This window comes from Equus przewalskii, chromosome 2, assembly GCF_037783145.1.
Source record: "Equus przewalskii isolate Varuska chromosome 2, EquPr2, whole genome shotgun sequence".
NCBI lineage: Eukaryota > Metazoa > Chordata > Mammalia > Perissodactyla > Equidae > Equus > Equus przewalskii.
Window position 1 is genome coordinate 113,861,540 of NC_091832.1, and position 144,179 is coordinate 114,005,718.

Here is a 144,179-nt window from a genome sequence, read left to right on the forward strand (position 1 = left end):
AAGCGGTGCTATGTCCGCAGTTGGGATCCAAACCAATGAACCCCAGGGATCCGAACTGGGGAACCCCAGGCGCAGAAGCAGAATGTGTGCACTTAACCGCTGGGCCACCGGACGGCCCTCCCCTTGCTCTGTATTTAAAGAACGAAGTTGGCAGCAGAGGCCATCTCGCAGCAAGTTTCATTCCAGTTTTGCTGTGGTTCTATGTGCCGAACCTACTAGGAAAATCATGGTCTGTTCTCCAGGCCTCCTCAGAAGGTTAGATCGCATTGAAGGACACAGTTCTACCGGGAACAAAGCGCTGCGGAGCACTGGAAGGGCAGCAAACACTAGGAGAGCAGAAGAGGCAGGTGGGTGGAGCTGCAATCTTGCTCTTCGACTAGATGGCAACAGAGATATGCAATATGAAGTTTGGACAGACTTTAAGGACTCCCTCGTACCGTTTTCCTGGTATAAACATGCCTGAAGTTGTTGATGAAGAGAGTGACTCCTCTGGGAAAGAGGGCGTTTCGGCAGCAGCCGGTCCTACGTGCTGTGGCAGAGACGGCACAGCAGCACCCAGCCCCAGTACGGAAACGGTTATCAGTGAAGCGCCTGGAATTTAAAACGAGTCTTAACGTTCAGGTCTTTTTGTGTCTAAATCTTTCTGTGCTACGAAAATAATGTCTTCTTTGTTAGCCCAGGGCTTTTGCAAGCCAGGTGAGTGGAAAAAAGCCTGTGTCTTCGACTTGGGTGTCGGTGATATGGTGAGGGAGGGAGGGGCAGGGATATTTCCATTTCAGACGGGAGCGAGGGTGACGATCACTAGCCAGGCGTGGAGCTCTAAGAAATGTTCCTTACAGCTTGAAAAGGCGAGAAATGCCTGAGGAGAGCTGTATTTGGCCAACATCAGCTCTATCTGAGCATCTTACAAAAATATCTGAAAGCATAAACTGACAGTTAAGGAAAATGTGGGAGAACCAGTTTTGAAACGCGCTAGGAGATGGCACTAAAGATATGCCACAGCTTATTATAAAACATTCGTATCTGTAAACATCTGATTTGAGAAACTTTCACTTCTCGGATGGGAGAATTACTTGAAAGAAAAGGAAATATGAAAGAGGAACCCAGGATGGAACAATGTAATTGAAGATTTGCTAAAATAAAGGTTAATTAAGATCATAATATACTTTTAGCATGTTTTCACAGACTAAAAAGATAAGACTTCATGAACATATTAATAATACTCTTTTAAAGACTACATAGTAATAACCTCTGCTAGCGTACACTGACTCCCTGTATCCAGACTGTATCCATGTGTATTGGCATGCGCTGGATGTTTTATGTGAGAGTACTAGTGTACAATTATATTTATCTTGGTGAATCGTTTTTAGTGCATATTGAAAACATAACAGAACTTGGACCAACAGATTAGTCTGAAATTTCACTGTGGATCAAAGCAAGACACTGTTTATGATTCTATGAATATAACATAATACTCTTGGCCTATGCAATGGAGTAAAACTTAGAAAAGGATTTTCAGAATTGATTTCATTTTGTCACTTGTTCAAATCCATAGCAGAATTGCGTATTTATTGGTATGATTCTGCACCTAAGTTTACTGAGGCAAGGGAGCAACAGAAAATGCACGGCATTGTGGTAAGTAGGTGTTTAAAGAAAACAGCTTTTCATCAGAGAAGGTGTGGCTGTCCAGAGCACATTTCATTTCTGTTCATCAACTCCTTAGGTTCTTCATTCCTTATCTTTATGGATAAGAATCATTTTGATTCATGAAGCACTAACAGTTGTAGTTAATAAGAGAACTCACAAAGATTTCAGTCATGAGGAATTGGGAGCACAGTACTGTAATAGAATTCCCTTGTATTTATCTATCTTTTGGCAACAATAAAATAATCAGACCTTTTATGTCTCTCAACATATGAACTTTCCGTGGATAGTGAAGAATGTCCTCTCTTATGTGTGAATGTTTATATTTAATAATGATGACTAGCATTTATCAAAAGCTTGCTATGTGTGAGACACTACAATAAGACATGCAATAATTTATTCAGTCATAACAATTACCCCGTGTTACAGATGAGGGTCTCAGAGTTTAAAGGGATGTGGGTATGACTTATAGAAATTGTAGTTACGCAATGGCAAACCAAGTCATACATTCAGGTCTGACATAAAGACATCCTTCTATTTGAAGTTTGTACATTGTTCTAATATTTTCCTATAACCAAAGGGGGAAGTCATGCCTAAACACTGCTTATAGTTTTAATGTGTAATTGGCTTGGGGCCACTGTCTTGCTTGATCCTGCCCACTCCTAAGATTCCAGGGATAAAAATAGCAGCTAAAATTACTCTTAGAGGTCCCCAAAATATTCTGAGCCAGACTGGAGAAAGCTCTTTTCAAGTGTCTACTGAATTACCAAATCTGGCTGCTGAGATCTTTTGTACTAAAAATAAACGGGAAAGTCATGATTAGGGCCAGTTCCATTGCAATAGGGTGTTGAGGGCAGGGGGAGATGGTTTCCTTACAAGTGAGTTCTGCTCTGCCATTAAAAATCTTATTTTAAATATGCTCCAAAAGTTTGGGGATTAAAACTGCTTGGAACTTGGGAAAGGGGCCAGAGAGCACAAAGCAGACTCACCGACATCTGGGCTTGAACCTGCCCAGCTCCCAAGACGTGCCCGGATGATGGTTTGTCCTGATGCCTTGTGAGGCCCTGAGGGACTTACTGCCTTAAATGTTGACCTGAGTAGGTTACGTATACCCAATCTCATGGATTCCTACTCCTAGTTGTAAGTCATGGGCTTTTCTGTCAATCGTTTGTTCACCTGTTCCTAATACCCTCAAGCCTTTTTTGAACCCTGGGCAAACTGTTCAGTCAACTAAAGCTTTATCACAATTGAAGACCTGAATCTCATAATAGAAACAGGCAACACAACAGACTAAAGGCTATACCCCTAATTTTTTTTATCCATCTTGACCAATGAATTTATTATTTAGTCCTTTTCACAATGTACTCCAAAGAGTGAGGTTTTTGGAAGTGACTCAGGTATCAAGGAGGGTGGGGTGAGAAAAGAATAGGGTCTATAGTGGATGCTGCATCGTGCTGCTCAGATCCTCCCTTCAGAACCCAAGGGTTTACTCTGACCACTGCTGGGGGTGCTGCTAGATGACGGCCCCCAGCTGTCAGCCTTCTCTGGGAATTGCTTTTGGCTGAAGAGAGCTCCCTTGTCCCAGCATAGGTCCATCCTTAAGGCCCACCCTGTTTGAGAGCACCCCGTAGAGTCGCGGAGGCCTTGCTGTGACTGTATTGCATAATTCTCTGCCGAATGCTGCTCTTTTTCCGTCCTTCACAGGTGCTGCTCCCAGAGCGCTCCCTAAGAAACTTCCTGCATGCTAATTTCTTCTGAGTCTGCTCCCAGGGAACTCGACAGACAGCAAAATCAATTACAGCAGCTCCACTTTTATCGTCTCAATATATCAGATATTCATGTAAGATTTCACTTAGAGCAAACTAAACAAAAACCTTTGAAAGCCACTGGTCTAACAAACAAATGCTTTACCTTATAGGAAAAATTATCATTATGGTTTTGTGCAAGACCAATTTATTTAAATTAATCTTTCCAAACCACCATCTAAGGAGTGTGTTTTCCTCTTGTAATTGCTTCTTCTCAGCCTTTATTTGTATGTTGCATTTACACACATACTCTTGTGCCTTTTAAAGCTTAAAATATATTAATAATAAAATCATGAATATTTTTGATATTACATATGTAAAACCAGGAAAATACATAGCAGAAGCAATCATGACAGACCAGAGGGGGCATTCAGTAGATGGCACATATTCTCAAATATTGATAGAGTTTTTACATATCCCATTTACCCCCACCCTGAAAAATAATTCTTAGATTTTGTCTTAAACCAGCTATAGTATTAATAAGTATAGTGTACATAGAATTCTCATTTTTATGTTTAAAAAAAATCTCACATTAAAAAATATATTATCAACTAGCCTTTTGTAGTACAGGAATAAACCAATAACAAAAAAGGTCCATGGTCTTATAATAAAAGTCACTGTATTCTGCGGTGCTTTGGCAAACTAGCGAGAAAATTCCCAACTAATTAAGTTGCAGAAACATGAAATGATAAAAGTTTAACTGTTGAAAAGATAACTCAAATTTAATAAGCATATAAGTGACTAAGTTCTGGATCTTAGCAGGCTCCTGCAGAGTGCATTCAATAATTCTAACTTCACAATAGTCAAGGCAACAGAAAGAAAAAAGACAGCTTGGATGCAGAGGTGGATCTTGATCTGGAGTTTCCTACAACTCTATTGCCTAGGAAGCCACACATACATCAGGCCTTGGCTTTCTGCTCTGGCAATTGTTTTAGTGCATTCCACCTGATTCAGACTCCTGGTGACCCTGTGTACAGTAGAGTGGAACCCTGCCCGGTCTTTTTACGCCATTCTCTCACCTTCCTGCACTATATCAGACAATGCTCCACTGCTAGTCTTAGGGTTTTCATGGCCAATCTTTTTGGAAGTGGGTGGCCAGGTCTTTCTTCCTACTCTGGCTAGTCTGGAAGCTCCACTGAAACCTGTCCACCATGTGTGACCCTGCTGGCATTTGAAATCCTGGTGCCATAGCTTTCAGCATCACAGCAAGATGCAGCCGTCACAGTATGACAACCGACAGACAGGTAGTGTGGTTCCCTCACTGGGAAACAGCCCATGCCAGGGCGGTGACAGCATCAGATCTTATCCACCAGACCATCAGGGCAGGTTGCTCCAGCAACAGCAACGTGGAAAATATACAAGCTCTGCTCACTCTCAGATGTGTTGTTTCTTTGGCAATTTCCGAACTTGATATAGCAGCGATTAACTGATAAGTAGAACATGATACAGGGAGTCAGAGGAGAGACTCAGAATGCAGGGTTGTGAAAGAATATTATTTATTAGAAAGAATAACATAGAACTTTATACACATGTTATTGACATACATGATCTGGGCTATGAGGACATTCTAGGAGGGAATTTATTCTGGAGCCTAAAATACCAAGCTGAGATACTTGAGAATTCCTGCTGACAACTTTTGAGTTTTTTAAAACATTAAAATTTAGTAGATAAAGGTCTACTGAAAAACACTGGAAAAATATGAAATTTAGGTAGCTTCCGTGATCATATGCATTCCAAAATATCCTTTCTGGAGAAATAGTGATTCCACCAAGCACAACACTGAAAATACATTTTCTCTTAAAAAATGTGAGGGTGTAGTAGCAATCCTGCATATGTATGCAAATAACAGCAATATTCTTCCATCAAAAGTGAAGAAACTTACAAATGACAACATGCATATCAATCCACTGTCTTCATGCACAGTGAGTATATTTTTGGGGTGAAAGAACTCTAAAGTACAACCAACTCTAGATCTTCTTGGTTAATCACTATAGGAAGAGCATGAATAAATGAAGTTGATTCATTCACTTGACAAATATTTTGAGCACATATTATGTGCTGTGAGCAAGCACTGTGGTAGGCGATGCAATTATGAACAAGATAGACATGTTTTCTGCCTTTGTGAAGCCTATTGTCTAATGGAAGAAGCTGACACATAAGCTATTACAATCGAGCATGACAAGTGCTGACAGGGGAAGTCCAGGGCTCTCTGAAAGCACATGAAGTACGAAAACTGGATTTAAAAGAGTCAGAGAAATTTTCCTGGGGCACACAATGTCTAAGTGGAGGCTTGAAAGCTGTAAATGTGTTGGTCAGTTTGGCGGGGAGGAGTTAAAGAAAGAAGGTAAAGCAGGTACAGAGCTCTGGAAGAGAGAAAGCATGTGTCTCTCAAGGAACTGAGAACAAATTCAGTATAGCTGAGTCTTGGAAAGGGAGGGTGGTAGTATAGGGAGATGAGGTAGGCAAGAACCTGTTCATGAAGGGCCTTGTAAAACATACTAAGGAGTAAGGACTTGATCATAATGGTAACAGGGAGCCACTGAAAAGATTTAGGCCAAGGCGATCAGTCATGTTTCAGAAAGATTATTCTGAGTATAAAGTAGAAAAATGAAGGCAGGGAGACCAATTAGAATTCTGAGCTAGCAATCCAAGCGAGAGGATGGTGGTATGGACTAGATTAGTGATACTGAGAATGGCAAGAAGTGGTAAGGTTAAAGACATTTTCAGGAAGTAGAAGTTTAAAATAGATAAGACTTGGTGATTGTTATATGTGGGCAGTGTAGGAGAGAATTTTGTCATTTGCTGAGACTGGAAACACAGGAAGAAGAAAAGGTTTGGGAGAAGGATGCCAAGTTCCTTTTCTGGACACACTGAATTGGAGGTACTAAGGGACAAGCAAGTACAAACGTTGGGCAAGCAATTGACTGAAGGGATCTGATATGCTGTACAGCGCTATGAACTGGAGAGTTGTTAGTCTGAAATGGTAACTGAAGCCATGGGAGTGGTGACATTGTCTAAGGCGATGTGTAGAGTGATGAAAAGAACAGGCTGTTGGAAGGAAGCCCAAGGGACACCAAAAATTAAGGGTTGGGCAGAGAAAAAGAAGTTACAAAATACCCTCAGTCCACCAATAAATAATCCTGAAGCCATAATTTGTACACTAGTTTATATTCTCCTTGGTCCAGTCTGTTACTAGAAGTACTAACAGGTATGAAAGTCTTGTTTGATTTCTCTTCTTGCTCCTTGGGAAGCCATGAATCGGCAATGAAAACATTTTAAATAAACTGAAATCAATAAGCATTTATAAAATAACTGTTAAAATGTAATCTACAAACCAAACGAACAGCCCTTGATTGCTTAATACCTAGCTTTGACTATTCTGGGCTTTCTACTTTACCACAGACCTTTACTTAGGCTGTAATTTTCCCTCCCTCAGTTCTGTAACTGTTTCTTATTTCCTGATTGTCTGGATAGTCTTTAATGGATTTGCAGCTCAGTGACAGCACAGAAAGATTTTCTCTGATCAAAACGTCATTAAATAGAGATACATCAGTCAGAAGACAACCATGGTCCATAATTCCCACATGGGAAAATATCCAAATACAGTCTTGGATGGGTCAATGGGGATTTTTATATCTACAGGAGTAGAAATGGGAATGTGGCCTCTAGAGTGGCTAATAGTGGTGTGCTGATACATGTTTAACTACTGGCTCACCAGGAAAAAGAGCCCTGATCTGTCATGTTTGCCAGTTTTTATGGTGTAAATACCCCCCGCCCCCCCCCAGACAGTTTCAAACTACCAACTTGATGCCACTGAAGGCAGAGTAGGGAAAAAATGTACACAATTGGCTCTTGCAAGCCAGTGCAAGCTGGCTTCAGCACACTACTGAACCAAGAATGATCTGTCTGGTGGCCGAGAATGGGCAAATACCTTGTATGTGACAGCTTAAGATGTGACAGGACTGAATTCTACAAAATACTGAATTTTCTCTTCAAGGAAAATTGATTTATTTGTCTATTGTCAGTTTCTTCATAGATCTTGACCTTCCTTTGAATTGAGGACTGATGGTATGAGTGATGCATAAATTAATTATTAATAACTTATTTTTGTAAGTTCTATTTTGTAACTCTATTCATAGCAATAACAGTTTCTAAAACTGGCTTGTATCTGAGATTGAAATGGTTGAGAATCATTTTCAATCTAATTCCTTTTATTATGAATCAAAGAAATGATCAGTTTCTTTTTACTTCAAGATATCAGTATAATCTGGATTCTAATATATTTCATAAAAGAAAATATCTTATTTCCATCAAATAAGCAAAGTTTATTTTTTCCCTATCAAGCAAACAATCTGATGTATAACCGCTCTAACCAACAATATATGCAGAAAAAAGTAGCAGCAAAATATCTTATTTCTTTATATAATTTAATTTATACCCTATAAACAGCAGTGTGCAGATGCATAGTAGTGACAGTATTCTAAATAATTACTATTAAAACTTGCTTTTAAAGTATTTTCAACATTATGCACTGGTGGAACCAGAATTGTTATTATGTGCACTGTATCTTTTTTACATTCCAAAGGGAAATTAAAATTCCTGATAGCATTAGAAAAGAATGAACTTTTTCATATTTAATGCAGATATACAAAATCTCATGGCTTCTATTAAAAACCTCAAAATTATGCTGTGCACAAATGAAGACACCTTTTCAAATAACTTGCACTTGTGCTGAGTTCATAAAGGTTACTATAAAAATATTGCCAACCCAATAAAAACACGATATAGTACAAAGTCTTTTTTTTTAAAGTCAAACTTTCAAGGGTTCATATTTATACAAATGCACAATACTTTTCAGTGCCCTGTGAATGGTATTTTTGTTTCAGATTATTTGACTTTAGAAATCTAAGTTGAACATTTTTCATCAATTTTCTGCTTCAGAATGGAAGACACTGAGAACTTACAAAATAAATTTTAAAACAGGATTGGGTAAAAACTTTACAAGGTGAAATAGTATACACTTTACACGCTTTAGTTATTGCCCTGCCAAAGATAAAAATGAGCCATTATCCCATTTTCCTCTTATTTAACTTGCATTTCTGGATAATTATTTTAACTACCTCTTCTTTATCTATATAGAAAGTCTTTGAGACAAAAGTGTAAAGATATTAGGCTCTCTAACAAAATCCAATATATCACTAAGCCATTTTCCATTTTCACATTATAACATGAATAACATGGCTGGCCAATTACTGAGTTGGCTTTTGCCTCAGAGGACTATTATTACAATTGGCTGTTAAGTTCCAAACTTAAGCATTTGGTTTTATACTGTAATACTGTACTTTCCAATGCAGATACTAAAGAAAATGAGCTGATTTTTTTCCTTAAAAGAATAGTAAAGTAATCAGCCGTAATAGAAATCAATTTGGGGGGGCAGAAATCCATGCCAAGATAGGAAATAGATTTTTAAAATCTTATAATAATGCTATACAAGAACTATAAAATGTAAATTTCTGGAAAAAAATACACTGAAAATGTCTCTCTAGGAAAAAATATGCAATTTGTTAGATACAAGAAAATACAGCATTACCATGGGGTGCAGCCAACTATGGACCTGGCTTATGAGACCTAAAAAATTCACAAGGAGTAATTAGCACCAAAATTGTCTAAAACTTCAAATGATATACTGAAATGATTCCAGGCCCAAGTGTTACATTATAAAAAAGATACATTTAACTCGGGAAGTTTCCTCAGCAATAATAAATATATTCTTTTCAATCTTTAGAAAATGTGCTAGCATTACTGGTTTTCATCAAAATATTAAGGTAGTGTATAGTAATTATCATTTACATTGGTTTGAGCTGAGCAGGGACAATAGAAATCCAAATTATTTCCTAAATAATATGGGGTTATTTGGTGGGTGTGGGTGGGGAGCAATTCTCCAATTAAAACTTATTTTTAGTTCCTTGTTTCATCTTCTTTCTCCTAAAATGTTTTATTGGAGCTCTTCACAAGACCTTTATTGCCCAATTTGAATTCCATATCCTGTCATTTTCCCTGCTCACTTTTTGGTGGTGTTATTTAAATTTTGGCATGGGAACAGGGTGTTTATAAGTGGGCAGAGATTGCAGTAATAAAACATGAGTTTTGAATAAGCTACAAAATATATATTCAACCCTGTTATAATCAAGAGTTGAGTTTAATTCTAAACAACATCCACTCATAAATTTAATTACGAAACAGCACACAATTTGACACAAAGCAAACTTCTCGACTTTCATGTAGTGAAATATATAATTTCACCAATTACACATATGGCTACCAAATGTCAGACAGCAGCTCATTTGACCGTACTTTACTGTTGCACGTAAATAATGACAAGGCAAAGAACAGCAACTAGTCCAAGGGCTTGTAGTCCAAGGAACCACAGCATGAGCCAAAAGAAGATGACGATCACCGGTTCCACAATTCGTTCTCCAAAATACATCCTTGTGAAGCCCATGTTGAGGAGGCTTTTGTTCAGTTCACCGAAAAGTGTTCCCATCTTTTTGTAGTCGTCTCCAACAGGCTCGCCAGTGTGGTTTTGTGATTCTTCAATATCCTTTAAAAAAGACAAAACAAACATAAAATGAGAAAGAGGTGAAGGTCTTTAAAAATAATGACAACTTCATAGTTCTTCTTCATCTGCCAAAGCACTCGGCATATTTCTGACATTTTTCCAATACCTGAGAATGTTCCTTTTGCTTGACAATAAAACAACTATGCCTTTGCCCACCTTTCAGGAATATGGAAAGCACTGATTTATTGATTTCTGTGGAATCAACACTGACTGGACCCTCAACTACCAGAACAGTGATTTACAAGATGAAGGAAGGAACTGATTCATTTCCATTCATTTTCTAGTTTCCTGGAATTGCACAAAGACAGCTCCTTAAAAAATCAAGTATTTCAGAAGAACCATTTTCTACCAACCTCCTACTTTGAGGCAGTACCCAGATTACTCTGTTCTGGTAAATAAGCTTCTTTGTAGTCCATTCGTTTGACACTGAGACTTTAGGGAACCTAGCCTCGACTGACTGGAGCATGTCTTGCTGCTACTATTAAGCAATCCTCAGCCATTACTGCTGTGACCTTTCAATCTTAGCCCCAGCTAAGGACACTTCAGTGTTGGCCTCTGCATAGTTTCCTGTCCAAATTCCACAAATGTCCTAAATGCTTCTTATTAATCTCATCAGGAGAAACACATAGTTTCCAAATAGGAATAATTTTGTACAATAAGCTCAAAAGTCCACCTAGAAGTCAGCTCCCCAGAAGATGTCATGTGTACTCAATTATACTTACCAAAAAGTATCTACTATTATATTGCCTCTCAGTCTTATTACAATTAAGGCCTTCATGCCAGTTATTCAGCTACTATCCCTCAGCTTCAAACTGACCCTTTGGAATTCTGCAAACATTTCTGGCTCCCTGTTAGGCTCATCGCACAGATGGAGAAGGAAGAAGGGACTTGCTCTTTCTTGTTTGCTTCTGATGGTTTCTTGATCCTGTCAGTCTCACTCTTGCAACAGTTCTTCACTCTGGCAGTAACAGTTCCTTCCAGCAGCAGCCACCGATTTCAATTTGGGGGCTTCCCAATACTTGCAGAACCCATCTCAATGTGCCTTCTTGAGACACCAGATCCAACTCATGGGGGCCTCCTCCTCACATACCTGGCTCCCAGGTCTATGGCATCCCTTCTTTGAGCTCAGAGACACCACCCCCAGGAGAGCAGTGATGGGTTCTTGGAAGTCTTTCAGCTCCATGGGACCTTTCCCTAATCTCAGTTTTAGTAATTCCACCTCTTTTCTAGGCTGCGCCAGGCCTACGAGTGGTGGCTGCTTCTGGCTGTTGCTAACAGCAATACTTTTGCTACTTTAGTGCTGTGGTTTTTAAACTTTAGCATAAGTTAGAATCCCCTGGAGGGCTTGTTAAGGCACAGATTGCTGGGCCCACCACAAGAGTTTCCCACTGAGTAAACTGGGGGTGGGGGGTGGGGACCTTGGAGTCTGACAATTTGCATTTCTGACAAGTTTCCTGGTGATGCTATGGATGCTGGTCTGGTGACGATCTTTTGAAAAATCACAGCCTTAGCATTGTCTTTCTGCCTTTCCTATTCTTCAATGCCTACTTAACAATTCATTATATTAAATTATCTTTGTTAAAATAATTGGTATAGTTTCTCTCTTCTCACTAGGCTCTAATACAATCACACACACACACACACAAACATGTCATGTAGGTGACATAGGTGTAATTATAATTTACTAAACCTAATTTCTTTTAGGAGTCATGATTCAAATCAGTACTTATGAACATCTACTTGCTCGTAGGAGGTGCAAGATGGAAAATTACTCATATGTGAAAACAAAGCCTTTAGGTATAGGGTTTCATTAAAAAGTAAGTATCAAATACCATGAAATATGCTGTCTAGGCCACAGGAAAGTTAATTAGCTTAAAAAGACAAAAATCACCTGCCAAAAAGAGCCAATGAATTTGAGGGAGTTCTGAGGCACTCTTCAAACGCATGAGGCAAACTTAGATTCCTTTAGTGGAAACCAAAGCTTGATCATTTCAGTCATCAATCATTGAATAACTAAAAATATCTTTTCACTTAAAAAATGCCTTATTTTCTATTCTACATATACAGTTCAAAACATATTTAAGGGAAGACAGTGAAAAGAATCTAATTTTTATTTGCAATAGTTAGACAAAATGATTTTCAACATGACTTTTAAGGTGGTCTTTTCTCACATAATAGTAACTTATGTAGAGCAGAGTGTCAGTGATGAAGTAGTGGAAAAATGAGACTCAAGGGCGTGTCATTATTAGTCTATATTTTAAGTTAAAGCCAGAATTATTTGAGCTATATTTATAATTTTTTATTACTTTTTGATTTTATTTCTATTAAAAAAAAAACCGTGGGAAAAATAAAATGCTGCAGAGATATCTAGGGAGTTCAGATCCAGGCTCCAACACTTTAACTTAGTGACTTGACTAAATTACCTCACTCTCCTGAGCTTCAGTTTTCTAATCCACAAAACGGATTCATATGATTCCTCTTTGATACGGATAGTATCCTCTTGAATTATAATTTACTTGTTAACCTTTCCTTTTTTTTGGATTTTAATTTCTAAATTATTTTTCCTTCACTGAAGTGCTCTGCTACATTTATGTGTTCCATGATAATATACTACATTAAAAAAGAAAAACACAATCTCGCTCTTCCTCGAGACTAAGCTTTTCTTTTCCTGAGGACGGAACTTGAGAGACCCTGATTTAGTTTCTAATTCTTCTAGTCCCTCAACCCTCTCTACTGCTTCAGCGTCTAGCATTGCTACTGTCATTTCTGGCCCCTTTTTTCAATATTTTATTAAAGATTTTTTCCTTTTTTACTCTTTCCAATTTCTTTTAATCTACACACTCATTGTACCTTGAGGTTTTCTGTTGTTACTGAAGCTTTTTAAGACTTTTTTTTCATTATTTTTGTGGTTTTGGTACAAAGAAAGTACCCTAATCTGATACGGTTCTCTCTGAAGATTTACTTTCAATTCTTGTACAAACTGCTCGTGAGTTTTTCAGGGGAAGTAGGTGTTGCAACATTTAAGTCAAAATTGGGAATCAGTTAACTCCTAGAGGCCAGATGGGGAGGCAGCAACAATCACGTCTCAGCTCCGGGAACAGCGGGTGGGATGGAGGCTGGAAGTGGAGGTCCCGGCGAGGACTGCTCCGGGCACGCTGTGGCTGCTGCAGCCTGCTGCTTTTTTTTTTCAATATGAGAAATTTCCAAGCACACACAAAATTAGAGAAAACAGTACAATGAACTCCTATATACCTATTAACCAGATTCAACAATTACTAAAATTTTGCCACTTTTCTGCAGCACTTCTTAATCTGGGCAATCTAAAGGAGAGAAAAAAGTCTAATCACTAGAAGAACGCCTGAAAGTGGCAAATCTTCACAAATGAAGTTCTGTGGAAACATCAAAGATGTCCAGCAATGAAGCAGATGAGGGTTCAAACAATCCTAAAGGAAAGACACTTAATAACATGGAAAAGAAAAGAGGCAGCATTCTTAGATCAGTGAGATTACAGTCAATCTCATTACAGTACTTTCTGCATCCAGGATACCCCCCCAAACACCACAGTTCTTAAAGGTACAAACAGGGGTGTGCTGGTTAATGTTTCATAATAGGCTTTGTAGGGGTGGGCCGGGAGGGATGGTGGATCTCTGATTTGTACCATTTACCAATTCTGTGGTGTTTTCCAATTTCTGTAGCGCTAGTACTCCCATTGTGGCCAATTTCAAGCTACTTATAACCAGCTGGCAAGGTTCCTGAAAGTTTAGCAATTGGCTCTTAAGGTCTGATAGGAGCCAGCACCAGCACTCCACTGTAGGTACACTAGTTGAGATAAAGACCTGCTTGGTCTTTATCTTTGATCTCTCTCTTCTTTCCATCAACCAGTACATTTTTATGAGTTTGTTTACAAAAGCGACAAGTTGGGATAGCTAAATAGAATCACTGCATTATAATATATTGAAATTAAGAAAACTGTATTAAGAAAGAAATACATTATGACTTGAGTAGTGGATATGGTTAGATAGAATGCAATACATGGAATGCTACAAAACCACCACAAGTTAATAGCATTTTGCTTTTTCTAGTCTGTTTCATGCAGATATCAAAAATGCACCCAGTTCAATAATTTTTAGTTCTGATTTACAATAAAATTTAAACTGCCTGATTTGTGAGCAAGTGGTGCTCTTTCAATGCTCTCCAGCTCTGTGAACGGTATGGCACTGCCATCCATATGCCAGATCCAAAGGCTAGAAACCTGAGGCATTCTTGACTCTACCCTCTTCCCCACCTCCCACATCCAGCTCATCACCATATCCTCTTTATTTCACCTACTAAATATTTCCTTAATGTGTATACACTAGTCCATCTACTGCTGTCATCCTAAAACAATCTACTAACATCTCTTGTCTATTCCTATGGTTTCCTAAATGCCCTTGCACACATCCCTTAGCTCCCCTAAAACTATTTACCACACTGCAGCCACAGCGACCCTTTCAAATTGCAAATCCAATCACCCCACCTCCATCCTGCTTTTAGGATCAAGGCCAAAATCTTTAACATGATCTATGAGGCCCTGTGCAGTCTGGCTTCTATCTGGGTCTTTGGCCTCGTCCTGTCATCAGCCTCCTTCCGTCTCTCTCTGTTTCAGCCACATGGGGCTTCTTTAACTTCTTGAACAGGCCATGCTTTTGCCTGCCGCAGATTTGCACAAGCTGTTTTCTCTGCCCAGTGCACTCTTTCCTCCTTCCTTTTCTTAGTTAATGCCTGCTCTTCATTTAGTCTCAGTTTAAGCCTGAACTCAGTCTCATAGCACTATATAATGCGCTGTCAATGCAAATATGTATGTGATTGTTTGATGAATGTCTTTCTCTCTCACTGCAATGTAAGCTACCTCACAGCTGGGGCACTATCCATTTTTGCTGATTACTGATATCCTCTGATATCAATATATGGCAAGTACTATCTTGGGAATAGCAGCACATACAAGGAGCTCAATAAATATTTGTTGAATAAATGGAGAGAATGTATCATGTATCTGCAAGCATTAGAGCAATATCTTGATTTTGAATATTTTGAATTGCTACCTTGCTTTTTTTTTTTTTTAAAGCTTGGCACCTGAGCTAACATCTGTTGCCAATCTTTTTTGTTTTTTGTTTTTGTTTCTTTTTCTCCCCAAAGGCCCCCAGTACATAGTTGTATATATTCTAGTTGTAGGTCCTTCTAGTTGTGGCATGTGGGACACCACCTCAGCATGGCTTGAGTGATGCCAGGTCCGCACCCAAGATCCAAACCGGCAAAATCCTGGGCCGCCGAAGGGGAGCACACGAACTTAACCACTCAGCCACGGGGCTGGCCCCTCTTGCTCACTTCTTGCCAAACAAAAGATGATCTTTATTTTCTGAAGTATTATTTATTATAGTAATCTCAAAACAATGTGTAAACGTTTATGGGATTAGCAGTATTTCTGTTGTGGTTACTATTAAGCATCCATCCCTCTTTCCTCTTAGAACCTTAATCCAGCCCACATTCCTCAGGTGAGGCAGACCCCTACAGCCCCATAGATGAGAGGTCTAAGTAATCTCTGTCCCTTTACTGGAAGCCAGCTTTGGAAAGGGCCTGTGATCCACTTTGGAACAATGACTTTTGTGCATCTTCTGGGGAAATTCTTTCTAGCCCTTCTGACACAAGTTTGGAAAATGATCCTTCTTCTATTTCTCCACGTATAGTCCTTAGGTAAAGAGAATTTATTGTTTTTGTACTAGTTTTCTATTGCTGCCATAAGAAATTACTACAAACAGTGGCTTAAAACATCACAAATATATCCTCTTATCATTCTGTAGGTTAGAAGTCATCCAACAGGATTGCGTTTCTTTCTGGAGGTTCTAGGACAGAATCTATTTCCCTACCTTTTCTAGATGTTAGAGGCCAACCATATTTCTGGGCTCTTGGCCCCTTTCCTCCATCTGCAAAGCCAGCAATGTTACAGCTCTGACTACTTTTCTGTAGTTAACTACTTCTTCTGACCACAGCAGGGAAAGGTTCTCTCTTTAAGGACCCATGTGATAAGGTCTAGCCCAGCTGGATAATCCAGGATAATCTCCCCATCTCAAGGTCCTTTGATTTAATCACATCCGCAAAATCTCTTTTGCCAAGTAAGGTATCATATTCATGGGTTCTAAGGATTAAGGTGTGGGCATCTTGTGTGTGTGTGTGGGGTGGGGTGGGCGGGGGACCATTATTCTGCCTATCACAGTGTTTTATTAAAAGTTATTTCTTTATATATCTATTTCTCATCACTAGCTTTGATAAAAAGGGCAAGGTCATTAAGGGCAAGAACCATGTCTTATAAATTTTAACATCAGTACTTAGTATATTGCACTGTGCCTGACCCATTGTAGGCTCACAACAAGTACCTGTTGAACTACTGAACAATAGAAACATTCTACAACATTAGGCAAAAAAACACACACAAGGGGCCAGCTCCGTGGGCGAGTGGTTAAGTTCGCGAGCTCCGCTGCGGCGGCCCAGAGTTTGGATCCTAGGCGCGGACATGGCACCACTCGTCAGGTCATGGTGAGGCGTCATCCCATATCCCACAACTAGAAGGACTTGCAACTAAGATATACAAATATGTACGGGGGCGTTTGGGGAGATAAAGTGGAAGGGAAAAAAAAGATTGGCAACAGTTGTTAGCTCAGGTGCCAATCTTTTTTAAAAAAAAAGAAAACAAAAACAATAAAAACATACAAAACTTCTGTGTAACATCAATTATTTTATTCTCCCATGAGTACAGTTGTGAATTAGTTCAAATATTTATAAAGAAATTCTAGACCAGATTACAAGATTTAGCTGCTAGCTAAAATTTACATGCTCAACTCAATTTCTAAACCATTATATTTTAAGAGCAGAGGCTAATATGAACAGATGAGCTCTTGAGTCCTTGACTTTCTCTCAAATGTTTGTAATCCTCAGAGTGACAGTAGGAGTGGCGGTATTATTAACGGTAGAGTAGAAGAGCTAAGACTGGGAGCCTACCATGTGCCAGGCACTGTGCTTTACAAGCATTACTTTGTTTGATCTTTCCAAAAAGCCAGAAGGGAGGCACTATAATTTTCCCCCATTTGCAGATACAGAAACTAAGCAATCGGAGGAGTTAAATGTCTGACCATTGACTTATACTCAGTAATTGAATTTGCTTTGGTATGAACCCAGGCCTTCCTCACTCCAGAGACCACACCATTAATCCCCATACTATACTCTCTCCAGTTATTATATTATTAATAGCTAACATCTGTCTAACGTTGCTGAGTTCTCAGAGAAATTTTATATATTTGATCTCTGAAAAAAAGAAAAGCTATGTATACATTTTAATTTTTCACAAAATGAGTATATTTAACACAGCAAAATCTTTTATTGCTTTACATCTTTTCTCAGTTTACAGCATACTTAAAAGTGAGTTTATCAAGCATAAAAACTGCTCAAATTTTTTTCATCTAATATAAACAAGGTAAAGTTATTTGTAGCAGTTTAGTACATTTTTCATAGCCCTTTTGGTATTGACTAGAATTTAGATTCAAGTGTGAAAAAAAAGACTCCCAGCAAAAATGGAGAGATATGCTTGGCAGAATTGCAATAAGGCAAAAAAACCCCACTTCACACATAACACAGTAGCGCAGAAATGCAGATGGTGCTTCTCCCCCTGTTCTAACATTAATCACGTTGTGTCTTTGCCAAATTTTTTTCTTTGTATGTGAGGTCCCAATGGAAGAACATTTGTCAAATGCACAGTTTCCTTCATGATTGTACAATAGTACTGACGATGACATGCACATTAAAAAGTATTCTCACCAAAACAGTGATATTATTTTTTGTCCATGATTAAAGACATACATAAAAATAATTAATATAATTAATTCAAAATTTTGAATATAATTAATTCAAAATCCTTCTTAAAAGATACACAAAATTAATGATGAGAAACTAAAGGTGAACCCTTAAAGAATCAAAGGATTTTTAAGAGAGAAGGATGCTTAAAAATAAGTCAAAGTCTCCTACTTTAGAAACAAGGACTAAAAGGTTAAGTCACACAGCCTATTAATATAAAACAAGGCTCTAGAAGCAAATAGGACAGATTCAAATCTTGCTCTGTCATGTACACAGGGTGAACTACTTAACCACTGACCCTCAGTGTATAAAAGGAGCATAGTAATACCTACCTCAGAGTTGTGATAATGAGGAAATAGATAAAAAGCTTTTACAACACACGCAATAATCACTCAATATATGGTAACTAGTATGATTACTATGTTTTTGGTAGAATTTATGTCTTGTGATTTTTACTTCTCTTTCTATTGTACCATGCTGCCTGAGATAATTAATACCTTGGTGATCATCTTTCTCATGATAATTAAATTTAACTGTATTTTTCTTCAAGTGTTATGACAATTTAATTATACAGAAGTTGAAGTTGTTTTCTATGGAACAATCTGTGCACATTAGTATAGTGGAGGCCCTGTTTATCCACTTTTAAGAAGAGCACAAGCTCCGTTCTATAAACAGGCTTTTGCTGAATGGATGACAATTTAGCCTCACTTGCACCTGTTTTCCTGTTTGCGGTGTTGTGTGTTGTGTCACTGCACAGGCCTACGTGTGCAGTGTGAGACAGCTGCTGTTTCTGACCGACTGGGATTTAGTGCGCCGTCTTCTGCTGGTAGCACCGTGCTTTAACTTTGGGGAAGGCACCCCCCACCCACTCTTAGTTCACGTGTTTTGGTTGAAGATGTACCCATTCTCCCAGTTCCAGGCCTGGCCAATCAGAACATGTCATTTCCTTGGACATATGATTAGTTAAGGAATGAGCATGTAACCCAAGACAGGCCAACGAAAGCTCTACCTAAGACTTTTGCTGCAACTATTGAGAAAGAGACACTTTTTTTTTCACTGCACTGGTTAGCTGCTAAGACATAGGGCATCTTATTCCCATGAGGGGAAAGCTTGCTATAAATGAAGTCAATATAAAGTAAAGCCAAGAAATGATATAGTTGATAGAGTTTGAAAACTTGAATCCAGCTAGTGTATCTGCCTCTGGTCTTTTTAATAATATGAGCCAATAAATTCCTATTTTGCAAAATCCAGTAGAAGTTAAATTTTTGTCATTTGGAACCAAGAGTTCTGACTATAGATGATGAGGATGATAAAAAATAATAATAGTTACTGTTAAGCGAATGTTTCCTATATGCTAGATATTGTGTTAAGTACTTTACATTCATTATGGTAATCTTCACTTTTTACAATAAATATTGTTAGTTAATTCCAAAGCCTGTGTTCTTCTAGTGCTCAACTATTTCCTCATTAATTTGGTTTTTTACTAGTAATAATTAACATGACAAATATATTAATAACGTTAAAAAACAATTAATGGGAGTTATCCAAGAGGAAATTTTAGACATAACTTTCTAAAATTTTTTTTAAAAAACTACATAAAAATACATCAATAAATGGTTATTGTAAATATTCACACAACACAAAAGAATAGAGAGTAAAAACTGAGATGCCGATTCCTCCTTGTCACTTTTGGTTGGCCTTCCCTAGCCATCCAGCAGAGCCTCAATAATACAAGCCCAAGGAAATCATAATTAGGAAGGTAAATTTATCTTAATAAACATCTCAAGATGCATACCAAGCAAAAGGGAAACAACTTTTGGATAGCACATACTGGTCTGTGAATTGAGGTTTATTGAATGAATGAATGAATGAATGAATGAACAACCCTTAATCTGTGCTGCAAACTCTTCTCTCCACCTGTTCATTCAACTTCCCATAGACTGTTTTCCAGCTTCCCTGGGATTGTAGTCCATGGATCTCTAACTTCTCTCAATTCACTAGCCCTCTTCTTTCTTTACTTTCCTCATTTAGCTTGGCTTCTATGACCCAGAATTTCAATAAAATTTTAAACTCCTTTGTCTCATCAGGCAAAAGTCTAATTTTGGAGGAACTTAACTCTTTTCGATGCCTACACCTGAGCATCTGTGGCGCCAGAGAAAGTCACAGCAAAGGGTATATTGGTACCAACAGTTTATGACCATTAACCCCAAACAGATCTTCAAATACCTCACATTGCTACTTCACTTCTCTGCTCAACTCTTTTTTTCTGCTCTCTACAGACTATTTCAAATCTCTTCTTTTCTAAACCTGTAATTGCCTCCTGCTCCTCTCTTTCTCTATCCCCTTCCTCCAACAAATTACCTGACCTCCTGCTTCTCGGAAAAAAGGGGAACAGTCAGAAAAGAGCTTCCTTAACTTTGTGATATTAAATGTATCCACTACTTAAGTTTATGGCCCTCTTCCCTGCATTATCTTTTGTTACAAATAAAGAAATGGGGAAGCGTTCCTCCTCTGTCCAATTCCTCTTACCTATGATTAGGATCACATTCTTTCCTACCTTATGTTATCCCTTTTCCATTATCCTCTGTCTCAGATACATTCAATCTTTCCCTCTCAATTGGCGCCTCGTCAATATTTATACATGCTGAGATCTTCCCCCCCTACTAAAACACTTCCACCATGCAACATCCTCTACTAGTTCTGTCTTTTCCTTTCTTCTCCTCCATGGCCAGACTGTTTGAAACAATTCACTCCACTTGTTTCCATTTCTTCATCTTTGTCAAAAACTGTGAAGGACTGAGATTTTATCTTACTTGCAAGTTAACAAGTTAGCTTGTCAGAGTTTCATGGGTGCTGGCGGAAGACACAAGACTCCTGGGTCAGAGACAAAAGACTTTATTACTCAGGCCACAGGAATCAGCATGAGTTTCATGTTGACTCTTGCTTCCCCTTTCCTCCTATGCCCCAAAGGGTGACAGAGTGGCACAGGGAAGCTGCATGCAGTGGGTTTGTGTCACTGCTGAGGAACTCAGAGCTTAGGGAACTCTAATCTTTTATTATGGGCTGCAGGCAAACCTGCCTGACCTTTGTCCCAGAGGGAGACATTATCTTTATTATACTGGACAGCAAACAAATCTGCCCTCTGTTCCAGAGGGAGATACTATCCCTATCTTCCAAGTCTGTTCACTTAACAAACATCCTTGAAAAAACAGTCCTGAATGAAAGCTCTTAGTTCAAGAGATCCATGGAGAATTGCTCCCAACAACCTTCCATTCACATCTCAACTTACTCCAGTCCGGCTTTGGTCCCCAGGATACTACCAAAACAGCTCTTGAAAAAATTACCAATAAACTGCCATATCAATAAGTTAAATAGACATTTTTCAGTTCTCATTTTATTCAAGTGCTACGCAGCATTTATGATGACCATTTATTCTCTTCTTTTGAATTTTACAGCATTACATTTTCCTGGTCCTATTTTTACTCCTTTGGCTAGGCCACCTCAGTCTCCTTTGTGGGTTCATCCTCCTCCACCAGCTATTAAATATTGGTCCTCAACCCCTGGTCCTAAGTTCTCGTGTCTTTTCACTCCATATTCTCTTCCCAAATAAGGTCATCCAAAACTTACAGTTTCAGTTACTACCAATCAATCAATTACGTAAATATTATATCCAGGGCAGACCTTTCTTTTGCACTCTAGAACCATATATTCAACTGCCTTCTTGACATTTACACTTGGATATCTTGAGTATACATCAATTTTCAAGATATTCTAAGCCAAATCCATGACTTTCCTCCTCAAAAACTCGTCTTCATTCAATGAACAGATTCTCAGGAATGAAATCCATCCTTAATTTCTACAAGCCAGAAACCGAGGAATGATCTGCAAAACCTTCTTTTTCCTCATTTCCTATATCCACTTTATCAGTGGTCCTGTTGGTCTTAACACCTAAATCTTAAATATCTCCCTAATCTATCTAATTCTCCCTATATCATTCTACCTACCTATCTCATTTGGCTTCATCTTACACCTCGTTCCCTCCTTTACTTTCTCTACTTTAGCCCCCCTTTCCTGATCTGTGTCTCTCATACTCACCTGCTTTCCTTGACTTAGAGTTTTTTTAAAGTTATTTCTTCTGCCTGGTATGTTCTACCCTCTTATTTTCATCTACTAACTCCTATTCATTCTTCAGATCTCAAGAAAGTCTGTCCTGACCTCTCTGCTAGAAAAATCTCCTTATTAAATGCTCTTACGACACCATATCCTTATCAGATGAATTTTGTATTTTGTTTGATTATCTGATTTGTGTTTATCTTCCTCACTGGCCTGCAAGTAGCAAAAAGCAAAAATCATGTTTTTCCCCTTAAGTTTTATATTCTTAGTACCTGCCATATTTTAGGCACTTTCATCTAGATTACAAGGTCTTACAAGGTATTCCATGTAAGCATCCTACTAATTCAGCCTACTTTCTAACTGTCCCTTAAAATAAGCTCTATTCTAGTCACATCCTCCTGTTCTCCTCATCCTCTCCACTCACATGTAAGGCTTACGGTAACAAACATTGCATTAAACATCTACTATACCTGTTTCCTATGTTATCCTATCTAAAATTCAAAAGAACCCTACAAGGTACGTATATTATGATGCATCTGAGACTACTTGCTCAAATAGAGGTATATAATGTATAGATAGCATATGGAAGAACCAAGATTGAATTTTGGACTGATTCCACAACTATGGCACTATATTAGTTAGGAAATATTATTCCCATTTTTAAACTCAGTATGTAAAAGGTTCTTTATAGTTTAGTCATAAAGTACAAGTTGAGTATTTACAAAGCCCAAACCTAAATTTTTAGATAAGATAGAAAATTTTGGGACCAAGGCAAGGAGAGCCTCTTAAACGGAGGAGACTTCTTCTCCATGGGCATTAATGAATGAGGGCTAAAAATAGGCAAGATGTAACCAAGCAAACAGTAGTGAAGACCCCCATTACTACATGCCAGAGAAATAAATATGTGAAGAACACTAACAAATAGTGTCTTATCAATTAACTAAAATATTAAATCCCAGAATAATGTTTTCTTTATTGGATTCCTTATTGCATTAACTATATGCAATCTTGCAAAACTTGGCAAGATTATGTGCTATAATGGTTCAAGAGGTTTATTTTAGCTTATGTGCTCCCTCCCCACTACAAACACACACACACACACACACACACACACACACTCCTGGTCTTTCATTTTAAATTCTGCCCTTTTCCTTTTAAGTGAACTTTTGTGAGCAGGGAAATGGTACAAGTTCCTAGTCAAAAGCAATTGTAAGAAGTGTCTCAAAAGAAGATAATAGAACAAGCACTTATATTTCTTCTAATCTCTCTTGTTCTTTGGCTGGTATATAATCTGTCTTCTCACTACCTCCCTGTCTAGTTCTCTTCCTTCCTGTGCATCTGCATTTCTTTTTGGTGTCGTTTCCTTACTCCAATACAACTTTGTTTCTACCTGCCTCTTTGGTGTTGATATTGTCAAATATATTACATTTCAATGCTATAGGCTCAACAATACAATTACATACATATTGTTTTATGCAATTGCTTTTTACTTTTTTATTTTATTCATTTTTTATTATAAATGCTTTTACAGCTGACTATCAGAACATGTTTTTAATCATGTAACTGTAATGAATAGCTTTTTTTTTTTTAATTCAGTACATAGTTGTATATTCTTCGTTGTGGGTCCTTCTAGTTGTGGCATGTGGGATGCTGCCTCAGCGTGGTTTGATGAGCAGTGCCATGTCTGCACCCAGGATTCGAACCAACGAAACACTGGGCCGCCTGCAGCAGAGCACGCGAACTTAACTGCTCGGCCACGGGGCCAGCCCCTGAAATTGCTTTTTAAATCAGTCAAGAAGATATATATGCAATTATCCTATCTTTTGTAATTATCTGCATAATTACCATTACCAGTGCTCTTCGTTTTTTTGGTATGGATTCAAAGTATTGTCTGGTGTCACATGCTTTTATGCTCATAACTTCTTTTGATATTTCTTGTAAGACAGGTCTGCTGGCAAAAATTCTCAGCTTTTGTTTCTCTAGGAATGTGTTTCATCTTCATTTTTTTTTTTTTTAAAGATTTTATTTCTTTTCCTTTTTCTCCCCAAAGCCCCCCGGTACGTAGTTGTATACTCTTCGTCATAGGTCCTTCTAGTTGTGGTATGTGGGACACTGCCTCAGCATGGTTTGATGAGCAGTGCCATGTCCGCGCCCAGGATTCGAACCAACGAAACACTGGGCCATCTGCAGCAGAGCGCGTGAACTTAACCACTCAGCCACGGGGCCAGCCCCCTCATCTTCATTTTTGAAAGATAGTTTTGCTAGATATTAGATTGTTCATTGACAGGTTTTTACTTTCAGCACTTTGAATATGTTGCCCTATTGCCTTCTGTCCTCCAATATTTCTGATGAGAACTATTAATCTTAACAGGGTTCCCTTGCATGTGATGAGTTGTTTTTCCCATGCTTCTTTCAAGATTTTCTCTTTGTCTTTGTCTTTCAACATTTTGATTATGATGTGTCTGGACGTGGACCGTGTTGTGTTTATCCTACTTAGATTTCATTAAATTTCTTGGATGTGTAGCTTAATGCTTTTGATTAAATTTGAAAAATTTTCAGCCATTATATTTTAGAATATTTTTTCTGGTCCTTTCTCTCTCCTTCACTGATATTCCCATTATTTGTATGTTGGTATGCTTAATCATATCCCACAATTCTCTGAGGCTCTGTTCATTTTTTTCCATTCTTTTTCTCTCTCTTCTTCAGATTGCATAATCTCTATTGATCTATCTACAAATTCACTGATTTTTATTTTCTGCCAGCTCAAACAATTTTTATTTGGGTCATTGTACTTTTCAACTCAAGAATGTCCATTTAATTAAAAAAATACACAATTTTTCTTGATTAATATTCTCTATTTGATGAGACACTGTCATCATACTTTCCTTTCATTCTTTAAGCATGATTTCCTTCAGTTCTTTGAATTTATTTATAATAGCTGCTTTGAAGTCTTTGTCTGCTAAGTACATCATCTGGGCCTTTTCTATTGCCTGCTTTTCCCCCTACTATTTATGGGTTATACTTCGTGTTTCTTTCCATGTCTCATAATTTCTTGTTGATAACTGGACATTTTAGATAATGTATTTCAGCAACAGTAGATTACTGATCCTCCACCCCCACCGTAGAGGTGGTTGCTGTTATTGTTTGCTTGATTATGCATTTGTTTAGTGACTTGGCTAAACTAATTGTACAAAGTCTAGTCCTCTGCAGTGTGCAGACTCTGATGTTCCTACTCGTGTTTTTCCCCTTGTTTTCATCTTTTAGCCCCATTACCTAGGGATTGTCCTTAGGTTAGCATAAGTTGTTTACTGGTTAAAGGTTGTGCTTAAGCCCCCTGCCCCCAGACAATTTTTACTCCCTACCATTGACTGTATCTGTAGCTTAGAGACTACTTTCAAAGTTCATGGATTTTACTTGTTTGCCCCACATTCAGCCAGGGACTAGTAGCTTGGAGGTTTCCACTGTGACTGCTCCTGAGAGGCGTTGGGCACGTACACAGTTTTCCAGACTGCCAGGGACGATTGTGATATTAGTTTTAAACCTTGTTTCTTAGGAGTTACCCTGGGTCAGGGTAGTTTATTGTTCCATCAGTGTTTGATCACAGGTTGTGTGAAGCCCCTTGTTCCTGGGAGCCTTCTGCCCCGTGTTGATGGGTCTGTGTGCAGCTTGGGAAATGCTTTCAGGTCTGCCCCACATCCTGCTCTGATTGCTCCTGAGTGGGTGCAGCCTAGCACATGCACACTGCCTTCCTGATCCCCACAGATGACTAGGATCCCAGGAGGGCTCTTCTTGGCTGACTCTTTCCCTAGTTCTTTCTTTAAAACAACTGGCTGCTATGTTGTTTGATGTATTATGGAACTACCAGCCTCTTCTTAATTGTTCTTTTCCCAGATCTGTATTGTTTTCAACACCCTTAGTCACGGAGTTCTCCACTCCTTCTTCCAAATAAAGTCAGTCCTCTCAGGCAGATCTATGGAGCTCTTTACCCCTTATTGTCTGCCTTCTCCCCTAGGCAGAATACCTGCACCAGTGCACTGGAGTTGGGGGCTGGGACCCTCATTTCCCAGGGTGACAACCCTGCTCTACAAGTAGGCACTGGAGGTAGGGAGAAGCTCTCTGTCTAGGCTTGCTTCTCTTGGTGTGGAACCTCTACCCATGGTGAGTGGGGGAAGGGTAATCGGGCTGCAGTATTCTCAGTTTGCCATGCCTAGAGTGGGGGCTGGTTGGGGGAAGGGAGACTTGGTCCTCTTGGCCACACCTACCTGGAAGAGTTCCTGTAAAGGTAAGGCTGGAAGAGGAGGGAGGGGGGAAAGGGATGAAAAACAACAAGAGGTCTACCCTTCCAGGGTGAAACTGTAGCTCTAGCCTGGGGGTTAGGGGGAGAGGGAACCCCGTCTTCTTGGCTACATGTGCTGGGGTTGGAGCTTCTGTAACACAGCACTGTGAGGGGGAGGTAATAGATTGGGTTGTGGCTCAAATGCCACAAATATTCACTGTTCTTACTGAGATTTAGTAGATTTTCTTTAACAAAAGTTTCTCAATTTGCCGTTAGGATGATTCCCAAAGACTTTAAATGATTGTTTTGTTTTCAAATAATCTGTACTAAATTGTTGTTTTGCTGGGGGAAAATCCTCTGAGTTCCTTACTTTATTGTTCTAGAAGCCCAGCCTTGGTTATTGCTGGACATTAATTATTTTTGATCACGAACTGAGGGACAATTCCTGCAAGGGTGAACCATCCAGGGTGGTAGACAGCTAGTTTTCTGTAATAAGTCTTGGGACCTTTTCCTTTTGAAGAGTATTTATTATTTTTCATATGTCTTGTGACGGTTAAATTCTGGGTATAAAAGTTCAAGTTTTGAAGGGCTGGCCCCGTGGCCGAGTGGTTAAGTTCGCGTGCTCCGCTGCAGGCGTCCCAGTGTTTCGTTAGTTCGAATCCTGGGCGCGGACATGGCACTGCTCATCAGACCACGCTGAGGCAGCGTCCCACATGCCACAACTAGAAGAACCCACAACGAAGAATACACAACTATGTACCGGGGGGGCTTTGGGGAGAAAAAGGAAAAAATAAAATCTTAAAAAACAAACAAACAAACAAAAAACTATGTGTTCCTATGTACATTAAAAAAAAAAAAAAAAGTTCAAGTTTTGAGGATCCATTTAATCAGATGATTCTTCCACTAAAACTGTTTTTTTAAAAGTTTTTAAAAATTTACTTGTATTTAAAGTTTACATGAATAAAAAACAATGGGTTTCTTTTATTCCTTTCTCATTTCCTCTCACACCCATCATTAAAGAGGCAGTTTTCGCTTTTTGCTTAGCAGAGTCTACCAAGTTCTTTAGTTGGTAATTCACTCATTTTTTTAATTAAGCCTAAGGAAAGTTAACCAGAAATTCAAATTTCACAATAGTCCTTTTTTTTGCTTTTGTTGCTTTCAATACATTAAATGTCACACCTCGATCTGTTTTTTAAAATGATTTTTAGCATAATTAAAATACTTTTTAAAATCTGTATTTATAACCCTCTGGCAAAGTTCATAAAAGATGCAGAAATGTCAGAGGTAAATCATGAATGTTCTATGAGCATTGAAATCATCTCCTCCTTCTTACTCTCCACCTAAATCCCTGGCAGCCCAAAAAGAAAAAAAATAAAGAAATAAACATATTAATACATATAAGAACAAATAAAACTACCTTAATCTATTATGTCTATTCAATATAACACATAATTATTTTGCTGTCAAAACAATTCTACTTTATAGAATGAATTCAATTCAACAAACATTTTCCTGGTGCCTATAATGCATTAGATAAGTAAGACTATATCCTTAACTTAAAAAACTAACGATTTAGTAAGGAGGTTAACACTTATGAAAAAATAAGTATTTTTTAAGGCAAGATATGCTATGTTTAAGAGTTGCAAAATGCTTGGAATTTAGTTCAAAAAAGGTCAATTTGCTCAAAAAATTAAATCAGGAAAGTTGGCAAAAAAAAAAAAAAAACCATTAATGCAATGCTTTCAAATACTTAGCTGATGTTTTGAAAAAATGAGATGGTGTGCTTAACTGCTTTTGTTTCATTATATAATAGAATAAGTGTTAATACCACTGATGAACTACAAACTGATTCTGTGGTTATCAAAAACACATTTACTTCAGCTTTTAGTCACCTGCAAAGACTCATTTTTTTGCTTATTATTCCTCTTCATCTCAAGCCCAAGTAGAGATGCTTTGATATATGAGTCTTAAAAATAACAACTAAGGGGCCAGCCCGGTGGCTGAGGTTAAGTTCCTGCGCTCCACTGTGGTGGCCCAGGGTTTTGCGGGCGCAGACATGGCACCACTAGTCAAGCCATGCTGAGGCAGCATCCCACATGCCACAACTAGAAGGACCCACAACTAAAAATATACTACTATGTACTGGGGGGCTTTGGGGAGAAGAAGGAAAAATAAAATCTTTAAAAAAAAAAACCCAACCAAATAATGTTTAAGTGAAGTTTTTAATGGATTTCTCAACACATTTATTAATTTAAAAAACCCTAACATTTACTGAATATCTATTATGTGCTGGGCAGTGTTTTAAGTACTTTGATCTTCAAACATAAAGGAAACTGAGGAAGAGAGACTACATAATTTAGTTGAGATCACCTAGTAACTGGTGGAGTGATGACACACATTCAGGCATTCTGCTCTAAAGCCCTATACTATATGCTTTCTTATAAATATAAAATCAATCTTGTAATCATTCACATTCTATTTGTTTTAATATTATCAGTTTTTCTTTTTTTGAGGAAGATTGGCCCTGAGCTAACATCTGTACCCATCCTCTATTTTATATGTGGGATGCCTGCCATAGCGTGGCTTGATAAGTGGTGCGCAGGTCCACACCCAGGATCAGAACTGGTGAACCCCAGGCCAACAAAGCGGAGTGTGCGAACTTAACCACTACGCCACCAGGCCAGCCCCCTATTATCAGTTTTTTGTTTGTTTTTTCTTTTTACAGACTGGCCCTGAGCTAAGAACTGTTTCCAATCGTTTTTTTCTTCTTCTCCCCAAAGGCCCCCCTCCCCCCCCACCCCCGGTACATAGTTGTATATTCCAGTTGTAGGTCCTTCTGGCTCTGCTATGTGGGATGCCACCTCAGCATGGCCTGATGAGCACTGCTAGGTCCATGCCCAGGATCCCAATAGGCGAAACGCTGGGTCTCCAAAGCAGAGTGTATGAACTTAATCACTCAGCCACAGGGCCAACCCCCATATTCTCAGTTTTTAACAGCAATGTGATGGGGTTCAGGGCAGGCCACCCCAAGATGCGTCACTCTGGTACGTGGATTATTTTGAGTTGAAGACAATAAAGGCTCAGACTCAGAAAAAACATTGGAGCTTTTCCCCCTAACTGCCTAAAAGAAATTTAAAATAAAGGCCTGTTCTCTGGACAGGCCATCACCATAGATAACTGTGGGTTTCAGTAGACTGGGAGGATCCTTGCTAAGCCCACTCTTATCAAAGTTCTATTTACCAAACATTTGCTTTTTCATTTCCATGTGAGTTGCCTTCCTCCCCTTTGAAGCCCCAAATCACTACCCCAAACGTCCTCCTTGTCTGTAGCTGAAGATACTTAAACAGGCAGCCTCAGCCAGTTGGCTGAGTCACTCAGTCTCTCCTGAGTGTCTCCCATGTATACATGCTGCTAAACTTTGTTTGATTTTCTCCTGCTAACCTGTCTTTTTAATTATTTGACCAGCCATAAGAACCTTAAGGAAAAGGGTGGGGGGAATTCTCCCACTTCCCTGACAAGTTCAAACAGTTACACTTGTCTTGACTCATTTATATTCAGCAAAAATAACAAATCATTTAAAAATGGTTTTGTGGTGTCTACCTTTGGCTTACTATAGAGTACAGCACCTGGTCTCAAGTGTGATACTTAACGCTTTGTCTAGGATTTAAAATTTCTCTTTTTTTACAGATAAAAAGCAAGCCAATCTCTAATTCTTAATCCTACCACTGCCCCCCAGAAGGAAAGCAACATAAATTGGCATAAAGACTAAGCACATAGAACACTTCAGACACAGATATTTTTGTTTCATTTTTCTGATAAATGGCAAGCAATAGGATATATTGGAGTACACGAGGAAGCCATTTGGTATAAAACTAATTTGGCCTGACCTTGTTTTTCCAAAAGGGGCTGACGTGGCCATTGAGCATGCATTGTACATCTGCTTAAAGCATTTGCTATGTCCCAAAGACAAGAACAAATGCTCTTAAGATAAAGATGCAACTTCCCCCACAATGGCATTTCCCTAAGGATAAGCATCTCTCCCCAGGCTAGGAACTTATTGCTGCACCCACCCATGACCACCCAGCTCAAGACAGCAGACCTGCCACCTGCTGAGTGAATAGCTGTGCTGTGCTGGCTAGGCAATCTCCCGACTGTTATAAAAGGGACATTCCTATCATATGTGATGTATGTTCTTTGTTCCAAGGTGGTATATAACCACTCGGTATACCCCACTTCTTTGGTGCCTGTCTGTCCTTGGGGAAGGAACTCCCTGGGCTAGTCCTCAGATCTGGCTCATAATAAATTCACCCCAGGGCCGGTGCTGTGGCTGAGTCGTTAAGTTCACGCGCTCCACTGTGGTGGCCCAGGGTTTTTGCTGGTTCGGATCCTGGGCGCAGACATGGCATCATTCATCAAGCCATGCTGAGGCGGCATCCCACATGCCACAACTAGAAGGACCCACAACTAAAAATACACAGCTATGTACCAGGGGGCTTTGGGGAGAAAAAGGAAAAATAAAAAGTAAAATCTTTAAAAAAACATAAAAATAAATTCACCCCAATTTTGATTTATAGATTGGTTATTGATTATTTGCATCAATATTTCTAACTATATCCAGTTAAGAGAGAAAAATCTATCTTATTTGGACAGAAAATAACCAGCTTCCTCCCCACCCCCTTGAAATTTTCTTGCCTTAGTAGTATGAACAATGAACTTCCAACACAGTAGAAAGTGCTCCAATGATCACAGAAAGGCTGCCTTTATACATAACGTAACTTTTGATTGCACATAATTATGGAGAGACAAAAATGAAGGGGACGAACAATGATAGAACAAGGTGGGGATCAGTTTCAGAGGGATTTTAGATTGAAGTCTTCCCCCCAAAATACTAGAATTTTGTTTCACCTACTCTACTCCACCATCCCAATCAACCTCTCAAAAGAAAGACCTTATTTTGAAAAAGATAGTGTTACTTTCCTCTAAAAGGGCAGGAGTCTGACATCGGCAAAGCACCAACAAGACATAACATCACAGTGTGAGAAACAAATGAACAGAGAGAGGAAGAGAGCAGGTGTTCTAAGTTTTAAAGCCTCTCGATTATATATTTAGCCCTTTTGGCTTTTTTCTTCTTGTAGTTCAGAATCCACAGTCTACCTTTCATCTTTGAATTCACAGCCACATGTTCTCCCCACTCCCTGACTTTCAGCAGCCTCCAATTTCCCTGCTGCTTCTTCTAGGCTGCTAAGTGTTGTGGTAAAAAATTGTGCTCAGATGCCTTGTTATAAAATCATGTTGTCTCGGCACTCCTTCTCTACTCTCATTACTCCTTCATACTCTCATATACTCCTCTATACCCTTCGATCACCTCTCAATAACTGTTCATCCAATTCCTCATATTTATTGTTCCAAATCTTTGCCACTCTTCTATCTTCTTCCTAGAGGGGTTGCTATTTCTTTTTAAGGATAACCTATATTCACAATCCAAATGCTCCCATCCATACATCTAAGTACAAAAGTGGATTTTGTATTATAATACAACTTTTGATTCCTAAAGCAAAAGACACAAAATAGAGATTCTGATTGGAACTGGAACACTTCTGTGTTAGGCAAATTACACTTCCTTTTATGACAAAATCAAGCAAGGCAAAACCATAACAAAATCAGAGGCACTAGACAAAATCTGAAGCACAAACTAGATGAAGACCGATTCTTACAAGCACTGGGTCTATCACTGATGGCTGCTGTTTGGGTTGCTTGACCATAATCTATTGAAAGAATCATCAACATTTATGACTTTGTGATAGCTTTCTCTCTCTCTCTTTTTTTTTCTTCACTGAGGAAGATTCTCCCTGAGTTAACATCTGTGCCAATCTTCCTCTATTTTGTATGTGGGTCACTGCCACAGCATGGCCACCAATGAGTGGTGTAGCTCTGTGCCTGGGAACCAAACTTGGGCTGCTGAAGCAGAGTGTGGCAAACTAAACTACTAGGCCAAGGGGCTGGCCCCCTGAATACCTCTATTTAAATTAAATTTTAGAATAAAAGTTTTAAGTTTGTATCTAGACCAAGGATGCCCAGCTTTATGCAAGTTTGAAAATTCTACTTGTGTACATTTTTATAAGTCTTTTCCATATGATATTTGAAGAGTTAAAGATAAACATCGCTGGTCTAATAGAACTATGCAAATATATGAACCATCCTTGTTAGAATTAAGTTGCCTTTAAAGTTAACTTTTTATCATTAATTTCTTACTAAGATCTATGACAAGATTTTTGTCTCATAGCAAAATTAGCAGTAGTTATGGATCTAACAATTTTTCAAAAAGCTAAGAAAATGCCACTCATATAACAATGTTCGGGAGTTGTTGATTGTGTTCTGTACAACAGCAGCTTCTTGTTTGTATTCACACTGCACTTTTTGTCAAATGCAGTGAGTCGGCTGATATTTTTCTTTGCAGTTCTCAAATAACCACTGCCGTGCAGTTCTTATGAAATGAAACGCCTATTAAGTTACCAATCAACCATTTAGACTAAGTGGGGAAAAAGTTTAAATGCTTTTCATTATTTATGGCACTAAAGAATCTGTAGGAACGTAGTCTTGTAAATAAAGAAAAGTATGTGGGTTTATGACATTTCTTATGGAAGAAGTTCTTTGAAAAACAGTATATGCATATACAGCCACCTTATTTGATAATGACGTATATTAGCTTTAATTTTAGATGAATGGTGATAAACTGAAAATGATTACAAGTTCTCTGCTACTGTAATAGTCTGTAGTTATGTTCTAAAGTTATGATCTTCTCTCTCAGCATGCTTTGCATTTTATGCAAGATGTGTTGTGCTCTGCTGTGGCAAACCTGCACAGACCTGACTGATTTGCCAGACTGACAGCTGCTAACTTTCAGGAAACCACACTCTGTTTTTTGGTGTATGTCACGTCCTCCCTGAGTACCACCAGCCTTTGATTACTGAACTCCAACTCCGGTAACTCACAATCCTTGACTCGCAGAACAGTCTGGCTTGCAAAATAAACCCATTAGTCAATTTAGTTCAATTTAGTAAATAATAATTGAATTCCTACCATGAGCAAGGTAAGTGCTGTGGGGGACACAAAATAAATAATCCATACTCCCTGCTATTAAGCTGCTTATGATATAAGGAAAGATCGGTATTCAAATCATCATATTAAAATATTGCTGCACTCTCCCTTACTAAGTAAAATGACGTGTACTTTTATAAAAGATTCATAGTTTTCTTCCTATCTTTCTCAGCGTTACTTCTCAGCTCAGGCAACTCTTCAGGTTTCTAGACTTGTATGCTTGACTGCATATCCAACATTTCCACGTAGATGTCTCATAGGAACCTCAAACTCAGCCTGCCCTGTACTAAACTTAGAATCATCTGCCCTAAAATTCGTCCTCCTCCAGGGTCTCCTACCTCAGTGAATGGCACAACTCAGAAGTGCAAGCAAGAAGCCTGTGTCACTCTAGATGTCTTCGCTGCCTTTGGCCTTCTTGATCTACTTTTGCCGGCTCGTTCCCCTCTGAGTTTGCGCTGCAGCTCCTCAGCGACTTCTCGACTTCTCCGCGGGCCATGCTCTCCTCCCACTCTGCAGTCTCTCCTGATGGAGACTTCAGGTACTCTCACGAGTTTACTAATGCTTAGATGGTTTATATGCTGAAGACTCTCAGTTTCAAATCACACCTTGGTCAAGAGAAAATTATCAGTGTAATATTTTTAATCTCTTCAAAAAAATTCCTGTAGTTTTACTTTGATTTTTCCCCCATTTTTAATTGCAATTTCTCCCACGTTTTCATTTGCTTATTAGTCATTTGTTCAATAAACTTATTAAACACATGTATTCCAGGCATTTTCTCCTCATAAAAATGCCATAAGGGTGGGTGTTATCAGATTCTAAAGGTCAAGTGACTTTTCCAGAATCAAACCAGCTGGGATTTGAATGCAGGAGTCTTTTGACTATAAATTCAGAGCTCTTTCTAATAAACTGCACTTCAAATTTCTAAATCCCTTAGTGCAAAGGAACTGAACCAGGTATTAAAAAGAAAGCAAAATATTTAAACAAATTCATTATAATGTGTGATTATATGATGCTCCTTAAGAAATACACTTTTTAAAAGACGAAATTTGCTACCTGAAGTAAAATCATAATTAACTTACTTTTGCCTCTTATCTTTCTACAAAGGATCTGAACTTGCTTATAGTAGGAACAAATGAATAAAATAGTAATAAAATATAGACAACTGGAAAGGGTGCTGTGTGAGAAAGAACTGAGAATCTAGACTGGGCAAAGATACGTTACCACAATTACTAAGACCGAGTCTCAGATTTGGCTCTACCCCACTAGCTAGTCAAAGCAAAAGGAGGGGCACAGCTCAGTGAGTAATTCTCACTTCCTTTAGGTCCCTGCTTAGCTATCACCTCAGTGAGCCCTTCCATAACCACCTTATTTAAAAGAGCAACCCTACCCCATCCCCACACTCCCTATGCACCTTCCCTGCTTTTATTTTTTCCATAGCACCTATAACCCACTCATGTTCTTGTTCATTTATTCATTGTCTCTTTCTCCCGACTACAATGCGAGGTTAGTGAGGGGAGAGATTTGGGCCTGTTTCTGTTTGTTTCTTTCTATCCTGGGTGTCTAGAGCAGTGCCTGGAAAATAGTAGGAGTTCAATAAGTTTTTTGAATGAATGAATGAGAAACTATCAAGAAAGTATATGGTAGCCAGAAAAATAAGGAACAAATAATACAGAAAACTTTAATCAGTTCTTAAAGCAATTGATGTTCAATATGATACAGATGGAGAAAGAAAGTATCTTCAGTATATGGCCAGGTTGTTAGACCCACTGAAGCCTTAAAATACTAGCCAAATAAATACAGTGTATCTAAATAGTCAGTCATTTAAACTCCAAAGGGAAAATATTATCATCCAGAAACGGCAGAATCATTATAACCTTTTCATTACACTACTGTTAGAGAAACTTTTATACGTACTGCATAATGAAGGAATAATTTGGTATTTTAATTTTTTTCTTCATATATTTATTCTCAAGTGTTTTACATCAGGTATTTTTTATTGATATCAAGGATGGTTACGCTAACTGGTTAATTCTCTATGAAGAAATCACTGCATTCTTACTCTTTAAATTAAAAAGCTTAAACTACATGTGCTTCTATACTCCTGTGAAACTCCTGAGTAGACAAAGCTGTCTCTGAAATCAATAACCTTTCAACACATGGAGAAAATATGCTAGGATGATATGAATAAGCAGTTGGGATTTGTTTGCTAAATGAAAACTAGATATAGGTAGGGAATCCTTGGAGCAGCAATCTTGTTCTCATCAAAATTTGTTTTTCGGGGGCCAGCCCCATGGCTGAGTGGTTAAGTTTGTGTGCTCCGCTTCAGTGGCCCAGGGTTTCACTGGCTGGGATCCTGGGTGTGGACTGGCACCACTCGTCAGGCCATGCTCAGGCGGCATCCCACATGCCACAACTAGAGGGACCCACAACTAGGATGTACAACTATGTACTGGGGGGGATTTGGGGAGAAAAAGCAAAAAAAAAAAAAATTGTTTTTCGAGATCAGGTGCGTTCAGGGTGTTACGGCCATGGACAAAAATTTGATTTTCAGTAGTTATCTTAGCATCAGGTCAATTTTAGTTATATAACTCAACAGAAACAATTTCAAATATAAATCAATCCTTGCTTTTCACATGCACATAAATTGTGCATTTTCACATGCACATTGAATGTGTCTATACATTACCATGAAAGAAGATTAGATTAGAACTAATATTTTCTGGCAGCATGAGACGTTGTAAAGGGAGAGATCAGGTACCCTATCTACAAATTAATTTATTCTGTGCAGCGAATTTTAGAAATTTCTTTATTACTCTAAGGAAACTAAGAATAAGCAAAAAAAAAAAAAAAAAAAAAAAAAAAAATTACAGAGTGTCTCCACAGAAAACTCTGCATTATTTGGAATATTGTTTAGCCTTCACGGCTTTTGAGCTATTTTACGTCTGTAAATTACAGATAACAAATAGCAATGCAAAATAATTCTTATCTATTGACATACAAACAAATTCTGTTACAGTGGAGGCTCAATTGTCTTCCTTCCCCTGCCTATGGAAAAAGCCAGTTTCATGTCAATTTGTCAGTTCATTTCAACATACCCATTTTCTCCAAATATATTTTTGATTCTTTGTTTTCTCCTTTGAATCAGTTGTAACATTTGTCTGGTTCCCTCATTAATGATGAGTTAAATAAAATCCTTAATAAGTGCTCATTTTCAATTTAATGAGCACTATAATTTTACTTCTTTTTCAAAATTATCCTTTAACATTGCCATTATTGAAATGGCTAATCTGAATTTTAACTTATGTTAGCTCTGGGTTTCATTTACTATCTTTCCTGTGTTGAGTTCAAGAAAATTTAAAAACAAATCTGCAAATTTAGACCAATTTCATAAATGAATACCAAGATCCCAAGTTTGATAGCCTTTCAGCTTCCTGTTTTGGTGGTTTTTAAACTCAGCATATCAAGGAACACAATCCTTGCCTAAATTCTTGCCAGTATCTTAGAGGGAGCTTTAGCTCAACGCACAACTAACAGCACTAGTTTCTTTTAATTCTGACAATAAAGTATGTTCTTGTTATACACAAAGTCCTTTCTCTTCAGAATTAATTTTTGTCATGATAATGGCCCCTGGGAAGCCACACTGCTTCAGCAAAAACATCAATTGAGGTTTTACCAGCAGTGTCATTTTCGACAGAAGTTTTTACAAACTCTATACTACCTCAGAGATGCCATAATAACTGTCTGAAGCAAATGCCATATACTGTGATCTCCTCTTTCATGGAGTTTATGTTTTAGCGTGAGCCTGTGAAGGGGGAAGTGGGAAGTGGCAGAGAATAAACACATTAAGAAATAAATTAATCAGATCATTTCAAATAGTGAGAAGAGCTATGAGGAAAATAAAAAACAGAATAGCGGAAGAGAGGAAGATGGAGTGGATTGGAGGTTCTCTTTATAGAGTAGGCAGAGCTGGGATTTCGGAGAGGTGACATCAGCTGATGATAGAAGATCTGGGGAAGAAAGTCCAGGCAGAGGCCGTGAGACAGAATTGAGCTGGCTGGGCAGTGCAGTGATCTTGACTGTGATCAACAATAAGAAATATATTTTCCATCTTGACCCAGTACATAGCAGAAACCAAAGTTCCACAAAATGATACTTATACCATGTGTGATACATTCTAACCATTTGTATCCTATCCTGTTCACAATCCACTAAATTGATTTCATGGCCTAACACCAGCTTGGTGGTTAAGACCTGAGGCTTTAAGAATGGATTTGAATCTCAACTCTGCAACTTACTAGCTATGATACTTTCAATATGTTACTCAACTTAAGTTAATATGTTAACTTATGTCAATATGTTAACTTATGTTACTTACGCTGCTGTTTTTACATCTTTAAAGTGGGGGTAATAAGAGTATCTACTCATGAGGTTTGATATCAGATTTCCCTCCAGAAAGACTGAACCAATTTATGCTTTTAACTTCAGTGTATTCTTATTTCATACGTTGTTTCTCTAAACCCACACCATTCATCTTTTTAATCTTTAACAACTAGCTTTAATTTGCATTTTTAAAATTCCTAGTGAGGCTGGGCATGTTTTCCCGCTCACTGGATATTAAATGCAGTTGCAATTTTCATTTCCTACAAAATGTATAAAAATATGTTAAATATAAAAATTGACTAACTATACAAAGCTTTGCCTAGCCACATTATATAATTCAGAACATGGTTATCATCATATTTATAAACTTGTTTGTCATTTTTAATTAAATATCATAACTTGTCATTTTGGATTAAATGCAGTTATTTATTTACACTTATCTCCCACTAAATTACATAAAACCAATAAAGGAAAAAAACACATTCTGAGGAGATGGATAAAAATCAATGAGAATATCAACTACTCCTTGAATTAGTCTTTGAAATGATTACAAACTGAAAAATACTAAAATTTGTATTCATTTTCACTTTAACCAATAGGATTCAATATTTTAAATCATAGCTGCAAACATACACAAATGAAACTACCAAGTATTCAAAAAGATGCACACAATTTCAGCCATATCCATCAAAAATATTAAAAGAGTTGCCTACTATAGTGGAAGAGAATGGTTGTGCAATGAAAAAATATTTAAATTAAATAAGAGAGGGCTGTGCATGAACTGATGATAGATAAGATTAGGCCATGAAGTGAAGAACATGATTAATTCAAGCTGCAGGTTAAAAATTTCTACATTTTGTACTTTTCCTAAAATCTACTTAATTTTTAAGAAATGAAGTGTCTGGTGACATTATTGAGTACCTTGTATGTGCAGGGCCATATGCTAGATGCTACCACAAGACAGACTAGCTTGTCTATTAAAAGTAGCCAAAAGCAAACAGCTTTCCTTAAAACTGACTTTCCTTCTCAATTCTCAACTTACGGCAGTGTCAACAGCTTCTATTATACATTATTATCTCTGAAAATCATGGACTAAGGAATTCTGAGTTCAATCAGACTGATGAAATTTGCTGGTCACAGGAAATCAAACTTGAATTCCCTGCCTCTGTAGACGATCTGCATACATCGAAGTAGAAAACAAAAATCAATTTTTTTGGATTAATTAGAAGAGGGAATAAAAAAATCTCAAACAGAGATGTTACAAAAAGCTATATCAGAGAGAATATAGTAAAACCCATAATGGAAATTTAATTATCTTAACACTGTTTAGATATTAAGCATTAATAATAATTTTATCCTTCATTTTCCATGAAGTTCAAAACTTTTCCATGCTTTCTCTTTGATCAGAGCTCTGATAAACTCTACTAGTTGTTGCCATAAGGAAACAGCAACAATAAACAAAGCCAACCATCGTCTCTTCTCATGCCAAGCTAAGGCATAGCTGCCAATGAGGTTAAATGGAAAAAAAAAAAAAAAAACCACACTGGATATGGGAAAAAAATTAGTTGAGAAGTTAGAAAATATCTTTTGCATCAAGTTAATTACAAATTCAGTCTCTTTGCTCAAATGAAACTACTCTTTGTCTCATGAATTCCTCTAAACACACACACACACACACACACACACACACATATCAGACTTAAAGAATCCCAACGTGACTATTAGGGACTGTCAAGGTTTTTGAAGATAGGTGGCTGCTACTGCTAGATAAGCTTGTGACTCCAGAGAAGAAGAGAGAAACTAGAGATAGTGTGGCTAAGGCTTAAAGAAGGTACGAATAAAGATACAGGGTTTCTACTTTGGCCTCTTAGGGCAAGGCTAATAGTACTTTTAGTTTTTCCCCTTAACCTTGCTTTACCACTTCTCTGGAATAGGAAATTGAGAAAAACTCGTACAGAGGAGGGTGGGTATTCTTTTTCCTATCAAGGATCAATGACCTACAACAGAAAAAACAACAACAACAATAACTGAAGATTTACACAAAAAGCAACATAATTTAGGTTGGGGGGTTAATTTTTTTTTTTAGAGAAATATGAAACATCTGATTTTTAGATTAGGAAATCTTAATACTTTATTAAATAAATAAATAATATTTATTTTATAAATCTGAAAATTACATGTACTAAAAATACAGTTTTGTGATGCAGTTAGTTGAGAGGAATAAGAAGACAACAGGAGGATGAGACTTTCTCAATAAGGAGAGACAGAAAGACAGGTTGTAGGAAAGGGGGACAGAAAAAGAATGTGAGAGAGAGAGCAAAATAGAGAAAGGTGCATATGAGGAGTTGCTGAAAGTAGTGATACAAGAAAAGATACAACTTGGGAGATTACCTGTTTGGAATGTAAGCTTCAAGAAAATAAATTTTTACCTATCCATTGGTATATCTATTAGCAGAGTAATTATATTTAACAACTCAAACCACTGTAACTCTAATGCATTTTGAGTAGGCTTTCTCAACTTTGGCACTTTTGACATTTGGGCCAGATAACACTTTGTTGTAGGAGACTGTTCTGTGCATTATAGGATGTGTAGCAGTATCCCTGGACTCTTCCTATTAGATGCCAGTGGCACTCCCCTAGTCTTAACAGTAAAAAATGTCTCTAGACATTGCCAAATGTCCCCTGTGAACTAAACTGCCCCCAGTTAAGAACCACTGATTTAGAAGTTCCCCTCTGAATAATGATAAAAAAATGAACGAAAGATGCCTAAGATATGCAAAATTATTCTGAGTTACTCTAGTGACTGGACACTCTCGGGAACAAGGTGAGATTAAGTTTAGAGCTGAATTCATCTAAACTCATATCACTTGTTACAGTACTGCCTGAAAATTGCTTCTAAAAGGTATGAAAGCATATGGGTATAAAGGAATGCCTAACGTTGAGCTACACAATCTAAGGAAGGGCAGCTGATCTGTCCGAGACTGTTCTTCCAGCACGTGGGAGGCCTCTTTGTATGTATGAAAAACACAGGCTGTGGCCTGGATTCTGGTCTACTCTAGTACTAGTTAGCTGTAGGACCTAAAGCAAATCACTTGGCCTGGGGAACAACTGTAGGCTTCTCATACTTTACCACGAGTTCAAATATACTCTTCTAGGGAAATAGTTAAATAACTTCCTTATATATATCTATTACTGTTACTCTGTTGAAGGGCAAGTAGTGTGAATACTGTGGACTGGCTTGCTTATCCTCTACTCCTTTGCTACTCAAAGTGTGGTACATGGGCAAAGTATCAGCATCACTTGGGAGCTTGTTAGAGATGCAAAATCTTAGGCCTCACCCCAGACCAAGGAAATTACAATCTGCATTTAACAAGAGATGATTCATCTGCACATTAAAGCTGAGGAGCACTGTTCTATTCCACCTTCCTACGAGATTATTAGAAAGGGTGACTTTCTAACTGCAGAGGCTGGAAAGGTTAAAAACTACATTTCTCAGGTTTCTTTTTGGTTAGGGTTCTGGTTAAAAATCGGGTCCGAAAGCTAACACTTACATGCTTATTATGTGCTAGGGACTGCTCTAAGCACTTTAGATATACTATTAGCTCATATAACCCTCCCAACAATCCTTTAAGGTTGATACAACTATTATTCCCTTTATACAGATGAAGAAACTGAAGGCAGAGAGGGTAATTAACTTACCCAAAATTACATTAGTAAGTGGCAGAGTTAGGATTCAAACCTAGGTATTCTGAATCTAGAATCTGTACTGTTAATCATATATTTAATGACAGATCAAAGAGGAAGCATAAGGCTTCCCTCCACTGCCATTGTTTTTTTACAGATGATCTTGTGGAACATACTTTAGTAGGTGCTGTTATAGAGGTTCCTTCATTTATTTATTTAAATATCTCTGAATGAACATTGATCTCAAAGTTCCAGGCATTGCCAAAGGCAAGAAATAGAAATGAAGAATTACCATTTGAAAGGAAGCGAAATCAACCTTATCTATAGACTGGAAGATTATACACCTAGAAAATGCAAAGAAATCAAGTCTAAGAGATACTAGTATTTATTAGTATTAGAATTAATAACAGAATTCAGAAAGGTAGCTAGTTAAAAACTTAACATATAAAAACCAAAAGCTAGAAACCAGCAGCAAAAACACGATGTGGTTAAGAAAAATTCCTTTCACAATACCAACAAAAGTATAAAAGCTTAATATAGACTTTCGTATTTATAACTATCGTAAAGGATTGTAAAGCCAGGGAGAAAGTGCATTATTAATGATTGGGGGGATAAAAAACAGATTAGCTCTAAACCTCACACAATACATATAGTCATTCTAAAGAGACTAAATACATAGAGTAAAAAACGTCCAACCATAAACACACACACACACAAGAAAATACTGGTGGATATTTAACTGATTGTAGGAATAGAAAGAATGTTCTAAACAGATATAGATATATGTGTGGGGCAGGTGTGTGTGTGAGTGGGTGGTGTGTGTGTATGAAATCACAAATAAAAATTTCTTTAGCTAATAAAAATTTAAAGCATTTCTAAATCAAAAACATCATAAACAAAATTATAAAGCAAACAGCAAGCAGGGAAAATATAATCAACATAAAATAAGGGATTAATACCTTACAATAATGCCAAAAGAAAAAAATGGTCAAAGAACATGATTTAAAAGAAATATAAATGTTTAATAAATATATGAATGGCTTAGTAAACCTCTCCAGCAATATCTTACAACAATAAGATAATTTTTGCCTACAACATTGGCAAAGTTTAATCTATAAATTATACTGTTCATTGCTGGCATGGACAGTTTCCAATTGGCGCTCTTATAAACCAATGCTGGGAGTGTACCCTGGTGCAACCTTTCTCGAATGCAATTCTTTAGGGTGTTTCAACAGGCTTCAAAGAGTGTGACTTGTTGACCCAGTTCTTCCACTTCTAGGAATCCATCCCAAGGTAGAGCCATGAGGGTTTACAGGCAAAGATTTTCATTACAGCATTTATAAAAGAAAGTCTGAAGCAACTCAAATGTGCAGTATTAAGGGTATAGACTTTTAGGCAGCCCTAAAAATAACTTTCATGAAGAATTTTTGATAACATAGGAAAATGACACAACATGCTAAGTAGATAAAACAAGATGCCAAATTCAAATATTACATTAAAACATGTTCAAAATATCTCTCTGTGTATATGCACATATGCACACATAAAGAGAGATGTACGAATGTAGTAATACGAAATATTTGATATTTCATAACATTATATTACTTGGAGTGGGATTTCAAATGCTTTTATTTTCTCCTTCAGATCTCTCTATATTTCTCCATTTTCCAAAGTACATATTACTTTTATAACCACAAAGAAAGACCTTACAGCTAAAGATAATGCTTCTAAAGTCAATCTAAGGATAATGGGACCTCTCTATGCTCTGGGTAAGCAGGGCCATCTCAGATTATTCAGGCTATGAACCGCCTTATCTAAGCAGAGGCTATTCACATTATAGACATATAATAAAAGGACTGGAGATGTTTCGTCTTCCAGCCATGCGGCAAGGCAGACACTCTCTTACATAAAGCCACCTGGCATTCACAGTCATCAACATCCTTGGATCATCTCCCATGCACGCAATTACCAACACACATGTGGGACAGCCGTCCCTGTCCCTTCAGTTCCCTGGGCATTTTGCCTCTCTTGCCAATCTCTCTTAGGGGCCTGACTCTTCAAACTTGACATAGTTCCTTCATCTCAAGGGCTTGGTCCATTCTTTTAAGTCCTTCTTTCCTAGGATACTTGATTTTAACCAGGCCTCCTTGGTCAATCATCCTACCTGAAAAAATTCGGGCCAGAAGGACAGAAGAACCTTAGTTTACTCTCAGACGGAGTAGCATTTAAGGACAAATTATAAACAATAATGCTGACAATATCTTAGTTATTCAGAAACACCTATATCAATATGACAAAATAAATACCAAAATACAGGGGCCGACCCCGTGGCGCAGTGGTTAACTTCACACGTTCTGCTTTGGTGGCCAGAGGTTCACTGGTTTGGATCCTGGGTGTGGACATGGCACTGCCTGGCAAGCCATGCTGTGGTAGGCGTCCCAAATATAAAGTAGAGGAAGATGGGCATGGATGTTAGCTCAGGGCCAGTCTTCCTTAGCAAAAAGAGGAGGATTGGCAGCAGATGTTAGCTCAGGGCTAATCTTCCTCAAAAAACAAACAAACAAAAATACATACACATTTTGATCTAGCATAATAACAGTGAGCCACAGATAGGTTTTGTACAGTCAAAGCTGATGCAAGAGCCTTCGAGGTTGTGGAAAGGCATGACCCTTTCAAGCAGGAGTGGAAAGAGAAATTAGTGAAAAAAAGGATGCACTGGAGTCCCCCCTTATCTGTAGCTTCACTTTCTGGGGTTTCAGTTACCCCTCCAGTCAACTGCGGTCTAAAGATATTAAATAGAAAATTCCAGAAAGAGAAATTCATAAATTTTAAATTGCACGCAGTTCTGAGTGATGAAATCTCCCTCCATCTGGCTCCTTCCCGCCCTGGATGTGAATCATCCCTTTGTCCAGCAGATCCACACTGTACAGGCCACCGGCCCATCAGTCACCAGTAGCCCTCTCAGTTATCGGATAGACTGTTGAGGTATCGCAGCGCTTGTGTCCAAGGAACCATTATTTTACTTAATGATGGCCCCAAAGTGCAAGAGTAGTGATGCTGACAATTTGGATACACCACAGAGAAGCCTTCAAGTGCTTCCTTTAAGTGAAAAGGTGAAAGTTCTCCACTTAATCAGGAAAGAAAAAAAATTGTAGGCCCAGGTTGCTAAGCTCTATAGTAACTTTTATTAAAGTATGTTGTTATAATTATTCTTAGCTGTTGTTGTTAATCACTTACTGTGCCTAATTTACAAATTAAACTTTATCACAAGTATGTATGTGTAGGAAAAAACATAGTATATATACAGTTCAGGACTGGCCATGGTTTCAGGCATCCACTGGGGGTCTTGGAACATTTCCCCTGTGGATAAGGGGGACTACCGTATGTGGAGGAGCCTTTAGCCTGGTGAATAGGTAAAGGAAGAAACCTCCTTCATCAAATTGTCAGGTAAGGGCAAAACTCTGTGAAGGAAATAGAAAGGGATTTAATACAGAAAATTACGGGCTGACAAAAATCTTTGAAAGAGCTGGAGAAGCAAAAGTTGGGTGCCTTTTGGAGCTATTGTGTTCATGAGCACACCATCAAATAGCTCTGCTCCAGACAGAAAGGAGCTGCTGTTGCTGCTGCTGCTGCTGCTGCTGCTGCTGAAGCCGCCAATTCTCTCTCCACATCCAGGAGGCTACTAAGACTCTGGAAGACCAAGTAAGTGTGCTAAGCAGATAGGACAGCAGGAAGACTGCCTCTGCCTCATTTCCAGCTAATTAGTTTTGGTTCTGTTTCTATTTATGTGTATCATTGTTTCTGTAGAAGAGTTCATTGTAAGTTCTAAATAACTAGCTCATGAGCCAAGCTTTCAGAAATATTCCATTTGTAATTTGGAGTCCATGTATTCTTAAAACAACAAAACAAACACACAACATCCCCTGAAGAAAAAATAAATAAAATAACTCCTTAGCATATGTTTTACAGTCATTAAATACAGGTAAAGACACCTCTGCAGGTACCTCTACCATCACTGCAAGGCAGTGCATAAAAATTTTACATTTCACTTGTAAGACTTGAAAAAAACCTTGAAAACAAGGCTTTGTGATAATATTGCCAAGAAATGATTTATCACAAAAGCTTTCTTCTTACACCAATGGGCTGGCTTCTTACACCAATTTTTCTGTTTATTTTTGGCTTCTCGATAAGAAGTTGTTCCTTGGTGTTGATATAGGAGGAAATGAATATCTCAGGTATAATTTTCAATTATTGTGCATGTAGGCTTGGAGTACACAAATAAATCATGTGATAAAAATGAAATGGTAACATCTTCAAAGGAGTACAGGAAAATGAATTTCCATGACATGCAATGAAAGAAGCAGATATGCAAAGAAGTGCTATCTGTTTTCTAGGATACATGTTTCATTCTTTTTTCATTTCATCCTTTTTCTTTGTACCATAAGCAATTTTGGTAAGACCAGAGCTACTGATCCACAAAATCCACAGAAACTTAAATGAAGTATTTTACATGCTGCCTTACAATTTGCAAACTTACTTTGGGAACCTCAGCTCAAGATGCCCCGGCCCCACCTCCGGGAGTTTCTGTTGCTGTTTTCTTCGCTTCCAGTTGAACAACTCAAGTAAGAGGAAACTAAGCCCTTTAGCTACGGAGTCATGGCACAGTTAATGGGGGAAAACCACCAGGAAGGGAATCAGGAAGATCTCCTAGCTACCAGTTATTTGCTTCAGTCACCGTCTCTTATATTGTCATAAGGATGAAAAATTGCACTTCCACATGGTGAGCAAACCTAATGCTAAGGTTTTGTGTGTGCCACACACTGTTAATTCTGTTCCCCAAATGAAATGCTGAAATACTAAAAGGTATGCTTTACCCATGAATGCATTTAGCGATGATCTTGGAGTTCTTGAAATGTGACATAAAGGACAGACGGACAAGGAAAATTGAGAGGAGACAGAATTAACTGATTGTCCCAATAGGGTAGACTGTAGTTAAGGCAAAAAACCATTTGAATTCCTGCTCTTTAATGTAATTCTGAAAGCTGGCTTCTCTCGGGTCTTTCCGAAGGCCTAATTACCGCATTTGCTGGTGAAAATTCACCCCACATATAATTCAATTTCTTTTTAAAAATTTCCTGCCTAATCTTGAAGAGATCCAATGTGATATAACGCCTGTTATCACACTTCATTTCGTAACAGCAAATTCACAGAATCTCAAAAATTACCCAACTTCTCTTTCCCCTTATTACAGCTGGCCTCTTACGCTTCTCTCTCTTTGGTAGCAACCGAAAGCAATTTTCTTGCTTTTTCACTTTTAAAATGAAGCTTGGATCTCCTCTATGTTCATGGAAAGAACTCGCTCCGGGAGAGTCCCTGTCGAGACATCTTTGTCACCCCCCATCCTACACCGCCTTCCGACTCTGATGGCTTATCTGGAGCGACACCCACGCCGCCCCGAGACGCGACGGATGGCGGACGAGCGGGCAGCGGTTCCCGAAGCCCCGCGGGGGCGTGGACCTGCGGTTGAGAGCGAGTGTCGCCACGCGAGGCGCTTCGATGAGCGACCGTTACGGGGCACACGGCCTAGGGCCCGGCGCCGGCCCGAGACCCCCGCCCGACGGCAGCGGCAGGGCCGCGCCCACCCCGCCCGGCGGGCGACCTGGCAGCACCTGCCGGCGCCCACGCGCGGCCCCGCGGCCGGCCGAGCTCCGGCCAACGCTCCCGGGGGCCGCCCGCCCCGCGGCCACGGCGCCCACGGCAGCACGGCCCGCGCCGCCCGCCCGCCTCCAGCCGCCGGGCCGCGCCGCCCCTCCGCGCTCACCTGCTCGCGCTCCTCCTGCGCCCGCCGCCCGCGCCGCCGCGGGCTCGCCCCGGGCTCCCGCTCCGGCCCCGCCGCCGCCCGCGCCGCCCGCGCGTCCGCGTCCTCGTCGCGCTCCCCGCCGCCGCCGCCTCCGCCGCCGCCGCCGAGCAGCTCCCCGGCCGAGCACATCCCGTCGCCAGCTCCCTCCGCTCGCTCCGGCCGCCGGGGGCCAAGCCGCGAAGGCGAAGCGAAGCGGCGGTGGCCGCCCGAGGGCCGCCCTGGATCAGCCGCGCTCGCCGCACACGGGCGCCTCCGGAGCGCGCCCAGCCGGCCAGGGCGCCAGAAGTCCCGGCCCGGGCCGGCAGCCTCCTGTCACCGGCTCGCCCCGCCCCCGGCCCCGGGGCGGGGCCAAGGCGGGGGGCGGGGCCAGCGGGGCGGGGCCAAGGCGGGGGACTGGGGGGACGGGGGTTTCCGCGTGCGCTCATTTGTGAGAGAGTGTGGGAGTGTGTGTGTGTGTGAGTGAGAGGGCGTGGATGGTGAGAGGGGCTGCGAGTGTGTGAGACTGTGCGTGTGAGACTGTATGTGAGAGACTGAGCGAGAGTGTGAGAGACTGTGTGTGAGAGACCGTGAGTGTGAGACCGTGTGTGAGAGACCGTGTGTGAGAGACGCGTGTGTGAGAGACCGTGTGTGTGAGAGACCTGAGTGTGAGGCTGTGTGTGAGAGACTGTGTGTGAGAGGCCGTGAGTGTGGGAGGCTGTGTGTGGGAGAGAGTGGGCTGGCGAGGGAGAGGAGAGCGTGTGTGTGGGGCGTGAGAAGCGCGCGCACACTGTCGCGCTCTCGTGGGTCCGCGGCCGCCTGGCCCCGGGGCTGTGGGGCGCGCGCCTGTCCCGAGCCGCCGGCCGGCCTGTGCGCGTCACCGCCCCTGTCCCGGGCCCCTCGGAGGCTCCGCGCGTGCTGCCTGGCGGGGTTGGTTGGTGCAGCCTTGGGAGCGTCCGGTGGGGTGTCTGCCTTTGTGTGTGTTTCAATAACTGGGTAAGAATCCGTCTCTCTCAGGGGAGAGGAAGGGGGACACGACTAGTTTATGACTTTCTTACTACCTGTGACACTGTGATTTATAACAAGAAATACGTGTTTGGTCTTCATCCCCATTGCTGGCACACAGCTCCTAACCCTAGGAATTTCCTGAGGGAGGAGAGCGTGTCTCTTCTTATGTACCAGGTGCCTTTGGGAAGTCCCTAGGTAACCCAGCGAGGGGCCTGGTCACCAGGAGACCAACCTGTGCTTAGAAGGTGGGAACTTTCCTTCCCACCACTGGCTTGTGGGGAGGGACGGGGCTGGGGGTTGAATCAATCACCAACGGCCGATGAGTTAATCCCTCGGGCCTGTGCGACGAAGCCTCCATAGACGCCCCAAAGGGCCGGGTTCAGAGAGCCTCTGGGTTGGTGACAGGGGGAGATGCAGGGAGGGTGGGTGACAGAGGGAGATGCAGGGAGGGTGGGTGACAGGGGGAGATGCAGGGAGGGTGGGTGACAGAGGGAGATGCAGGGAGGGTGGGTGACAGGGGGAGATGCAGGGAGGGTGGGTGACAGAGGGAGATGCAGGGAGGGTGGGTGACAGGGGGAGATGCAGGGAGGGTAGGTGACCGGGGGTTGCGGGGGGAGATGCAGGGAGGGTGGGTGACAAATGGAGATGCTGAGAGGGTTTCACGCCCAGAGAGAGCACGGAAGCTCTGCACCCCACGTACCTTACCCTGTGCACCTCTTCGTGTGGCTGTTCATCTGTATCCTTTATAATATCTTTTATAATAAACTGGTCAAAGTAGGTAAATGTTTCTCACTCAAGAAAATTAGTCAAACCCAAGGAGGGGGTGCTTAGAACTTCAAATGTGTAGCCAGTCGGTCAGAAGCACAGGTGCCAACCTGGACTTGTGACTGGCCGCTGAAGTGGAGGGACCTGGCCCTTAAACTGTGAGATCTGGGATCTCATCTCCAGGTCGATGGTGTCAGAACTGAGTTGATTGCTTGATGGTGTTGAAAAACACATCAGACTACCTGACCCATTTTGTTAAGGGAAGTTGAGGGGCATTTAAATAAAATACCAAATATTGTGTATCACTTATGTGTATGTTGAGAAAATGGTAGACTATTGCATAGATAAAATATCAGGACATTTGTCAATGGAAAGTAAACATGCCTAGGTATGGAGATGAGCTGCAGTTATTTGGGACGTTCTATTAAATGTCTTCAAGCCCAGAGAGGGAATTAAAATAGGCGGGAACTTAAAGGCTTGTTTTAAAGACCTGTTTCCTGTTTTTGGTAGGATCGTAGGGACTAGAAAACATGCCTTTGGATGTCGCCAATTAGAAAGAAAATGAATCTGGTTTATTTCCTTTTTAAAAAGCCTTAAAAAGCCCAGAAGAAAGAATTTAATATTGTGTATTAAAACTCAGAAAACAATGTCACCATGGGAACCCGAAAACACACCCTGAGCGTCCTTATTGCTTTCCTCTCGTAATGACGACACTTTCAGTCTTGAAATTTTGCTTTGGCTCTTACTAGTGTTTCTTACCAAAAATGAACTTACATATTTTTAAATAAAACTTTGGAATTACATATAGTGGCAGAGAACATCAGCCTTTTACTGCCAACTCTGTGGCGCTCGAGGCCCGTTTTGAAGCTCTCCCTCTTTCTGGTTGTGTCTGATGACTTGGTGAGTCGAGCAGCCATGCACTCGTCAGTCAGCCCACAGAGTGAGCAGGCCCTCTTGTGTACATGAGGACTCAGAAGGCACGGCATACACATGGTGGGGCGGGTAAAAAGAGTAATACAGAGCATAGCTTTCTTCAATTTAGGGGACTAATCTTTTTTTTTTTCTCCATAGTTGTATATCTTAGTTGCAGGTCCTTCTAGTTGTGGGATGTGGGACGCTGCCTCAACATGGCCTGAGGAGCGGTGCCATGTCCGTGCCCAGGATCCGAACCCTGGGCCGCCGCAGCAGAGCACACGAACTTAACCACTCGGCCACAGAGCCAGCTCCTAGGGGACTAATCCTATGGAAGTCCTTTAGAATATGTTGTCTGGCTTTTTGGAGATTCAGGCTTCTTGATTCTTTCAGGAGTGTATTGATTCATCATTTAGCAGGTATTTATTGAACACCACTAGGCATTAGGCCGAGGTCAAGTTCTCTACTCTTAAGAAGCTTCCATTTTATTCTCTTTCGAATTCTAGTCTGCTTCTCCTGGCAAAAGCCAAGAGCTTTCACCAGAGGGTGGCCAGAATCCTCTCATCCCCACCTAGGACTGATGTCAGAACCTTTTCTTTTTCTTACTATTGTCTCCTTTTCATTTAGGGAATGAATTTCTCTTTGAACTGTTATTCTTTTGTTCATAGAGACTTTGGTCTTTCCTGGGAGACTTAGGAAATCACCCCTTTAAAAAAAGATCTAATAGTAGCATTTTACATAAAAGATATTATTCAGGTTACATCACAGACAACACACTTTCAAGCACGTCTTATGGGACAGGAGGGCTGTTTTCACTCTGCTGCACAATATAAATAATATACACTTAAAGCGATTACTGCCCGTTTCCCGTGGGAAATGTAAATTTTTATTACCTAGGCAACGATAACATGTTGGTCTCAAATTGTGTGTAGTTCAGGTGTGATTTTATTGGTATATTTGCCTTATGTTTTCCCAGAAATTAAGTGGCAAGAAACAGATGCATGTCTAAGGAGTGGCCTGTGTCGCGCAAATGTGTCTCATGTAGTTGCTGTGGGAACAAGGACTTTTAATTTCTCACTTTCGCACCTTTAATATCTTATCTTTAATGTTCTTCCACTCTTATTTGTATCCAGAGGGAAAAATGAACAAGTCAGAATGATCTGTACTCATTTAATAATATAATGTTAGGAAAACAAATTATTTTTGTCGTTTGTGAAACTATGCCAAACTTCATTTCCCAGTTTGATTTTTGACAAACTATGTTGTTATTTTATTATATGCTTCTTGTGCTTTAATTTTTGCTTCTTGTATGATTTTTTTATCTGCTTCTTTCCTGTTTAATAGAGCCTTTGGTATAGGGAATTATTTTTGAGATGATTGGAATCTTAACTGAAATCCCAGGAAAAAGTATGGATTCTGGACGATATATGTGAATTTGGAGGAAAAAGAACTTCTTGGAGAACCCTCACTTCCTTTAGTGTTCCTTCAGTTTCAGGAAGCTGTATCAGAGACATGTTGAACCAGTGCTCGCTCAGTGTTCTCTAGCCTTCCCAGAGTGCATGCCAGTTGGGAGGAGGAGATATTTGCCCTTCTTGGAGTTAATTTCTATCCTCTCTGTTGTTAAAGAACAAAATCCAACTGAGTAAATTTTAAGGATCTTATTGGCTTTATTCAGTGATTCATGAACAGAGCGGCATCCAATCTAGCAGATAGAAAAGAACTCCAAAGAATTGTACAGTTTGAGAGGGTTTTATACACCACGGCGAGCAGGAACAAGAAGTTATACTGGGCATTTGCTGATTGGTTAGAACAAGGTCACTTCCCTTATATGGAGCAAAGGGAAGTCTCGGAGCCAGGTTAGGTAACTTGTGCAGGGCAGGCCAGCGCTCATTGATTGACCTAGGCCCTCCTTTCCTGGGAGAGCTGAGCATAGAAATTTAGTTAAGTTTTGGTTTGCTGATATGAGGCTTAGCATGAGCAAATCCATATTGGGCTTAATCTGGTTACTTTAATGCTGCTTATTCGCTTTCTCTGGTGTGACTTTTTTCATCTACATGCACTGCTGAGTTCTTTCACTAAAGTAGGAATGTAGATTAAGAGTTGTATTTTTGTTAAAAAAAAGAGTTAAGAGGGCTATTGCAACTTACTCATGTTTTTAGAGGAAAACAATGGAAATATAAACAATTATAAAGTACTACTTAATATATGTTAGTAATTTTTAAAATGTTGTGTAAAACCTATCGTGGACAATGCCTTAGGGAAAGGTTAAACTAGTTACTGCTAGTAGCACTGCAAACTGATAGCGTTCTTTTGGAAGTACCTATTCAGAACCATAAAAATATTCATACCCTTTGGCCCACTAACCCCAGACCTAAGAAATAATTCAAAAGAGGGAAAAAACTGTTTGTATAAAGATGTTCAAGGCAGCAGTATAGTGAAGAGTTGAAAGAAACGTAAATGCCCTCCAGTAGGGAAATGGCTGAGTAAACTATGTTATACCAACACAGCTAAGTGTGTAAGGCCCTAAAACAGTAATGATGAAGATTTTGTATCAGCGTGGTAAACATATTTAATATAACATTAAGTGAAAAAGTACAGCTTGACAGTAGCAGAGCCACTCAGCTATCCTGTATCTCAGGAGCTGGGAAGGTAAAAAGAGTAAAACAAAACTTAGCGTTGTTCAGCTTAGGGAATAAGCCTGACAGAAGTGAAATTATATGAACATATTGATTAAATTTGGAAGAGAAATTTTTAAAATTGGAAAAACATTTTTGGGTTTTTTTGGTAATGTTACTTTTAATGTTGTAATTTAAAAGTAATCGTTTATAAAGATTTGGATCTGTTTTCCTTATAAAATGGGTGGCTGGCACCCAAAGTCTGGTAGATTCAACTTCATAGCTGAAAGTTCTATTACTTTTTGTTGAATAATTTAGTTCTTGAATGGGTTTGGATCTTTTATTCATGCTGTTCTCAGTAATTTAGAATCTTAGAGTGGGAAGGAATCTAAGAGGCAGTGTAGAGCACCCTCCTACCCAGTGTAGTCCCTTCTGTAACATTCCCAACAGATGGCCACCATCCTGCGAGAACGCTTCCAACTATGGGAAACTCTTTACTTCATGATGCCACCTGTTCAATTACTGGACATCTCTAATTGTTAGAAAGTTCTTTACATCTACTGAATTAAATCTGTATCCTTATCTCCTCTGCCTATTGGCCCTAATTCTTTCCTGCAGTACAAGAAAATGGATTAATCTTTTTTTCCATCAAGACAGTTTTTTGAATGTTTTTTTAGAAAGAATTTTTTTGTCTTCTCTTAGCCTTTATTCTTTCAACTGTTGTTTATAGGTAGATGTTGTAGAATTTGTGGATTTTGCCATTTATCATCTGTACCCACTTTTTGTGTTAACAGTACCCCAGCTTTTTTTTTGTTGATCCAGCTCTCTTCCACTCTCAGTCTGTGGTTTCGTTGAAGATGACACTATTCCTAAGTCCAGGAAGGGAGAATATGAATATAAATGTTTACCTTTACTGCGTAAATCAAATACATTTCACCTTCCCTACCTCCCATAGCCACAGTGATTGGTTCCAGGATGGGCACATGACCCAAGTCAGGCAGATCAGGGCCAATAAAACTCAATTCTGGGACTTTTGTTTGTATTATAAGAAAAGCAATCTTGTCTCCAAAATTTGTGGTGTGTGATGATATGAGCTTGGAATTATAGGAGAGCCATCTTATAGGGCCTAAGAATGAAGTCAACCCAGCAGAATACATGACTGAGAGATGAACTTTTTTAGCCAGTTACTCCCAAAGTTAAGTTACCCCTGTATGCCTTTTTCAGTTATGTTGGCTGATAAATCTATCATCAAGCCTCTTAGTAAACCAATAATATGTGGATATGTCTATCCTCACATTTACCATATTATAGTAACAGTAACTCCCTTGTTTATATTCTCCTCTCTCCAATTGGACTATATGTTTACAAATTGCCAGGTATGTAGTAGGTACATAATCAGTGTTTGAGCTGATTCAGCTATATCTAAATTTTGATTAGCTTTGGGTAAAGTCCTTACCCTGTAAAACTCACCCTATTTCTATGCTGATTTTGAGGTCTCCTGCTCTGCTTAGTTTCCTATTAAAAATATCTTTGGAAAATTCATATCTCATATCAAGTAAACTAGGAGCAAAAAGATGTTTGCCAAACTTTAATCATTATAGAGAAGGGACAGTAAGCCAACGATTGCTAAATCCTTTTTCAGAGTTCATGTAGGACAGAATTAGGGTAGGGAATAGTGACTTGGAAGACCCTAGAGAAGCACATTTTAGATTGTCTGTGAATACTAACCAGCTCCTTTCTGCTTCTGCAACCCAATAGACATAGTATCTATTAAAAATTTTAAAAAAATTCTGTGATTCCTTGTTTTCTTAAATATTCAAATTATAGGCAGTCCTTAACTCATAATTTCTGAGATTTTGTCCAACTTGAACTTTCCATGTCATTAATTGACACTCATAAATAAAATGTGTACTATTGTATTCAGCAGTTGGAGAATGATTATTCTGAGTCATTAGGGGAAAGCCAATAGCTCAGTTTTGGCCCCATTGCCTTCCTTTTCTGAACAACAGTGACAATTTAGCTATTCAATTGAATTTTGACATAACACCTTTACAGTTATAAGGGACAGTGTGCTAGAAAAATTAAAGTTCTGTTGAAACATGTATAAGAGGTATAGTCCGCATCAACTTAATTGCAGTGGAGCAAAGGTCAAAATCATTAGGGACATTAGGCATGTTCCTAATGGCACAATTTTGACATCAACAATACATTATTTAGCTTTAACTTGTTCAGTTCATCTGTGAGGTTCAATTAGCAGGGAAGATAAAAATAAAGAGTTGATACCAATTGCCAGACATTTATTTTCAAATTGTACCAAGAAGATGTACCTTAAGGATTTTTATACAGTTTTTAGCCTTCTGAGAAAGTACACATTTAACCCTCACATAGAGTTTTAGAAATCCATTGTATGAAAAAGTAGGGGACTGCTTATATTTATTTTTTTTGATAGGTGTCTCTTTTCTCAAATTGTACTTGAGTATCTTCAGTTTTTCCTGTTTTAATGACGTCTTGCTGTTTCTTGTCTCTACCTCTTAATAACCTTATCTGTCTAAAACAGGACTAAGAACAAGGAACTAAACAAAAGCCCTCTGAAAGACTGTTAAACCTCCTAAGCCTTATAGTTCCTCTGCTCAGAAAAAAAGAATGCTGCTCGGGTCCTCACTCAGAGTCTGTTTGTTCATAATCTATCTATTCTCAATTCTAACAATCATGATGTAAAAAGACACCTAGGTATTGTTTAAATTCTGTATGCAAGGTGATTGTGTTTGGGGTGATTTATGTGAAAGGGCACAAGGAATATTGAGACCCTTCTTATTCTCAGGTGCTTAAACCTTAATAAGAGATATAAAGCATTTACACAACTAAGAGTAAAGCAGTGTAGAATGAGAAAAGTGTCATGGGGAATTGCAAAGGAAGTGCTGTATAGTTCAGGAGAGAGGGAGGTTACTTAGTTACCTGACTCCAGACCTTCAGTGTACATCTGCAATAGTAAATTTAGAAGAAGAAAGAACTGCTATAGGCAGGCATGCTGTCAGCAGCTACTATTACAGCTGATAAGTTAACATCAAGAGAGAACTTAGCAATATTCTAGAAAGCAGGTATGTGAACATAAAATGTCCAGGAGTCATTTAATGTAAGGTCAACTTTAAGAAGCTTCGAGGATATCACTGAATAAAATAATCAGTAGAATAATGATTCATTGACTTTTAGAAGTTCTCTTAAAGGCCATCTAGGCTCCACATTTTCTTAATGGCATTGAGAAAGGGTAAGTACTTGCCTCAGCTTTTCTCCGGGTTGGGGGGGCTGATCATCCTTGACTCTTTTTTTCTTTCCCTCATATTTTCCATCCTTTCCACCTACCATCCCTATCTAATCAATGATCTTATCTTTTTCCCTCCATTTTCCTCGAATTTATGTTCCTTTTTCCATCTCAATTTTCATTGCCTTACATCAGAACTTCAATATCTCTTGCCTGGAACTCTTCCATGGATTCCTACTCATCTTTCTCTTTCCATTTCTTATCCTTCTTAAATCTATATACCACTTATCCAGCCAGAGACATCTGGCTGAAATGCAAATCTGATGGTGACACTCACTAAGTTTATGCTGCAACAGCTTTCCATTGCCTGCAAGGTGAACTTCAGGCTCCTGTCCAGCCCCTCCCTGCTTTCTACCATCAGCTCCTGATCCTATATATACCATATGTGTAATTTGGGGGCGGGGGGGGGGGGACTTGGCACATTGCCCCCTTCCCCCTCCTCATTCCCTCTCCAAATTTACTTGGCTAATGTCTCACCCTTTAGGACTCATCTTAGATGCTGTCTCCTCCAGGAAGCCTAGGCTAAGATAGGAGGTCTTTCATCGTACAGTGATAGATGTTCATTGCATCTTTTTATTTGATTGACTCAAGATTTTCATTGTGTCCTTTTATTTGATTGACTCATTGTACTAAAATTATGTATTTGGCTACCCTATTTGATTGTGACCTCTTTGATAGACCACGTTTTCTTCATCTTTGTATACCAAAGCCAATATTAGGTGCTCAATATTAAGATGTGTTAGATGCCCAATCAATGTCTGTTGAATGCATGCACAAGCTATTAGAAATAAAGCTACCAGAATACTAGTGGTCAGGGAAGCGTTCTTCCTCTTACACTCTGGTCCATGAAACTGGCTGTGGATCAGAATCACCTGGGAAGGTTTTAAAAAGCACAGATCTCTAGGTTTCACTCCTGCACTAGTAAATCAGAATCTGTATATTTTTATGAGGTTTCCCAGGTGATTCTTATGAGTCAACCTAGGGCCTGATCTCAGGCTGGAGTTTGTAAATCATTACACAGTGTTTCTTATCATGAGCCTTTAAAAAGTCAAGGTAATGTATTATAGATTTTAGAAAGATTTGCATTCAAGATGGTTAAATTCGTTTTAAATGTGTATTAGTTAAAGGATATACTGCCAGCTCTCCAGAAAACTCTGCATACCATAATTCTTTCACTAATGATTCTAGAGAGACAAGGTTTTAATTTTATTTATATCATTCAATTTATTTTCTTCCTTTCCTAACTCCTTTGAAATAGATTTCACTTCTCATATTAGTTTTCTTTGTATCACTTCTTCTTAGTATCTTTTGCTCCTTTCTCCATTAGGAAAACTCCATTCCTTCATGCCTCAACTCTCCTTTTCTAACGAAATGTACCTTTTCAACTTTTCCTTTTTAAAACTCTTGATATTTCGTTCATCTGCTCTATGAGTTCATTGAGTCTCTGCAGTGTACCTAAAGATTTCCATCTACAAGAGAAGCAGGTCCTGGCTTTCATCTCACCATTGCAGTGAGCTGATTGGTTCCTCTGGGTTGTCAGGGCACTGCTGAGGAGAGGAACTGATGTGGGTTGGAATTTGGCTGACTCCGCAGTCCTCCATATGCACCGTGTGCTCCTTGTGCTTGAGCAGAAAGCTGGTCTCCATGTGCAGACCTGGGAGCAGGAAGACAGCCTCTGTGTGGGTGGTTTTGAAGAAACCTCCCTGTGTTTTTTTCTGTACCCAGCTGGTTTTAAGTTTCTGGAGAGTAGTGCTAGACTAACCTTCAAGTTTTGCCTTTGATTTAATAGGATTTTGGGCCTGTGTTTAAAGATTGCCCTTGGTTTTGGACCTATTTCTTTATGTATTTTACAAGACAATTTTTCTCCAGCTTTGGTTTTCTGCTAGATACATTTTGTGCAAACATTTAATATTTTTAGTTTGAACTGGGTAATTTGGTAAAATACAATGATCTCCCAATGGAAGTTTATACTACTCTCACCCGAATTGTGGGGAGGAAATGAATTGGTTATAGTAAATGTTAGTATTAAGATTTATCTGAACTTAAGTTACATTCTAGATGAAAGGCACATAACACATGTTTTTCCTAAAATATTTTCTAAAGTTTATGGCTTTCAGGTCACCAAGAATATAGACTAGTTTAACATTTACATCTTCTGATATTACTACTACTTTTGTTGTTTTGCTAGCTAGCAACATGTATTCACTTAAGAGATCCTCCACATTGTTGAGTGCTTAAAATCTAATAGGGAATACAAAATATTTATACAACTAACAATAAATGTTTTGGAGTTGAGAAAATGTCGAAAGTTAATGGAACATCTTTAGGGTCTCCAAAGATTTCTATTCTGAAGAAAAACCTTCCTTCTGCCTTGTGCCAGACCTAAACTGGCTGATTCATGTAAGGACAGGAGGGCAATTACAGGTAGATACCTATGATTGTTTTCATTTGTTAACTGCTTACTGTATGGTTTTGAGCATGTAAAATGGCACAGTCCCCAGCAATTTTTATTTAAGTGTTGGTGAAGTGGTTCACTTTGATTATTTAATGACATGTCCTTTACCAAATTTTGCTTGAATTTTCGTATATCTCCAGGAAAATCTGCATTATAATCTTGCATGTTAACTTACAATATTAGATTTCCAGGTTAAAACATTTAAACCTTGTTAGTTAGGTTTAAAAATCCATAAAAGCCTATGACTTTCTTCAAGGTAGTTTTTAGGTACTACAAGGTGGTGTCTTATTTATTTATTTATTTATTTATTTGAGGAAGATTAGCCCTGAGCTAGCTACTGTCAATCCTCCTCTTTTTGCTGAGGAAGACTGGCCCTGAGCTAACATCAATGCCCATCTTCCTACACTTTATACGTGGGACGCCTACTACAGCATGGCCTTTGCCAAGTGGTTCCATGTTCACACCTGGGATCTGAACTGGCCAACCCCGGGCCACCGAGAAGTGGAACTGCGCACTTAACCGCTGCGGGTGGTATCTTTTAAAGTGGTAGTAGTAGTAACCATAGGTTGTGCAAATGTATCTTCTTGATGCTGAAAGCAATTGAAAATTTTACATATACATTTATTATACATATTTAAATTATATTTTAAGTTTTTTGAAAAAACTTGGATAGAAGTTTGTTTTAAGTACCATGTAAAAATACAGAGTGTAGTTTTAGGTCATCATTTTAAATATTCTTTCAGGTGCCGTCATATCCCTCACAATTGCAGCTATTTCATGTTCAAGGACATAGTCCATTATGAATTATTCCTTAGATAATTGATCTCAACAGACTTGATATTTTTGATAGGTACTAACAAATATTGAATAATATTTTTTCCTCATCTAAACCGAGTGACTATTATCACTTATTGTGATAACAAGCAATTAAGTGATTATGGAAAGATGTGTTATGACATCTAGAAAATAGGTATTTTTTATGTCAGGGCTACAGGTAGACTGAAGCCAAGTTCAAACCAGGGACATTACTTGGTAAATTTGTTAGCTTTAGTTCAGCAGTAAAGAGCCCAAGCTCTGCCGTCAGATGAGGGTTCAACCTTGAGTCTCACCTTCACTAGCGATGTAATTTCCGTTAAGTCTCTAAGTTCTGTTTTCCTCCTCTGTAGAGTGGGACTAAGGTACCTACCTCATTGTGATAATTACACGAGAAAATACATGACGTAGTTAACATAGTTCTTGGCACACAGGAAATACTCTAGAAATGATAGTTATATGGTTATCAATAATAAACATTTTAACAATTTACACTTCAAAATTACAGACTGATTATTTATATGGTAGATTGTAAGCTTAGTTGTAAGCTATTAGTGACTTTAAATCAATTAAATTTATTTGCCTTTTACAAATATTCTGTGATTTTAAAAGTCTTTTTTTTTTTTTCCTAAGCAGGAGATTTAGGAAACTTTTCACTTAGAAACATTTCTGATAAAAAGCGTTTTCAAAGGCCAGCCCAGTGGTGCAGCAGTTAAGTTCGCACATTCCGCATTGGTGGCCTGGGGTTCACTGGCTTGGATCCCTGGTGTGGACCTATGCACTGTTTGTCAAGCCATGCTATGGGAGGCATCCCACATATAAAGTAGAGGAAGATGGGCACAGATGTTAGCTCAGGGCCAGTCTTCCTCAGCAAAAAGAGGAGGATTGGAGGCAGATGTTAGCTCAGGGCTAATCTTCTTCTTTAAAAAAGCATTTTCAAATTGGATTTATAGGATGGTAGAGATTGAAAAATTTTAAAAACCGTATGAGAGCATCTATTTCACCTATGGATTTACTAGTGAAGAGACTGAATCCTATCGTATTTAACTGACTCACTCCGAGTGAAATATAAAGGAAGAAAAATCCATGAATTTGGTCGCCATTTTTTATGGGTCTTGGATATTAGTCCTTTATGGAAAGTGAAGAAATGGGATGATCATCTGGACGATAAAAGTCTGATACTTTTTAAAAAATGAATTCTATAAATATTTAATGATGATGTTTTCTTTTTAGTAGATCATGGTTCTATTGTCTTGGTGTAATTATTAATACCCCTTTCACCCTCAGAAGTGTCTCAGCTTGGACACTATGTTGTATGCTCTTCCAGTTTAATTGTGTTTATACAGGCAAAGAGTAGCAACCGTCTTGTAATTTGTGGACTTAGTAGATCCCAAAATAGACAACTTTTTTCTTCGTCTAAAATTGGGAAATGGCTGGCATTGCTGGACAATTACTCAACACTTTCTTCATCTTCTGAGTATAGTCCTCTAGATGAGGAGCTATTAATTGATGACTTGGTGGGGATGGTAAGATTAATAAACCTGCTGGAATTATATGCAAAATGGTGTGTGTGTACATTTTTCTGGGAAGCGTGTCCATATTTTCTGTCAGATTCTCAAAGATTCTACTTATAGAATTTTGAGGTGTTAACCTCAAAAGACTGAGCCATTGCTCCATGTTTTGTTCCATTTGCAAGTTACTGGCCCTGGTTTCCCTGTTAGACTTTTTAAATATCAAATCTGTAGGAGACAAGAGGAAATTACTCCCAAATAGTGTTTTTATAATTAATATGCTTCTATAAATTTAAACTCTTTAGTGAAAATTATTAAATTGAACCATACGAAATGTTGACAAAATCACTTGAATGTGAAGTGCCTGTTAGGAGAGCCCATTTACGGGGAGGGAAGAAGCTAACACCAAACAGTGGGTTTCTTAAATGTGTTTGGCCCGGGGTAATAGAATCCTTACCAATTTTTGAGTTGAAGTGCCCACTTCATATGGTTTAACTGAATGATGCCACAAGTGAATTTAATTCAACGAACTCTGTTGAGAATCCACTTTATGAAATCATTGTATGAGGAGCTATTCAAGGAATAGAAATATCAATTAGACATCTTTCCTCATTTTAGGAGAATGTGGAGAGCTTTATTTTTTATTTTTATTTTTTTTGAGGAAGATTAGCCCTGAGCTAACATGTGCTGCCGATCCTCTTCTTTTTTTTTTTTGCTGAGGAAGACTGGCCCTGAGCTAACATCTACTGTATACATGGGACACCTACCACAGCGTGGAGTGCCAAGCGGTGCCATATCTGCACGCAGACTCCAAACCGGTGAACGCCAGGCTGGCGAAGCAGAATGTGCGAACTTAACTGCTGTGCCACCAGTCTGGCCCTGGAGGGCTTTAAATGGGGAAATGACTAGGTTTTTATTCAATGTGACTTAGTAGTATTCTGACACAATACTCCAGGAAATACAATTCTGGCTGGGGAGACAGACATTTAATGTAATGCACAGCAGAATAAGCATTAAATAGTCCCAAGTATTATGCTGTAGGTGCACAGAGGAAAGGCAGGGTTAATTGTGACTGCAGTGATCGAGGAGGGCTTGGAGAGCAGGCAGCGATCGCTTGTGGAGAGCAGGTGGACAGACACGGCAGATGCAAGGAACTTGGTTTGCTGTGGTTTTTTCTTGCTGGTTATTCTTCCTTCCTGCTCTTTATCAAATTCTTTCTTTTTTCTTAGCCTCATACTTTTTTTTGAAGTGGGAAGAGAAAAAAATGGTTTCTTAAGATGACTAACCGAAGAGCACATGCTCCCAGAGAGCAAAGCACTCAGCTCCCTGGGATAAGAGTCTAAATATATACTGAAATCCAGATACAGATAGATGGAGAAGGACCTGCTGTGCTTCAAGGGAGCACACTGACCAGTTGAAGGAGGTTTGCTTTATTCTTCATTATTTTTTTAAAAAGGGCCATGAGTTTTTAAAATGATAACTATTAGAAAAAAGACAGCACAATTGCTCAGTTTTAAATAACTGCCTATCTTGGGAACAGAATCCCAGGAGAGAGCTGGCAGAAATAGCTCATGCTTTTTTTAGCTGCCTGTATTTTAACTTTACACAGAGAAAAATGAAATCTATGTATAGATTTGCACAAATATGTATAAAATTAGAAGGCCTAAGTTGTCTAGTGGGTAAAGATTCCTTCAAAGAATACATAAAAGTCTAAATATAATATTATGTATACACACACACAGAAGGTTGGAATTATATATTTTAGTCTAGTGATAAAGAGACATGGGCCTTTGTCACAAGAGAAAGAAAAGCAAAGTATATAATTCCACCCACATTTAATAAGTTTTTTTTTGTCAGAAAATAATCTTTATCATTATTTATTTAATTCATAAACATTAAACGTCTTTGAAAATTTGATTCTAAAGCTAATTTTCTAGGGAAAATGATGGAAGCACGCACATGCTGGAGGTCCTCTCCCAACTTTCCTATTTCACATCTGAGTAATTGGAAGCCCTGAGAGAGACTATAGGTGGCTTGCTCAAGTCTTCTCTCATTGGTTATTTAGTCCCATATGCTATCTCACTTGTTTTCTAAATTCATGGCAACCAGTAGTTATGATTAGACATTCTTATAATAATATTTGAAATTTATCACATTCCAATTTTCTATATGTCCTACTTGTTCCAAGAAAAGAAAGAGAAATTTTATTTTTTCAGTACAGGTTCTTTGGATGTAATCCTGTACTTGGAAAGGAAAAAAGAAAATGAAAGTAAATATCGAAATCTTAGTTCTCAAAATAAATAACAGCTTTATTGAGATATAATTCACATACCATAAAGTTAATTCTAAAGTGTAGAATGTAATGGCTTGTAGTATAGACACTATGTTGTGTGTATATTACTACTATCTAATTCTAGAATATTTTCATCTCTCTCCACCAAAACTCCGTACCCATTAACAGTCATTTCCCATTCTCCTTTCCCCTCCCAGCCCCTGACAACTATTAATCTATTCTTTGTCTCTAGGATTTTCCTATTCTGAACATTTGATATGAAAGGAATCATATGTAGCTGTGTGTGGCTTCTTTCATTTAGGATAATGTTTTCAAGATTTATCCGGGTTTTAGCATGTATCAATACTTTATTCCTTTTAATGGCAGCATAAGTATTTCATTGTATGGATATAGCATATTTTGTTTAGCCATTCATAAGTTAATGGACATTTGAGTTGTTTCCACTTTTTGGCTATTGTGAATAATGCTGCTATAAACATTCATGTACAAGTTTTTGTGTAGATATACGTTTTCATTTTTCTGTTGTATATGCCTAGGAATGAAATTGATGGTCATATGGTAACTTTACGTTTAACATTTGAGAAACTATCAGACTATTTTACAAAGTGACTCCACCATTTTACATCCCCACAGGCAATGCATAAGGGTTCCAATTTCTCTACATCTTCCCCAATACTTATTCGTGTCTTCTTTTTTTTTTGAGGAAGTTTAGCCCTGAGCTAATATCTGCCACCAATCCTCCTCTTTCTGCGGCAGAAGATTGGCCCTGAGGTAACATCTGTGCCCATCTTTCTCTATTTTACATGTGGGACGCCTGCCACAGCATGGCTTGATAAGTGAGTAAGTCTGCGCCCAGGATCCAAACTGGCAAACCCCGGGCTGCTGAAGTGGAGTGCGTGAACTTAACTGCTGCACTACCGGGCTGGCCCCCTTACTAGTGTCTTTTTGATATTGCCATCCTAGTAGGTGTGAGTAGGTGTGATCTGCTAGTAGGTGTGATCTACCGATCATTGTGGTTTTGATATGCATTTCTTTAATGACTAGTGATAATGAGCCTTTTTTCATGTGCTTTTTGGCCATTTGTATATCTTCTTTAGAGAAACCTCTGTTCAATCCTTCCCCTAGTTTTAATTTTGGGTTATTTGCTTTTTGTTGTTGTTGATTTGTAAAAGTTCTTTATGTATTCTGGATACAAGTTGCTTATCAGATATATGATTGACAAATATTTTCTCCCATTTTGTGGGCTGTCTTTTACTTTCTTGATGTCCTTTGAAGTACAAAGGTTTTGAATTTTGATGAAATCCAACTTATCTATTTTTTATTTTGTCACTTGTGCTTTTGTTGTCAGATCTAAGAAAACATTGCCTAATCCAAAGTCATGAAGATTTACTCCTATCTTTTTTCCTAAGGGTTTTATAGTTTTAGTTCTTACATTTAAATCTATGATCCATTTAGAATGAATTTTTGCATATAATATGAGGTAGGAGTCCAAATTCATTCTGTCGTATGTGGATATTCAGTTGTCCCAGTATCATTTATTGAAGAAATGTTCTTTCCCCATTGAATGATCTTGGCACCTATGTCAAAAATCAATTAACCTAAGTTTAATGGTTTATTTCTGGCTTTCAATTCTTTGCCATTGGTCTGTATCTCTATCCTTATGCTACTACCATGTTGTCTTGATTACTATAGCTTTGAAGTAAATTTTGAAATCAGGAAGTGAATCTTCCAGCTTAGTTCTTTTTCAAGAGTTCTTTGACTATTCTGGATCCTTCACATTTCCATATGAATTTTAGGATCATTTTGTCAATTTCTGCAAAAAAAAAAAGAAGAAAAAAGATAGCTGGTGTCAACGAAAATAATCCATAACCAATCTATAAATGAAAATTTGAGTGAGTTTATTCTGAGCTTAAATTTGAGGATTATAACCCGGGAGAGTCTTTCCACAAAGGAACAGAGCACTCCAAAGAAGTGGGGGTATACAGGGTGGTTATATACCCTCAAAGAGTATGTTTCACATATGATTGAAATGTCCCTTTTACAATAGTCACAAGGCTGCTCTGTCACCACAGCGCTTGATGGAAGCAGCAGATAGGCTTGCTGTCTCAGTGAACCCTGCAGGCTGGCAGGTCTGTTGCCTCGAGCTAGGTGGTCACAGATGAGTGCTGCAATCAGTTCCCAGCCTAAAGAAAGATGCTTAATCTTTAAGGAGATGCCAACGTTGGGAGGGGGAGGGAAGTTGCACCTTTATCTCAAAATGTCTAAGCAGATATACAATGCATGCTCAATGGCCACAGTCAGGCCCTTTTGGAAAAAACAAAGTCAGGCCGAATTAGGTTTATACCAAATGGCTTCCTCATATACTCCAATATATCCTATTGCTTGCCATTTTTATTTGTCACTGGGAATTCTCAATATTTGCTAAGGCATAGTTTGTTATAAAAACTAGGCACCACAGAGACTACAGAGATGAAACCCAGTCCTCAATCTTAAGAGACCCAATAATCTTGGAATTATACAGATGTATCGATTATCAACTTATTACCTCTCAGCTCCAAATTTGTTCTTTAATATATGCTCTTCAATAATGGACAGAATTCTTTTAAGTACCTCCCCTTTACAGTGAGCATGATGCCAAGTTTTCTCAGTAGAGGCTGTTAGAAGGGTCCCTCCTGGTATTTCCAGCTGGTGGAGCAGGTGAGGACATCTGGTGGAGCTGTGCTTCAGCCACATGCCGGGAAGATGTGGTATCTGACCTTGCAGCCTCAGCGTGGACTGGCAATAAGCTTGCCACAGCACCCTCCTCCTTGACATAAAAACTCATTTCTCTAAAGCCTCCTGCCCACGTCAGTGTCCTAATTCCCTCTGCAGACCCGCATATGGATTATCAGGAGCCTGGAGTGTTTTCACTGAGCCATTACTTCCTCTTCTGGCCTCTGTGGCCTGCCTGCTCCCAGGGCCCCAATCTCCCGTGCACACCCATATCTCTGGTTGCTGATCAGCTATCCTTGGCCTGCACTCTAGAGGGATGCCTCTTGCTCTCCCAGTGGCCCCAGTCAGACCCGTGAACGTTTTTTGTTATCTAGTAGGCTGAACTATACCTTCTCCAATGAGATCTAAACTCCAGCCTTGGGGAAGGGAAACCCTTCCAACTTTGTTCTTCCTTGGCTACTCTCCCTCAGCCCTAGGTACCATGCAGTTTCCTTATTCTTGTTTCTACACACTTGTTTATAAGAATTTAATAATTCTTTATATTACACATCCTCTGTCAAACCCACTGTGTGATTGGGCCTACACAAGTACGACAAATAACATTTGCAAGTCAGAATATGGTAAGCAGTGTCTTCAGAGATCTGAATGTGAGAGAAGGATGTGGAGCTCACAGTCTGTTGATGGCATCAGGAAAGATTTAATGAGGGAGTGCAATTTGAGAGGAACTTTGAAGGATGGTTAAGGATTTCCTTTGAATTTGCCATTGGGGAGCTCGTATTTTTTAAGATGATTACCTCAGATTTCCATTTCAAGAGTAAAGACATTTACAAACTGAATTGCATTATTTTTCCCAAACAGCTGTCCTTTACTCCTATTGACAAGTTCACCCTGGGTTTTCCTACAGGTCTGGATGGAGTTGGTAAAGGTGTTAGAGACAAATGGAAGAGATACCTGGGCTAGAGTGGGTTCCTGACCCCCAAATAGGAGGTTTTTAAGTGGCATCGTCTCGTTGGAATTACTCAACCAAGTGTTTAAAAGAAAGGCTTTGATGGAAGGTTTAGTATGGTTAGAAAGGAACACCCACAGCCATATGTACCAATTAATTTCCTCTCCAAATGTTTTTAAACTGTTGGGTAGATATGGCCTATGTTTTGGAAGGATTCTTTCCTTTGAAGTAGTCATTACAGTGTTTTATTTCCTATATGAATGCCAAGTACACATTACTTTTCATTTCCCTTTTTGCTTGCCAAAGCCTTGTAATTTTGTTTCATCTCTTCGCAAATATCTAATAAATAATTATGATTTGTAGAGCTATTCAAAGCATGGTCCTTGGACCAGCAGACCCATCGTCATTTGGGAGCTTATTATAAAAGCAAATTCTTGGGCCCCACTTCAGACTCGCTGAATCCGAATCTCAAGGGGGCGGGGACCTGAATCTGTGTTTTAACTAGCTCGCCAGGAGATTTTTATGCACATTGAAGTTTGAGAAGCACCAATTAAAATTTTACTTACTGTATTTCACTTGAGACACACTCTAGAGTTTAAAAGGATCTAGATTCCTGAAAACAATTGATCAGTTCCAATCAGGAGTCTGTGTCTCCAACATCCCTGAGAGATTGGCATCTAACTTCTGCCTGCGATTTTCTATTGATGAGAGACCACCTCACAAGGTGACAACATTTGGGAACAATCCTATGATTAGAATTTTCTCTTATTATGCAGTTAACTCAAGTTGACTTAATTGTACCTTTTACCTTTTGCTCATTGTTCCTAATGCTGCTCATGAGGAGCATGAAATCAACCTGATTTCCTTTACATAGCCCAGATGTTTAGATATTTGAGGCAGTGGTCTGCTCTCTCCTAAGAATTTTCTTGCCAAGAAAGGACATTCTTAGTCCCTTTAATTTCCTCACCTGATGATGTCTTTTGACTCCTTCCCTCTTAGAATGACTTATATATCAATATTCTGCTTAAAATGCCACCTCTAGAATCAAATATAAAACGTTCCATGGAGTTTGTCCAATGAAGGCTATTACAGGACTGTTCTATCTACTGTAGATAGTAAACCAAATCTCTCCTAGGCTTTAGAAAGTTGAATTCCAAGCCTGATTTTGTCACAATGGATTTGGACAGATCACTCAATTTCTGTGGATTTAGTTTTATTTAACTATAAAAATTGAGATTACCTTATGGCACCTGAACCTGGGGAAATACTAATGTTTAGGGAGTAGCCATGGCCAGTAGAGCTATTCAAAAGAATTGAAATGGAGTTGTTAAAAAGGCAGAAAGGGAGCCAGTAGAAAGTGCTGACACAGGTATTTGATTCCCTCTCTTAACAGGCATGTCCTATGGGCTCAGCTTGGACAAGTCGTAGAGCCTGGACTGGGCTCCAAGGCAGGATGTTTCTTACCCAAGGGACCAGAGTTCTCCACAGGGAGTCAGTGGGTAATGAGCAGAAGCAGTGTTCTGATGGAGAGCAAGGTTAGAGTGAGGATGCAGGCCAAAGCTGGTCATGTAGCCCTGCGTGGAAAGAGGTTGTAGGTGAAAAAGGAGAGATGACTCGCATCAACAGCAATATGCTGTGCTATTCTTGTCTTTCCATGCTTGTTTCCAAGATATGCTGGATGCCTTTAAAGAGCAGAAGAGGAGTGAAGGGGTGAAGCCCAGGAGGACAAAATTCCAAAAAGTGATTGTCAGCGTCAAATGATACAGAAAAGTTAAAAAAACAAAACAACCCAGGGCAGAAAGATATTTAACTAGATAGGAAGATTTTGTTGCAAGTAACAGAAAATTGAATTTAAACTGGCTAAAAACAAGGTTTATTTGTTCACACACCATCTACAAGAATGGCTTCAGCGGGGCTCTGGATCTTTCTCTGAGATTCTCCAGGCTTTGCTGTCCTCCTTGTGTTAGGTTTATCCTCAGGCTGAATTTTCTCATGACTTCTGGAGGCCACTGGGTCACTTCCTGGGAAAGAGAGCATCTAGTTTTCATAACCACTAACTGAATGTCCTGACCTTTGCCTTGACCGGATCACTTCTAGCCCAGCAATGTAGCTAAGGGGAATGCCTTGCACTGTAGAAAGAGAGGTGGGATAATTGATTTTGTTAATCTCTCCCAAATCCTGTGACTGAACAGTGGGAGAAGAGTGGTTCACCATTTGAGAAAACTACAGCTCCAGGCTTCCATTGTCCTCATGCCTAGTGACCCCAGCAAAAAGAATATCTGTCTTTCTTGCTCCTTCTAGCGAAGGTTCCAGGGAGGCCTCTGGATGGGCTCATCTGCCTTTCCTGAACCAATCTCAGGGGACGGGGAGGTGAAGGACACTAATTTGACAGCCAGAGTTGTGTGTTTGCAGCTGTATGGAGATGAAAAGGGTCAGCACCACCCAAACCACATAGAATGAATTCCCCAGAGCTGATATCTCATTGTGGTTTTATGTTGTGTTTCCTTAATGACAATGATGTTGCACATCTCTTCAGGAGCCGATTAGCCATTCATATGTCTTCTTTGGGAAATGTCTATTCATATCTTCTGCCCACTTTTTAATTGGGTAGTTTGTCTTACGATTATTGAGTTATAAGCATTCTTTATATAGTCTGAATGCAAATACTTTACCAGATGTATTATTTGCAAATATGTTCTCATATCTGTATCTTGTCTTTTTATTTTCTTAGGACTTTCAGGTTGTGAAATGGAAAAAAAAAATGTAATGGACCCAATATTAGGTGAAGAAGATACTGAATCTTCTAATAATTTTATTCTTTTAAATCCTCAAACACAAACTTTAGAGCTTCTGGGTAATAATGCAGACTGAATTTGCAAACCAGAATTAAAGTTTACTCCCTAGAGGATGAACTATAACACAAGAACCTTTTGTAAGAATATATTTTGATATAAGACTAGTGGTTTACAGCTAACCAGCTTGCAGGGGCCACAGGTTAGAGATGCTGATTTGTAGCATTTCCAATTTCCACAGTGTAAATTCTTGCCCTCAGACTATGTCAAGATACTAATGCTTTAACCACCAGCTCACAAAATTTCTAAATATTTAGCTATTGACTCTAGAGAGCCAGAATGAGCTAGCTCAAGTACACTACTGAAAATCCATGATTGGATGATTGGACTGGTAATAAGGAGTCTTGAAAAGAAGCTCCTTTTTTTTTTTTTTTAAAAAAAAGGCAACTGCTTTGGAGGAATTTGCAGATTACCAAGAAAGAAGTCACTGATCCTTCACTTAAGAATGAAAGGAAGGTGAGTTTTTAAAAATCTAAGTACACAGATTATAAAAATATATAAATAAGAAGTTCTACAAAGAATGAAAATGTACTACATACCCACTAAAATAGCTGTAGTAAAAAAGGCTAACAAGTTTTTGTGAGGATATGTGGAATTCTGAACTCTCATGCATGGCTGGGGGGAATGCAAAAATGGTGCAGCTGCTTTGGAAACAGTTGGGCAATTCCTCAATAAGTTAAACAAAGAATTACCAAATGACCCAACAATTAGAGAATTGGAAACTTGTATCCTCAGAAAAATGTGCACTTGAGTGTTTATAGCAGCATTATTTATAATAGCCAAAAAAGTGGAAACAACCCAGAAGTCCATCAACTGATGAATGGATAAACAAAATGTGGTATATGTATCTATACAGAGGAATGTTATTCAGTGATAAAAAGGAATAGCTATTGATACATTCTATGTTATGGATAAACCTTAAAACATTATGTTAGGTGAAAGATGTCAAATGAAAAGACTACATGCCGTTTCATTTATAAGAAATCTTAAGAAAAGATACATCTACAAAGACAAACAGTAAATCCGCGTTTCCTAGGGCTGAGAGGAGGAAGGGGAGTCACTGCAAACAGGCACCAGGGAAGTTTTTGGGGCGATGGAAATGTTTTAAAATTGGATTGTGGTGGTTGCTGAACGCTCTATAAATTTACTAACAATCCTTGTACACTTACAATGGTGAATTTTGTGATATATAAATTATAATTCAATTAAGATGTTTTAAAAAGCCTTAAAGTCACAAATTCACCTAACTTCTCATTAATAAATGAAAGTAGTAAGTATTCAGGGGATTTAACCTTTCAGTTTTCAGCTTCTTTCATCTGCTGGCTTCCGTCTTTAATATGCGGAGTGATGCGGGGTCAGTGAGCCAAGGAGTTGAAAGAAAGATTTCTTGGACTCTCAAGATCTGGCGGTAGTGCTCTTTTATTTAGAGAATAGTGTGGAATAGCCTGGGGACAGGAGCCATGGGCAGTCAGGCTGCTGCGTGGGGACAGGGCCCACAGGCAGGAGGAGGTGCTGCTGCCACTGCTTCTGCTGCAAACATGGGTGGAGAGTAAGGCTAAATTTAAGGCATAGGTATGTGAGCCATCTCTTTACAAGACACAGGAAGGAACATGTAAAAAAGTTAAAATGGTATCAGTGCAGGTGGGGTCTGGCCATTGGGTGGTCCCACAATTTTTAGATAAGAATCAAATCAGATTAAGTAAAGGCCAGAAGCCACCACCCTAAATGAGTTACATGAGGTTGCCAGACAGTAACCAACTTAAGTCCTTGCCTTCCCCATTAAGAGTTTCCAGAGATAAGGCCATCCCCTCTTCCTCCTGGTGCAGAGAGGGAGGCATGGAGAGTTCCTTCACAAATGCAAATGTCTCTCAAAGGGCAAGCAAACTCTGCTCCTCGGAGCCTGCTTCTCATCTGCAGTTTTAAAATTAACCAGCCTAAAATCCTCATCAGGGAGTGGGTCCAGAAACATTAAATACGTCCGCATTTCTGAAGGAAAAGATATGTACTTCTCTGCAGTTCCAGAAACCAGCTTACTGAATAAAATTGTTTTCAAGTTATGTTATAACCCAATGGCTGTTTATGTGGAAATCAAAATATCACAAAGAAAATCGAGAGATATTGCCAATGAAATGTTTGCCAAAGCAGCAAAAAAGACATGATTAAATAAAAACACATGAAACACACCCACACACAGAGTAAGGAATTTAATTTCAAGGATAAATTTGGATTTCTTTACCTAATCTTTGACAAATAAAAATGGCAAGCAATAGCATATATTGGAGTATATGAGGAAGCCATTTAGTATAAACCTAATTCGGCCTGACCTTGTCTTTCCGAAAGGGCCTGACCAAGGCCGTTGAGCACGCATTGTATATCTGCTTTAGATATTCCCTATGGCAAGAGCAAAGGCCCTTGAGATAAAGGTGCAACTTCCCTCCCCCTCCCAACATTGGCATTTCTTTAAGGATTAAGCATCTTTCCTTAGGCTAGGAACTGATTGCTGCACTCACCTGTGACCACTCTGCTCCAGACAATAGACTTGCCTCCTGCTACGCCCTCCGAGACAGCAGACCCACTACCTGCTGTGTCCATCAAGTGCTGTGCTGACAGGGCAATCTTGTGACTATTGTGGGAGGGACATTTCAATCATATGTGAAATGTCCTGTATGGGGGTATATAACCACTCTGTATATCTCACCTCTTTGGTGCCCTTTCTTCCTTTGGGAAGAAAGGCCCCCGGCCATGGTCCTCAGATTACAGCTCAGAATAAACTCTCCCAAATTTTCATTTATAGATTGGTTATGGATTATTTTCGTCAACATCTTATTCTGTATACTCCTGTGGGAGGAAAGGAATGAAGATTTACCACACAACGGCAAAAATATATTCAAAACCTAATATAAACCATCCAGAAGAGATTACTATTTACCTTTTCATCATATTTTCAAATATGGCACATTGTAATTTTTTGGGAATTCTTTTCATTATTTTATTGTTCTGATAATCAGAAACTCATTCTATATGCTATTTAAGTTAAAACTTCTCTCCCTACAACCTACCTTGGGACCCAAAATGGGGAAAGTTTCGGCTCTGTTCTGAAAATGAAAATTTCCCCAGAGTAAATTCCCTCTATCTTCCCAAAACTTCAGCAAAGTCAGCTCCTCTCAAAAGCGTGTGTGAAAGTATGAGTGTAAGTGTTTTTTATGGGCGGATTGAAGCAGTGGGACGGAGAAAAGCAAAAAAAGTAGCTGAGATCCTTGTGTGAATCCATCCTGGCTGACAAGAGTTAGCAAATGCGAAATGATAATTCAGTAGAAACAGAACCAAAAATGATCACTGAAATCAAGCTTTATGAAAATTCTTAGAGATTTGGGGGCAAATAAGACTCCTTGTATATGGGTTAAAAAGAAAGCATCAAACCAGTCTGTTGATATTAACACATACTGTAACATATTATTTCTTTTGTTTGCAGAAGTCAATGAAGAGATGTGTGGTGAGCCATGTTGTGAAAGGTGTGGATATGCTTCTACCTTTGGCTGCACGAATACTATAAACTTGACACGAGAAAAACTTTTGAAGAGAATTGGCTTGTGTGTAACTGTTTAAAATGCTCTACCATAATATTATCTTTAATCTTAGTAATGAGGATCAAGGCTGCCCCAGGGAGAAGGCCAAGGCGTCCTGCCCTACACACTGATCTATATCATCCTCGGGGAAGCATAGGACGTCCTGACTTAATCTGACCTCATTCTTATCTAAAGTTATCGGACCACCCAATAACCACACCCCACCTGCACTGATACCATTTTAACGATTTTTTTCATGATCCTTCCTTTGTCTTGTAAAGAAATAACTCACATACCTATGCCTTATAAATTTAGCCCTAACCCTCAACACACTGCAGCCCTTCACTGCCCGTGGGTCCTGTCCCCATGCTACTCCATGCTATTCTCTGAATAAAGGAGCGCTACTGCCAGACCTTGAGAGTCCAAGAAATCTTCCTTCCGACTCCTCAGCTTGCCGAGCCCGCATCATTAGGACAACAGTACTAGATGAATGAGGCCAGATCCCACTTATGCTTTTAGGATTTTTATAATTTATAAATTCTATTCACTTCTATGAATCCCCAGGCCTGCTCTCCAAGGCTACTCAGCCCCACTCTGCTAGCTGCCTTCCCTGATAAGAAATGCTGGATTTCTAAATAATGTGCTCATAGTGCTGCTTCTCAGTTTGTCTTTAGGGACTTAGTTTTCTCTCGGTATCAGTCAGTGTTCAGTTCAGGAAGCTGCAATCGTTCTAGGGGTTGAGGGCAGGGAGTCAGGTGATTACCAAAGTGTGAGCGGGGGGTGGGGCAGGCAACAGTAGAGTGGGAGGCAAAGGCCATCACAGGACTATTGGATTCAATGGCATACCCGGAGAGCGTGGGACACACCCATGGAGTCCAGAATAGACCCTGGAATGTGAAGGTAGTCCTCTGCAAACACTTTTGTCTGACCAACCTCGTTTACCAGTAGCCACAGCCACTAGGAAATGGCCTTTGCCTCACTTCTGCCTTCCAAATCTCAAGCGAGTGCGTCGTATGACAGAATTTAAATTGTATGCAGAACTGTGGCGTCAAGATCATTTGGGAAATGTGACCATTTTTAGCTTCCCAGCCTCTGTGATTAAGGGGGTACATTGAAAAGGTGAGAATGTATGTTAAAGACTGAACAATTATACCTAGCACACTCCCATGTCCCACCACTCTCTTTCCCTCATCCCCCAACGTAGTAACACAATACATTTGGGCTAAATCAATACTCAGTGTTTACTTTATGACTGTGCAAATGTTATGCACTATTAAGTCGTGCTGTGTACTACATCACACTGTTCTCATATAATACTTTTTCCTGCAGTTAATAATTCATCTTTTCATTTGCCAGGTTTACTAAGATCTTCTTGCTAATTTTTGCAAATATTATGACATCTCTGTGACATGGCTGTCAACAACTTTTTGAGCATATTTAAATGCAAAGGGAATTGGAGAGGGAGGGGTAAATGTAAACAAGTTGGCATGTATGTCTGACTGCTGTTGTTCTGAAAGTAGGGTAGATAGTAGGGTGGAAAATTTCTCAGCTTTCACTATTCAGATTTTCATGTAATCCTCTCTCCTATTTTCAGCCTTCCATCCCCCACACTGTTCTTTGGTTTCATGAGTCCAGTGCATCTCTGAGTCAATTTCTAGTCCTCACCTGGTGAGGTGGGACCTAGACTTCCAACTGCTTCGTATACAAACATACTTTCAACTAGACCTTGGTTTTAGCTTGAGCCTCACCCCCATCCCATATTCCACGGGAACTTGCGTAGCCTGGCCCTGAGCCTCTAGCCAACAAATTGGCTGGTTTATGGCTCTACCTCTGCAGACACTTAGGCCACACTGCTAAGTTATCCCTGCTCTGTCTCTTTTCTACTGAATCTGTTGAAATATTTCTCTGCTGTTGTCCATTCTTTTTTTTCCTTATAGTATATGTCCTTTTAATTCTTCTCTTTTTTTCATTTTTGTGGGATTTACGAAAAGAGAAGGAATAAAAACATGCTCAATTAACTATGCTTAACTGAAAGTCTATGCCTTCCCCCCTCAATCCATGTTTTCTCAGTAAGACTTATTTGATTTTCCTTAGATAACTATGAAAACTTAGAAATGTTTTAATACACTTTTACAAAGAACTTGAGGCTCAGAGAAATTAAATGGTGCATTTAAGATCGCACAGCTAGAACGCGGCAGAGCAAGGACTAAAAATTTGGCGCCATGATTTTCTAGGGTAGCAGCAGCACCTGGAAGTGTGACTGGCATTGTAGAGATACTATACATATTGATTGAATGAATAAATGATTGTAACATATTCTCATCTGACTACCCCATGAGGCATGCTGGTAGTATTCTGTGTCTTGATCTGGGTTCTCATTTTACAGATGTGTTCAGATGTGAAAATTCTATTTTCAAATGAATCTTATCTCATGAGAGGGCAGGACCTGGAAGGCCAGGGGCAGGACCTGGATATGGGGGTGAGGAAGATATTGAGTGGATGACCCTTTGGGGTATGTTGTAGGAAAGTCTGGTGTGCCATCAGATCATGGTATCCAGAGGCATTGCTACTGAAGATAAACAGTCCGGCCCAGGAGTGCCTCAGGGAGACTGAAGATGTAATAAGTAATGTCAAGCAGGTGGAGTATGAGAAACGAATATAAAAAGCTAGAACTAAAGCAGAGAAAAAGCAATTGTAGGTTTTCAGCAGATATTAGGGCCTACACCCTAAAAGGGAAGATAGAAACCAAGATTTAAAGCATGAACCGGTTTTCAAGAATAAATTTATGATTCACTGCTTAGATCACCTCCAGTTTTCTCATATCCTTATAAAACCACGGTGATAAAACTAGCTTGAGTGCTGTAAAGGTGTGACTAATGTTTTAGTCAGTACACTACAGTTTATAAGAGAAACGAGACAAGAGTACAAAAATAAGTGTGATGCTTTACATAAACAGACTGTTAAGAAAAAGAACTGTGCCTATTTTTGTGTACTATTCTTATTTTAAAAATATGAATTACTCATGATTCCACCACTTTTTTGAATATAGAAAAATATTTTTATGACATAAACAAAGAACACTACAGGCAATGTCCAATTGGACTGCAAAAGCTTACAACTGATAGCTACATTATTGTTTAACTATTTTATGGACTTACGATTAACCTACAGAAAAGTGATCATATTATAATTGTAAAACTCAATGAATCTTCACAAACTGAGCACTGCTGTGTCATGAAACCCAGATCAAGACACAGAACGTTACCAGCATTGCGGAAGCTCTTCTTGTGCCCCAAAGCCGCCAACCAACACCCTCACCATCCTGCCAAGTGCAACTACTCTCTCCACTTCTGAACATCATACATTAGTTTTATCTGTTTTTATAATAATAGAATCACATTAAACACTGTTTTTGTGTTTGGCTTCTTTCACTCACTATTTTTTATGAGATTCATCTGTATCACTAGATATAGTAAGAGATCATTTATTCTTATTTTTGTATAGTATTCCATGTTGAGAATCTATTATACTTTATCCATTCTACTGTTGATGGGCTATCAACATACCGGTTATTTCAAAAGAGAGAATTTAGTATAAAGAATTGGCTAAGTAGGTACTGAAGGACTGAAAAGACAAAAAGATACATTAAGATGACACAAAGATAACAACAGCAGGAAGCACCTGTAAGGCTCGTGGACAAAAGGAAGAGGTTAACATTCAAACCTAGAAGTTTGAAGAAGTTCTGCAGAGCTGGCATCAAGACATCCGGAGAGGGATTGCTGCTCAGCTGGCGCTGGTGCCTCAGGACCTTGGACGAGGGGTTCCTTGAGGGGCCTGGATGGTGCTAATGTCTCTGAGGGGAATGGGGAGGCTGGTTCTTGGAATGTGGAAAAAATTGAAAAATGCAAAAATGACTAATGCCAGAGTGAGGAATTGCTATTGAAGTGATGCTGAGAGAAACAGGGAGCAGAGCCGGAAAGGATCCAGTTTTTTCTCCCTCTTCCAGCCCTCCAGGCTCTCTTTCGCACTCCTGTTGGTGGAACCTAATGTAGATTTATCTGGCGAAGTAGAAATGTGGTTTGCAGAATTCAAGTTTCACCATTACAAAGCAGAGGACGGAATGGTGGTTTCAGAACTGAGTAACAATAACTGGAAACCAGCACATGTAATTTCCAGGTTTTGGAAATTTGGTTTATTACCAATCATGCTGCTCTGAACATTCTAGTAACTGTGTTTTGGTAAACGTACATTTACATTTCTCTTGGGTTTATACCCAGAGGTGGAACTGCTGGCTCACAGAATGCGCATATGTTCAATTTTAGTAGATAAATGGTGTCCAAAGTTATACCAATTTATACTCTCACCAGCAGTATATGAAAGTTCCAGCTGCTTTACATCTGTGCTATCATCTTAGTCATTCTGATGGGTGTGTAGTGGCATCTCATTGTGGTTTTATTTGCATTTCCCTGACAACTAGTGAAGCTCAGCACATTTTTATAAATTTACTGGCTATTTTGATATCCTCTTTTGTAAAATGTCTATTCAGGTCTTTTGTTCATTTTTCCATTGAGTTGTCTGGCTTTTTTCTTATTGATATGCTGGAGTTCTTTATATATTTAGAATACTAGTGTTTTGTCAGATACATGCATTGTAAATATATTCTCCCACTCCATAGATTGTCTTTTTACTCTCTTACTAATGTCTTGTGATGGAGAAAAGTTATTAATTTCGTGGTAGTCCAATTTTTGAAAAATTTCCTTTATAGTTTGCACTTTTTGAGTCCTGTTTAAGGAATCTTTTGCTACTTCAAGATTACAAAGATCAAAAACACAAATAGCCTGATTAAAAAGTGTGCAAAGGGTCCTGGGGGTCAGCTTGGTGGTGTAACACTTAAGCTTGTGTGCTCCTCTTTGGTGGCTTGGGGTTCACTGGTTTGGATTCTGGGTGCCGATCTATACACCGCTTATCAAGCCATTCATGGCAGGTGTCCCACATATAAAATGGAAGAAGATGGGCACAGATGTTAGCTTAGGGCCAATCTTCCTCAAAAAAACACACACAAAAAAGTGCAAAGGATCTAAATAGACATTTTTCCAAAGAAGATATTCAGATGGCCAACAGGTACATGAAAAGGTGCTCAACATCACTAATCATTAGAAAAATATAAATTAAAACAACAATGAGATATCACTTCACCTATTAGCATGGTTATTATCAAAAAGGCAAGAGATGAGTGTTAGCAAGCGTGTGGAGAAAAGGGATCCCTTATACGCTGTTGGTAGGAATGTAAATTGGTGCAGCCATCATAGAAAATGGTATGGAGGTTCCTTAAAAAATTAGAAATAGAACTGCCATATAACCCAGCAATCTCACTTTTGGATATATACCCAAAGGAGTCAAAATTTGTATCTCAAAGCTTTATCTGTACTCCTATGTTCATTGCAGCATTATTCACAATAACCGGGATAGGGAAAGAATATAAGTGTCTGTCTATAGGCGGGTGGATAAAGAATACGTAGAATAAATATACAATGGACTATTCTTCAGCCATAAAGGAAGGAAGTCCTGCCATTTGTGACAACATGGATGAACCTAGAGGGCATTATACTGAGTGAAATAAGTCAGACAGAGAAAGACAAATACTGTATGATCTCACTTATTGTGGAATCTAAAAAGTTGAACTCATAGAACCAGAGAGTAGAACAGTGGTTGCCAGGGGCTGAGTGGTGGGGGAAGTGGGGAGATGGTCAAATTTGCAATTATACGATGACTGGGTTCAAGGGATCGAAAGTACAGCATGGTGACCATTGTTAATAATACTGTATTGCATACTTGAAGTTTGCTAAGAGAGTAGATCTTAAGTGTCTCACCACACACATACACAAATGGTAAATATGTGATGTGATGGATGTGTTAATTAACTTGATTGTGCTAATCAGTTCACTATATATATATATATATATATAGTTTATGAAATTATCATGTTGTACACCTTTAAAAAAATCACATTGTACAACCTAAATATGTACAATTTTTATTTGTCAATCATACCTCCAAAATGCTGGGAAAAAAAAGCTTACAAAGATATTCTTCCATTTTTTTCTTTAAAAACTTACTCCCTCTCGAGGCTGGCCCCGTGGCGGAGTGGTTAAGTTCGCGTGCTCCACTGCAGGTGGCCCAGTGTTTCGTTGGTTCGAATCCTGGGTGCAGACATGGCACTGCTCATCAAACCACGCTGAGGCAGCGTCCCACATGCCACAACTAGAAGGACCCACAACGAAGAATATACAACTACGTACCGGGGGGCTTTGGGGAGAAAAAGGAAAAAAATAAAATCTTTAAAAAAAAACAACAAAAAAACCTTACTCCCTCTCCCTGCCCCCACTTTCCCATTCAAATCGGCAATCCATCTGGAATTTATTTTGTATGTGGTGTGCAATAGTGGTCCAGATGCATTTTTAAAAAATGTAGAAATTAAATGGATCCAGCACTATTTGTTGAAAGGAACATCCTATTCCCATTGCACTTCAGTGTCACTTTTGTAATATCTGTAGGACTGTTTGTGGACTATTTATCTTGGTCAGAATATTAGTTTTCTATTGATGTCATTGAAAATTACCATGAATTTAGTGGCTCAAAATAACACTCACTTTTTATCTCACAGCTCTGTGAGTCAGAAGTCTGGGGATGGTATGGCTCCACCGGGTCCTGTGCTTAGAGTCTAATAAGGCTGAAGTCAATATGTCAGCAGAGCTGGGCTCTTATCTGGAAGCTCTGGAGATGAATCTGCTTCCAAGGCAGTCATGTTGTTGGTTGAATTCAGTTCCTTGTGGTTGTAGGACTGAGTTCCCCCATTTCCTTGTTGGCTGTCAGTTGGGGTTTAGTTTTTGCTCCTAGAGGCTCTGCGTTCCTTCTCATGCTTTCCATGTGGCCCTCCTCCAGCAACAGCAAGCCAAACTCCTCTCATACTTAGAATCTCTTGTACTTTGCCTTCTGCTGCATCTCTGACTGGCTCTCCTGCCTTCCTGTTTCCTTTTTAAGGGCTCATGTGGTTACATTGGGCCCACCTAGATAATCCAGGATAATCTCCCTCTTTTAAATTCAGCTGATTAGCAACCATAATTATATCAGCAAAGTTCCTTCACAGCATTATTTTGATTAAATTTGATTAAATAACAGTGAATAGTGTGTGTGTGTGTGTGTATGGGGAGAGTGGGGCGTTGCCATCTATAGAATTCTGCCATAGTTGATTTGTCTGTACTTGCAGCATTACCGCAGTCTTATTACTACAGTTTTATAATAATTTTTGATATGTGGCAGTCTAAGTTGTTCAGCTTTGTTCTTTAAGATTATTTTGGCTAATATACATATAATTGGAGCACTAGAAGAAGAGAAGAGAGGTAATGGGGCAGAAGCAATATTCAAACAGACAATGGTCAATACCTTCTAAAACTGATGAAAAGCATTAGAGATAGACATCGTCAAATTGCCCTTCAAAAACTTTGCAACAATTTACTGTTTCCTTAACAGTGTATGAAAAGGTCTATTTCTCTCCACTCATGACAACACTAGGTTTTATTTTAAAAGGAATGCTAATCTGATAGGTAAAATATTCACTTTCCTCACTTTGATTTCCATTTTTAAAATTACAAGTGAAATTAAGCATTTTTCCATGTTTGTCATTTATATTCATTCTTGTGAGTGGTTTATTTGTATCCTGTTGCCAATGGTTTTGTTTTGTTTATTTATTTGTTACCATTCAGAGAGTTTAAAATTTTATGAAGTTAAACTTAGTTTATTTTTATGGCTTTTGTGTCTGGGGTCATGCTTATAAAGGCCATTTCCTCTTTCAATATTAGAAAAAAAATGCCTTATTTTTTTCTGGATATTTTATGGTTTCTGCTTTGTTTTGTTTAAATTTTTGATCTTAAACCTAAATTTATTTTGGGGTAAGGAGTGAAGCCACTTTTCTTGAGACTTGTACAATGATACAAAAGTCTCCTTCACACAACTCTTTCCTTTGACCCCGGCCCTGCTTTTCTCCGGAGTATTCTCAAAGAGTGAAGGGCTTGTAAATTGGAAAGTGTCTCTATCTCAAGAGTAGAGAAAGATCATGACTGAAATATTCGTCTCCTGAGGTTATGATACTCTGTATTTCCTGTTTTAAAGCAAGTGTCCCAGTTGAAGTTCATTTAACTCCATGAGCAGAATAAAATTGAGTGCAGACACACAGAATTTTAGGAATTAGTGTGTACACAAGTTCTCTTGCTCAGGAGCATTATCAAGGAAACCAGCAGAGAGCTGGACAACTTAGAAAACTCACAACCTAGTTGTGCCTTGGTTCAGGCACAAAAAACTTCCTTTTAACCTTTTCATTATTTGTTCAAAGACAAAAGCTTTGTTCAAATACGTTTCACTTTAAGGAACTACGTTCCAGAGATTGATCTGTAGATAGGTTTGTATGAAATTGCCACGGGGCTAACCATGTGAAAGACGTTTTCCTCTGAGCTTTCTTATTTCAATATCAATAAAATGAATCAAGCAATTAGATCTAATTCCATAAACTTGCTTTTGTAAAAATGTTCTCTTGAACATCTGTGGTGAAAGGATTAGATAAAGACCTAGCTTATCCAAAGGGAAGGTAAAGGAGACGCTGTGGTCAGTAGCTAGCTTGCTGTTTATTGTTCAGAATGCTCTCATTTCTTTTTCTGCAGTTTTCCTCTTTTGTGAAGCCTTACTGAAGTATACTAACTTGCTAAAGTTTTCATAGTGTGCCCCTTCTGTACTTCATTTATCACCCAGTTCACGAAAGAATGTAAACAGAATCTCAGGTGTCTAACATGTTACAAAATCATAAAATCAAAAGGTATCCTTGAGGACAGCCAGTCTCATATCTTCTCTGATTTAGTCATCTCTCTACAACACCCTTGAGGGGGTCTTCAAAGCTCTTCTTTCAGCGACAATTAACTCCCTCCCGTGTAAGATAGTCTGTGGCATTACTGGATAGTTTTTATTATGGGAAATTTCTTTCTTGTTTTGAAATAGATGGACTCAAATTCAGAGGAGCATGCTTGTGGTGGTGTAGAGACATGGGGTCATCTCACATAAGGAGTGTCTGCAAGAGCCGGGGGATGTTTCTTCTGTTGAAGAGTATACTCAGAGGGGACAGGCGGCTGAGAATATGTAAACGACCATCCTGTGTAAGGTGGATTAAATTCAGTCTGTGTGATCCCAAAGGTGATTTTGGCTTACTAAATGAATCACTGGCAGAGTTGCTTAAGGATGGACTGGCTGCTTTGGGAGGTAGTAAGACCCTTACCACCACAGGGATAATAGGTCAGCAGACCACTTGACGAGACACCTGCGATGATCCTCACACATTGGGGTGGTGCCGATAGTAGAAGATGTGGTTCTATGAAATTCTCCCTGCTTACTGGCCCTAGCTTGAATGCTGTATTTGTTTTCTAGGGACGACATAACAGAGTAACACAAACTGGGTGGCTTAAACAACAAAAATTTGTTGTCTCATGGTTCTGAAGGTTAAAAGTCAGAAATCAAGGTATTGGCAATGTTGGTTCCCTCTGAGGGCTGTGAGGAAAAGATTTTCTAGGATTCTCTCTTTGGCTTGTACTTGGCTGTCTTTATGTTCACATGGCTTTCTCCCTGTATGCGTATCTGTCTCCAAATTCCCCCTTTGCATAAGGACACGAGTCCTATTGAATTAGGGTCCACTCTAATAACCTCATTTTAACTTGATTACCTCTGTACAGACATTGTCACCAAATAAGGTCACATTCTGAGGTACTGGCGCTAGGACCTCTTATGGAGTTTTGAGGGACATAACTTAACCCATACCAGATTTATAAGGGAAAACGGGGCTGATAGGGTAAAGATACTGGGGGAACTTGTGAATTCTAGAGATTAGCCAGGTCAGTCAATATTTTGCAAGATTTCTATGGTTGTACTTACTATTGCTGTGTAACAAATTACCACAAATTAGTAGCTTAAAATAAGCATTTTACTATGTGCACAGATTCTGCGGATCAGGAATTTAGATGAAGCGTGGTTAAAATGGCTTATCTCTGTTCACAGTCTGGGGCCTCAGTTTGGAAGATTTGATGGCTAGAGGAGACTCAAGGGCTGGGGGCTGGAATCATTTGGAGGTGTCTTCACTCACTTGACTGGTGGTTGATACTATTGGCCAGCTGTAATGTCAATAGTGGTATTAATCAGAACACTTCCACAGCCTCTCCTTGCTTGGGCTTCCTCAAAGCATGGCAACCTCAGGGTAATCCCCTTTGTGTGGTAGTCAGGGGTCCCAAAGTTAGACCTCAGCAAACAAAGTGGGAGCTGTGCTGCCTTTTCTGACCCCACCGTGGACGTGCTGCAATGTCACTTCAGCCTCATTCTAGTGGTTAAAAGTACATCACGTGCCCACCCAGATATTGAAGAGGAAATAGAGGCTCTCTCTCTCGATAGGAGAGTTTCTGATCAATAAAAATCACATACCTATTGAAAGGAAATTTAAATGATAGGGCATATTGTACAATACCTTCTAAGAGAAAACCAAGCTTCTTTGTCTCGCTTTTAGAAAGAAATAGAAAACAGACTGCATGCAGAAAAGAGAGACCCACATGGGTCCACTTTAGCTTCCTAAAGCCATTTTGTCTACTGGTCATATTGTCTTCCCACAATATAGAATAATTTTTGCTTTTTAAATTCCATATGGCTCAATATCCATTGTGCTTCCAGGAATGACCCCCCCCCCACACACAAATTCCAATAAGCTTTTAACAGAAAGTATAAAATAAAGAGGAGCAAGTATAACCCATTTGTTCTTTCTTCTGTTTTTTTATGACTCATTCGAATGATTTCACTAGCTGGTTTATTTATTTCATATAAAGTCCTAACCCTGAGCAGGCCAAGAATTTTAGCTGACCTTGCTGTAGTCACCAGATGGCCTTCACTTTCTTCGTAATTCCAGTTCTCTGTTGATTCCATGGCTCTTGATTTATATCTGCCTTAAAACACTTTATAAATCGTGTTGTCATTTTATCAAACAAACTGAACTCTGTAGTGTGTGAATTATTCTCTATTCTTTCCTTTCAAACCTGCTTTTGGATTTATTATTTCCTGCCCTGTATGAAATACTTGGCAAATCTAAGAGCTTTCTGGTTCCTTCAGTCATAAGAAAGTCTCATTTTAGCAAATAAAAATTCCTATCAATTATAACTTCAAAACTTAGGATTCTTATCTGATTTCGGGTTCTCCTGTCTCCCAGCCTAGGCCTGCCCAGGAATGGGGGAAGCGTGCTCTGCTCCTTGGTGATTTCCTAGTTCTGCGTCCCCTTCCACTCCTAGGTGTGATTTCCTGCTCCTCCAGAGAAGAACAATAAGAGGTGAGAAAGGTTTTATTTCACCGATATAGTTCTATCTGGCGATAAAGTGGGAGCTGCATTGCTTTTTTGACCCAGCCACAGAAGTCCTGCAGTGTCACTTCTGTCACATTCTATTGGTTAAAAAGAGAGTCATATGCACACCTAGGGTCAAGGGCAGGGGACCTAGATAAGAAGTGTGTCAAAGATGACAGATATACAAGTGTTGGCTCGTTTTCTCTTGGGGTGCTTTTTCTCCTGGAAGATCCTCGTGGTTGAGGACCCGTGACTGCAGTTCCCTTTAAACAAGTGCAGTTCCCGTATCTGGCTGCTTTTGAGTCCCCCATTAGCCATAAGCTTCTGGCAACACACCTTTCCACTGTGGGCCTTTGGCTTCTGCAGGTTGACCTTAGGCTCTCTCAGACCCAAGATCCACATCTGGGTCCTAGGAGACAAACACCTTTTCCCACTGTCATTGGAGGTATAGAGCTTGTCCAAAGCAGCCCTTTCTGCTATTTACAGTCAGGCTAATCTAGTCACAGCCTGGCATCTTCAGATTTCTCCCAGCAGAGTCCGCTCTCTAGTCTCCCAATCTTCAGAGACTGTAGACTAAGCTCTTTGAGAGGTTCTTAGAAGTTCCTCTCACCTGAATTAAGGTAAGGGAAAGTACTTTCTCCTCCCCTCCCCCAATCCCCTCTTTAGCATCCAGAGCTCTTTCCAAAGGCATTCTCTCTATAGACTTCTCTAGTTTCATCATTTAGTGAGATGGAGGTGGGAGACTGAGCGATGTTGGTGGAATCAGTGTCACAGACCTTAGGATGTTTTCCTTGTTGTCTAGTACCTCAATTTAGACACTCAGGGCCACTGGTGAAATCCCAAGACAAAAGAGTCTTATATTAATATCTTTCTGCCTTCAACAAAGATTAATCAAGCAGAAATGCCACTTCCCCCATAGTGGTGTTTAATAAATCCAGAAAACCACTGGTCAGGCTTGCCCAAGTTTAGAGGAAGGATTTTCAGGAGTATTTATTTCAAAGTCAACGGAGGTTGCATGGCATTTTAAGAGAAGTTTGTGAGAAGAAACTTGAGAGGGGAATGGAGGGTGAGATTTCAAGAGGGCAGTGTTCTCTTTGTAATCCAAATCCTTGCCTCCTCTAATCTACTCTTTACCGTGTGGTGCAGGGGCGATGCTAAAATGAAAACCTATTTGTGTAATTCCCCTTTAATGATGTTTTTATCTCCTTTAAAAGATAAAGCCCAAGTTCTTTAGTTCGACCTAGAAGATTCTTCAGGATGTAGCCCTTGCTGAGCTTTGAGGCCCTACCTCTCTCCAATACAGTGGAGGAAAAAGGGACCCAGGCGTAGGACAGGAGGAATGAACAGCAGAACTTGCCCTTCTTCCCAAATCACTCAGACCAAATTTGACAGGAGCCAGGAGGGAAATCAACCAACACAGACTTGGATTGAGGTGGGAGTTTTAAAGTTTGGATTACACCAGGCTAGACATTAATAAGTGGACATGACCACCAACCTAGGGAATCTGTGTAAGATGTTAAAATATAGGAAAGAGAGATTTCATAGAGCATGGTAAAAGGAGAAAAACAAAAATTGTTTCATGTTTATACTCCAATAATTTTAGACCATTTGATGAGTAATTTGAAACATGTAGTGTCATTTGGCAGGGACAGGGCCTAGGGGGGTGGTGTGGGGGAGAGTGTGGAAGATGCCAGGTTAGAGGACAGGCTTATTTGTATAATTTTGCTGGGAATTTGAAATTTAAACTCACACTATAAGTTATCTAGCTATATCTTTTTTTGAATAGACACTCCAGATTTTTAAAACATTTGAATTCAGCGAAGTTATATGAGGTCAAGTCCCTTTTATAAGATTCTCCCCATTGCTCACTGAGCTCAACCACGTTGGACTTTCTCAGTTTCTTAATGTGGCAAGTTCTTTGTTGTCCTAAGGACTTTGCATGTGTTCTGCTTAGAATAATTTCTCCTAAGTCTTCACCTAGCTGAGGAATCTCTTAGGTCTCAAACTACATCCTCTATTTTACAGAGGTCTTCTCTGATCCCTCAGCATAAATTGGGTAAGCCCCATGAGGGTGAGACTATAATTGTTTTATTCATCACTGTGTAAGCAACACCTAGCACAATGCCCGAAACAGAGGGTAATCAATGAATAATTTTTTGAATCAAAAGTAGATCAAAGTGTTTCCTTGATTATGCTAAAGGTTTCACAGTATTTCTGTGACCAGGCTACTAACAGAGAGAGAATGAATAATTTAGAAAAAGGATACATAGGCAACTTCAGTTTAGGTGGTGTGCAGCATAAATTAAAGGACAGAAGCACAGCTCAAGGAAAGGGATTTTTAAAAATTCTCCAAGTCGCCCCATGAGTATGAGCTGGATGCTAAATGTGGAAGAGGCTTCGTTTCTCATGCTCCTTGATTCTACATCTCTGTGCAGCCTTGAAGGACACGTATAACACGACCTCTTCTCATTAAGACAGAGCAAAGTGATTGTGGGACTGGGGATCTTTTTGTTTTGTTTGAGACAAATTGTGTACATGTAGAACTGAAATGATGGGGGACAACTCTGTTCTTCACAATGATTTTCAATCAAATAAATGTTGACTAAGAACGCTTTATAAATAATAGTATAGTAATGCACTGTGAAATAAGGAGTGGTCATTGAAAGGAAAAGAAGCCAAATTTTGAAATCAAGAGGTTACCTAACTTTTCAATACAAAGCATGTCTTCATTACTGTCATTAAGTCCTATAATGGAAATAGAAACATTCAGCATTCATAGAATGATAGGCATCCTTGCAGTTTGGGATCACACCTGAAAAATGCGACATAGGCTTACGGGAGGCAATTATTTGATACACTTTTGAGAAGTAGGAGTTAGGTAGAGAGGAGCGTTAGAATAAAAGTAGGTATGGAAGGTTGTAGGGAGGAAGGTTTGTTTATTTCTACCCACAAGTTGAATCATTTCCCAGATGTCAAATCGCTAGCCAGATTCCAGAGGAAACGGCTGTTGACCTTTATTTCTTGTTCTCCACCATTGAACCTCTACAATTCCAAAACTGAAGTTTCACTTTCAAGTTGCTTTTGGCAGAGGCACTGCGGGACACTCCTCTGCCCCAGCTCTTCCTCTGTAACATTTGGGGCCTCGACTGTCCTTAACAGATGTGTCCTGAAGTGCCCTTTCCTGGAGTAACAAGTAATAGGGCTAATACCTAAGTTTGAGCTCTCATCCTGTTCCAGGTGCTGTGAGCTAAGAGCTTTTGTATGGATTTTCTCATTTAATCCTTATTAGATATTTCTGATGTAGGTATTATTATCATGTTCTCCATATTGTGGGTAATAAAACTGAGGCTTAGAGAAGCTAGGCCGCTTGACTAGGGCTATACAACTAGTAAGTAGCAGAGACCAGCTCTGAACCCAGGGAGTTTGATTCTAAACCTTGTACTGCCTCTCCTAATGGCTGGCCATCAGGGAATTCACTCTCCGTGATGGACGTAGTGTGAGCTTAATGGACAGAATGGAAGATGAATGTTAAATGCTATATACCTGCATTAGACTGACATGCGAGTGAGAGTGCAGCTGCATAAACAGTCTGTATTGCTTGTTCTCCACGTGCAAAGTACTCCCTGGAATCCTGCACCTACTGCGACCTGCCCAAATCTGGGGATCAGACGTGTGGATGGGAACTGGAGGACTGTCACGAAGGTCATTTTGTAGCCTTGTTCCTCAGGTGTCTGGAAGAGAAGGAGCTGGTAGACAGCCTATTATTTCCCTCCTTCTCCACCTCTCATGGGGTGAATCGGCAGGTACAAGCTCTTTGAGAAAAATAGCGGGTAGAAGGGACTACGCGCTCACCACCGTCTCTCTGGGACCTTGCTCTGGACTGAAATCCCCTGAGAACTGCACCTGAGTAGAAGGCTGTACACCTTCAAGCTTTTTCTCTGAATCATTAATGAAGGAGGTTCTGGGAAGTCTTCGCCTACACAGGTACTTCTGTGCCAAAAATCTTTAAGTTGAGTATAAATAATTGAGTATTTGTTTGGAATTCGAATAAATCCCAATTTGATTTTAACTTCTTATTACTAGAATAGGAAATCCAGAAATCCACTACTTCCACTCTTATTATTTTTCTTTTTTCGGTAGTTCTGAATATTTGAAAAAGGTTATGGTAAGAATTGACTATATAAATGAATATTTTCCCCCTGTAATCCTTATGAAGTGTGAACATTGAAACAAAATTAGAGTTAAAAAAAAGCAGTCATGTCATTCCAATTTGAATGAAAGACTTTTTTTTTGTGAGGAAGATTGTCATTGAGCTAACATCTGTGCCAATCATCCTATTTTGTATGCGGGATGCTGCCACAGCATGGTTTGATGAGCAGTGTGTATGTCTGTGCTAGGATCTGAACCTGTGAACCCCAGCCACTGAAGCAGAGTGTGCGAATGTAACCCACTATACCACTGGGCCAGACCCTGAATGGAAGACTTTTTTGTTTGACAATACAGAAAGTTTTAGATGAATGATTATTTTAATACGTAAAATCTTAAAGACAAATTAAAAACTACAGCATTCTTTGTAAAATAGTTGTACCTGAAGTCTAGCAAAAAATGGTGGGAGATAGGCTCAATTAAAGAAATTTCCGCAGTAAGGATGGTGTTCAAAGGCATCGCTCTGCCAGGAGAGGGGCCCCGCCCTCCAACCCTAATCCCTACTGTGATTCCTGGCTCCAACACCCAACACTGCGTCACCTGCCGTACCGGCTCTCCCAAGGCCCTGGAATGGCTCTCCTTGCTTCCTCAAGAATCCTTGTTATCAGCCCCTTCCACTCCCAGCTCTCTGACTCTTGGATTTTGGATTATACTTCAAGTTGCTATTATTGCGCTATGTAGGCCCTTACTTAAGACTGTAGACTTTCAAATACAGCAGCCGTATACTTCCTTTTTCAGAATCAGATCCTGAGAAAGCTAATAGCAGCTCTCTTCTGCTTCCATCCGCCCCCCCCTTGACAAACTAGAAACCTAGAACTCTCAGAATGAGTACATTCTTTCTCTCAAATTGGTTCTACTTTCTGTTGCAACTGCACCTGATCTGTGTTTTGTGTATACACTTAAATCTGCTTCCCACAGCAGGGAATTCCTGAGGAACACTTTTCAGAGACGAATCGACTCACTGCGGTTGCACCTTATCCATTGACCAGTGAATCAGGTAAGATATTTTGTTTTCTTTATTTTTCCCTGATGCAAAGTAATTTAGAACACATTTCTTGCAATATTTGGATGTAATTTTAAGACAATGCATGAAGCTTCAAAGGCATTTCACTTTTGCTGTGGAGAGCTCAGCTACATGCCTCTTATTCTCTCCCTCTAGTTTTACTCTCTATTTAAGTTTCATTCTTTAGGATAACTTAAAGTATCCAGGGTGGACTCATCCATTAGGCATAATAGGCACAGTGTATAGGGCCTGTGATACTTTTAGGGGCCCACAAAAATATTTTAACTTTATTTTAAGTTCAGAGGAAAAAATAAATGTAATAATAATATTTACCAATTACCCCAGCCTGGGGTATATATGTCTTTATACCAAAGCACTTATAAAATATAATATACAGAGAGGGAGGCCTCCATGGCCTAGTGGTTAAGTCTGGCACACTCTCCTTTGGCGGCCTGGGTTTGCAGGTTCACATCTCAGGTGTGAACCTACACCACTCATCAGCCATACTGGAGTGGCAACCCACATATAAAGTGGAGGTTTATAGTGGCACAGATGTTAGCTCAGGGTGAATCTTCCTCAGTTAAAAAACAAAAAAAAAAGCCCCAACCCGCCCCCCATATATACATATATGTATATGGAGAAAGGGGCCCATGAAGGGAAAAGAAGTACCTAAGCCCACAGAAGTCATAGCATGCACTGAAAGTAGCTGGCTGTTCTTACAGCAAATAAACATCTCAACTGACAATCATATCTGAAAATCTTTGGAGTTTTTATGTTTGCGGTTTGATGATCGGTTACATTTCTGACTAAGTTATGTAATTTATTAGTCATAAGTTAAAACTAGAGTAAAGTGTAAAATTCTGAGTAATATGATGAGTCTTGAACAAAAAATAAGCCATCGGATATTGATCTAATATATTAATTTGGTTTTAATCTTTCCTTAACACAAGTTTTTCTTCTTAAACAAAGTATTGCGTTTACTAGCATTGGTTTCACCTGCATTTTTTGCCAAAACCATAGTGCCATCTACTGGTAGTTTAAAGAACAGTTCCATATGCTTATATTAAGGGAAACCGTGAGCGGAATCCTACCGCCTGTGCCACTTACAAAATGAAGAGAGCCAGCTCGCACTACCCTCTTCTCCTCTTGATGGTTCAGTGCCTCTTTTCTCTACTCTGTCCCTTAAAAGTCAGGTTTCTATTGATAATCTCCAAACTCCAATTCTCACTTTTTCCTAGATTTGTCTTTGCAATTGCTAATTGAACTGGATATCTTTACAACTGCAGGTGAAAATCAGTCAGATTAAGGATGCTGTTAAGCCATCTCCTTGAAAATACCTTGTAGAATTGAGGAAGTCCACTTCTGCCTGGTCTCTCATAGGACACTTCTCTGACTCACTTTGTCTTTATTTCTAGAAACTGCCTTCCAGATCCACACCTTTGGCTTTTTGCAGTCCAGCTCATTTTCCTACCTCTCATCTTTGCAATCTATTCCTTTGTGGAAATTTTCTGCCTGACCTATTTCTGGCTTCAGAACTTCCTGACTGTATTTTGCTCCCCTGGATATTTCCTGACATCAACTCTCAGATGCTGTATTCTCTTAAGGACCTAGAGTCTCAGGTTGGACATGCTCTTGGTCTACCAGTAGTTCCCATACTGGCTACTTATCAGGATGGCTGGGGACCCCTGTTATAAGTCCAGATACCCAGGTCTCTCCCCAAGGGATTTGATTCAGTGGGTCTGCTGGAGGCCCTGGGAATCTACGTTTTGATAAATACCCTAGGAGATTTCTGGTGCAGCTGTGGTGTATGGGGGACCACAAGCCCACAGGACAAACTGTGTTCCTCTGAAGACACATGCTCTGCTTAAGGTAGCCAAAGTCTGTCCTTGGAGTCTCATATTTTGCCATATCTACCTGTCATTCTTCTACATGCACTTTCCTTCCTCCTCTTCTTTCTCTTCTTGCCCCTTCCTAGCTGTAAACTTTCTTCTCAACTTTTAAATCGCAGATCAAATCTCGCCTATTCTTGAGGGGCCAGGAGGGAGGCGATCTCTCTTATCCTCCTCCTGCTTTCCCTTTTCATCGAGCAGAGTTATTCTCTCTCTCATCTGTGCCGCTACGTCTCAATTAGAGCCCATTTCACACTGTCATATTCTCTGCCTGAATCCAGATATTTGTGACATAGCAAACCTAGATAGCAAGGGATTTTCAAAACGTGGTCCATGGAGCTTCTGCCTCAGAATCATCCAGGGCATATAATCAATGAAAGATTCCCACCCTAGATCTATTGAGTCAGAATCTCTAGGAGTATAGTCTGCAATGAGTAAAACAAATAGTATAGGTGAGTCTCTTCCGTCCATTAAAGTTTGAGAACCACTGCTCTATCAGTTGCAGAAATTCAACACTTCAGGTGAAGTGGCCATCCCTCATGAACTGCGTGTGTCGACAACACGTATGTCAGGAGGTCAGAGCACTCACAGCTTTATTGGCAGCAAGGCCAGGGCATCGGCCTCGGTCATCATTGTTGCAGTTAATGGTAGTGGTTCCAGTGCCTATTATTATTATTCTTTAATGTTGATTTGCTTCTAATCAGGCTTCTTCCCCCAAAAAAGTTAGGTGAAAGAAAATATGCTTGAGAGCAGGATCTTGTTTATTTATTAAACTGTAGGTCTCCTCCAAAAACCTTAAAATTCTTTTGGCTTAGGATATGTCTGAACCCTAAGTTTAAGAAAATGATCTATGTAATAGTTATCACTGCTTTCATTTTCCCCTTGTGCATTTCTTGAGGGCAGGGATTGTTTCTTAATCCTCCTTCGTCTTTTTAGCCTAAAGTCTCCAGGTGTTTTATAAAAGATTATGCTCATTTTTCACCTTGGGAGACTTCAGCAGGTAAGTGGGATTAAATATCTTCTTATGGAGCTTTAGTAAACAATACCAGAATCACCGTGTATTCTCTCTGCTGGACCAGCGCCCCATTGAACTCATCTTCCCGCTGATTCTTTAGCAATGCAAACAATATAACCTTGTCAATTAAACACAGGCACATATTTCAAGAAGATAAAAAATAACAAAACCAGCAAAACAATTCAGTTAAAATCTATAATATTGACGAAATGCCTACTATGTGCCAAGAAAGTTGTGAAGAACAAGCCATAGTCCCTGCCTTTGAGAATTTACAAACTGTACATAGAAAAACATATTTATACACAACCACTATCCAGGCAGAGAGGAAAAATTTCCTCATGACACCTACTTTAAAGCCAATTATTATAAAACTGGAGCAAATACTGATAGTTGGCTTTTCTTCTATCCATTCCCATTTTATTTCCACTCCCTTAATTCAAGTCCTCACCTCCTGTCAACGGTACTCATCTCTCAACTAGACTAATGTAATAGTATTCTAACTGGTATTTCAGCATCCAATCCATGCTGGACACTGTTGCCAGATTATTTTTTCTGAGGCATTGCTTTTGTCATGTAATTCTCTGCTAAAAGCTCTGCTTCAGTTTCATCTCATCATCTGTAGGGTCAAGTTTTATTGCCCCTCTTGGCGTTTTGGGTCCTGTAAAGTCTGCTGACAACCTATCTTTCCAGTGTCTCCAGTTCCTTCCTTGTGTGAATCAGAAGCTCCAGATAGGTGATCATGTGCTTCCATCTTCCTCCTTGTCCTTCAAGGTCCAACAAGCCTAGGCCAGCACCTCTCCCTCTCCCAACGTCATATTATTTATACTTTTCTGCCTAAGCAACTTCCTTTCCCTCTTTCTGGAAAGCCTTTTCCTGCCATCTTAACACAGCTAACTTCTATTCACCTTTCAGGAAACAGTTCAGGTGTCAGCTTCTGAAAAATCTCCACTCCAGCTCCAGGGATGATATGCTCTTCTTGTGCACCCACACGGCACACTGAGAGTATGGCTCTGCTGTTGAACCTGTCACCTCGCATGGAAATAATCTTTTACATGTCCATCTCCCCCCACAGTAAATAGCTTGAGGATAGAAAATTTGTTGTATTCATTTCTATGTCTTAGCATGTAATAGTGATCAGTGTCTGTGTCTTTGATCCAAGCTAAGAGCTTCTCTGGGAAGGTCATCTTGGTCTGAACTTTCTTCTCCAAACTCCAATGGCATTTATCCTATCCCTTCTCACTTAATATCCTTTTGCTAATTCCTGTGTATGGACTCTCTCTTGGAAGTGACTGAAAATCCAACTCATATCAGCTTAAGCAAAAAAAGGAATTTATTGGATCATTAATCTAGAAATCTAAATTGTGGAGTTGTCTTCAGGAATAACTGGTTTCAGGAACTCACCAGATGTTGGCAGGACCTGGCTTCTGTCCTTGACTTAGCTCTGACTTTCTCTGGCACATACAGGCTCACATCCTCCCCGCGTTCAAGTCCAGGGGAAAAGAGTGTGCCTCCCTCTCCTTCTCCCCCTCACTCCTGTAAAAGCTTGGGGATTGGCTCTGATTGAGTCATGTACCTGTGTGGCCCAATAAGGCAGAGAAACCAAATGTCACTGTTATTGCTGCTGAAAGATAATTTAGAGGACTATCTTAGTGTGAGAGCAAATAGATTTAATAAACTGAACCTGAGAATATTGTAGATTAGCTACCAGGTCATGACAACAGTAGATTGACCCAAGTCTTTCCTGCCGCCCTTCCTTCTTCTGTAAAGGCTCAGCCTGTCCTGGGGAGCAGAGCAGGCTCTGTGTTCTCATAGACCTAGCTCTTCAGAGAACACCTGGAGTTGCTGAGGTGAACATGCCCAGTCTTTTCTTCCCAAGTGTAACAATCATATAAATCTCTCCACCTCTCCTTGGGCTGAGGGAGGAATGGGGAAAAAGAATGCTCGTTATGAGACAGGAATCAGCCTGAGACAAGGCCATCTGCAAGGCCCCAGGTCTAACAAGATAAGGCCCTAACAAGATTGGCCCTAACCAATCAGCAGCCTAGGAGAATCAGACAGAGACCACCAAGATCCCACATTCCACAGCCTCTGGACTTTCCTGGGCTTGCACATGCACCCTAGCACCCAGGAGTCCACTGAAGGTGACCCTAGCCCCATTAACATAGTAAAAATCACTCCCAGGGGTGGAGAGCTAGTATGCTAATGACAATGTGCCACATGAGGTGGCGTGTTGAACAACAACGCAGGCACAAGCATAACCCCATCTCTACATGCCATGACAGAAGACACATCCCCTGCCCCAGCCTGATAAAAATCCCCTCAATGTGGCTCTTTGGGGAGCCACTCGCCTCTCTCTCTCTTCTCCCCTTTCTGTGATTGGCTCCCTTGTGCACAAGCTGATAAACTTTCTATTATCTCACTCTTGCTTGCTGTCTCTCTTGATTTCCATCTTCAGGGAGGACAAGAACCCAATGTGCTGGTAACAATTAGAATATTTGAGTATCCTTAAAACATAAGGGAAATATCAAGAGTGAGGAAGAAGCCATTCTCTTCTAATAGTGTCCTTCCCTGAACCATTCTCTGTGACCAGAAGACAGCAGAATCACCCATGCTGGGTCACATGGACACCCCCAAAGGTAATGTGGAGTCCATGCTACTTGCATTCCACGGATTGAGGAGAACTTGCTGCAAAACAAAATCCAGATGCAAATATCACAAACAGGGAAGTTGAGCCTGAGGGCAGAAACAACAAACTTCACAGTTTATGTCAGTTAGCTTTGTAAGGTAAATACTCTTAGTTTTCTCATTTGTGAAATGGGAAGAACTCCAGTGTTATTATGAGGATTTGATGAGACAATGTGTGTAAAAGTACTATAGTGGTCCCATAGGGGCTTGGTGGAAGTGAGCCCTTTGACCCTAATTCTTATAAAATTCTAATTTATTGAGAAGAATGCAAAAAACACATTCTCAGAAAAAAACAGGAGATATCAGGCTGGGTATGCTCAGTGAGCATCGCTTCCCTATTCTTTATGGACAAGTGTGTGGGTTGCTGGCCATCCCCATCTAGAGGAGGTCCATCAGGTTAGGGGAAATGTCAGTGGGAGTCTACCAGTCTCTTATACCCCAAATTCAATCTCCTAAATTTATAGCATAATTGCTTTGGATGGTTGTAAACATTACCTTTAGAAATCTGTGTCACCTGAATTTGATATTGGGTATTCTAATAATATTTCTTTTAAGCCCATAATGGTTAGTCTAGAAGTTATCAATAATAAAAATTTATAAATACATGCCTATATGGGACTTTGCAAAGTTATGTGACCTGGATCTAGCCTCAGATAGTCTGGTAAAATTTGTACTAAACTGTTAATGCTTAGTCCACAGATTCTATGTAATAGTAACTAGGTATCCTACAGTACGTGTTCTTTCTAACACCACCGAGCAGTTAAGTCAGTTCTGACACTACATACCTAGAGATAGTGTCAGATCCTACGAGTTAAGGGCTCAGTCCCACAGGACTTTTCACCCTCCCCGCTTCAGATGCTAATCGCAAGTCCGGGTTGTCTCCTGTGCTTCTGACTGACCAGCTGTAGACCCATGACACCCTCATTGGGTTCGATTAATTTGCTAGGGCGGCTCACGGAGCTCAGAGAAACATTTTACTTGCTATATTACCAGTTATTAGAACAGGGTGTAACTCAAGGAACAGCCAGATAGGATAGAAACATAAGGCAAGTACGTGGGAGCCAGGGTGCCACTCTCTCTAAATCTCTATGGGCTCACCAACTTGGAAGCTCTCCAAACCCTGTCCTTTTGGGTTTTTATGGAGGTTTCATTACACAGGCATGATTGATTAAATCACTAGCCTTTGGCAATTGATTCAACCTCCAGCCCTTCTTCCCTCCCCAGCGGTGAGGGAGGTGGAACTGAAAGTTCCAACCCTCTAATCGCATGGTTGGTTCTGCAGGCAGCCAGCCCCCATCCTTAGGCACTTTCCAAAAGTCATCTCATCAATATAAACTCAGGTGTGGTTAAAGGGGGTTTGTTGGGAATATCAACACATATTTATGGCACTTATCATTTAGGAAATTCCAAGAGTTTTAGGAGCTCTGTTTCAGAAACAGGGACAAAGATCAAATACATATTTCTTACTATAAATCACAATATTATATATCTCATATGCCCAGTTGCATTTATGCAAGAACATGAAGGTAGTCCAAACATATGGATGACAAGAAGAGAACTCTGTGATTGGCATCCAGAAAGTGCCAAGCTATGATCTCAGTGTTGCTTCCCTGAAGTCTGACCAAGATGAAAGGGGAAGGTAGTGCAGGACTTCGACCTCATCAGAGGTCATGTTGTATAAATACCAATTATTAATCACAGCTCCTGAGAATACCTAGTGTTGGCTACTCCCTCATAGTGCCGGTAGAAACATTACTTGATTTAGCCATTCTGGAGGGCAATTTTACAATATATATCGAATGCTGTAAGTGCCGCATCTTTGAGACAGAAATTCCTCTTCTAGGAATTTATCCTAAGGATGTGTAGATACGTCTTTTGTGGTATCTGCCCAGCCCGTACCCTGCTTCTCTGGACTCTGGGGGAAGACCTCCATGTCAGAGTCCTTGAGGAGGAGAGAACGTCAATAGGTACAAGAAAGAGATGAATTAGGTAGAGAGGACTTCCGGGCTCTGACACAACCTCTCTGCTTCAAACAAAGAGCCACCATCGATAATCTTTATAAGGAGATATCTGAAAGGACCTGGCCAACTCAGAAACAAGATAAACACCTCTATGCACCACAAACAGAACAGAAAAACCATAATCGTGGGCAGGGATGAAGTCAGGAGTCTGTCAGACTTTAGCTCCTGATGTGGCCACAGGGCAGGAGAAGATGACTGGGATTATGGAGAAGACACAGACCCCTGCCCCACGCCTCACAGTGAAGAAGGCTTCTTTCGCAGAGAGAAGGTAGTGGCCATTCCATAAGGACAGGGCACTCAAGTGAGACAGACTAGGTCGAAGGACTAAGTAGCCATTTCCAGAGTTTAGAAACAGTGAACAAATAAGATTGAATGTGACCCTGAGGTGAGAAGGAGGCCTCTCCTCGCAAACACATGGACTAAGAATATACGTGAGAAAAACTGATGTAAGTGTAGGACATAGGACACATGAGGAAAGTAGTTATAGGAAATCTAGCACTTTCTTAGAAGGAGTTGGAGACTGCTATAAGAACCTACTGTGTATCTCTTAAAGTTTATTTAATATGAGTATCAATTGTAATTTTGTCTCTCCTACACACATATAGAGGCAGAAATGAGCAAAAATGGGTGTCCTCTGAAAGAAGTGTGGAAGCATAAAAGAAATCATAACTAAATTGGAGTCGAGAAGGCCTGTAGGGGGAGGTCTCATGCCCTACCACATATGGTCAATTACACCAAACAGGAAGAAACCCAGGGCTTGCATCTTGGACAGGAAGTAAAACTATTTTACTATTGAATGAAGACTTCTCTCCCCACCTGGCAACAGCCCAGCCAAAGAGGAACACAGCAGCTCAGCCAATGAGAAGCCATTGCTGCTGAGAACTGTTACTTTCCCCCAATGGACTTTCTTTTAGAAGCCCCCTCCCTACGCTCCTTTTTCTCTCTAAAGGCAGCTTGCCTTCCTTGTTTGTTGGATTTGCCTATGGTTTGCCATAGCATGCACATCCCAAATTGCAATTCTTTTGGCTATTCCTGAGGAAATTCGGTTTGAGGCTTTTCAAGTCAACGGAAGCAACTGAGACGGCAATTTCTCGTGATTTTACAACCCCCATATATCAGTTCCTCATGAGGCCAATTACATGAGGTTGTGGGTTTGGTGCAGTAATCCTGGATCCTTATATTAAGTTGCACTTCTCTACTTACACAGATTTGAGTGGCTTTTTGTTCATCACAACAGAAGGAGCGTTGGCTAAACCAGGAGACAATGGATCTGGGCTCTAATTTTATATAAGAGGATATTTGTTGAGGAATTCTGTTTAACAGTGGGGAACTGGGAGCAGTTTAAACGCACCAAACAGGCAAAGGTTCAGTAAGTGATGGTGCGGTCATACACTGGAATGGCATCAGCCATTAAAAAGCCTATTTTCAGAGACATTAAAGATTGGGAAAATGTACATGACATTCTTTAGGACGAAGGAGTCTTGTGCTTAGTCATCTCTTCCTCTGAGGTTGTAATTTCTATTATGTCTCACTTCTTGCCATTTCCCTTGATTTGCTTGAAACACAATTCATAGGCACTCACATAGATGAGACGTCATCAAACATGCAGGGGTATAATGGCAAGGGGTTTGCATCACAGGCTAGTGGGACACATCATGGCAACAATGTAAAACTGCATGTTAGACAGTCTTGTTCTTGTCCCTCAGGAATTCCCAACACTGGGAACTTCTCAATGGCATTGCTCTCCCAGGTCCTAGCCTTTCTGATCTTGATGGAACCTTTCTCTTTCTCACCAGTCTTTGCTTACTCCTGCTCCTGGCTCCTTCAGTCTTCTCTTAGGCTCCTACATTGTCCATGGAATTTCAAAATCCTTTGACTTATTGCAAAGCAATCTAATTTTGTCATTCTTCTGCTTTCCATACTATGTCCTGGGACCTATCACTACACAATGAAATAATCCATTAAGGAACAAAAGATAGTTCTTTGTCTAAGAAAACTTCTGCTTCCATCTTTTAAATAGCATCTCTTTATTCTCTCTACTACATCTACCTCCCTCCGCCCCACCCCCAACTCCCCCAAAAAGAACACTGGGAGATATATAACAAAAATAAAACTGTTTATCTCTGAGTGGTGAGTATTATTTTTCTTCTTTATTCTTATCTTTAAATTTCCATATTGTACATATAGCTTTTGAAAATCAAAAAAAAATGTATTATTACCACACAAAGATGGGGTTCTCCTACCCGACGCGCATAAAAAAGCCAATTATTATGGCATCAGCTTTTGAGAAAAGAATACAGCTTTTTTGCGAGATTGATCTGCAAGGAGACAGGAGGAAAATCCCTCAAATCTGTCTCCCCAATCCAGGGTTTGGGGCAAAATTTATGGGGTGAAGGGCAGGGCAGTCTGAAGTGTGGAGACAGATGATTGGAGGTAAAGAGAAGTGAGGTAATTGATGATCTGTGCAAGCCTAGTCAAGCTTCACGGCTCTTCATAGGATGCATGTTCACAAAATGGCAGCATTACCATGATCTTAGGGAGGAATTTTCAGCTCCTGGACTTCAAAAGTTCACCTGTGGGTCAACTACACAGGCCCAGTTGATCAATCAGCGGTCTTAACCAGCCCGAACTGGGCAAGAAATCAAATCTCACTTCTTAAAAAAGTCAAGCACTGGTTACTATGGTGACCCAGGCATCACGGATGTTATCTATAGGGTGGATTTTAGTAAAGCATTATCTAAGTACTTCTGCAAACAGACAGCTAACTGAGTATAGTTAAAGCAAGTTGGCCCCTGGTTTCAGTATCAAAATTACAATTCTAGAAATGTATTAATCCGGGTAGGCAAACCGCTGAATAAAAGCTTCAAAATTATTAGGAGCTTACAACCATATAAAATTATTTCTTGCTCACACAGTAGTTCTACTTGAGTATTCCAGTTCTCCTCCAAGTGGTGACTTGGGGATCTAGGCTTTTGTTATCTGGTGGCTCTGCCATTTTCTTTGTCTTTCAAAGTCTTTTTTTTCCTTAAGATTGGCCCTGAGCTAACATCTGTTGCCGATTTTCCTCTTTTTTTTTTCTCCCCAAAGCCCCCCAGTACCTAGTTGTATATCCCAACTGTAGGTTCTTCTATGTGGGATGCCACCTAAGCATGGCTTGATGAGCGGTGCTAGATCTGCAGCCAGCATCCAAACTGGTGAACCCTGGGCTGCTGAAGCAGAGTGCACAAACCCAACCACTCAGCCACGGGCCAGCCACCCTCTGCGATTTTCTAAAGTCTTGGATTCCTCTACTGGATCTGATGAATCTAGCCAGCAGACAAGAGAAGAAATAAATGGTAGAAGATTGGCAGGAAGTTATTTTTAGTGGCCAGGCCTAATCTATTAGTACTTGACACTATTGAAGGTGCAGATAATACAGAGAAAAAAAATTCTCTCCCTGGAAGGAAAGCAATAGTCTGGTAGGAGAGTACACATTTATCTCCCCTATGAATCTGAGAACATGGCAATTTAGTGGAACAATAATGGACGTGTAATAATGTGAGTGGAACAATGGATGTCGGACGTCGAGAGACCCCAATGGCACAGAGGTGTGTGTGATTAATTCAATGAGAAATGGGAATGAGGAGCCTGAAAAGCTTCTCAGAGGAGATTCTTTATTAACTTGAAGGACAAATAGTGCCCCCTGGGAAAGTGGTGTTTTAGGACGGGCATTCCTTCCTCAGGAAAAGCATATACAAGTCATGGGAGGTGATAAAGTCCATGCTCAGGAACCTCTGAATAAAACAGAAATCAAAGGAAGAACAATAAAAAAATTCCTTTGTTTTTGAGTCAGCCAAATCTCAAATAATACATACCCTGAAAATTTCGTCTTTGAGGAGATGAATCACTGCTCCTCTAGGATCACGGGAAACAAATATTCAGGGAAGGAGGAAACCCAGTCACAAATGAGGTCCAGGATCACTGAGAAGAGGAGGGCATGTTCCTTTTCCAGATAAGTTACTACGGGCTTGTCTCATACCATAATAATGTTGGGACCTTACCAAGAAGTGTCACCATGATTTTTTGTTTTGTTTTTAAGTATCAAATTACTCATCCTTTCTCTGGGATGTGAAATGTGAATGGGACTTTCCACACAACAAGCAACAAGTTGGGGTTAGTTTGCGAGGTGTGTAATGCAGGTGTGTGTACTTAAAAAACCGCAAACTCTTCTTTTCAGCATGTGGGTAATAGAAACACAGTCTTAATAAACCTCAACTTTGAATGGTGCACCTACAAAGCATGTATATATATTTACTTAGAGTTCAGGTCAAGGTGAATTTCCAGGGGCCATATTCTAGATCAAGTGGATTCTTTCCCTCTTATTGCAGTAAGCTCACTTGAAGACCTGAGTAACAGCCACAGGGCATGTTCTCAGTGCTGTCTTAATTAGTTTCCCTTTCCACACTGGAGATTAACTTTCAGCCTTTTGAGAAACCATATGATAAGGAGTAATCTACATATATGGGGAAAAAAAAGAGTTGGAAACACAAGCAGTAACCATATGTTTGACTCAAATATACATCATTTCTGGTACTTGTATCCCTAATAGAAGCTCTACTGTCATTAAACCGTCCTCTCCACCTCCTTCTATCTGCTGATTATTAAAGTGCTATAGCCTGGTGCTATTAATATCTGTTCAGCAAGGCTTTCATGGATAGGCTTAATTTGTTTAGGACTCAATCAGCTTTTTCCTAGGTAGAATAAAATATTTATAAAATAGATATTTAGTATTAATGAGCATTAGCTAAGAGTCAAGATATATTTTGTGTTCTATGAAGTTGGAGGAAGTTCTTCAACCCTTCTGGAACTCTGGTTTTTAAAAAAAATATGTGTAAGATAAGAGTTTTAAGAGTTCTTTCAGGGGGCCAGCCCCGTGGCTGAGTGATTGAGTTCGTGCCCTCCACTTCAGCAGCCCAGGGTTCACCAGTTCACATCCTGGGTGCGGACATGGCACTGCTCATCAGGCCATGCTGAGGCGGCGTCCCACATAGCAGAACTAGAAGGACCTACAACTAGAATACACAACTATGTACTGGGGGGGTTGGGGAGAAGAAAGAGAAAAAAAGATTGGCAACAGATGTTAGCTTGGGCCAATCTTTAAAAAACAAATTGCAATCATAAAAAACAAAAGTCCTTTCAACTTGATTTTGCTTAACCTGTTCCGCTTTTTTTTCGTGAGGGATGTGAACAGTCGTGTCACATTCAGCATAATCATCAGCATAGCGTCTCCCCTGCTACAATGTTAATAGTAGTCATAAGCATCGTAAAATTATGAGAACTTTCTGTTTATCGGAATTTTCTAAATTTTATATGGTTAGCATCTTTCTTTTATAAGATTTTTGAAAATTATAAAATATACATAAAATTTATCATTTTAATAATTTTTTCTTCCCAAATCCCCCCAATACATAGCTGCATATTTCAGTTGTGGGTCCTTCTAGTTGTGGCATGTGCGACGCCGCCTCAGCATGGCTTAATGAGTGGTGCCATGTCCACGCCCAGGATCCGAACCTTGGGCTGCTGAAGCGGAGTGCGTGAACTTAACCACTTGGCCACTGGGCTGGCCCCCATTTTAATAATTTTAAAGTGTAGAGTTCAATGACATTAAGTGCGCTCATGTTTTTCTGCAACCATCACTGCCATCCATCTCCAGAACTTTTTCATCTTCCCAAATTGAAACTCCATACCCACTAAACAACCACTCCCCATTTTCCCCTCTCCCAGTCCCTGGAAACTACAGTTCTGCTTTCTGTCTCTATGAATTCAATTATTCTAGGTACCACATATAAATGGAATCATATAATATTTGTCCGTTTGTGACTGGCTTGTTTCATTTAGCATAGTGTCTTTAATGTTCATCCATATCGTAGCACATGTTGGAATTTCATTCCCTTTTAAGGCTGAATAATATTCCATTGTATGTGTATACTACATTTTTGGTTTTATCCATGCATCTGTTGACGGATATTTGAGTTCTCTCTACCTTTTGGCTATCGTGAATAATGCTGCCATGAACACTGGGGTACAAATATTTGTTTGAGTCCTTGTTTTCAGTTCCTTTGGGTATATACTCAGAAGTGGGATTACTGAATCAGATGGTAATTCTATGTTTAGTTCCTTGAGGAACCACCATACTCAATATTAGTTTTGAGCATCAGCTAGAGTGGTGAATGCTGCCTGGTTTTAATCTTCAAAGAAATCTCTCGTTTGACATAGGCTAAGTCTCAAGGCATATTGAGGTTAGTACCTTTGTTAGTAGGTTAATGTTGTATGGCTACCACTAGAAAGGGTTTGCTCCAGCACTCTGAGCTTATTTTGATGTTGGCTTCACCACAATGTGTCTTTGAAGACGAGTCTATTCATACATCATACTTATAAACCACATTCTTTGCATAAATGTTATGAAAAACATTAACAGCTCCTGTTTCATTTTCTATTTCCTTAGCTATGCATCTCTTTGTCTTAATAGCCGTTTACAATCTCTTTAATTCTCTAAATATTTAGAGCCTAAATATTTTGCTGAGGTATGTCTCCTTTCTTAACATCAGCATCGTTGCTAAATGTCATTAGGAAACCTTAGTAAATATCAGGCCTCTGGGACCTAACACAATTTCTTATGAGAACTTAAAAAAAGCACTCTGTCTTTTTTTGCTTAGTGGCAGTACTCTCACAAAGCATAATTGAACACTTTGTCTAAAGTCCAGCTAATATGTTCAGCCATACGTTTTCCTTCAGGTTTACATTATTATCAGTTTAGAGCATCTTTCCACATGGTGGTGTCTCTAGAAGTAGGAATACCAGGTGAAACCTGCCTTAGGAATTCAACTTAAGTTTGTTCTGTGGTAGAAATATTGGAGGGCCAGCCAATACTTGTACTTGGTATTTTAAACAAACAAATAAATACATAATAGAAGGAGAGGGATACATTTTCTTTGATGGGAGCTTCATTTTGGTAAACTCAATAAACATTTTTTTGTTAGTTTTTAATTTTTTCATCCTTTATTTTAGACAAATCCAAGGCAAATAGTTTGATGGAAGATGCATTGTAGGAATAGAAGAGTCCTGAAAAAGATGAATTTTTAAACCTCTGTGGGAAAAAACCCAAACCATATCTTCTGGGAAAAAGACAAATGGACAATCCATGGAAAATTGATTATTAATAGATTGTTAAAATTTCCCGCTAGAAATGGACACACTATCTCATATTTTTACACCACATTCATCATCTTTTCATCAGAGAAATTAAATGATATTGAAGTCCTAGTTTCAATGTGTAATTGAAGTTGGGCTGGCTAAGATTCCTTCTGGTAAAGAAAACTTTTTTCTGTGGCATATTAAAGCAGTTTTATTCAGGAATGCAGGTCACTATGGTTGTATGACCTGTTACATAGTATATTGTTTTAAAACAAGTCAATAAGCCAAATTAACATTTGTTACATAGGTGCTCAATAAATGGAAGGAATTTCAAAATATTTGTTGATACATAAAACAAATTTCTCAAAGTTTCCTTTTTGGAATAGCCCATTAATTGCTTTAATGGGCAATAACCTGAAAGTTAGATGATTTCAGAGGAAGAAAGAAGCTTCAAGAAAGTCCAGTTTATTTCCCACCATGTACAGGGATCTCCACAGTGGCAGAGAACTGGCTTCCCAATTCCCAAGCCAATGTCTTTTTTCTCTCTACACATGCTCTCTCCTTTTTTAGCATCACTAATATGAAGGGAAAATTAAGTGTTTTATTTTTCCTGAAGGACTCATATTTCTCTTTCTGGATGGAAGAGCTATAATATGCTTTCAAAAGAGGGATCCAGGATAAATAATAAATGAACATATCCATTCATTTACAAACACTTATTGAACACCAAATACATTCTAGGATCTGTGTAATACATTGGAGGGACAATGTTGATAAAAAAAAGATGTGGTGCCTGCTGTCCCAAAGCTTGAAGGGCAGTGGGGAAGAAAATTAATAAATGAATCATGCTAAATTATATGTAATTACAAAACGGGATAATTCTCTGAAGGAAGGGAACACAGTTTATTGAAAGTGTTTGACAAAGGAAGTTGATGAGGCTCAGGCAGGAAGAATGATTTCCCCAAGGAAATGATACACCCAGAAGATGAGTTGGATTTAATGAGATGATGAGAGGTGGGATGAGGGCAAGGTAGGGAGAATGTCATGTGAAATGTAAACCCTTGTATTAGATAGGGAAAAGTTTCTGCTACCATGAGATCAGAAGAAGACGTTTTTTCGTTTTGCTGTTTTAAAATATGGATAAAAGTTGGACATGCTTACAGTCTGAGAGGAAGGACCTAGTAGAGAGAGAGAGAGAGAGAGAGATTGGACATACAGGAGAGGTAGAGAGAAATAGTTGGAGCAAGGTCTCCAAGGAAGTGGAAGTTTGCGGAGGCATGAGGTGACGAAGAAGGTAGAGAAATGTGAAGGAAAGGAGGCACACCTCTCCTCTGAGCATGGACAAAGGGAGGAAGATGGTTGAGACTTAACTAGGTTTGCAGAGGCCTTTAAGGCAAGACCATCTGCTAAGAATGAGGTTAGGGTTAGATGGGAAGCTCAAGGTGAAAGCTAAGTGAATACATGAGTGAGAAGACCAAAGACCAATAAAAAAGTTGATAACTTGTGTTGAAGTTTCTGTGAAACTGGACTCAAGGTCTAGAGAGCCAAAGTTATTGGAGAGAAATGACACGTCAAATGGTAAACCATAGTGTCCCATTGAGACAGGGAAGGACATGAGGCCAGGATGGATCAATGGCAGAGTCAATGACACATAGTCCAAGTCTAAAGGTGGGGTGTGGGAATGAGAGACCTGGCATGACAGAAACTTGCAGGTAGAGAGAGATATTTTTGGGTGAAGTGTTAGAGTTGAAGGCAAGGTTAAAAGAGGGGCCATGAGAGAGATTTACTCAAGTGTATTGAAGCCATTGGAATTAAGGAGGTCAGACAGAGTTACTGAAGTACACTGGAGCCCCTGGAAGCTAAGATTTTAAAATGAATTTTTCCCTCAAAGTTGAAAAAGCAAGATAGAGGCAGAGAATCACATAGATATGCACTAATTAGATTAAACATACTAATAGGATAATAATCCTTCAAAGTAGTAGATGGTAAAATTTTCCCTTTTACTTTCATTTAATTTCACTTTTCTCATTATTGAAACAGCCACACAAAACTATTTGTGTATTGCATGTTGCATTCATATGTCAAAATTAGAACCATTAACATTTTGGAAGGGAATTATGAAGTAATAAACAAGCCATAAAATAAAATTGAATGTTTGCATAGTGATTTATCCCATATAAAACTAATATACTTTTTTGTGGGGCTGGCCCCGTGGCCGAGTGGTTAAGTTCACACGCTCCACTGCAGGCGGCCCAGTGTTTCGTTGGTTCGAATCCTGGGTGCGGACATGGCACTGCTCGTCAAGCCACGCTGAGGCGGTGTCCCACATGCCACAACTAGAAGGACCCACAACGAAGAATATACAACTATGTACTGGGGCGCTTTGGGGAGAAAAAGGAAAAAATAAAATCTTTAAAAAAAGAAAAAAAACTAATATACTTTTTTGTTTCTCTAGTGTCCTTATTGCCATAGCCTGAACCAGTGGCCAACATATACTATAGCATGAAATATGCTTATTGAAACTGTAATAATGTCAATGTTGACATTAACAGAGCATTAAATTCAAATTATACAGTTATGAATCAGGGACGTAGTCAAATATGCTTAATATCAAACATGCTAAAATAATGTAGAAAAAAGGGAAAAAGTAGTAAAGTTCAGAGATACTCACAATATAATGTACATAGATGGAAAGAGAAAAGAGGTGAGGCAAAGAAAGAGAACTAATTCTCTTTGCTCTTTATCAGCCCGTTTAACCAAAAAGGAAAAGCTGAGCCTCCTTATTAGGCTATAGCCTGATTGTTTTTAATATTTGTTATTTGGTGATCTTCAGAAGACTTTGGCCAATATGATTTGATAACATCTCATAATAAAACATGCCATGTAATGATTCTGGACACCCATTACAATATGTGGTGGGGGATTTTCCCCACACCACCAAGCAATTCTCTGATACCAGCTGGGTGTCCTAGAATTCAACTCAATTCTGACGCTATCTACTCGGAGACTGCATCAGATTCCACAGGTTAAGGGCTTAGTCCCTTAAGATGGTCCTCTACTTCAGATGCCAATCAGAAGCCCAGGTTATTACGCTGGGTTTTTGACCGACTGGCTATAAATCAGAGGCTCCCACGACCTCCTCTTTGGGTTTGACTGATTTGCTAGAATGGCTCACAGAACTCAGGAAACTAGGTGACTCATTTAATTACCAGTTTGTTACAAAGGATGTCAAATGACACAAATCAACAGCCAGGTGAAGAGATACATAGGGTAAGATCTCGAACAAAGGAGTTTCTGTTCCTATGGAGTTTGGGGACCAGCACGGTGGCATGTGGAAGAGCTCTGGTTCATCACCTTGGAATCTCCCTGAACCCTGTCTTTTTAGGTTTTTATGGAGGCTTCATTACATAGGCACGATTGACTAAACCATTGGCCATTGGTATTGAACTCAACTGCTAGCCCCTCAGAGATCTGGAGATGGATCTGAAAGTTCCAACCCTTTCACCACATGGTTTGTTCTCCTGGCAACCAGCCCCCATCCTTAGTTCCTTTCCAAAAGTCACTTCATTAGCATAAAATCAGGTGCGGTTGAAAGGGGTTTGTTATGAATATTAAGACACCTTTATCTCTCCGCTCTTATCACTTAGGAAATTCCAAGTATTCTAGGAGCTCTGTGCCAGAAACAGGCAAAGAAATATATATTTCTTATTATTAACCACAATGTCACATCATGTTTATTATCTTTTTCTCTTCTGACACTTGAAAAAATAAGCATTTATATTAGTCCTCTTTTCTACCAAATCCAGTTAAAACACATCTGAATGAACACATATGTGCTTGTGGAATCCTTTCTTCTGGTGACACACCATTGATGGGGAAGTTGTCTATACCTTTATCATTGTTGTTGTTGTTGTTATTTTATCTTACTAATGATTTAATCACTCTCTTTGAAGAGTTTGAACTTCTTACAGTTTGCTTTTCCTAATGTCCACTGAGGAAAAATCACTACAATTTAAGCAGTAGCTCTTTATTTGGGCAATTAGAATTGCAATTTGGGAGACACAGGAGAAGGGCTTAGGGTTTTTATGGGAAAAAGGAAGGAAAGAGGAGGCGCGTTGTATTAAAGAAGAGTTCATTGGTGCCACATGAGGTAAGGCTAGGGTTGTACTTTATTGGGTGGCTTGAGATTCAGTTATCAGGCAAAAGGCTAGATTTGTAATTTATTGATTGATTAGCAATTCAGTCATCAGCAAAGTCCATTTTTATCAGTCCTTACAAAAAAATATCCTTATAAGGATATTCTTGTCCTTATGGACTTCTTGGAATGTTGGCAGTTTGGTTCAGTTTGGGAGATAAAGAAAACAAGGTGTGCAAGGCAATTCCTCTGAAATGGCTGCTCTGGCTCTTTTTTAATAAGGTTCCACTTATGTCATCTTTCACACTACCCATGGGGCTTGGTGATACAGAATTTAAATTAAAACGGTTTTTTTGTTTTTTGTTTTTTTGATAAGAAGCTGCTGGTCACCTCTATGCCTAGGTGGACACAGTAAATCACCGGGAAACAGACTTTTTTCTTTGGACAAGAGTCACTTGAGTACCCCTTGAGGCTATGAAATGTAAAGAGAGTAGGTACCTGTGGCCCTGGAGAAAAGGGTAATAGAACTTTTTGTGGCTTAATGAAGATCCTTCTCTCCATATTCCACAGTCTGCTGGCAGGGCTGGCTTCACAGGCGTGGGACCAGTGCAGTCACACAGGATCCCCTGCTCAGAAGGGCCCCACACTTGGGGCTCCATGCTCTGTAGTTGTTGTTATGAAATTTCAATAATTTCATCTTAGAATCTGTATTTTGTAAATGAAGTCTGGTGGGATGATGGAGCAAGTGCTGGAGGCTGAGTCTGGACTCATTCCTGGTCCCTCCTCCTCCCGCTTCCCCAAGATGGGCTCCCGCCTCTCTGCTCCTGTCTCCCTCATGCCCTGGCCACACCCAGCCTCCCCCTCCCTGCCTATACCCGGTGACTGCTGCTGCCCTCTGCTTGAGGTAGCAATCAAGTTGGGCTGGCGGGGAGGAGGTGTGTGATGGGTGGGGTGGACAGCCTTCTGCCACTGCCCTTTGCACCTAGTGGTGGCCTGGGAACAAATATGGGAGGCTCAGGGTCCGTGTGTGCCCTGTAGCATCTCAGGCAAGGTAAGTGGTGGCGGTCTCCACCCCGGGTTGGCAACTCCATGGTATATTTGGCAGGTGAGTTGGCAGGGGAGAGTCCTTTGCCCACCTCCCGTCCAGGTACTGGATGCATCCTGGCACGGGGAATTGAAATCCCTTGGTGGCTGCTTGTCCACACAGGTTGGGGGAGTGTGGCCATGGAAAGGGGAGGTGGCTTCCTTGCCGCTGGCTGTGGCAAGGCACCTGATGGCTGCGGGGAGACAAATCCCAGCAGCTGGTAGGTCGCAAGTGCAGAGTAGCAGGAGGCCCGGGCACCTGTGAAGGGCTGCACTCGCCCTACAGTACCCCACGCCCGAGGGAGAGGCCGTGAAGTAGCAAATAAAAACCACCATGACCCTCTGAGACAGAGGGACCATGGAGGAAAGGAAAAAGTTATATGTTGCAATATTTTTAGTGACACTTTTTTCCTGCTTTTTGAACAAGAGGTCCTACGTCTTCATTTTGCAAATGGTGTAGCTGGCCTTGCCTGCAAAGCTTGTTACCGGATGATTGAGGGTCAATGAGTCTTCTGGGAGGAAAGGTCCCAGAGGTCTCTCTGATGGACAAAAGAGGCCTTGACTGACATCTAATTGAAGGTAAGGACCCACAGGTCCACATAGAGAAACTTGTGCATACAGGGGGACATCCAGAATGTTGACCTTGGATAACCATCAGAGCCCAGAACAGACATCACGAATTCAGTGCCCCATGGGCAGGTAACAGCCAACATCAAAGAATGAGGAGTGGGGGAAAACTGTAGTCAAGGGCTCACCCGGTGTAATCTGAGGACAAGGAGGCGGAAGGAGATACCTGCAACGCAGCTCCAGAAGGTTGTCACTGCATTGGGTATGATCTCAGTATTGCAATATTATTCAAGAGACACTGGAAATTATGCTCTTTTATGAAAAAACTTCATGTGAGTTTTCAGAGAGTGTGAATGAACAAAATATATCAAAGAGATATGTTTGAACGGAGGGCGCCTGATTTGCAGGTCACGATGGAGCTGGTTATGGTATAGCACGTAGCTGAAGCTGTAAACTCGTCTAGTCTGAGCCACTTTGCCTAGATGTCATGCTTTGGGAAAAAACACTGAGCATCTGGGTAGGAAATTAAACAGCCATGAATTTACATGCAAGTGTGGAGTTATGCAGGGACTAGCGCTGGCAAGGATTTTGGGGCAGATTGCAGAAGACACGCATCCATAAGATTGTGAAGACCTGTTTTTAACAGTGACATCTTGTGGCAGTAAAAGAAACAACAGCCGTGCTGGGTCAAGGAGCCCTTCTGGTTTTCTCCATCCGCCAGGCATTCACAGTGAGTAAGCCTCTGGGCTTAGAGAGGAAAAGGGCAGGTCTCAAGGGAGAGAGAATGGACCTTTTAGTATCTCTATCTCTTACCAAGGAAGGTGGGGAGAGAGTGATTCAGAGGAAAAATACAAGATGTGACCAAACCTGCCTGCCAAACCAGTGATGTGGGGCATACTGGTTTCATTGCTACAGGATTAGGTTTTGATTAAATGCCACAGATATTAAACTGGAGAACTTCCATTTCAGTTTTCCTCTTATTTATGGAAATTCAATAGGAATATCTCAGGAGAGAGTAAGAATAGTATCAATTTATAGTAAATCTTTTATGACTTTATGGCCAGGTATTGACTTATAATAATATCATTCAATATTTATTAAGCAATAAATATTTATGGAACCTGGCAGTATCCTAGGTTAAGTATATCAGGCATCTTATTTGGCATTTAAATTCATCATAAAATTTCTTGCATTTTAACTTAAGGGGATAAAAATATGAAATTCTACTCATCCATGCATTTATTCATTTATTTATCAGGTACCAGGTTAGATGCTGGAATACAATAGCAACTCAGCCATTTATGCTTGCTGTTTTCATGGCGCTTACAATCTAGTAGGGGTAAGAGGAGTTAGACAAACCCTTGCACAAATAGTTAACTTCCACTGTGCTAAGGGCTACGAGGGATAAGCACGGAGTACTGTGAGAGAGGAGTGTGAGGATGTAACCCCGTCCCTGTGCGAGAGACAATTAAACTGAGACTTGAATGATGAGTACCAGGTGTAAAAGAGAGTGGACGATACAAAGGCGGAGGGAGAACAATATTTCAGACAGAGGGAACCGCATATCTGATGGTTGAATAGAACGAATTGGAAGCAAGTTTTGGAGCCACGTCTCAGCTATCAAAGGGGATGGTGGTCAGCAATGAGGCTGGACAGGAGGTTGGGACCAAATCATGAAGGGCCTTGAGGGTCGTGTCCAGTATTTAGCCTCTTGTCCCCCGAATAATATGCAGATATTGAAGAATTTTATGCAGGTAAGTACAATGATCAGACATTTCTTTTTTTTAAAATTCTAGCTGCAGTGAATAAAACCTATTGTACCCACTTAAGAGAATAAACACAAAAACCAATTTTTGAACATATAGGACTTTGGGAATTAACTACAGAACTAAGTAGATCAGGAAGTAATGACCAAGTAAAAATGTAGTTTTGCGTGTGCTGTGAGATAGAGTAAGAGGTCTATGTTCTGTGGGTCACCATCGAACTACGTTTTAGCTTTTTGTTACCATGTAGGAGTAAAAGGAGTGATTTCCTCTTCCTTCTTTTGCAGTTCTATTACTATCAGTAGCTGACAGATAAAAGATGATGTTCTGTGTGGACCAAGCCTGGCATATTTCTAACTTCCAATGCATTGATGCGTTAAACTGCATTACTGGCTAAGGGAATGAGTTTGGATTTAAAGGATGCTTTTTTCTTGGTTTGCTTTTTGGCAGGAAGGAGGATCTTAGTGGGAAGGATTTTTTTTCGCACATTCCTAGGAATAGTGGGCCACTTAGAGGAAGGTTTAGAGCCTATCAAGTAATAGAAGTTATTACTACCAGTTCTACTGCTGCTGATTGTGTGCTGGAATTTCATCGTGTAAAACTCTCTCTGCAGAGAGAGAGGCGGTATTCCTAAGTCTTCCTTTATGCAGTTTCTCTTCCAGAATATTTAAAGTAATCATAAGAGCCTTTTATGAATCGCACCCATTTCTACATGTCATGAAATAGTGAAGTTGAGAGATTTTTTCCCCCTTAGAATTCTTTATTCTTTTTCTCTTTATTCAGCTTTATTCTGCTTCCTTTTTTGCACCTATTTAGTATGAAACGACAAAAGGAAGACGAGGAAGAGGAAAAGAAGAAGGAGAAAAGAGTAGTGAGTGGGCAAACAATACAAGCTGAATATAGTACAGAGAAATTTTTGTGTTTATTTTTCAAACAAAACCCTAACTAGTTCTGTGATCATTTTTTGCAAAGTCCACAAAACTTTTGATTTAGCCACTTGTCATATTTTCTCTTGTTATGGAAGGGTATAATTACCTTTTTTATTGTTTGTAAATTTTTAAGATTAGTGTTGCCTGTTGTTGTATGATCTTTATTTCTCTACTTTTACTTCAGTTTTAAATAGTCCCTTCTCCAACAAGGCACATCTCTGAAGTTGCCAAACTGAAATATAAGCAATGATACTAATACATATAGTATGTGTAAAAATTCACAGTCTTAAAATATATATCATTTATCTCATTTCCAAAGAATGAAATTCTATGTTAATTTTGTTACTTTAATTTCTTTATGGAAACAACAGATATTAGTTTACTATCTCCTACTTTCTTTCTCTTAAAAATTTCTATCGTGGGCCAGCCCGGTGGCACAGCAGTTAAGTTCACACGTTCTGCTTTGGTGACCCAGGGTCACTGGTTCGAATCCCGGGTGCAGACATGGCACCACTCAGCAAGCCATGCTGTGGTAGGTGTCCCACATATAAAGTAGAGGAAGATGGGCACGGATGTTAGCTCAGGGCCAGTCTTCCTCAGCAAAAAGAGGAGGGTTGGCAGCAGATGTTAGCTCAGGGCTAATCTTCCTCAAAAACACAAAAAAATTTTCTATCGTGAAATATACTTTCAGAATTGTGCATAAAACATAAATACATGGCTTAATAAATTATTTTAAAGCAAATGCCTGTGTAATCACCATGCAAATCAAGAAATAAAATGCTCCCAGCTCCCCCAACACCCTGTGTGCGCCTTCCCAATAACTGTCCTCACCGAAGATGTTGACTGGCTTGATTTTTTTTTTCTTAAAGATTGGCACTGAGCTAACACCTGTTGCCAATCTTTTCTTCTTCTTCTTCTTCTCCTTCTCCCCAAAGCCCCCCAGTACATAGTTGTGTATTCTAGTTGCGGATCCTTCTAGTTCTCCTATGTGGGATGCTACCTCAGCATGGCTTGATGAGCAGTGCTAGGTCCGCGCCCCAGATCTGAACCAGTGAAACCCTGGGCCCCCGAAGCACAGCGTGTGAACTTCACCACTTGGTCGTGGATCTGGCCCTCTGATTTTTTTAATAGCATCTTTTAAAATTGAGATATACTTCACACAACATAAATTTCACCATTTTAAAGTGTACATTTCAGTTGGTTTTAGTATATTTACTAAATTATGCAACCGTCACCACTATCTAGTTCCCCACTATCTCATTCCTCCTCCCCCCAATCCTGTACTTATTAGTAGTTAGTCCCAATTCTTCCCTTCCCATATTTTTTGGCAAACACTAACCTATTTTCTCTCTCTATGGATTTGCCCATTTTAGACATTTCATGTAAATTTTATCAAGCAATATGTGGTCTTCTGTGTTTGGCTTCTTTCACTTAGCATAATGTTTTCAAGATTCATTCATGTTGTTGCGTGTGTCAATACTTTTTTCCTCTTTATGGCTGAAAAAATATTCTATTGTATAAATATACGACATTTTGTTTAGCCATTCATCAGTTGATGGACATTTGGGTTGTTTCTACTTTTTGGCTATTTTGAATAATACTACTATGAGCAAATTTTTGGGTAAGCATATGTTTTTAATTCTCTCAAGTACATTCGTAGGTGTAGAATTGCTGGGCCATTTTTTTCCCATCCCCACAATGTTCAGTGGAGAGTCTGGGACATAGAGGGTATCAGTAAGTAACGGTTCAATTGAATTAAAGGAGATGGCTGTCATGGGCTATGGCCAGGTATTGGAGGAGGTAATTGAGAGGATGTGACAGAGGTTAACCTGAGAGCTGGACCTGGGCAAATGTATATTCTGCCTACCATTGCCATACGAGCAGCCCCCTTCAAGGATGCAGCCTTGAGAGAGTAATGTGTTGTTGAGGACATCTGGACTGTATATGTGACTGAACCCTGTTAAGGTCTCTATGTGAATTTTTAAGCTTCTGGTGGGTGGGTGTGGAGATCTACTCGTCTTGCTGCCACCCAAGTCGAACCTTGTAAGTTCCTTTGCTTATTAAACCTGCCACCTACCAATCTGGAGTGGTCTACCTCTTTCTTCAGTCTCTCCTTGGCCTCTCTGTACAGGGACCTGTTTCGAATTTCAGCTGGGTAAGTCCCAAGGCTATGAGTCAACACCAGGTCGGCTCATAGAAATGCCCTAGGAGAGGACAATTGGAATATTCTTAGATTCTACAACAAAGATCTAAGTAAGGATAAGTTGCACCTTACCTAAGACACAGAAAAGAGAAGTTGTGCAACTACTGATGTCGTGAGTTTCAGAGCGTGGAGCTCAGAGACTGCCTTGGTGTCAAGGCATTTTGAGCAGTAGAATTATTGCCTGATGGGTAAGCATCTGTGCACTGACTTGGCCCTTCTGGCAGGATGCGGGCAAAATCCCAGGAGTGCTTTCTTTAGGGCCCTGGGACCTGATGACTCTCATTCTTTTCAGGCTGCTGATCATTGTGACCCCTTTGGGCTCATTCCTGTGAAGAACAGAAGGCGACAACAGTAGACTGAATGGCCTACGTTCTCAGATTAATCGTTTTTTTCCTGTGTTGTTCTTATATATTTTTTCACGTTTAGTATGACTTTCAAGGAGAACTGATTTTTTTCCCATTAGTTTTCATTTTAACCTCAATAAATCCAGCTCTTCTCAGACTAGAATCTGAGACAATAAGAGCTGAAGCAGTGCAGGCCAAAGTAACGCTTGCAAGTGACCATCTCAATTTCCCAATTCTGAAGTTGGTCTGAATGTTCTTTTTAGAGCAGAGCTTCTTAACCTCTGGTCCATAAACATGAGTGGCAGAGTCCAGGAAGCCCTTGAAATTGTATGCATAATTATATATGCATCTTTGGAAGAGAGTGCTTATTGCTTTTATCAGATTCTCAAAGGTTTTTGTGAACATGAGAGTAAAAGACCGCATCTAAAGTGTATTCAGAGGAATCACTTTTCTTCATTAATTCAATAAATATGTATTGAGAACATAATGTGGGGCAGGCACTGTTTTGAGGCTGGGATACAGCTGTGAACCAGACAGACAGATTCTTCTTTCACTGAACTTACATACCAAAGAGAGCAACATTTCATGAGAAATGTCATGGAAATCAGTTAGAGAAAACATAACGAAGGCAAAATGCTCGGATTCTAATCTCGGATATACATATGTTACCCAAGAATATGCAGTCCCAGGGTTCTTATTCATGTAGGGCCAACTATCTGGACAGTTGACCTAATTTTTTACTTTCCACTGGATTCTTTACACATTGTAGACATAACTGTGGTGTCTTGCATGATTTAGTTTCCTCGTTCTAAATGGCCTGGCTGATTGAGACTCTTTGAATACTCTGAAATAACGCATGTTGGTACAAGGCAGATCTAGTGTGGTTGGGACCTGACCATTTGCACAAGTCGCTTCCCCACCGTGAGCGTCTTTCCTCTTTCCTTTGCCTCTCTTATTTGGCTGGCGCCCTGCTGGTTCAGGTTAGTATTCACTGCCACTGGGTGGAGCTATAGCATCAGGCAAATAAGCTTTCCATGGCTTCAAGGAGTAATTTCCCTGATTTTTAGCAATGAATTTACTTAACTATAACAGGAAAAGGTTGTTGATTTACTGCAATTTTGGAGTTGTAATATTTTCTTACTTCTCTGGCTATGTTCCCTGAGTTCTTTTGCCAAGACTTAAGACAGTCTTTTAAAAATTAAGAATGTTAATTTTATTTTCGTAATTTCATGACACTCTGTAAGGTAAGCAGAGAAATCCTGGGGTATTGCAAACCAATACCAGTAATTGCTAGTGTAGGGGTATCATATGCTGCTGACAGGTGCTTTAGACAACCTTGATAAGTAACAACATGACAAACCTCCTTATACTGGGACCATTTAGTGGTTTCCTGTTGCCTTGAGATAAATTGCAGAAATTGTATATTGAAATATTTATCAAGATTCACTAGTGTTTCTTTATTGGAAACTACATCCAGGAAAATTAGTGTTCTTTTCAATACCATATCAGAAAGCTTTCAGTGTATCTGAAAACCTGTTATCTTCTATCATATATGTCTTTTGATCCATCTAACTTGTACTACTTTGTAGTCGTGCCCTACCTATAGAAGAATTTTTTTCATGAAAAAATATTGTCTTTAAAATAACCTATTAAATTATTAATTCCTTAACTGCCAGTATTGGACCTAGAATCAGGCTCTTAACCAAAGCTAATATAAGGCTAAGAGGGGGCTGGCCCGGTGACACAGTGGTTAAATTCGCACCTTCCGCTTTTCAGCATCCCGGGGTTTGCCTGTTCGGATCCCGGGTGCAGACATGGCACAGCTTGGCAAAGCCATGCTGTGGTAGGTGTCCTACGTATAAAGCAGAGGAAGATGGGTGTGGATGTTAGCTCAGGGCCAGTCTTCCTCAGCAAAAAGAGGAGGATTGGCAGTAGTTAGCTCAGGGCTAATCTTTCTCAAAAAAAAAAAAAAAAAAAAGACTAAGAGGATATAACCTTTCCTATCTCTCTATTCTATTTCTCTGTCGCTCTGTTCTCTATAAGCAAGAACGGTGTGTCAAATCTAATGTGCACTTAAGGACTGACCAGTCAATAATAATGTGTATTTTATATTTAACTGATCAAATTGAACTGGAAAATCTGTGATTTGGGATTAGAAATGATTGTTACCATTCTCTAAAGACCTTTTTAAATGCTTTTCCTGGGTTTTATTTTTTCTCTTTTAGTGCATTAGTAGTGAATTTTCAACAAAACAGCTCAATTAAACCATTTAAACATTTACATATACTGTTTATTACTTTGTGATTTAAAGACTTCTAAAATTTCAAAATTAATTTCATGAAACAGGTTAGACCAGTCCAGTACTTCTTCAGCGTTGTTGATTTTTCTAGTTGCTCACTTTCTTTACAGGAGGGGAAGAGAAAGAGCTTCTTCATGTTAAAAGTTGACATGACACATTCACAATGAATCAGAGTAAATTATCATCTGAAAAGCCCTTTTAGAAAGTTTAAAAGATATACATCTTGTGACTATAACAGCAGTTCTTTGGATTGTAGGGTAAAATAAAAACACATCTGCCCAACTCACTAATTCTTTTTTTGACTGATTCACTCATTAGATGCCACAGGTAACATTTGTTGAGAAGACAGTGGGATCCGTGGTCAGAATGTGAGTTTTTTGCTGGAAAGACCTGACGTTGAACTCTAACTCCAGCTCTTCCTTAATTAGTCTAATAATAGACAAGAAGGATCTGGAATACCAGCCCAAGAAGTTTATACTTAACAGGAAATGTCTTAATAGGCATCACTGATGGATTCCTGAGATAAGAAGTCACATGATTGGAGTATGTCTCTGCTTGTGACTCCTCCAAGGTTTGGAGCAGAAGCATTTGATTGGCTGGATATAGGTCATCTGCCCATGTCTTGGCTGCCAATGGGCTTTGTAATAAAAGGTTAAGACTCTATATCCTGCCAATAATACACATCTTGGGGAACTCCTCCCAAAGATGAAGGAGGTTTGGATGCTGGGCATTAAAATGATGAATTAATTTCTACTTCTTTGGGTTCAAGTTCCCTGGCTGGTTCATTTTGCATCTGTCGCATTGTTGGGCGTTCAGTGATCATTCATGTGCACTCACTCACTCGTTAAAAACCGAGTGCTCACTCTCTACCAGAGAGCTTAATTCTATTTGGGGGAAATAGATGATAAGCAGACGAACTTATAGTGTAAACATAACAATTTTTGAGAGATGTAAATCCTAAGAAAACAACGAAACAGGTGAAGATAGAGAGGGATTGGGAGGAAGTCAGCGAATGCCTTTCTAATGTTTGACTTCAACCAAAAAAGAATTCAAACAACATTTATGGAACCCGTGACTGAGCTGGAGGACTGACTGTAGAGGAAAGAGAACAGTCAGGTGATCGCAATTATTTCGGTGAGGCATCCTGGGGCTTTGAGCAGTCTTTGTTTCTCTGCCCCTGGAGATCCATTCTCTGCCCTTGCGAGGTAAGCATCACCTGAGCTCCTTTGTCTCTGGCTTCCAATTGGGCTTGGCTAATTGGAGACAAAAGCAGGAGATTGGAGGGTGGGAGGAGAAAGAGGCAGAGTATTTATTCCTTACTGCCTGTCTCCTACACCTCTGGGCCATGGTGTTGGCAGCTGCTGCCTTTCTTCTCCTTGCACATTTCCTATGGGGTGGTCCCTCTCTCAGAGGTTTAGCTCTCTCTGGGTTTCAGTAACACAATTCCCTCATCTTTCTCCTTCAGGCCTTGAGGTGGTGATGGCTTCCAGCTGTTATAAGTCCCTCGATGTTTCACCATCCCTTACACCTCCGTAAATAGTCCCTTCATTCAACTCTCTTCAATTAATCCTTTAAGTGTGCATATAATTTGGGGGGGAATTCTGAATGATACAGATAGTGTGAATGGAAAAAAAAAGGGATGGATGTGAGAGACAATGTGGTGGTAGCTACAGGGATCTGGTTGAGTATGGGGAGTGAGATGGAGAAAGAATTACATAACAAAAAGTAAAGCATGATATGGCTCCAGAAAAATGTTTGAACTGTTTATTAAGAACACATTGTAGACTCTGAAAAGTGCAGCTTCAACAGCGTAGGGAGGAAAAAAGCTAAATTGCCTCTCTTGCAAACTTTCTTCTTAGACCACTGCTGCTCAAACAGGTTCTCACCTTTTTGAGCATCTATAATTTAGTGTCAGTGTTGGAGAGGTTAACACGTACTGTTCTCCAACGTTCTTTTTTGGTGTGTGTGATCATGATGAAAGGTCTTTAATTATTTGTTAACCCTACAGGGTTGAGAATGTTGAAAATGAAACATGGAGATAGATTTTACAGTTGCTGGATCACATTATCAGTTGGATTTGCATCTTGGCAGGGTTCTGTCTGATGTTCTATGGGTGTTAGTTTTCTTGCCTATGCTAGAAAGATAGACTTGAGTATATGGATGTTGTGAGGACCTCCCACTTCTCTGGTGCTACCGTTGTTTTCAGGCAATGTTTGGCAAAAGGTTCTAAACAGTTCTTGTTTGAGTGTGGTAGAGCTGCAGTTAGGGTCTTACATCCACTGCATCTCAGACCTACCTCCTTGTGGTGTGATGAGCTCTGCAATTATAGTGCCTTTGAACATGTTTATTTAAGTGTCTATTTCTCAACTAGGTTATGAAGTCTTTGAGGACAAAGATGGTGTCTTATTCATCCTTGAATATACAATGCCTCAAATTCAGTGTCTGTCATATTTAACTGCATTTGAGTGTACTTGTCCATCTCGTGCCTTCTCTATCTTCCTGAGCGAACGCTGTTGGCAGGGTTGTTCTTCAGCTGTGAATATTGGGGCAGTGGACTCCAGGCTCCTGTTTCCTGTCTGGGTTCGTTTGTGCCCAACATATACTAGGGATTCTATAGTGTTTATTGAATAAAGTTATAAAGATGGAGAGGCTACACTGCCATTATTTCCTCTGCCCTATGGCTGTCAATATTACTGAGCAGCCACCAAACTGAAGGTGAACCCAAAGAGGGGATATGATTTCCCCTCCATTGACTATTAATTTGTAATTAAGAAATGTATTCTGAAAATTTTACTTGGTAACACAGAATTTCAATGCGGCCATGCATAATTGATGCTATACTTTAATCTGAAAGAGGCCATTTAGGAGTTAGGTATGGAATGCTTTCCATTTAAGGGCTCTCCTCCATAAAGATTCAAAGGATTAAGATTTAAAGATTTAAAACTCCTAGCTAAGTTACACTTGACTCATACTCTGAAACGTGTCCCATTAGGAAAAAAATTGATCTTATGGGAGTTTGACTTCTCTTCTAGGTTGCTTTCTACGCTTTGAAAAGCCACTGGGACTTCATTTTATTTTCTCATGTGTAGCTTTGTGCTAACAAACTTAAAGTTTATCTGCTCTATTACAAACAGCTGATAATCACTAAAGTGGCAATTTCAACCAAAGAAAAAGGAGAAATAATTCCTTCTCAGTTCTTGCTGGTCCCAAATAGTAAAAAAGAATTAGGTATGAGTGTGGGAAAAGCTTAAGATAAAAAACACAGCCTCAACAAAACCAGAAGAAATAGAGAAAGAAAAGCTGATACCTTCATTCAGAAGAACTGCAGCCCTGTCCCCTACATTGTGCTCTAATGCCACCAGCCAGTCAGGAGCTGTCCTGAAGCCAGAGCTGGAGAAAATGCCATAGAAGTAGACGGCCTGTGTTAACGGCCTGCAGCCACCCAGCTTTGTGAAGGGGGAGATTGACTGGTCAATTTGGTGTGGAAATTAGATTCTTAACTGATTTTTCTAAATTTGTCAATTTTTAACCAAAAGTTTGTTGTTGCAGTCTGCAAAACCCAAGAAGGTACAAGTGGAGTTCTAAAATATGTGAAAAATTCTATTTTCTCCCTCCATTTCTTAAAAACAACGCGCGTTGAGATTAATGTAATTTAGCACTGGGGAGAGCTGTGCTGTCTTTTGCAAATGCGCTTTTCCCAATGTTTCTATATTTAATCCTTTCATAGCATGCAGTTTATCTTTAACTTTGCTTGTAAGAAGTCACTTGTATTTTTCTTAAGATACTGAGACTTACCAGATCATAAAGATTCATAGAAAGCTGTTTGTCAGCTTTTCAAGTCCTGGCTTTGATTTGGGGAACTCTGTTTTTTTTCCATTTCTCATTAACAGACCGATAAGGCAGATATCTTGTGATAACTGTGGTGGGAAATTTTTATTTTTATGTTTTTAGTTATTTGAAATTGGACAAATAATTTTTTAAAAATTTTAATTGCCTTAGCGCCATCTTGTGGACCAATAATATATCTGTGGGAATCAAACTGATTGTGATAAACAATATTACTTTTTTCCTGTCATTTGGATTATGATGAAGACCTTAACCTCCTTTCAACAAAAGGGTAAAATTAATTCTTGTATTCTACTATATTACTCAAAAAATTCTAAATATTCCATGGTTATTTTTAGGAGGCAATCCAAAGGTTAACCTGATAAATCTGAGATTATTGTAATAAATAATTCAAATCAGGACCAGCCAGTAGAAACAGATGGTGCTTCTGGAAGAACTTGAAAATTTTCCACTCTTAAATGAACATAAACCTTCTGCCTGGAGCTGAGCAACTACATGGACTTATGAGCGTGCCTGTAAATCTATGTGGTTACTTTTTTTGTGGTCTCAAGTCACATTCTTTTAATTTGATGCTTTTCAAGGTATGGAAAGCAGAGGCTAACTCAAGACACAAGAGAACAAGTTCTGGTTTTTCTCAGTTTGTGGTGCTATCTTTCCTCTTCCTGTGATTGCTTCCTGCTTCTCTGTTTTGCATGTGAGACTGTGTATTCCAGTAAGAGGACAAAAGATATTTTAGCAAGCTTTTATTATATCTAAGCCTGGGTTTAACTCCCTAAATAACTGAATAGGCATTTAATCCCATGGATTTCTTAAGGTAGTGAGTTGAGTCTAGATGGATTACGACATTTTTTTTCCGAGTCTTTTCAAATGATTAGCAACACTTCTGTGGACAATTGTGTTTGAGAGGTAACAACTGGCTGAGATGAATAATCTGAAGCAAAGGGAAAATAAATCTGCCAACCAAAAAAAAAAAAAAAGAAAGAAAGATAAAGAAAATGAAGTGAATGCATTCGATAACACTGTTTTTAGCCGTCTATTTATGTTGACAGGTTGATTTCTTTTGACTGGATTTTGACCAAAAAAACACAACAAACTGTTGGTAAAACTGTAAACTTAAGATGTGGTTGGTGAAGATGAGCTTTTCAAGAGCTTTTTTTGTGGGGTTTAAGTCATTGACTCGTAAAATTATATTAGAGAACCATATGAAGTAACGCAGGATATGTAGTTGTCATCTAATTTATTGGATTCAATTTTCACTCAATTTTTTGTAACTGGTCATCTTTTCTTTATCTATCTATAATTGGATAAATCATTTCATGAGGAAATGGAATTACTTACACAAATACATTGTCTGAATATTTGTGTCCTAGCAATATGCTGACATTAAGAAATATAGTAGAGTTCACCAAATGCTGGCCAGGGTGGGGAGAAACGGGCTCGCTCAGACATTGCTGGTGGGAATGTGAAATGGTACTGCCACTTTGGAAAACAGTTTGACAGTTCCTCAAAAAACTAAACATCCAACTACAACATGACCCAGCGATTGCACTCCTGGGCATGTATCCCAGAGAAATAAAAACTTATGTTCACACAAAAACCTGTACATGAGTGTTTATAGCACCTTAACGTGTAATAGCCAAAAACTGGTGACAACCCAGATGTCCTTCAACAGGTGAATGGTAAACAGACAGCGGTACATCCATGCCATGGAATGCTACTCACAATAAAGAGAACAACTGCTGACGCACACAACAACCTAGATGAATCTTCAGAGAGTTATGTTGAGGGAGAGAAGCCAATCCCAGAAGATTATGTACAGTATGATTCCATTTATATATATTCTTGAAATGACAAAATCATAGGAGAAGATTAATAGTTGCCAGGGCTTTAGCATGAGGGAAGGGCAGAGGGGGATGTGGGTGTGGTTATAAAAGGGCAATTCGAGGAATCCTTGTGGCAGTGGAAATGGCCTGTATCTTGGCCATGGCAATGTCACTATCCTTGTTGTGATATTGTACTATAGTTTTGCAAGATGTTACCATTGGGGAACAGCATGTAAGCAGTACGTGAGATGTCTCTATATTATTTCTTACAACTGCATGTGATCTACAATTATCTCAAAATAAAAGTTTAATTAAAAATATATAATAGGGTTTACAAAAGATAATTCAGTGCTGAATTGATGAATGTATGTGCAGGATTGTATCCTAAATCTTCCTGTTTAAGTTGGCTACTTACATTGAAAATGTGGATCATGCCGTACAGCATCCTGATCAGACACAATTTAATACCTCTTTAGCATTAAAAAATGGTTTTTACTATATCTCTATAATATTTTTGTTGTGATAATGGTTGTAGTACTATTTATAAAGAGAAAGAAAAGAAAAGAAAGTTAGTATTCCCTAATGGAAATAACTTAATTCACTAAGAAAATAGGTATTGGTAAAGTGATTGTATCTCACGTGCGTGCTTATCACCACAGTTTAGCAATATTGTGTTCAACTTTTCAATAAATCAAGATGGAACAGAACTGTTCTCTAGTGAACTTTTAGTCAAAGTTAGCAGCACAACCTCTTCCTACACTGACTGGTATCTGTTATCCCACTTCTGTAAGTGGCATTACCATGCGGAAGGCTCACACTGAGCTTTTCTGATTAAAGTTCTAGGAGGAATGGTTTTCTACATCTGCAGTTATTTTGTATGTTGAGAGAGCCAAGGAGTTAGAGCAAGCAGTGTGTCTACACAAAATACGGAGAATTGAAAAGTCAAAATATTCAACCAGTTCCAAGTTAGTTGACCGTGCCATTCTGTCTAAGAGAACTGATTTCATTTTACCAAATAGTAGACTAGATATGTACGTTGTCACAAACTAAAGCTCAGTTCTCAGTGAGATTTTAGTTTCAGAATTTAAAAAAGGATAAAATACCTTCCTAGCAACTCAGAGACACTGTAGTGTTCACATATTTAATGGTGTCCTGGTTGGTGGAACACATCCTTCCAAACATGAAAAATTTGATGGCTCTTTCCTATTATGACCCTACAAGGTCAGCTTAATTTCATTTGGGATATTAAGTGATAGAAGAAAAAGTTATTCCAATACCATATTGGGATCTTAAAAATTAAAAAGAAATATATTTTAGATGCAAACATTGAGGAAGATTCTAAGGCAAGAGAAGAAATGTCCCAAAATGGGTGGATTGGGATTAGATAATCTGGATTAAAAAAAAATCCTCTGTTGAATCCACTCATTTATTTACATGCTTCCTAGCTGGCTCCACCCTTAGCTGTTGGACAGACCTGATCTCTTTTAAAACATTTAATCTCGTCCTGACTTATTGGGGCAAAGTCCTTGACAGGTGTTTTTGTTTATTTGTTGTGACCTGTGACTTTGGCAAGGGTGCACCCCTGGGAGCAGTGGTGGCTATTATATTCAGAGCTGTTTTTCTTCTGCTGTGTATTTCTCCACAAATAGGATCATTATGATTCAGATTAGAAGAGAGGATGTATATTCAGATATTTCTGTTCTATATGTTCTACAGGACTTGCAAGACTGAATGAGTTAATATACATAAAATGCTTGGACTAGGGCCTGACACATAGTAAGTGGTATGTCTTAGCCATTATTAATATTATATTTGTTATTATAACTATTATTTGCTTGATTCAATTGTTGCTGAATATTCCCCTGAAATGTCAATATTTTTTACTCATTTGCAAGCCCATCATTGTAATATGAAATTGCTATGAAAATAATACTTTGAATTTTAATTTCAGTTCTAATGCAGAAGGTAATTTTTAAAAATATTTTTTAATTGTGAAACATAACACACATACAGAATAGTACACAAAATGCAAATATAGCTTAATGAATTATTGCAAAGTGAATACCCATGTAACCCATTCAGGTTAAGAAATATTACACTGTCACATCCCCAGAAGCCCCCTGCCATATCCCTTCCCAATCATTGTCCCGTCTATCCCTCCTAAAGTTAATTAACATCCTAATATTACAACCACTTCCTAGCTTTTCTTTATAGATGTATTCAAGCACATATCCATAATCTCTGCAGTTTAGTTTTGTCTATTTAAAAGACTTCATGTAAATTAAACTGGCATAAAGTCTTTTTTATTTGGCTTCTTTATCTCAATGCCTTTGTTTCTAAGAATCATCCATGTTGTTGTCTGAGTGTAGTTCATTGATTTTCATTGCTGCATAGAATTCCATTGTGTGAATATGCCATCATTTATCATTTCCCATTTGATTGACATTTTTGCTGTTTCCAGTTTTATGATATTATGAATAATGTTGCCATGAACACTCTTGACCATGTCTCTGAAGCACATGCGCACACCTTATTGTTGGTTACATACCTAGGGGTGGAAATGGTGACTCATAGGGTATACATATCTTCAAATTTAAAAGATAGTTCTAAACTGTTTTCCATATTATTTCTACTGACATTACTTCTGCTGTCAGTGTTAGAATTCCCACTGTTCCACACAGTGCTTTCAAATACTGATACTATCAGATGTTTTCATTCTGACCTTTCTGGTGGGATGCTGTGCTATCTCACGGTGGCTTTAATTTCCATTCCTCTCGTTGTTTATGACATTGAATATGAGTCAGGTTTACGGGTCGTTGAGGTATCCTCTTTCGTAAAGCCTTCCTTGCAGTTTCCTGCCCATATTACTGTTGTGTTCACTGTTCCTCATTGATTTGTTGTGTATCTGTCTGTTGCTGGGGCTCTCCTCCAGTTTGCAGTTTGCCTGTTCACTCCCTTCATGGTGTCTTTTGAAAAACAGAAGTTTTGAACTTTAATGTAGACCAATTTATCAACCTTTTCTTTCACGATTTTTCTGTCCTGTGTAAGAAGTCTTTCTCTACCCCAAGATCATAAATATATTCTCTAATGTTATCTTTTAGAACCTAGTATAATTTGCCTTTCATATTTTTCTATGTGGTATGAGGTAAAGGTCAATTTTAATTTTTTCTCCACATGGTCATCCAATTGTCTCAGCACAAATTGTTGAAAAGATCATTCTTTCCTTGAGGTTTTACAGTGTCATTTTTGTTATAAATCAACTGTCCATGGATGAGTAAGTGTTTCTTGGCTCTATGTTCTGTCCGTAGTTCTATTTATCCGTCCTTGTGGCAATACAGCATTGTTCTAGTTAGTGTGGTTTTATATAAATCTTGGTATCAGGATAATTTTGGCCTTCATTATTTTCACATAAATTTAGAATCAGCTTGTCAAATTCTACAAAACAAAATAAAGCAAAAATCTGCTAGGATTTTTATTGGAATTTCATTGAATCTATAAACCAGTTTGAGGTGTCCTGATTAATTTCCAATGTGGGGAGTTTTTCTAAAAATGTTTTAGATTTATTTTACCTTAATTGATCAGAAAACATACTGTAGATTTCAGTCCATTAAAATTTAATGAAATTAGATTTAAGGGAAGGAAGAGGGTCAATTTTTATAAATGAATTGTATGTGCTTAAAAAGGATGTATATCCCGCACTTGTTGAGCGCAGTGTTCTGTGTCAACTGGTTCAGGTTTGTTAATTATACTGTTCAAATTATCTAAGTTCTTACTGATATTTTGCTTGTTTATTCTAATATTTACTGAAAGAAATATGTTAGACTCTTCATTATGAATATGGATTTGTGTAGCTCTCCTGTAGTACTGTCAATTTTTATCTATTATGAGGCTATGCTGTAATGTGTATGCAAACTTAGAATTATTTTGTTTTCCTGGTGAGTTAAACTTTTATCATTATGAAATATGTTGCTTTATCTCTAGTAATGCTTTTTGCCTTCAAATCTACTGTGTTTTTTGTTAATATAGTTACACTCTGTTTTTTTGGCTAGAGTTGCATGGCATAACATTTATCATTCTTTTAGTTTCAACTTTCTGTATCTTTTTGTTTTAGGTGTGTCTATTATAGCATATAATAGTTTCTTAAAAAAATTCAATCTGCATATCTTTTTCTCTTAATTGGAATTAAGTTTAGTTTTCGTTTAATGTAAATACTAATCTGCGTGGATTTCAATCGAGATATGCTGTGCAAGCACCAACCGAAAGGAAGCCAGCACCCCTGAACTCTGACTCCTTTCTTTCCTCACCCCTGAACTCTGACCCCTTTCTTTCCTCTGGCTCTACAAGACTATCAGAAGCAGCATGCAGCTTCTTAGCCACTGAGCTGCCCCTTTGAAATTTGACAAATCCCCCAGAGAATAAGTATTTTCAAATGCCAAGCTCATTTCCTGGGTCCTCCATACTCCCTAGATTCTGGACTGATAATTCTTCACCGTCTTTTGGCCTTCCGATGCCTTGGAGAATGATTTTTATATCTTGTTCAGCTTTTCTAGCTGAGTGTCCAAATTACCCACTTTGTCATCACTGGATTCCTACAATTATGTCTTAAAAAGTCTTGTATAGAATGTCCTTAATTTAGTCATTAGAAACTACTGAATATCAAAGGAGAGATGATGTAAAATTGAAATTGTTTTTCAGAGTTTCAGGAATAATAAATCGCAATCTTTTCTTCGTGATCCTTCTGCAATCTTAGCACTCAAAGATCTGAGCTAGTCTATACTAGGTCAGCAATATATTTTAAGGTTACGATATGATGACAGATACAGAAATCAATGTCATAATATAATCTCAGCAGCCTAAGGAAAATGCAAAGTGCATTGTATTTATTCTCAGGATATAAGCAACTAATCCTTTATAAATAAAATGTACACTGTGATGTCATATGTTTCCCTCTGTGAATTATCACAAGTGGCTCTTTGAGAAGCAGTTCTTTAATTTGAAGCCCCATCTGCCTTTCCTGATTATTCTTTAAAAATTTACATTATGGAATTTCCCCAAATATCTAATTTGTATGCATGTTTAATGTTATTTGAGTAAGAGACCAATAAATGTTTTGAATTAGATTTACCAATTGTATTTTCCTCTAGTGTTGAGTAAAATTTAAATAGATTTTTTCTTCCCCCTTCTAGGAAACATCTTTATTAACACAAAACTTTAAGTTAAATATTAGCATATCTTACTCTGAAAAACAGTATTCAACTTATGCTTGGGCGCTTCCAAAGTAAAACAATTGTTCAAAATATTCGGAGTAACAAAAATATAGGTTGAGTGTATGTATTCTGCGTTTTCTTGAACTACCTAACAGTAATGATCAGAGTGCTGACACTGTTCTAGACGTGTTTATCAAGAACACCCAGAGTGCAGAAAGCCTGCAACTCGCTGCCTTGCCTGCGATGGGTTCTTATTATGCTCTCAGGGTTATCTCATGGCTGCTATTCAAGACGACTTTTCCCATTGCTGGAGATAACCTGAGGTTCTCTTTTCAGCATGGGGTTTGGAGTCCGACCAATCTGGGTTTCAATCCGGGTTCTGCCATTTGCCAGCTTGACTTTGGACTCCTTAACTTTTTAAAAGTTTTTACCTTATTTATTAAAATGGAGAAATCTCTGTGTAGAGGATCCAGAAAAAGAAAACATCGGGTCAGAACGACTTTCACAAATGCCCGAATATCAGTTTGAGATAACCTGGGGCCTATGCGTTCTCTCTGTTACAGAGTTTATTTATCGATCTGTGTAACTGAGCTTTGAGTTTTCCTCTGTATTTTACTTGGATTAACGGTTTAAATATGTTAATATCTGCTCTTTTTATTCTCTTTAGAGAAATACCTTTTTCGTAGTTTATTACTAATTGAATTTTATGTGGGGCAGTAGGGTGGGGAGTTTCATGGGAAAATCTCAAGCAGCTCCTGGTCTGGAGCAGGGGTCAGCAGACTGTCTTGCGCGCTGAATTCAGACGACAGCCTGCACTTGTAAATAAAGTTTCTTGGAACACAACCACTGCCGTTTGTTTCACTGTTGTCTGGGGCTGCTTCTGTCCTACGATGGCAGAGTCGAGTAGTTGTGATAGAGACTGTAAGGCCTGCAGAGCTGAAAATATTTACTACCTGACCCTTTACAGAAAGAGTTTGCCGAGCCCGGTCTGGAGGATAAGAAATGAAGAAAATCAGGCTAGGGCTGGTTCTGTACTCTGTTAGGGGATCTCCTACTGGTTTATTCTGTTCCGTGTCGGCCCTTTCTTCTTCCTCTCTGCTAACCAAGATTCAACCCTTCCGCCCTGTGCTCCTTCATTTTCCTAGAAAGGAGAATCTGATCAGTCATTTATACCTGACTATGCGTTAATTTATGTGTGACCAACTCCTCTTAGGAGCAATTTTATTTTAAAAAAAGGAATTGAGGGAAGTTTATTCAATACGATGAGTCTTTTAATAGTAGAACTTTAGAATTCTTGGCATATGGGCAGGAACAATTTTGTTTTTCTTTTTGGTGAGGAATATTGGCCCTGAGCCAACATCTGTTGCCAATCTTCCTCTTTCTTTTGCTTGAGGAAGATTGTCACTGAGCTGACATCTGTGGCAATCCTTCTCCACCTTGTATGTGGGACACTGCCACGGCATAGCTTGATAGGTGGTCCATGCTTGGGATCCAAACTGTGAACACTGGACTGCCAAATCGGAGCATGTGAACTCAACCGATACGCCACTGGGCAGGCCCGTAGGAAAAATTTTTAAGGAGTCATCAAGATCTTGGTATGCTCGGGTAGGCTCACTGTTATTTCCCTTCAGTGGTCAGGTTTGTTTCTACATCATTGCCATCTTTTTTTTGTGTGTACCTATTCTGTAGGTATCTCTATCTCTGTGAATAGATAATCTCCATCTGTCTTTCCATCTATCTCCATCTTTGTTTATTTCAATTCAGAGCCCTACTTATTCATTCCTCAATAGCTTTTTTCTGTGTACTGAAAACTGGCTTAACCATGTCTTTGGTTTAACCATGTCTTTGGTTATAGAGATTTGGCTTGTAACCACAGAACTATACACTAGAGTGGGCAATAATGTAGTTAATATGGTTATGATAGTTTTACACTATATCATCATCTTCATCATCAGTATTTATTCAGATCCCAAATAAGCCGCACTTTGTAACAGGTGTACCTTGGTTTAACAATGTGATAATATTTTTAGTTAACAGGTTTGGTACTTACTATATGCCCTTATTTACAGTTCCAAGTACTTAATACATATTTTTATTCATTTTAACTCTCACAATAACTCTTGAGGCGGATACTATTTTTATCAGCCCCTTATTTAACAAATGAGGAAACTGAGAGACAGAGAGGTTAGGTAACCGGCTCAAGGCTCCAAGGCTGGTAAGCAGAGCGGTCAGAATTAAATCCTGGGAAGTCTGTCTCTGGAGTCCGTGCTCTTAGACATCACGCTGTGTTGCCTCCAGACAGACATGGTCACGATTAACATTCGCTTCCAGAAATTACACCAAAAATTCCTTTGAGTAATTAATTTCTTTGAAGAACTTAAAATAAAATTTGATTTACATAAATTACATGAAATGTGTCAGAAATAAATTGTTTTGTAAAGAGTATTGCATTTATAAAATAAATACTGGTGTTCCTCATCCACCCAAGTTTTCTTTTTTTTTTTAACAGTTGTCATTCTTCTTGTAGTTTTTGATCTACACATGCACCATCTTTTAATGAAATCCAGAAAAGGGAAACTAAACCATAAGTCAACATACATTTGCCAAGGTTAAAATGAATGGCTCTGGGGTGTTTTCTCTTGAATAACACTTAGGGATTTCCACTGCTCTCCCGGCTGCTTCCTTATCTCTCAAGGAACCTCACAAGGTGGAAATCCACACAGGTACCCCAGTGTCATTTGTTGAGTCACATGCTGGGCTTTTCTCAGTATTGTCATTCAGCCAAAAAGTTGTGTGTTGTATAAGGATGCAACAAGGTGTACTGGAAAGAAGATTAGATTTGACGTCTCAAATCCTGGGTTCAGAATCAGATTCCATCAATTAGTAGCTTATAATCTTGGACAAATTATTCAACATTTGAGTTTCAGTCAACATATCGGAAAATGAGGATATTATTATCTATATCATATGATTATTTCTGAGGATTAAGTGAGATAGCAAGTGAAAATGTGTCCTAGGTATTATTAATTGAACTTTAAATTGCATTTTATTGTCCTTTTAAGATCTTGATGAGCAGAGCACATACATATTAAATGGATTTGTGTTTGTAACATGCAAATTACGTAACTCATGATTTTTCCTGCATTAATTCACTTAAATATATATTTTACTTGGCAATATGAAGCCACATCTGCCAAGAAAGGATAGCGATGAGAAAAACCTAACCACGTCCAAGGTCAGTTTTGTTCAGTAACACTTAGACCTCAGATAATGCCTGCAACAAATATTGTTTCCTTTGTTCCTCATTGACAATGAAGAAACCAGTCACTGCCTCAAGATGGCCATGTGTAATGTTGTCTTTATCTCGTATGAAACTTCTATGACACAAATGGAAGATATTTTAGATGTATCGCGTGTTGGGTAGTTTTTGTCTATAAAGACATAAGTATGCTTGAGACTTACAAGTGCTTAATTTTCATCATAACCTCATGATGTAATCAGAAAAATATAATATTCCGTCTACAATTAATAAATTAAGGTGGCAAATCTATTTATAAGGAAACATTCTAGGTGGCTATACTGCTTGCTTTCCGTGTTGTGTGTTTTCATGGATGTTTGGCGTGGTGAGCAGCTGGAGGTTAGCAATGATTTCCCTTTCAGCAGTGGTTGTGAAGATATGGAAAGAAAATCAGTGTCTAATCACCACAGATTCACAGGCTAAAGACTGGTCACAAAATATTCTGAAGTGATACTTTCTTTGAAACTGGTAACCCTCTGGCATGCGCTAATGTAGTGAAGTCACAAGGAAATATATACCTACACACACACACACATATATATGGTTTATCTGTATAGTCACCAAAGAGTTAAGAGAGGTTACAGCTACTCATTCAGAAAGGAGCCTTTCCAGAATCTGCCAGATCGTCCCCTTGGAGCTCTGATGCTTCACAGAGTTTCTGCTGTTGTTCATTCCTACTGAGGTTGTCATAGGAAAGAAAAATAATGTCTGGTTGCTGATGCAGACGTGCAACTTTACTTCAGGAATCTTTGTTGTTTGACAGAAACAGGGCATTTGTCGCTAATAATTTTCCTAAGGGCTTAACATGCCGGTGGCGAGGTGTTACAAAGCTAAGCTGGCTGAATGTTCTTCCCTTCAGGGAGGGCTACGGTTGTGTCTACAGCTGAAATCTCGGCAATTAACAGGTATATCTCGGAGATGCTAAAACATGAACCTTCTGCTCTTTTGCTGGGAGCTGTGGTAATTTGTAACATTATCTTTTTCAGGAATTTGTTTGCATCCAAAAATGGAGAAAGGGCTATGTGCTGTTGAGCCCCAATCAGTCATTAAATTCCTTGTAATCAGGAGATGAAGAAGCCTGAAATGCCTCCTCTTAGAATTAGCCAAAATAATGAAAGTCTAATAGATAAAGTTTAGTGCTGTAATCTCTGCCTTGAGGATGGTTCCACATAAAATGAGATCATCTTGGCTCGTGTGAGACTTGGTAATTCAATTCCCAGCCTTGGATATTTCAGCTATTCCTTGTGTCCTCTCTATTTTTATAGTGTAAAAGGCTTCTTTTTCTTTTTTTATGATGTATACTGCTTTTGCAGGTATTCCTGCCGGGCTGACCTTCGCTTTTCCATAAATTTAAAGGGACCATATAACAGTTTAACACATTTAATAAACAGACTTTATATGGAAATAATTTTATGATTTGTAGCGAGTTAAAGTTTATCTTAAAAAGTTCTGTTTTAGGTTTGCAAAGCAAACGAATCATTAGGTGATTTAAGAGCCCATGGTAATGATAATTTAAATAAAAACTTTAATGTAAACCTTCTGCTCCAATATTCATTCACTTTTCCTTCAAGCTAAGAGGGAAATCTGGACTATGTACTGGGAGCCGTGTTTAATAAGACAAAATATCTCTTTATAAAATTGTTTTGCTTACATTTGTAAAAGTGACAGCTTAAGAGGATACTCCTATAACTGACAACAGAATAGAAGAGCCACAGGTCAAACGGCCTTTAATGGGCCGTGCCATCCTCAGTTTGCATTTGGAACTTGCAGGTTCACATTTGTTTGGGTCCAGGTTTTTTGTATAACTTCTTCTTAAGTTTATTTATATAATTTGTTCCTACCAGTGCCCTGGGTCATTTATTACACCTATTAACTTCTTTCTCTGAAGAGATGCTGCCAGAATTCCTTAACAACCATCTTCGAGTCTGTTTCTTCTCTCCTTAAATTTAAGATCAAGGATTTGCTGGCACAGTGTGTTTTGAGCCTGTTTTGCTGCTGGCCTGATTATCTTTTACTGTGGATAAATAGAGGCACATGTAATTCACCAAACCGGTTTGTTTTGTGTGTCGAAACACCTTTTAGAAATTATAAGTTCTCAAAATTTTTTTTTAAGTTTTATATTCAACAATAGCTGGAGCAGATTCCTAGTATTATATTCAGATACTTCATTGACTTCTTGTCTTAGGATAGTTTTCCTTTTTGTACATTTCATATCTTGCTCGTGGGTTGAGATGGTCATTCTTTTATTATCACACTTTTGCTTTTCTCGAGGAAACATAGACTTCACTCTAACCTGTCTTTGACGATGAGTACCTGCAGCTTAATTAGTAGAATTCCTGCTTGTTCAAATCCTCTTCTTTCCTAACATAACCTCAAAATCATTTAACCATGTTGATTATAATCATTTCATTAAAATATAATTTAAAACAGAACAGGACTGTACAGTATACTCTGTTTAAATGTTGGAGGCAATTTTAAAATTATATCTACGTGACACCAAATTAGCTGATTGAAAAAGGAAACATTGTTGAATGCTAAGCAACAATTTAAAATTACTTCAGGGGACCAACCTCGTGGCCGAGTGGTTAAGTTCGTGTGCTCTGCTTCGGCGGCCCGGGGTTTCACCGGTTCGGATCCTGGGCGTGGACATGGCACCACTCATCAAGCCATGCTGGGGTGGCATCCCACATAGCACAACCAGAAGGACCTACAACTGAAATATACAACTATGCACTGGGGGACTTTGGGGAGAGGAAGAAGAAGAAAAAAAGAAGATTGGCAACAGATGTTAGCTCAGGTGCCAATCTTAAAAAAAAAAGAAATACATAAAGCAAAAAAATCTTCTAAATAGGAAACTAGTAAATCCATATTTAAAAAATAAAATTATTTCAGTAAGTTTAATTAATGCTATTTTAAGAAAATTATGTCAAAGCTTTTAAAACGGTCAAGCCAATATGAATTTTTATAGACTCAGACACATCTTGAAACTTTTAAGTATTAAAATTCCAATATGTTGGCCTTTAACACAACACTCTGAAAAGATCCTACTTAAAAGGTCTATGCATACTTTGTTCTTGTCTCTAGGATAGTCTGTGCTCATAATTTATTTGAATGAATTTAATAGAAATCAACACTCCAGTGGTTGAACTTAGTGAAGCAGCTATCCGCCAGATGTAACTGGAACTTGTCAAGCAGGCATTCCATGTGATTAGGGGTTGTTTGAATTGGATCTCATTCCTTATAGGAAAAATGTCCAGTTATCAAGATAATCTGTGCTTTTAATAAGTTTTTCACACAGATTTTCATAGATGTGTGAAAGCTAATTACTAAAGATAAGAAGCTTATAAGTTACACTGCAGTAATGTATTTTATGTCCAAGTTTAGGTTTTGTTACGTGAGGGGTGCTTCTTGCTGTTCTGGGCATTGGTTCAGACACCTCACCCAAATAATATCTTATGGGTTTCTTCTAACTTGAAATTTCATGAAAACAACAAAGCAATTTATTGAGGGAAAACTGAACTTGCACTGTGGATTATATAGTACATATATAAAGGTTGTAGGAATCATAAAGATACATATACGAACTGTACTCCTTTCCCAATTTCTAGCTTTCTGGGGGAAGGGGTATAATCATGGGCGTGTGAATAAAAATGAAGATAGAAGAAGAAGAGGAAGAAGAAGACTATTTGATGGGTAGAGAGTACTGGTTGGTCACCAAAATTTGTTCCCTCCTTCCATAATAATAGAATTGTAGCTGAGTAAGCTAGAGACTACACAACAAAAGCTAAACTAAGACTGCATAACCCAGCCTTTCTCAAAGCTAGGAGTGTCCATGTGTCTAAATTCTTACCAAAGATACATGAGAAGTTCTGTGTGACACTTCTGGGCTTGAATCTTAAGACATTCTAATGAGCTGAAAAATAGATGTGTCGTCTGCAGACCAGCTTCACGCAGGCAGAAGAGGAAAATGCCCTACAGGATAGTGGAATAGCAAGGGGGGAGAAACATGGTTCAGGGACTGTGTGGACTAGCGACATATGTCAACCTGGAATACTGTGATTTTAGACCTGGTTGTTGCATCAGCAGAACCTTCACTCTAACTAATTTATGGGTACCAGTAGCTTAATTATTAGAATCCCAATTTGTTCAAGTCTCTTTCTTTCCTAAGCAGATCTCGGGATGGCTCACAAACTCTTCTCAGAAGCCATTGTAATTGCTTCTCTGCAGCTGCCTGAGCCAATCTTTTTGCTCTGCTTTAGTTCTGATGTCCTGCCATGTCTTCCATTGATAGGATGTTGATACAGCCTTGCGGCCTGTGGATATTGCAATGATATCTCTCCTGCGAGCGGGAATAGTCCTCATTTCTTCTCCAACCATCATTCTGTGTTTGCTGAGTAGGCTCCTTTCCTGCCATGGTTCTAATGATTTTAATAGACGTCCCCACATTGCTCTCTCTCTCTCTCAAAGGGCAGACTTGTTAGAAAGCTTGTATCTGACTCACACATTCTATTTTATAGTCAATTTGGGACCAGTTCCCTGGGGTAAGACTAGTAGTCCTGTGTCACTCCTCTCCATCAACTAACGCCCTAACGTGGAGCCTGAGCAGGGTGGCTGCTGTGCTATCCTCAGGATTTAAGAAGATGAACCAACTCATAAAGGTGTCTTTTTACTACTTTAGTAGTTAAACTCAGTCAAAAAGCATCAACAACTTCCTATGTAATGAATAAGATTTCCAGCCTACTGTTATTTCTCTATTGAAGAAATCACACATTATGTTCTTAAAAATTTTTAAAGTAAACAAATAACTGACTCTGTCTCAGCTACTCCAAACAACAAACTTCTCTTTGTAATGTCTAGAAGGAAGCACGATGCAGGAAAAAGAAAATCAGACTTAAAAATCAAGGTCTGTTTGACTTTTAGCAAGTCAATTAAGCTTTATTGGTCTCAGTTTCATTACCTATAAAATTGCTGTTAATAATACCCATTATCCAGGATAGTTGCACACCGTGAAGCTGAAATTCTGACCTGGATTTAAAATTGAGATCTCTTCAGCCACATCTATTTCGAGATCATTTGTTTTAAAGACCAAACAATTTTTTTTGTGAGAATGCAAGCATGTTTAATAAATACTTATGGTATTGCATTTGAATTCTTGTCTAAAAGAGGATAAATGAATTTCTAAAATAATTAACATTTCTATCCTTACTAAACTCCGTTGAATTATGTATAGCTTCCTGAAAAGGAGATTGTCCTTAATTTTAGGAGTATTTTACTTTCTCTTTATTTGCCATTTTAATTCTATCCATGTGTGCACACACATGTGTGTGTAATGCATACTTCCACAGAAAAAATAAGTGATTTTTAAGAAGAGTTCTCTCTGGATTTTCACTGAGTTTATTATAGCATGGTCTGTTTTTATATGACACATGATTCCTCATTCCTAATCCCACATCAGGAGCTTTACAGCTTCTACGAGGTCCAGTAGAAATCGGTGGATGGTTCAAGGTATAGGATTTCCCACCTTGCAACATAGACTTTTTTTCAGTAGTCATATAGCTGGGCTACTGACCAAGATGAGTTGATTTAGCTTTCTTAGCTTGAATCTACCCTGCTCCTCTCCTGGGAGGATATGTCCTAAGAACATCCTATACTAAGAGGTTTAGCAGAGAGGGAGCAGGCATTAAACGCTTCTGATAAGATCATGTTGGAATCAATGATCTAATCCTGGTGGAAGTGAGTTATTGACTTCTTACTCTACGCGGGAGGCATTGGCTCCTGAAGTTTGGTGCACTCTGTTCTCCTCCTGGGACTAGGGATCTGCTAAAGCCGTAAGGAATGTGAGGAGTTACCTCTTGTGGGAGGAGGAAATTGACTCTTTGAAAGTCACAAAGCACGTTAGTATTTCTTCCTTCTGTTTTTTCAGCATTTAGGTTTAATATTTAGTGGTGTCATCTATAAAAGAAGCATTTGTTTTACATGCATTGGCTCTTGTTTGAAGGCTAACAAGCATGGCAGTAACCCAGCAGATGAAATAGAAATCTGATCAGAAAGTGTTTACAAACTTAGATGACCTGTGGGGAAACAGAGGAAGATTGTCTTTGTCAACTTAAGAATAACATTTCAAAGTCATTAATTCTTTTTCCAGATGAAAAATAGCTTTGTTTTATTTTCTCATTTGGTAGATAATATACAATTGTATAGGAAATTCAAACAAAATAGAAAGTATGAAGAGGGAACTATAAATAGCTCTCAATACTGTTATTCAGGCTAATATTCATTGTTCAAGTTTTTGTGAAGATCCGTTCAGATTTTTTTTTGGCAAAATGCACATACGGAGCTGTATATATATAAAGTATAAATATATACACATATCTTTATCTCTGTATATCCTCATACCATGTATCAATGGTTCATAACTGGGGACCATGCTCTTCACCTATCCAACTGAGACTCATAACTCAGTGAGCCACTTTTAGTTGTGGGCTGTGTAAAACCTCTCATGGTCTATGATAGCAAGAAGTTGAAAAGCATTGCCCACATCCTGCTTTGTAATTTGAATTTATACTCAGTGATCTTCAGACCTTTCCATGTCAATGAATAGGTTATCCATTTTTAGGCTCTATATTTGTTCACTGTATGGCTATACTTTAATTTATTTCACCACTATTCTTCTGACGAACATTGTGGTTGTTTTCATTTCCTTCTCCCTCCCATTGTTAACAATGCTTTGAAGAACATTTTTGTGTATACATCTGTTTGATTCTTTATCTCCTTGGGCTATGCTATTAGGGGAAGGATGTCTGGGACACGGAGAAGACAATTAACATCAACACATATTGCTAGACTGTGTTCCAGAAAAATTGTGTCATTTCACACTCCCACCAACAATATTTGAGTGTCCACAGAGTGCTGAAGATAATTGTTAATTGACCAGGAGGAAAGTAGTAAATCATTGCTTGTATTTGCATTTTGGATTAATAGTGAGGGTGTGCATTTGGTTAGGATCCCAGGCTCGGGAGTCTGACTATGTGAGTTCAAATCCTAGCTTTATCACTTACTAGCTTTTTGACCTTGTGCCAATTATTTAACCTTTCAATGCCCTGAGTTACTCATCTGCAAAGTGGTGATAATAGTAGCACTAACCTTGTGCAATTGTTGTGAGGATTAGATGAATTAATACACACAAAGCTCTTACAACATTTCCTGGTAAACTTCCTCACAATAAATATTAACTATTGGCATATTTTCTCCTTACTTAATATTTCACTTTTTCATTCTTTAATTGTGTATTCCAGTTCTTTGGTATAGTCTGTTATGATGTTCACCTTTTATTTATTGATTTGATAGAGCTCTTTTAATATTACAAATATTAACTACTTCTCTGTCATACATGCTACAAGTATTTTGGTTTTTTGTTTGGCGGTTCTTTGTACCATATAAGGTTTTACCGTTTAAGTAATAAAATTTACTCATCTCTCAAGATTTCTGGCTGAAAAAGTCTTCCTCATCCTAAAGATTATTAAAAAAAGTTCACCTATGTTGTCTTCAAGGAATTTAGTGATTTTATTTTTTACATTTAAGTTGTTGACCTGTCTTGAGTTGAATTTGATAGCAGTAATGAAGAAAGGATCCAACAAAAGCTTTACTTTTTGAGGGTAATACAGTGATCAGCTTGAGCACTACAATGACATGAAAATTGTAAAACTTCCAGTTTTCCTTTGGCAGGCAAATCCTAAATTTATCTTTTGGGAAATCCTTTTCATGATCGGAGGTAGGATTTTAACTTTCTTTTGTTTCTTGCTCTCATTTTCTTTTATGTTTCTCTTCCTTCTGGAAAACATCTGCCCTTGGGACTCCTATGAAAGCTCCACAGTTTCTCCCCAGGAGCCAGTTACGCCCACCATAGCAGGAGTTCACGTCAAGATAATTGATTTTTAAATGTTGGCTTTTTACAAGGTTAAACTATTTCCACATAACAATTCCTACTCTGAACATTATTTGGACTAACACTGTTAAAATAATTGCCAATCAAGATGAATGGATTTTACCGCTGATTCAAGATCTCTCTGTAATTTGGACTCCAACTGTCCGTTGGCCAGAGTGATATTCACATCAATTAATCAACGTATTTAATAATGTCCATAAAATACATAAATATCCATATCAATGAACTCAAATGACATATTTATTGTGAAAATAACACTGATAGTACATATACACATATTGGACATCTCTTGTGTACCATTGCAGATCCACTTGGTCTCATCTTTTATTTCAGCCGTGGTTGCACAGACTTTGGCCTGTTCTGTATATGTGTAACCGGAAGTGCCTTACCTCGGCCCATGTGAGCCTTCTCTGTCACCTGCAGCCTGGGATTCTGGAACACACATGAGCAATCTGGAAGAGTGGGAGAGTGTGTAATCCAAGGGGCAAACCGTGACCAATGGAGGATGTGAGCTGATAGATAAATGCTCCACTCTTTCGTACTTCCAAGGAATGATTTGGGGATACAGTACATTCAATAAATCTGTTCAGAGAGCCCCACAGATCTAGCACCCAGTTGTACCCAGTGGTGGCCAACTCCCTGTTGCACTTTTGTATTCGCTATCCCTCCTTCTGTATCCACACTTGTCCCTCCTGGCCCTTCTTGTCCCTCGCTCTTGTTCCTGCGATTATAGTTTTTGATAAACCACTCATGCATCAGACTTTCTCTCAGAGCCTCCTTTTGGAATTTCTTAGGCTGAGCAATTACATTACAGAATAATTCTCTCTGGTCATTTGCATACGGTGGTTTCCATGAATTATTTTCTTTTAGCTTAAAAAGCAGAAAACTTAATTACTAGGGAATAGACAAAATTAAAAAATCTGCTGAAAATGACTATAAGCTCTTCATTTTTAGTTGTTTTCTTTTAAAACCAATTTCTGGTCTTCTTTTTCTTCCTCTAATAGCATTAAACATTTTTTTAAAATTTAGCAAAAATCACCCTTCAATTAACTCAGCAAAAGGTATAGAGAATTGACTTGTATATTAATCATCTTTTTACGGTAATTTATTTGAGAGAATACAAATTGATTACTTGTTTACTTAGACTTTCATTTAAAATGTAAATTTGCTTTAACCATTGATATGTCGTCTAAAGAATTGTTACTTTTGTAGAAGTGAAATGCAAAGAACCAAATCCTGTGATTCATTCCTGTGCTCAGAATAAACCATGGCTTTGGTATAACAATTATAATAAATAATTAAAAAATATAAATAATATAGGAAAGACATTGCATTCAAGTCCACAATCCATTAATGGATCAAAAGTGAGTTGTAAACTGTGAAGTACTGTATTAATTTAAAATTTTATTAGCTATGTAAGACTGTAAATATGCTTCTAACTTAGAACTCCTATATGCTTTATGGATAGAGAATGTCTCCCCTAATCTTTGACCACTAGATGTCATGGCAGCTCCACAGAATAAGCCAAGGGTGGGGGAAGGGATGACGGCTGGATTGCCCATTTTAAGACCAGCTGCTGTGTTGCACAGAGGTGTTTCATTCTACCTCTTATAAAACCAGTCATTTTACACAATGCAGGGTAATCTTCAGCCAATATAAAAATCCAGCTAGTTTTGAATCTCTTTATGTGGTGATAGAATAAATGTGTTGATAAAGAAAATGGTTGCAAACCATTTAAAACAAATTCTGCTTTTGGATAATATTGTCATTGTTCTTTGCTTACTCTAACTTCATTTTAAAAAACCAGAGTAACCCTGTGAACAATGAAAATGGAAAGGAAAAAGGAAATTTCTAAAAATCCACTGGTTGCAGCAGGACATACTGGCTATTGAAAAGCCCTGGGGAAAACTGGGCGTAGCTCTCGGGCAATCCATGTATGAGTACAAAGCAATATAGCATGAGATAGTAGTTAAAAACATGGGTTTTGGAGTCCCCAAAGCCTGTTTTTTCGGTTTTTTTTTGGGTTTTTTTTTTGCTGAAGAAGATTCACTCTGAGCTAACATCCACACCAATCTTCCTCTATTTTGTATGCGGTCACCACCACAGCATGGCCGCCAATGAGTGATGTAGGTCTGTGCCTGGGAACTGAACCCAGGCCACCGAAGTGGAGTGCACCGAACTTAACCACTAGGCCATGGGGCTGGCCCCACAAAAGCCTGGGTTCTGATATGGATCTTACCTTTCATAATTATGTGATGTTTTGTCTCCTCATCTATAAAGAAGAGTTGATGATACTTATCTCACAGGGTTGTTTTGAGGTTCAAAACGGATTGTGACTATCAAGCTCTTAGCACAATATCCTACACATTGTGAACATTGAATGAACAGCCACTCTCATGGTGAAGATGGAATTCATACCTAATATTTTAAAATGAAAAGCCCAATACTTCAAAAGCAAAGAGAGCATAAGCTTTAGTAAGTTTTGTAGGCAAAGACTAGCCCTTAAATGGAGTATAATATAAACACCCTTTCCTAAAGTAAAGCTATCATGGATGTTGGAATAGAATTTACTTGTGGCTGTGGCCATGGAGAGGAATTTTGCCCTAGAGTGATCCTCATTAATATCTGCTATGGCAAGTACCCCTGGTTTGTTATGATGTTTTCGTATAGTGATGACAGTGTCCACAAAGGCTCTTGCTTTTCCATCTCCTTACAGTCCACCTGGAGGTTGGCAGTTAGAGTTAGATGGCTTTCCTTATGCTGGGTCCACCTGTTTCCACTCATTCTGACAATGGAGCATTTAATGTGGAAAGGGCAGCAGGGCATAATCCTAAGACCATGCCTTACATTCCAGAGGGTCTGAACCAGAGATGATCCCATGACACCTTCTTAATATGCATGGAATAATGTGATATTGGAGGTGCCAGGGCGGCAGACATCTGTCTTTAAATATGGCTCTTCCAAAATGTGGATGTATGTGATACCTAGAAAATAATTCATATTTTTTTGTATTTGGATAACGATCAGAAATAAAGACCGATATTTTAAAAGTGTTTTAACGCATAATATTAACATGAGCATATTTCAGAAGAATGAAAGGGGTAAATAGGAAAACTGGTATGGTGTGACTCTCTAGGAAATGCGAGATCAAGGAAAAGTGGTGGAGAGAGGGGCTTCACCGTCCATTTGTGTGGCTGCGCTGGCTTCAGCAAGATTAACACTTTGTTCTCCTGCCTGCTACAGCTTTCAGAAAACTTTGGGGTAAAATCTGAACAAAGAGACTGAAGATAAGATAAAAAAAGAAGAAAGTCTAGTGAATAAAAGGATTTGCTTTAATAACTCCCAAAATCCTACCACAAGTGAAATGATCATTTCAAACACAGTAAGGCAGAAAACGAATCAGCCACAGTCCTAGCCATTACAGTATGAGACAATGATTCATATGAAAGGCAGCATAATTACTGTGAATATCAGATTGGATTTCAAATTGAGGAAAGAACATTTTAGTACTTTCTTTGCTGAGGATAAATGTAATTGATTTATGAATAATATGAGGGTCCAGCTTTTCTGGCAAATATATTGTATTTCATGTAGAAATGAGCTTAAAGGCATTTTTCACATTTCTACGTGAAACCCAATATGCACATGCCAGGGAGCGAAGGGGGATGGTGGCTGGAGCCACTGATGGATGGAAGCTCAGCATCAGGCACGCCAGGGCACAGCCCGTCTGCTGCATGGCCATCAGGGGCGAGGTCAATGGCGAGCCCAGCTTGAAAAAATGATAGGCAAGGATTTGTTTATTCATTTATCTAGTAATTTAAAATAAAAATTTAATTTATTAGAAAGAACGAGCACCCTCCTTCCCCAGGCTCTTCTGAGATTTCTTCAGTCCTGCTTCACGGGGAAGCAGTGTGTCCCTCTGGTCCACAGCATGCCACCCTTGTTGTCACTGCTGCACTATGAGCTTCCCAATATGGAGTCTAAAGGGGTGGAAGAAATCATATTCAGAAATATTTTATAACTAAAATTGCCAGGTCCTGTTGGGTTCTTTGAGTCATTTGTATTGGAGTGACTGAGGTCTCTTCGTTAAGTGGAGCTTATTTCCTGCCTGTTTACTTGAGGCAGGATAGGACAGTGGTTAAGATCATAGACCCTGTCGGACTTCCTGGGTTTGAATCCAGGTTCTGGCAAGTATAAGCTGTGTGACTTCAGGCAAATTATTTTACCTCTCT

General features: G+C 39.2%; 2 protein-coding genes and 1 long non-coding RNA gene across 3 annotated transcripts; 2 read left to right on the forward strand and 1 right to left on the reverse strand.

Annotated features, from left to right (window-relative positions):
* The first annotated feature begins 446 nt into the window (after positions 1-446).
* LOC139081845 (uncharacterized) lies at positions 447-3,624 on the forward strand. The gene is made up of 2 exons (XR_011537284.1): positions 447-696; positions 3,349-3,624. It is a non-coding gene; the product is annotated as an uncharacterized lncRNA (long non-coding RNA).
* Positions 3,625-4,928: 1,304 nt separating this feature from the next.
* On the reverse strand, positions 4,929-47,635 carry FAM241A (family with sequence similarity 241 member A). Its single transcript, XM_070609379.1, has 2 exons — positions 47,322-47,635; positions 4,929-10,050 (listed from the first exon to the last, which is right to left on the reverse strand). The coding sequence occupies exons 1-2, from the start codon at positions 47,487-47,489 to the stop codon at positions 9,805-9,807; spliced, it is 414 nt and encodes a 137-aa protein (XP_070465480.1). The 5' UTR covers positions 47,490-47,635; the 3' UTR covers positions 4,929-9,804.
* Positions 47,636-47,833: 198 nt separating this feature from the next.
* On the forward strand, positions 47,834-73,515 carry LOC139081874 (uncharacterized). Its single transcript, XM_070609412.1, has 5 exons — positions 47,834-47,852; positions 47,888-48,332; positions 69,921-69,993; positions 73,010-73,049; positions 73,177-73,515. The coding sequence occupies exons 1-5, from the start codon at positions 47,834-47,836 to the stop codon at positions 73,278-73,280; spliced, it is 681 nt and encodes a 226-aa protein (XP_070465513.1). The 3' UTR covers positions 73,281-73,515.
* The last annotated feature ends 70,664 nt before the right edge of the window (positions 73,516-144,179 follow it).

Coding starts and splice junctions, on each gene's coding strand:
- FAM241A (XM_070609379.1), bottom strand. CDS start 47,489: ATGTGCTCGGCCGGGGAGCTGCTCGGCGGCGGCGGCGGAGGCGGCGGC. Junction 10,051..47,321: donor CGCAGGAGGAGCGCGAGCAG/GTGAGCGCGGAG, acceptor TCTTTTTTAAAG/GATATTGAAGAATCACAAAA.
- LOC139081874 (XM_070609412.1), top strand. Junction 48,333..69,920: donor GTGTGTGTTTCAATAACTGG/GTAAGAATCCGT, acceptor TTTAAAAAAAAG/GCAACTGCTTTGGAGGAATT. Junction 69,994..73,009: donor CACTTAAGAATGAAAGGAAG/GTGAGTTTTTAA, acceptor TTTTGTTTGCAG/AAGTCAATGAAGAGATGTGT.